This window comes from Pituophis catenifer, unplaced genomic scaffold, assembly GCF_029215685.1.
Source record: "Pituophis catenifer annectens isolate HBS135680 unplaced genomic scaffold, rPitCat1.0.hap2 SCAF_10, whole genome shotgun sequence".
Taxonomy (NCBI): Eukaryota; Metazoa; Chordata; class Lepidosauria; order Squamata; family Colubridae; genus Pituophis; species Pituophis catenifer.
Window position 1 is genome coordinate 2,296,199 of NW_027256890.1, and position 142,852 is coordinate 2,439,050.

Consider the following 142,852-nt stretch of genomic DNA (forward strand, 5'->3'; position numbering starts at 1 on the left):
CTTTCTTTGGATCCGTAGCTGGGGCAGAACAAAAGTGGTATATAAGTCTAAGGGCTAAGTGCTATATGGACTTCCCATTTTTGGTCTGGCTTCGCCAGTATTGTTCAATTTACTGAAACTTCACAGGGTTGCCTGAACTCGGCACAGATTCCTTTCCTTAAACAACAGGTGGAGGAGGAAGGTTCATCCAGCTGCACATTGGCCAGGGGCTGCAGTGCCCTTTGCCAGCTAGAAAACCAGGTACTGGAAGCCCAATAACAATTCCCATTAAGCACCAAGTGCGCTTCAATATAAAATGAATATTAAAATAAATTAAAATGAGTTGGTTCAAGAGCTCCAGCTCTTGTCAGCTACAAGTTCACTGGCTGCAGCAGTGAATATCTATAGTTCAATCAATCAATCAGAATAGAGCTGGAAGGGACTTTGGAGGTCTTACAGTCCAACCCTCTGCTCAGGCAGGAAACCCTATACCATTTCAGAGAAAGTGGTTGTCTTATCTGTTCTTAAAAACCTCCAGTGTTGGAGCACCCACAACTTCTGGGGGCAAGTTGTTCCACTGGTTAATTGTCCTCATTGTCAGGAAATTTCTCCCTAGTTCTAGGTTGCTTCTCTCCTTGATTAGTTTTCATCCATTATTTTTTGTCCTGCCCTCAGGTGCTTTGGAGAATAGCTTGACTCCCTCTTCTTTGGGGCAGCCCCTCAAACATTGGAATACTGCTATAATATCTTCCCTAGTCCTTATTTTCTCTAGACTGGCCATATCCAGTTCCTGCAACCGTTCTTCATGTTTTAGTCTCCAGGCCTTCAATCATCTTAGTTGCTCTTCTCTGCACTTTTTCCAGACTCTCAACATCTTTTTTCTAACTTGGTGACCAAAACTGGATGCAGGCTTCTAGGTGTGGCCTTACTAAGGCTTTATCCAAGCTGGAAACACTTTTGGGATGGGAAGAACCTTAGTGGCTCTTTGAAATTTCCCATAATCTCCTGGCACAATGTTTCTTTGGAGAATTACAGGAAATTAATGGGCCAGCAACCACCCTGCCCACAAGCCAGAGTCAGCTTTGCCCAGCGGGGCGTCTTCCAGATGTATTGTCCTGATAAGAATGTCTTTGGGATAGCAATTCTGGGGATGGTTCTGGAGGGCAGCAGAAACCTAGTGCTGACCCCAAGCCAGAAGGTTCTCCTAGAATGCCAAGTCCCCAAGCTACCTTGAGGGCTGGAGCAGGGTGGCCCCTAGTTAATCTTTGCATGGGAGACCCCCAGGAAACCCACCTGAGAAATCCAAGGAGATGAGACTGGCTTCCTTCTGGCCGGTCATCCTGAGCCCCTCTACCTTAAGGAGGGAAAGCTGGGCCTGGGGGAGGCAGGCAAACGGTTCACCAGGAACAGGAGTCCAAAGACCAGGACGAGGCAGAGCTAGAAATACCATCCCTTTATTTGAGGAAGCACCAGATGGAGCCATGCTGGCCTTCAAAGACCTCCTCGCTGCTGCCCCCACCCAGCTCCCAAGAGGAGGAGGAGGAGATATTCCAGGAGATGGATCAGAGGCAGCTCAAGTGCCTGTGGAACACAACCCACCGCCTGGCTGCTGGGAAGGGCCCAAACCAAGTCTGTTCTGATCGTAGCCCGCAGGTCAGCCGGCAGCAGCCCCTGCAACCCCCCCCCCCACTTCCTGCAGAGTCTGCCCTCGCTTCCCAGGGATTGTGGACCCCCAAAGTGAAGGCCGCCTCCCGTTTTAAGGGGCAAGAGGCTTTCCAGAGATGAATGCAGCCCCCCCTCCAAGAAAAGGCTCGTCTGCTGAGTCCTGGCTGCCTGTTGCTGACTCCCTCCCCCCAGCAGCGCAGTCTCAGCCCCCCCTCTGCCCCAAACCCACCCCAAGGCACCCTTCCCCAGGCCTGCGAGGGTCTCCCCTGAGTTCGAGGGAGAGAAGCAGGTCTATGCAGTTATAACAGAAAGCCCCCCACCCACCCCCTCCCTGCCAGAGCCCAGCGCCAGCGCCGGCTCCCCGAAAGCCCCTCGACCCATCCATCCACAGAGAGGCTGTGGCCCTCTTTGGGCCGGGCTCTCCGCTTCCCCCGCCCTGCCCTACTGGACAGTCTGCGGGGGGCTGGCGGCCCCCTCCCGGCCCTTCTTGCGCGGCGGCTTCTTGATGGGCGTCTTCTTGACGGCGGGCTCTCCGGGCGCCTCGGGGCCGCCGCCGCCGGTCTGCTTCTCCGCGCTCTTGGGCTCGGCGGGCCCCAGCAGTTTCTGCAGCGGGGCGGAGGTGGGCAGGAGCGGCTTGGCCTTCTGCGGGGGCGCCGGCTTCTCCCGCTGGGCCGGGAGGGGGCTCATGCCGTTGGGCCGCGCCGCCGCCTCGCCCCGCTGGAGGCTCTGCGTCTTTTCCTTCAGCTGCGCCGCCAGCAGCGTGGCGGCCTCGGAGGAGAAGCCGGGCGGCGCTTTGGGCTGCGCGGGGCTGCGGGGCGCGGCCGGGGGCGCCGGCCTCTTGAGCGGGGCGCCGTTGAGGTTCTCGGCGGGCTCCGGGCCGGTCCGGCTGCGCTGCCTGGGCTGGGCCTCGGGCTCCTGCGGGGGCTGGGGCGCCCTTTCCTTGGCCCGCGCGGCCTCGCCGGGGCTCCGCTTGCGCTTGGAGGGGCCGGGCCGGCGCTCGGCCGGCAGGGAGTTGCTCTGGGCCGCGTTGTACTTGTGGTGGATCCAGGAGACCTTGGGCTTGGTGGAGGGGTCCGGCGGGGGCGGCTTGGCCCGCTCCGGGGCCGCCTCCTCCTCCTCCCGGGACTGCTTGGAGAGGCGCGCGATGCGGGCGTAGAGCGCGCCGCTGACCGAGCCCGAGCCGCAGGAGGAGCGCTCGCTGTCCGAGGACTTGAGCAGGGGCGCCTCGCCGCCGTCCGCCGGGCCCGGCGGGCTCTCCTTCAGGACGGTGTACTCGCCCGCCTCCGCCGCCTCCTCCGCTGCCGCCGCCGGGCCCTTGCGCAGCGGCTGCGGCGCCTTCTCCAGGGTGCTGCTCGGGGCCGAGACGCGCTCCTTGTGGTCGCTCTCTGCGGAGGGAAGGGAGGGAGGGCGGTCAGGGGGGCTGCGATCACCTCAAGTGAGCCAAGCTGCAGGGAAGACCCCCCCCTTTCTCTCTCTCACCCACCCACCCACTCTTTGAGGGCAGGTAAGCCTTGATCCACCCAGCCCCAAAAATGACCCTCTCCAAGCCTATAAAAAAGCCCATCCATAAAAAAGATGCTGAGACTCTGGAAAGAGTGCAGAGAAGAGCAACCAGGATGATGAGGGGACCGGAGGCTAAAACATATGAAGAACGGTTGCAGGAACTGGGCCTGGCTAGTCTAGGGAAGAGAAGGACCAGGGGAGACATTTTATTTTATTTATTTATTTTATTGAATAAAATTTATATGCCGCCCTATCTCCGAGGACTCAGGGCAGCTCACAACAATAAAACAACCAGTTAAAAATATGAAATACATAATATGTAATTTATATTAAAAACCCCCAAATCTAAAAACCCTCTCAGTCCAGACATATTTGAGGGGTTGTCACAGAGAGGAGGGGGTCAACCCATTTTCAACCTAGATTCAATCTAGAAATGAGGAATTTTCTGTCAGAGCAACCAACCCATGGAACAGAAGTTGATTGTTTTAACTGTCAGGAAATTTCTCCTTAGTTCTAAGTTGCTTCTCTCCTTGATGTGTTTCCATCCGTTGCTTCTTGTCCTGCCTTCAGGTGCTTTGGAGAAAAGTTTGACTCCCTCTTCTTTGAGATATTGGAAGACTGCTATCATGTCTCCCCTGGTCCTTTTTTCAATTAAACTAGCCAGGCCCAGTTCCTGCAACCGTTCTTCATATGTTTTAGCCTCCAGTCCCCTAATGGTTTTTGTTTCTCTTCTCTGCACTCTTTCTAGAGTCTCCACATCTTTTCAGGATTCTTTTTTCTTTTTTTAAGAGGGAATTGGTATGCAAAATTTGAGATAAAATTAAACAGCCTGAACTGAGTTCATGATACTGAGCAGACTTCTAGTGTTTTGTTTTGTTTTTAAATCAAGATTAGCAAACATTTTTTCCCCCAATATTGAGTCTGAGATGGCTACGCATTTCCCTCAAGAGCCCTCCTGGCAACAGTTGAAGGAACAATTCTTCTCCCAACTCCGGTGCCAAATTGGAGACCGCTAGATTATGATGTTTTGGAAGGGATTTTTTTTTTTTTGTTGAGAAATATGTGTGGCTTTTGTACCAAAAGCATTTTGAGAGGTTTTGAAGTTTTTTCACCCACGGATATCGTTGCATATTTGCCCAACGTAGTTAACTCGCTTATTACATTAACTCGTTACTTGGAAAGACACAAATAGGTCTTTGTTTTTTAAAGCTAACCGGACATTCCAGTCACACAACACCCTAAGCCAGAAAACAAACAAGCCAACTACAAACTAACCAGGGTTAGCCTATTAAATGGTGCATCTGTGGGGACAGTCCATTTCAAGAGGCTGGAATCCAGCAGCCTCTGGAAGCTAAGGGGGTGGCTGGCTGTCACGCCAGGATCCAAAGTGAGTCTGAAGCGGTGTGTGCGTTTGTGTTTGTGTGTCTTTTGAAAGCTGGCTGGAAACCAGGGAAGGGAAGACATCCCTGAGACAAGGAATTGTGACAGCATATAGGGTCAACTAGAGCAGGGGTCTCCAAGCTTGGCAACTTTAAGACTTGTGGACTTCAGCTTTGCTGGCTGAGGAATTCTAGGAGTTGAAGTCCACAAGTCTTAAAAGTTGCCAAGCTTGGAGACCCCTGAACTAGAGAATGGGGAAAGCAGGGTTGGAGAGGGAAAGTTTGTTTCCACAGAGAGGGGACCCTTTTCCTGTTCATGCATGCCCCCCCCCCCCGACATGTGCCAAAGCAGCCACAGAATTTTCATCTTGTGCAAAACGAGCCTCCGTGACTTCAGGAGTTAATTTCCACTGGTGGGAACATCTCTGTCTGGTAATTATGGTGTAGCTTTTTTTCTTTCGAAGTCATGCCTGTGTGGCCCAAGAATTCTTTAGGCATTACAGGGTCCTTTTGTGAAGGGCTGTTATTTGCTACAAAAGGGCTGCGGTGGAGCTGGGATCGAGTCAAATTCCTCGGCTCCATAATGGTTGCCAAAATAACAGAGAGAGGAGAGGAGAAATTAGGAGCTCGGATCCTACGAGAAGCTCTGACCGCGGGCCTGCCATCCAAATGCAGAATGGAGACTTCCAGCCTGCTTTGCTATGACCACGGGTGCATCCCTCTAATTCCAGAGAACTCCAGCGGTCTTATCAGCATCCTAGTCCTCAGTTTTGCAAAGGAAAACATGAAGTGGGGCCAGTTTATCTTACAGGAAAAACCTTCTGGAGAGGTTTCGGCAGCCGAAGTGAGAGGCAACAAAGGTACCCGTAACTTCATCAGGGATACAAGAAAGTTTGTAGTACGGGTAGTCCTCGACTTACAACATTCGCTTAGTGACCGTTCAAAGTTACGACGGCACTGAAAAAAAGGGATTTTTGGCCATTTTTCACATTTATGGCTGTTGTAGAACCCCACGGTCATGTAATCAAAATTCAGGCTTATTTTTATGCCCTTTGCAGTGTCTTGGGATCATGTGATCCCTTTTTTACGACCTTCACTGACCAGCATAGTGCATGGGGAAGCCGGATTCACTTAAGAACCGTGCAACTCAGTTGACAATCACAGTGACTCGCTTAACAACAGTGGAAAGAAAAGTTGTAAAAGGAGGGCAAAACTAAATTAACAAAAGTCTCGCTTCGCAACAGAAACTTGGGGCTCCAATGTGGTCGTAAGTCGAGGACCACCTGTACAAAATAATGAGGCTGGTGCTTTGATGTTCCCTTTATCCCTGGTTTCTTAAGAGTCATATGTTAGTCAAGAAACGGGTTTGGGGGAACGTCTCAATCCAGCCCTTTGCAACGTGATGTTTGAGGGACACTTTGCCACATCAAAAGCTTTGCTGGCTGAGGAACTCTGGGAGTTGGAAGTCTTAAAGTAGCCAAGGTTGGAGACCCCTGCTCTAAAGCAGGAGTCACCAACCTTTCGGACCTCAGGGACCACTAAATTCATAATTTTAAATCCCCGTACCACTGATACAATCTGCCTAATGACCGGCTGGGTGGGTGTGGCTAGGTGGTCATGTGACTGGGTGGGCGTGGCCAACTCTTTGCCTCTCCACCCGGGCTCCTTAGGGCTCCAACAGGAAGCATTTGCTGGAACTAAGCAGCCACCACGAGAAAGAGTTGGCAAAAGAGCTGGCTCAGTTCAGATTGGATCTGGCCGAGAAGAGGCTCAGCAGAAGCAACTCACTGAGGACTAGGAGCATAGGCTTTCCAAACAGAGGGAAGACCTGAGGGAGTGCAAAGCCAGGTACCGGCACCTGGAGGCTCAGCGGGCTGAGATGGTCAGCCAGTTCCAGGCCATGATGCAGTCCCACTGGAACGAGGCCCTCCGGCTCTTCGCCACCAGCCTTCGGCCAAAGACCCACACCAGGAGGCCGAAGCAGATCCCAAGTTGGAATTTCTGCCCCCCTCCGACCCACACAAAAAGATCCCAAAGAGGGAGACTCTCTGCAGCAACAGAAATGTTCATTGCACGTGTCTATCCCAGGGGCCATAGTTTGAGGACCCCTGATTTAGTGCAAAATAAAAAATGCAAATAATTTTTCTGCGGACCACCAAAATTTTCTTGTGGACCACCAGTGGTCCACGGACCACCGGTTACTGAATGCTGCTCTAAAGGACTAATTCTGAAAGGGGAAGGGGCTCTGGTGAGCTGGGAATTTTAGCATCTTCAAACCACAACCACGATCTGATTGGCAGGACCCTTGCCAAAATTGACAGGGGTCGACTTTGATGTCCGATAGGTGAGACTAAAGGCCTTCAGGAGGAGCCAAGTTGTGGGAGTTGCTTTGCACCTGGGCCTTCCTTGTTTTTTCCCCCTTTGGGTTATTTGGACTTTGATTTTTTTTAAAGGCATTGAAAAATACGGCTTGAAGCTTAACACCTCAAAAACCAAGATCATGATTGTCAGCAAACGACCCATTTAATTTACCCACTGAAGTCAAAACAAGGATAGAGAAAGCTCAAACAGCATTCTTCAAAATGAAAAAAGTCTTCTGCAGTCACGACATAAGCCTAAGACTGAAAATGAGGCTTCTCAGATGCTACATCTTTTCTATCCTGCTCTACGGAGTGGAGAGTTGGTGTCTGACAGAAAGCCACTTGAAGAGACTAGAAGCATTTGAAATGTGGATTTACAGACGGCTGTTACGTATAAGTTGGGTTGACAAAATCAGAAATGAGGAGGTAGTCAGCCGCCTGGGAAAGCCAAGGGAAATCATCAAAACCATAAAAAAAGCAAAAATTAGAATATTTCGGACATGCGATGAGACACCCGGAAAAATTCAGCATCCTTTACAGGGGTGAAATCCAGCAGGTTCTGACAGGTTCTGGAGAACCGGTAGTGGAAATTTTGAGTAGTCCGGAAATACCACCTCTGACTGGCCCCAAAGTGGGATGGGAATGGAGATTTTGCAATATCCTTCCCCTGCCATGCTCACCAAGCCATGCCCACAGAACTGGTAGTAAAAAAAATTGGATTTCACCACTGATCCTTCACCTAATCCTCCAGGGAAAGATTGAAGGCAAATGAGGTCCAGGCAGAAGAAGAATATCATGGCTTCAAAATCTAAGGGACCGGTTTGGACAAAACTCAACAGCCCTTTTTCGTGCAGCTGTTGATAAAAATAGGATGGCCAACATGATTGCCAACGTCCGATGACGGATATGGCACAAGAAGAAAAAGAAAAGTATTTTGATTAAATTTGGGGCATTATTAAGACAGCAGTGGCCCAACTTTGGCAATGGGTCCCCAGCAACATGTGTGTGTTTGCGTGTGTGTATGTGTGTATGCACTCTTACAGGTTTTTTTGTTATCCCAACTTTTCCTAATAACCATTCAAGGAAATGATGCCCTTCTGGACTAATCTTTGCTCTTGGTGGCCACCAACTATCACATTCAGTGCCCAGATCTATCTCAAGGGACGCCTTGCGTGACCGGAGTCTGGCTTGTGCCAGGAGCTCCACTGACCTTCGTGGGGCACGCAGTAGACGGGTCCTTCGTCTGTGGTATCGAAGGAAGAGAAGGAGCCCCTGGACGACCAGGAGGGTGACGGCTGATCGACTACAGAAGGAGGTTCAATGAAGCTGCAGTTCAGGGTGTTCTCCAAGTCATGATGAGCCACTGCAAGATACAAAAAGGGTGGAGAAGGAAGGTCCAATCAATCAATCAATCAATCAATCAATCAATCAATCAATCAATCAGAATAGAGCTGGGGTGACATGATAGTTGTCTTATCCCAAAGGTACTTTTTCAAGAGGCAACTGGACTTTCTGGTTTTTCTTTGAAGATGTTGGACAGAGACGTTGGACAGAGAGGACTTCTGGTTTGAAAGAGGGGTCAAAGAGGCCATCTATGTCAAAGTTGAACAGCCTTCTCTTAACAGAGGGGGACGGATACGACATCGCCTATCTCCACTCTACAACACAATCCCTTCAGCAGTTCCAAGAAGGCCATTTGCACCACTCAGGTGACCCTGAGGACACAGATAAACCTCCAAGTGGCCACAACGACCCTCTTAAAAGGATGCAAATGACCAGCTGTCTGCAAGGAGTATAAACCCTCCCATTCCCCAGCATCCAGCCAGAGCTGAAGAAGCTTCTTGGATGAGAAGCAAAACGTCTTCAAAGAAAAACCAGAAAGTCCAGTTGCCTCTTGAAAAAAAAGCACCTTTGGGACAACCATGACCTGGAGGATGGAGAATCTCCATAGACAGGCAGTTGTCTTAGTTGGCAAGGAGAGATCCCACCTAGAACTGAGGAGAAATTTCCTGACGCTGAGAACAATTCACCAGTGGAACAGTTTACCTCCAGAAGTTGTGGGTACACAACTTCTGGAGACTTTAAAAACACTAGAGGTTTTTAAAGAAAAGACTGGACAAAAGACTACATTCCATATGCAACATTGTGCAAAGATCGGACTTTCAGGGGCAAAGTATCCTTTGCAAATGTCTTTGGGCATCTATGTAACTTCTGTTGGGAATATTGAAAGCGACCACAGAAGCCCGGGAAAAGATAACAGTAAAAGTAAAGGTTCCCTTTGCACATATGTGCTAGTTGTTCCTGACTCTAGGGGGTGCTGCTCATCTCCATTTCAAAGCCAAAAAGCCAGCGCTGTCCGAAGATGTCTCCGTGGTCATGTGGCCGACATGACTCAATGCCAAAGGCGCACGGAACGCTGTCACCTTCCCATCAAAGGTGGTCCCTATTTTTCTACTTGCATTTTTTACGTGCTTTCAAACTGCTAGATTGGCAGAAGCTGGGACAAGTCACGGGAGCTCACCCCATTACACGGCACTAGGGATTCGAACCGCTGAACTGCCGGCCTTTCTATCGACAAGCTCAGCGTCTTAGCCACGGAGCCACTGGGTCCCTTTTGACTGAGCCGCTCTGGCAGCGATGTGCCAGGCGAGCCCAACAGAAGGGCCTCTGTGCGCAGCAAAACCTCGGAGGGGAAGCAGCGTTTCCGATGCCTTCAGACCTCTGGTTCTGGGTGAGTCACCGCCAAATAAACCATGCCGAGAGAGGCTGAAGGTGCCTTTCCCGTGGGCCTCTCGCCTTCCCTGCCCCAGTGTTTATTCTGCTGCAATCCCTGGCCTCATGTGATTCTTAGAGGGGGCAGCCTCGGCAGGGGCTTTGCAGCTCTGAGCCCCCCCTCCCCCTGAGTGGGAAGGCAGGAGGAGGCAAAGGCTGCAGGAACTGGCATAATCACCTTCAGTGCTTCATCATAGCCGAAAGCTGGACAACCAGGAGCTGCAGCCCAGGGTTATCCCTGATTTCCTCTCCTGCTTATTGGTCATTAATCATCGTCAGGGAGGTGTCAACAGATGACATATGTGAATCCTGCGGCAGTCTACCAGGGGCCGGTTGGAAATCAGGTGTGTGTGGGGGGGGGGGGAGATATATAATTTAAAATAGTGAGCTGCCAAAACCAGCTTTACAACATCTCAGCAAATGTTCAGGAAGCTTGATAATTTAGATTAGGGGTCTCCAACCTTGGCAACTTTAAGGCTGGAGGACTTCAACTCCCAGAATTCCCCAAAGCAAAGCTGGCTGAGGAATTCTGGGAGTTGAAGTCCTCCAGGCTTAAAGTTGCTAAGGTTGGAGACTCCTGATTTAGATAGTCCTTGACTTATAACCACAATTGAGGCCACTGCTGGAGCTGGTCCAGAGGAAAAGCATTATTTGTGTCCTGCACTCTCGAACAAGACAGGAGAACTCTTGGAAAAGCCCCCAACTCTCGTCTTTGCCAGGCTGCCTCTTCCAGTTCCTCCAGGGAGGGAGAAGGGAGAGACGGAAGGAAGGAAGGGAGGAAAGGGGAGGGAGGGAGGAGGGAAGGAAGGAAAGGAGGGAGAAGGGAGGGACGGAAGCAGTGGTGGGATTCAAATAATTTAACAACCAGTTCTCTGCCCAAATGATTTCTTCCAACAACCAGTTCACCAAACTGCTCAGGAAGTTAACAACCGGTTCTCCCGAAGTGGTGCGAACTGGCTGAATCCCACCACTGGATGGAAGGAAGGAAGGAAGGGGGAGGGAGGGAGGAGGGAAGGAAGGAAGGAAAGGAGGGAGAAGGGAGGGACGGAAGGAAGGAAGTGAGAGGGAGGGAGGGAGAAGGGAGGGACGGAAGGGAGGAAGGGAGAGGGAGGAAGGAGGGAAGGAAGGAAGGAAAGGAGAGAGGGAAGGAGGGAGGACAGGAAGGAAAGAAGAAAGGTGGGAGAAGGAAGGAAGCAAGCAAGCCAAAGCAGGAGAAGAAGGGTGCCCTGCCCTGCCCTGCCTGCAGCTCTGTCTGGTGCCCCCACCCCCTCTGTGCTGCAGCCATGGGGGTCTTCCACAGCAAAACTGGGTAAGGAGAACATATGGCAGGGCCCGTGTGCCAAGCCAAACAAAGGAGCTTGGCACCAAAGCATTTCATTCTGGTGAAATAAGAGAACTCTGCCAATTGAGGGGCGCTCCGGGAGGGCCAGCCTCAGAGTTGGTGCAGGCAGAGGGAGAAATGCAGGAGGACGTGGGGCTGGCCAGGCCCCGAATGGCTCTGGAGGTGGCAACTGCACGCAGAGCGCTTTAGGGGAAGGGAGCCAAGAGGCAGGAGGGGGCAGCATCAGGGTCTGGGTCCAGGGAGCCCTGGAGCTGCTCGCTGGGGGCTTTCAGCCAAAGCACTGAGAATTATTTATTTATTTATTCATTCATTCATTCATTCATTCATTCATTCATTCATTCATTCATTCATTCAACTTGTATGCCGCCTTTCTCCAAAGACTCAAGGTGGCTTACAATGCATTTAAAAACCATATATAAAACATGAAAAGTTAAACCATTAAAAACAATTAAAACCCATTCACACCATTCATGGCTGGATCTCACAAGATCACAATAGCGAGATCAACGGCCCCAGGCCTGCCGTTGAAGAGCCAGGTCTTCACCGCTTTTCGGAAGGCCAATCGGGTGGGGGCGATCCGGACCTCAGGAGGTAACTGGTTCCAGAGAGCTGGGGCAGCCACAGAGAAGGCCCTCCCCCCGGGCCTGCCAGCCAGCATTGTTTAGCTGACGGGACCCAGAGGAGACGAACTCTGTGGGATCTTACCGGTCGCTGGGAGCTATGCGGCAGAAGATAACCTGGCCCTGAGCCATGTTAGCATCACACATAGCTGTGAAGCCCAGTTTACAAATCTGGGTGTCCAAGCCTGCATGGCACGTGAACCCAACCCAACCTGAAACAAGCAATCTATATTCGGGGGTTCTGCCATCCCAAAGGTCCTGTAGGAAAGAGGAAGCGAGGGGAAGAGGGAGCAAGTCAGTCTAGACCAGAGGTCCCCAAACTTGGCAGCTTTAAGACTTGTGGACTTCAACTCCCAGCTATGCTGGCTGGAGAATTCTGGGAGTTGAAGTCCACAAGTCTTAAAGCTGCCAAGTTTGAAGACCTCTGGTCTACATAAAACATAGAACATAGAATCATGGGGTTGGAGGGGACCTCAGAGGTCTTCTAGTCCAATCTCCTGCTCGAGGCAGAAGTCCTTATAACATCCCGGACAAAAGGCTGGTCCAATCTTTTCTTGAAAACCTCCACCACAACTCTGGGAGGCAAACTATTCCATTGGTAAGTTGTTCTGGGTGGCAGGAATTTTTCCTTCCTTCTTGGTGGCATCTCTCTATAACAAGCTTCCATCCATGACTTCTTGTCCTGCCCTAAATCAATCCCCTCTTCTTGGTGATAATTCCTCAAGTAGTTCCAAAGGTGCTTTTTTCAAGAGGCAACTAGACTTTCTGGTTTTTCTTTGAAGACGTTTTGCTTTTCATCCAAGAAGCTTCTTCAGCTCTGACAGGATAGTGAGGAATGGAAGGATTTATATTCCTTGCAGACAGCTGGTCCTTTGCATCCTTTTACAGGGTCGTTGAGGCCACTTGGAGGTTTGTATGGGTCCTCAAGGTCACCTGAGTGGTGCAAATGGTTCCTGTAGTCTGCAATCCCTCTGGAAATCCATTCAAACAGACAGCTGGACATGTAAGGAGTATAAATCCTTCCATTCCCCACCATCCAGTCAGAGCTGAAGAAGCTTTTTGGATGAGAAGCAAAATGTCTTCAAAGAAAAACCAGAAAGTCTAGTTGCCTCTTGAAAAAAGCACCTTTGGGACAACCGTGACCTGGAGGACGGAGAATCTCCATAGACCCGTGATGGCGAATCTATGGCATACGTGCCCAAAGTGGCAGGTGAAGCCATGTTGCCCAGCACGCGTGGCCTTGTTGTTTGTCTTCTGGGTTTCTGGCATGCATGTGTGTGCAATACTCAACTGTCCTTCATCTGCACGGCAGTGCTGAAAACTGGTGTGCGCATGCACGCCAGCCAGCTGATAGTTGGGTGTGCATGCGCGCCAGAACCTGGAAGTTCAGCTTTTCCGGAGCGCGATCCTTTTGTGTCCGTGGCAGTGCTGAAAACTGCCCTTTGCATGCGCAGTGGCCAGCTGATCGTCAGGTGCACATGCGTGCTAGAACCTGGAAGTTTGGCTTTTCCAGAGCGCAACCTCAACGAGCATGCGTGCGCACACACGACATTTCCACGCAACCTTTTCGGCACTCAGTACCTAAAAGGTTCACCATCACTGCCATAGACAATCCCTCAAGTACTCTACCGGAAGACAATTATCATGTCTTCTTTTCTGATCCTTCTCTTCTATCGGCTAAACATATCCGGAGGTGGTATTCAGCCGGTTCAGACCAGTTCAGGCGAACCGGTTGCGGAAATTGCAGGTGGGCCCACCCACCCACCCCACTTCTATGCTGTCCTATTAAGGCACATTTTTGAGGCCGGGCGCATGCACAGAAGGTGCACACGCGAGCAAAGCACAAGTGCGGAAGGCCGTGCATATGCACGCACATTCACATTTGGGAACCAGTCGGGAGAGTAAGTGAATACCACCTCTGGACATATCTATGTCCCCCTCAACCCTTTGTCATATGATTTAGCCCTCAGACCCTTTATTATCTTTCTGGCTTTTCCCTGTACACTTTCCAGGGTCTATGGCTCAGCAGGCCTTGGGAACACAGCTAGCAAGTCTCAACCGCTAGATCAGGGGTCTGTAACCTCAAACACTCAAAGAGCCATTTGGACCCGTTTCCCACAGAAAAGAAAACACCGGGAGCCACAAAACCTGGGTGGGCGTGGCCAACTCAACATCACTCACTTTCACCAGTCACATGACTCCCTAGCCACACCTACCCAGCCGGGCATTAGGGCAGAGAACTGGTTGTTAAAAAACACCGGGAATCACAAAACCCTTTTGACATCTCTCTCTCCCTCTCTCCTCACCTCTCCCTCTGTATCTCTCTATGTCTCTCTCTCTCTCCCCCCCTCTCTCTGTCTCTGCCCCGGCCACTTATCCATCACCCGCCGTCACCCTTACCTTCTCAGGCCAGGCGAGGAATGACTAGGAGGGGAGAGCAAGGGTGGGGGGCAGCCAGTGGTGGGACCACCTGACAGGGAGCCACAGCAGAGGGCCCAAAGAGCCACATGTGGCTCTGGAGCCGCAGGTTGATGACACCTGAGCTAGATGGTTCCAGTAAGGTTTGAGTGGCTTCAAATTACGGTTCAACCATGGTTTATTGGATCAGTCCCGACCAGCAGGCTTCCCACAATATTAAAACCCATCTCCCATGGTTTGCAGACTGCAAGAGGCAGGCCTCATTTCAGCTGAGCATGTTGTAGGAATCCAGCTGGCATTGTTTTAGTTGTTTTGCACAGCCTTGAGATGCAGCCACAAGGGAAGTTGATGGTGCTCCTGTCTCTTCATTTCCTGGATGGAGCATCTGGCTAGCAGCTGTCGGAAAGCAGGGTCTGAAACCGGCTTTGCTTGATCTGACCAGGTTCATCCAAAACCTGGGCTGAGGTTGGGCAGTGGGACTAGTAGCCGGGATGCTCCTCCATTTCTAAGCAATCTGCCTCGGATTGTGCGGCACAATCCGTCTCCTCCTCTGGAGCCCCAGCAAAGAGCACAACTGCACGACAGAGGCCAAGGGGAAAAGCTCTCGCTGCCATTGTTTATACAAAATCTCCAACCAGCAGTCAACGCCAGGAAATGCAGACACACAGACTCATTCAGTCCCAGTCTCTCCTTCGGAGAAAGGGCCTCTGTGCTAGCGAGGGGAGGGAAGCCCGGCCCCAGCGTGCTACTGTAAACACAGCTCTGAGGATCATTTCAGGAGGAAAACGTTCCAGGGGCTTTGACGCTGCAGCTTTCAGGACCTTTCCCAACTGTATTTCCCAGTGAGATTTGGAAAAAACAGAAGAGAATAACAGAGTTGGAAGGGACCTTGGAGGTCTTTTAGTCCAACCCTCTGCTTAGGCAGGAAACCCTACACCACATCAGACAAATGGTTACCCAATCACCTCTTAAAAACTTCCAGTGTTGGAGCATTTACAACCTCCGAAGGCAACTTCTGTTCCATAGGTTAATTATTCTTACTGTCAGAAAATTCCTCCTTATTTCCAGGTTGAATCTATCCTTGATCAGTTTCCATCCATTATTCCTTGTCTGGCCTTCAGGTGCTTTGGAAAATAAGTTGACCCCCACCTCCTCTCTGTGGCAGCCCCTCAACTATTGGAAGTCTGCTATCCTGCCTCCCCTGGTCCTTCTCTTCACTAGACTAGCCAGGCCCAGTTCCTGCAACCGTTCTTCATATGTTTTAGTCTCCAGACCTTTGATCATCTTAGATTCAGATTAACAGAGTTGGAAGGGACCTTGTAGGTCAACTAGTCCAACCCCCTGCCCAAGCAGGAGACCCTACACCCTTTCTGACAGAGGGCAGTCCAGTCTCTTCTTGAAAGCCTCCAGTGATGAAGCTCCCACAACTTCTGAAGGGAACTTCTGTTCCATGGGTTGATTGCTCTCACTGTCAGAAAATTCCTCCTTATTTCCAGGTTGAATCTCTCCTTGTTCAGTTTCCATCCATTATTCCTTGTCTGGCCTTCAGGTGCCTTGGAAAATAGATTGACCCCCTCCTCTCTGTGGCAGCCCCTCAGCTATTGGAAGACTGCTCTCATGTCTCCCCTGGTCCTTCTCATCTTCAAATAGTGGATCCTGAATTCACCGCCTGGATGCCTGGAGGAGGGGCTTTGGTTCCACACCCTGACACGACAAGGATTCCCCTGTGATAAAGGCTTCCCAAGGAACCCAATGCTGGGTCCCTTGGGAATGTTACCCCAATGTTACCCCTTTTGTCTGTTTCTTTGTGTGCTTTGGAAAATAGCTTGGCCCCTTCCTCTCTGTGGCAGCCCCTCCAATATTGGAAGACTGCTAGCCTGCCCCCCCTGGTCCTTCTCTTCACTAGACTAGCCAGGCCCAGTTCCTGCAGCCATTCATCGTGTGTTTTGGCCTTCAGTCCCCTAATCATCTTGCTTGTTCTTCTCTGCACTCTTTCTAGAGTCTTAACATATTTTTTACATCGTGGAGACTAAAACTGGATGCAGGATTCCAAGTGTGGCCTTACCTGCACTTGGTGAATGTAAAAATAATAATTACTCAGGTTGTTGAATGCCAAAGGTACAATGATCTGGAATCCATCCTCACTCACCTTGTCCTACTTTTTTTTTTTTTCAAAACCCAACTTTGGGTATTAAGATGCATAGGAAGTAGGGTACGCCCATAAGATGCTCCTGAACTTTGTGGGATATTTTTAATACCTTCTTTGCAGGTATTAGGCCTTTCATCTATTGTCCCTTAGATCTGCAGCGATGAAGGGACTTGCATATCCCAAGGATGAGGTGAGATCCCATCAGGAATGTTTTTCCTAGAGGATCACCCATGATAGGAGGCTATGGATGAGGGATAATCTATGATCCACTGGAGAAGGGAAGGTCAACAACTCCACTCTTCCAACCAAAAGAGGCCTTCACAACCAGGACTGGCCCTGCAGGCTGGAAGGTCCCCACTGAGCTTCTGGGGAACCACAGCTCTGAAGTCTATGATGCCACTGGATTAAGGTCCAGAAGATGATGTGTCCAGAGGCAAAAGGAGAGGCCATATGCATCACACAAGGACTATCAGAACGGTGAACCAAGGCACACCTGAGATTGTCCAAGCAGAAATTACAGGTTGAGATTCTAAAACTGGAATGGAACGGGTCACTTCACATCAAAAAGCTTTAGAAGAAGATAGAATGAATGAGCTGGAAGGGACCTTGGAGGTCTTCTAGTCCAGCCCCCTGCGCAAGCAGGAGAACCTCTACCATTTCAGATAAGTGATTGTCTACTCTAGACTCTTCTTAAAAACCTCCAGTGACTGAGCGCCCACGATTTCTGGAGGCAACTTCTGTTGCACTGGTTAATTGTCCTCACTGTTAGGAAGTTTCTCCTTAATTTCAGGTTGCTTCTCTCTTTGATTAGTTTCCATCCATTGTTTCTTCTCTTGCCTTCTGGTGCTTTGTAGAATAATTTGACCCCCATCTTTGTGGCAGCCCCTCAAATACTGGAATACTGCTATCACGTCACCCCTAATTCTTCTTTTCTTTAGATCTTCTATTGTGGACCAAGAAAAAATGATAGGAAAGAAAGAACAGCCATCTTTATAACCCAAAGGGTCGAGGTTGGTGTCAGCTGCAACTCAAAAACGATAGAAAGATCTCAATTCTGTTCCAAGGTAAGTCACCCAGAGCAGGTGTTCCAACTCGGTGCTCCAGCTGCAGGTGCAGGAATTGGGCGCTTCTAGGATGCTTTACAGCAACTTGTCAAGATAGCACCAAATAACAGTCCTATTGATGATGGACAAACACAGGTAGTCCTTAACTTACAACAGTTCATTTAGTGACCTTAAAAGTTACAACGGCGCTGAAAAATGTGACTTATGACCGTTTTTCACAGTTAGGACCTTTGCAGCCTCCCCAAGATCATGTGATCAAAATTCAGATGTTCGGAAACTGCTTCATACGTATGACCGTTGCAACGTGATAACCTGACAAGCAGGCAATAAGGAAACCAGATTCACTAGTAAACCACCAAGTTACTAAGTTCTCAACTGCAGTGAGTTAACATCCGTGGCAAGAAAAGTCGTAAAATGGGGCAACCTCACTTAGCAAATGTCTCACTTAACAACAGAAATGTTGGCCTCCATTGTGGTCTTAAATCGAGAACTTCCTGCAGAATGCTAAAAGTGGGAAGTAAAACAGCATCTGAAATGATAGGACTATTTGACGTGGTTCAGGGAATGAAGCAGAAGACTGATCAATCGTGTTCTGCTAAGAAAATCCAGTGTTTCATTGAGCAAACACTGCCAGCAACTTAAAAGAAACACAGACATCATTGGATGGAAAACAAAAACATCGAATTGACAATCTGCTTTGCGGGCGAAGATGGAAAAGCTCTGTTTAGTCAGCAAAAGAAAAAGAAAAATGATAAAACAAAAAGAACTGGCATTGACTATTGTTCAGAACCCAAGTTTCTTAAAACTAAAGAAACTTAAACTAAAGAAAACAAAATTATCAGGCCAATCTCTTAACAGTTATTCCATAGCAGTGAAAACAAAAACAAAAAAAACCCCCTAGATTTAATGGGTTGGATTCGATAAAGAGACTTCCTGGACAACTCAGACTGAAAGAGACGCTGCCCTTAAAGATGAAATAAATCAAAATAGCCAGGAAGCAAAAAGAGATAAAATGGTTATTTGCTCGATTTTGTGAAAATAAAAGTGAAAAATAAAATACAAGGAATCTGCTTCCCAACTAAATGCTAAATTCCAGGAGAATAAGAGGCAAGGAAATATAGACTTTGTACTGCAATGTATGTTATCATGATACATATGGACTAAAGTGATTAACTATATTAATCGTTAAAAGTATATTAATAATACATTAATTATATTAAGGGCTGCCATAAAGAGGAGGGTGTATGTGGGTCAATGGATGGAAACTATAATCACGGAGAGAAAAAACCTGGAATTAAGGAGAAACTTCCTGATGGATTCACCTGACAACTGTGTTACTAACTTAACTGCAGTGACTCCCTTAACAACTATGAAAGAAAGGTCATAAAATGGGGCAAAACTCACTTCGCAAACGTCTCACTTAGCAACAGAAATTTTGGTCTCAATTCTGGTCGTAAGTCGAGGACTACTCGTATAGGCTTCTCACTTGACACCAGGGTGTCTGCTGCATTTCCATTGATAAAGCTGTTATCTTCTTTCTAATAAATAGCTTTAGCTCTGGGGATTTTATCCCTTGGATTAGCTATTTCCAGATAGGGAGAAAAGGATAAGGAGAAATTTTCTGACCGTGAGAACAATCAACCGATGGAACAGAAGTTGCCTTCGGAAGTTGTGGGAGCTTCATCGCTGGAGGCTTTCAAGAAGAGACTGGATGGCCATCTGTCAGAAATGGTGGAAGGCCTCCTGCTTGGGTGGGAGTTGGACTAGAAGACCTACAAGGTCCCTTCCAACTCTGCTGTTCTGTTCTGTTCTGTTCTGTTCTGTTCTGTTCCGTTCATTCCGTTCCATTCCATTCCATTCACTCCATTTGATTTCTGATTCCTATTCTACTCTACTCTACTTTACTCTCATTCCCTATTCTATTCTATTCTGTTCTGTTCTGTTCTGTTCTGTTCTGTTCTGTTCTGTTCTATTCCATTCCATTCCATTCCATTCCATTCCATTCCATTCCATTCCATTCCATTCCATTCCTGATTCCTACTCTACTCTACTCTACTCCCATTCCCTATTCTGTTCTGTTCTATTCTATTCCATTCTACTCCAGTCCATTTCTTTCCTACTCTACTCTACTCTACTCTACTCTACTCTACTCTACTCTACTCCCATTCTCTATTCTATTCTATTCTATTCTATTCTATTCTATTCTATTCTATTCTATTCTATTCTATTCTATTCTATTCTATTCTATTCTCTATTTCCATTCCATTCCATTCCATTCCATTCCATTCCATTCTATTCTATTCCATTCCATTCCATTCCATTCCATTCATTCCATTTGATTTCTGATTCCTATTCTATTCTACTCTACTCTACTTTACTCTCATTCCCTATTCTATTCTATTCTATTTTTTCTATTCTATTCTATTCTATTCTATTCTATTCTATTCTATTCTATTCCATTCCATTCCATTCCATTCCATTCCATTCCATTCCATTCCATTCCATTCCTGATTCCTACTCTACTCTACTCTATTCCCATTCCCTATTCTGTTCTGTTCTATTCTATTCCATTCTACTCCAGTCCATTTCTTTCCTACTCCACTCTACTCTACTCTACTCTACTCTACTCTACTCTACTCCCATTCTCTATTCTATTCTATTCTATTCTATTCTATTCTATTCTATTCTATTCTATTCTATTCTATTCTATTCTATTCTATTCTATTCTATTCTATTCTATTCTATTCTATTCTCTATTTCTATTCCATTCCATTCCATTCCATTCCATTCCATTCCAGTCCAGTCCAGTCCAGTCCAGTCCAGTCCAGTCCAGTTCTAATTTCTATTCTATTCTATTTTCTATTTCTATTCCATTCTATTCTTCTAAAGATTCAAGGCCATGGTTCTCCCTGTTGCGACACACAAACTGTGAAAGTCTTTGTTCTATTACAGATACAGAGAAAGCCAAAGCCGAACAGTCCCACCGTTGCCTGCGAATGCGCTGGAAAAAAACCTTGAAGCCCAAGAATAACAAATATTTCAATAGCTGAAATAAAGCCAGGCTGTTCACTGGAAGCACCAGATAAACCTTAAATAGTTTGGAGGCACAATGTAAAGTCCAAAATCAGTCATTGGTGCTTGGCGGGGGGGGGGGGAATCAAAACTGAAAAAGGGGCCGCCAAAAATCAAGGAGGCAGTTTCAGACAGATGGACCTGATTAAAATTATGTCCCTTGATCATAAAGATTTTGACTGGCTGAATAACCTGCTGCTGCTTTGTTGATTTTCAAATGTTAGCTTAAAAGGAAGGTTTTTTTAAAGCCTTGTATCTTATGATTCTTGATGAATGTATTTTTTTAATGTAAACTGAGAGCATATGCACCAAAGACAAATTCCAGTTCTAATTTCTATTCTATTCTATTCTATTCTATTCTATTCTATTCTATTCTATTCTATTCTATTCTATTCTATTCTATTCTATTCTATTCCATTCCATTCCATTCCATTCCATTCCATCCTAATTTCTATTCTATTCTATTCTATTCTATTCTATTCTATTCTATTCTATTCTATTCTATTCTATTCTATTCCATTCCATTCCATTCCATTCCATCCTAATTTCTATTCTATTCTATTCTATTCTATTCTATTCTATTCTATTCTATTCTATTCTATTCTATTCTATTCTATTCTATTCTATTCTATTCTATTCCATTCCATTCCATTCCATTGCATTGCATTCCATTCTATTCTATTCTATTCCAGTTCTAATTTCTATTCCATTGCATTCCATTGCATTGCATTCCATTTCTGATTCCTACTCTACTCTACTCTACTCCATATTTCTATTCTATTCTACTCTACTCTACTCTACTCTACTCTACTCTACTCTACTCTACTCTACTCTACTCTACTCTACTCTACTCCATTCCATTCCATTCCATTCCATTCCGTATTTTCTATTCTATTCTATTCTATTCTATTCTATTCTATTCTATTCTATTCTATTCTATTCTATTCTATTCTATTCTATTCTATTCTATTCTATTCTATTCTATTCTATTCTATTCTTATTTCTAGAACCAGGGGTTCAGGGGCCACCTGTTAACTATGATGTTCTGTGGCCAAACAGATTTTTTTCCATGATCATCTGGATGCCAATAATTTTCTCCCTATTATCTTTCAGCTGAAAAGGAACACGAACCCAGGCAGGACAGGGCAACATTTCCTCCAACTCCTGCTAAGGAGAAATTTCCTGGCAGTAAGAACAATCCATCAGTGGCATGGTTCCCCTCCAGAAGTGGTGGGCTCTCCATCACTGGAGGAGCTGTGAAGAAGAGTTTCGACAGCCATTTCTCCAGAATGATGTATCTTGCTTGAGCCGGAAGCAAGAACATTAGAAGACCTCTGAGATCCTTTCTGACAGTGTTATCGACACAATTGGGCGGACTCAGGGAGACAGTGGAGCACAGAGGGGGCTGACATGCTGTTTCCATGGCTTCCTGGGAGCTGCGCACGACTTATCGACTGAACCCCAAAGTCCTTTCCAACCCTATTATTTTATGTTCTATGTATGATTTCTCCAGAATCTCCCAAAGGTGCTTTTTCAGGAGGCAACTGGACTTTCTGGTTTTTCTTTGAAGACATTTCGCTTCTCATCCAAGAAGTTTCTTCACCTCTGACTTGGATGGTAGGGAATGGAAGGATTTATATTCCTTGCAGACAGCTGGTCCTTTGCATCCTTTGAGAGGGTCGTTGAGGCCACTTGGAGGTTTGCCTGTGTCCTCAGGGTCACCTGAGTGGTGCAAATGGTTCATGTAGTCTGCAATTTTTCCTCTGGAAATCCATTCTTATTCCCACACCATTGAAAAGGTGTCCATCCCAAACTGCATAGCTAAAAGTCTGTAGAGATTCTCAGTCATCCAGGTCATGGTTGTCCCAAAGGTGCTTTTTCAGGAGGCAACTGGACTTTCTTATTTTTTTTTCTTTTGAAGATGTTTCGCTTCTCATCCAAGAAGCTTCTTCAGCTTCTCCAGAATTTGTCCACATAATTAATTAGAACTACTAATCAGTGGAACAACATGCCTCCAGAAGTTGTGAATGCTCCAACACTAGAGGTTTTTAAGAAGAGATTGGACAGCTATTTATTTGACATGGTATAGGGTTTCCTGCCTGAGCACGGGGTTGGACTAGAGGACCTCCAAAGGTCCCTTCCAACTCTGTTATTCTGTTATAAGTTCTAAAATTCTCCTCACAGCTGAGAGCGTCATCTCCTTTCCTCCTTGAGGACCATAAAAGCCAATAGTCTCCAGTAGCGCAAGAGGCTCCAGTCTCCCATGCAAGAGACTCTCGTCACCTGAGAATCTAGCCAGTTGACTGGGGTGCTTGGTGCCCGCGGCCTGTCCCTGCTCCTGTCAACTCGCAAAGCATCCCTGGCTTGCTCTCGAGTTGCCATAGGCAAGGGGGATGGGAAAACGGCGAAGCAGCATGGCAGCCAAAAACAAAAGCACATTCCAGACATATCTCTCTCAAGGCTGTCTCCCAGAGTTACCCACAGCGGTCGGAGGGGAGTGATCTCTACATCCTGCGAAATTGGTCTGTTGGCGAATGTGACTGATGACACACCCTGGGGGGGGGGAAGTCTGGGTTGTAAATTATGTGGGGTCAGAGTTGGCTTCACTTGGAACGTGCCGACATGAAGCTCCTAATCAATAACTGAATTTCTTTTGAAGCTTGGCTTGAGGCTCATGATTTAATTAGGGCATCCGTCAGAACCCTGACAGCCCCATTAAATGAGCAGCTCAGCTCCCCATCACTGAACAAATATTTCTTCATCCTGTATGTTGTGAAGATGAATGACAAAGGCTGCCGGACTGCTACGAGAAACTCCTATCAAAGCAAGTGACCAAAACAAGCTGGGATCTCACACTTCGGGGGGCAGAGTTTACCTCTCCACAAGGCAGTGATTCTCAACCTTGGCAACTTTAAGACAGGTGGACTTCAACTCCCAGAATTCCACTGCCGGCATTCCCCAGGGGAATTCTGGGAGTTGAAGTCCACCCGTCTTAAAAGTTGCCAAGGATGAGAGATGCTGCTGTAAGGGCATGCAATTGTTCAGTTTGGTGCTTTTCTCCCTGCCAGGGACATCCAGAGGGATGGGTCACAAACATCAGTCTGGCAGTGATGACTGTGTGGCCAAAGCCTTTCTCCTGGCATCAGCCCCCAACTCCCAGTTTCAGGTCCATTAGCCGGAGGGAGCCATGACCAAGACCGTGGAGGGGAGTGGATCCTTACCTACAACTTTTGGCAACTTCTGACGGCGAAGGGGGATCCGGGGCAGCTTCAAGCTGATTTGGCTGAACTGTCCGCAAAGGCGCCGTGAAGATTTTTTACGAGCCAAGTCCTGGCGTATGCTGTGAAGGAAGCCGGATAACCAGGTGAGACCACGGTCAAAAGTTGCCGCATGGATAGCAATAGCCCTTAGACTTATATGCCGCTTCACAGTGCTTTCCAGCCCTCTCTAAGCGGTTTTACAGAGTCAGCCACTTGCCCCCAACAATCTGGGTCCTCATTTTACCCACCTCGGGAGGATGGAAGGCTGAGTCAACCTTGAGCCAATCAGGATCAAACTGCTGGCAGTTGGCAGAATTAGCCTGCAATACTCATTCTCACCACTGCGCCACCACAACTCCCAATATGACAGTGGGGGTCATATTGCATTGCATCTTTATAATTTGCTCCTTCTGTCTTAGACTTCCCTGCATCTCACTTATCCTACCTGTGCAAGGTGATGGGGAAGGGGGAGGGCTGTAATCCAAATGCAGGGGAAAGTGGCATCTATGCTATGGATGGAATAAGGCAGGATTTTCCAACCTTGGCCACTTTAAGACGATTGGACTTCAATACCCAGAATTCCCCAGCCAGCAAGGGGATTTCTGGGTGTTGAAGTCCAAACCTTCTGGACAAATGGTGGCCATTCGAAGTTCGGATATCATTGAAAAAGTGAGTTATGACCATTTTTCACACTTATGACCATTGCTGCATCCCCAGGTTCATGTAATCGAAATTCAGGCACATGGCAACCGACTCACATTTATGACGGTTGCAGTGTTCCAGGATCCTGTGCTCCCCTTTTGCAACCTTCTCACAAGAAGGTCCATGCACTTTACAACGGTGTTACTAAGTTAACCACTGCAGTGATTCACTTAACAACCGTGGCAAGAAAGGTCGTAAAATGAGGCAAAACTCACTTGTCTCGCTTAGCAACATAAATTTTGGGCTCCATTGTGGTCAAAAATCAAGGATTACCAGTAATTGTCCTCAGGAAATTGGGCAGCTAAAAAGGAAGCTGGCCAGATGGAAGTGCCTCCCGGCCCGTCCTTCCTCTCCCGTCTTGGCATCCCTTTCAGCCAGGGCTCTTTTCTGGAAGACCGGTTCTCTGCAGCTTCCCTCCTCCCACTCACCCCCATGGCACCCACCCACCCCCGGTGGGTACTCACTCCCGGGCCTGATCCTTCTTGCGGCAAATGCAACAGCAGGACAACAGCGAGAGGAGAAGGCAGAGCAGGAAGATCAGGAGGACTCCGGCACCAATGACTCCCATCCGCTGATTGGCCTCTGGGAAAAAGAGGTTGGCCAGAGTCAGTGGGCCGAGGAAGCCACAAGCCTGACTGGGTGGCTCAGTGGCTAAGAAACTGAGCTTGTTGATCAGAAAGGTCGGCAGTTCGGCGGTTCAAATCCCTAGTACAGGTCTCCTGCTTGAGCAGGGGGTTGGACTAGATGACCTACAAGGTCCCTTCAACTCTGTTACTGTTAAACCAGCTGCCCTTGCAAGGTGGGACCCGGGAAAGGTTGTTGCAGAGTTTGTTGAAACAAGGCAAGTTGGCGGCTGCGACAATGTGAGGAGTGTCAGCACTTCAAGCTGCATTTACTCTAGTGCTGACATAAGAAGGAGAAGCGGAGGCGTCTGGAAAGGGACGTTTGACTTTTCACCTACTTATTTTTCCTGGAGATAATATCCCCTAGGAGATGGGATGGGAGGGGGGAAATTCCTTTGAGCTGGAGCGGTAGATTAGGGGTAGAATGACTTGGAAGTTGGCCGATGAGTGCAGGGGAGTGGGGAACGGAAAGGGAGGGTTTTGGGTCTGGAAGTCAGTGTTGGCTTCGATGGAGTCGGATTTTAGAATGTCGTGCTTAATAAATAGGAGTTTTCCTTCAAAGACTTTGTTTGAAATGCAATTTATTTGAGACGACCTCGAAACCTGACAAGGAGGCTGTTGTGGCTGCCTTGTGAACCTTGGGGGCCACACCTTGCACCTCCCCCACCCAACTGGGGCAAGAAGGTTTGGGGGAAGGTTGGCCAGGCACTCACTTACCCATGTGGCACATGCCGGTGAAGGGGTTGCAGGAGTCCTCGTGGCAGTTGCACAGCTCGGCACAGTTTGCCCCGTAATGGCCAGTTGGGCAGGTCAGGTTGCAGCTGGGGAAAGAAGAGTGGGCAAAAGAGGTTGAGTCCCTTCTTCCAAAAGCAGACCTGGAGCTCGCCACAATTTAAATCCCATTTAAATTACTCCGAGAAGCCCTCCTGGAAAGCGCAGTGGGATAAGGCCACATTTAATATTTGCGTGACCCATGGCAGGGACTCTAGCCTGGTGCCCAGGAGCTACAGCACAACTTGTAGGCATCTTGATGGATGCCTAAATAGAAATAGTTTCTCTGCTGCTTCAAAAGAATCATCTATGGAGATTCTCAGTCATCCAGGTCATGGTTGTCCCAAAGGTGCTTTTTCAAGAGACTTTCTTGGTTTTTCTTTAAAGACGTTTCGCTTCCCATCCGAGAGAATGAGGAGAAGAGCTGAAGAAGCTTCTTGGATGAGAAGCGAAACGTCTTCAAAGAAAAACCAAGGAAGTTCAGTTGCCTCTTGAAAAAAAAAAACCACCTTTGGGATTTCAAATGAAATTTTTCCCACAACTCCATGGGTTTCCATTACACACTGAATCAGTGGTGAAATCCAAATTTTTTTACTACTGGTTCGGTGGGCGTGGCAGGGGAAGGATACTGGAAAATCCCAATTCCCTCCCTGCTCCTGGGGGAAGGATATTGCAAAATCTCCATTCCCACTCTACTCTGGGGCCAGCCAGAGGTGGTATTTGCTGGTTCTCCAAACTACTCAAAATTTCCGCTACTGGTTCTCCAGAACCTGTCAGAACCTGCTGGATTTCACCCCTGCACTGAATCCTATACTACTCTGCCCCCTTTTCAATCTACCAGCCTTACAATTTGTGAAACCCAAAGTCCCAACACACCATTGACGGATCCTGTCCCTGAACCCCATGGGAGTCAGCTTGGAGGGCTGCTTCCTGCTACCCCAAAGTGACTAGGGACCTGGATCAGGAGATGGAGGCATGTCCTGGCCAGAAAGCTTGAATTCAGCTCCCTGCTTGACCTGCTCCTATGAAAGGTAACCACAGTCAGCGGGCAAAGGCAGGAGAAACTAAACTAAACTACAAATCAAATAAACTAAACTAAGAAAGCCCTCTCCATCCACCATCCACCTTCTGAAGGCAGTTGTGGGAGCTTCATCACTGGAAGCTTTCAAGAGGAGACTGGACTGTCCTCTGTCAAAAATGGTGTAGGGCCTGCTGGGTAGGGCGGGGTGGACTAGATGACCTACAAGGTCCCTTCCAACTCTGTTCATCTGTACCTAGCTTCGGCCCGAGTGTCGCACCCTCCTGAGCAAAGCTCCCTCTTGGGCACATGGCTTCATGGCCCGTACACCAGGCTCGGCCTCCTGTCACTGTGGCTATGCTCTAAGCAGGGAGGAGAAGAGAGGGGGATGCCGAAAGAGGGACTGAGTAGAGGCCAAAGGAGGAAAAAGAACATAGAATCCTAGGCTGGAAGAAACCATGGAGGTCTCTAGTCCAACCCACTGCTCACGCAGGTGTTGTGACCCAGCTCCCCAAACACAACCAACCCTCTGAAGTGAACTCAAAGATTCCTTTATTAGAAGCGCCAGCAGCCCTGACAAAAAGTTTCTCTCTCACCGCAGGCTGTCCGGCTGGGAGATGAATAGTTGTCTGCCCCATCTATTCATCTCCGTCCCCCGCCTTTTATCCCCACAGCTAGGGTGGGGCTTCGCTAGTTGCGGTGGCTTTTCCTTTCCAAGGACCGGCCCATAGATTTCCACTGCTCTCCTCTCCTCTGCCTTCTGCTCATCAGGCACTGGACCCAGCTCCTCCTCTTCCTCATCAGCCACCTCCAAACCTGGGGGCTGTTGACTCTCCATCTGAGGGCTGACAGACAGCCCAGGTGTCAGCCTCCGCTTTTGCTGCTTTGGCTGCCATAGGAACCGGGATGGGGGAGAGCTAGGGAGCTTGGGGGGGAAGCGTGCTGGAGGAGGGGCATGGCTTCGGAAGAAACGAAACTGAATCCTTGAAGGGGCTATCGGGTCAACCGTCGTGGCATTCCTGATTGATGACGCTGCCAGACGTGCTTCCACCTGACCCTGGGAGACCTTTGGATTGCATGATTTACGATGGACAGTGGGAGGGGATGCTTTCTATATGCACTTTTCGCGCCTATTGCTTTAATTTCAGCTTAGCTGTGGTTGCGTTCACTTCATTTCTAGTAAAAGTACCTTTCTCTATAAAACATGGAGTTTGGTCATTCTTTCCTGGACTTTGAAGGAAGCACACCTGACACCAGGCTCCGCCTCTGTCTCTCTCTCTCTCTCTCTCTCTGCCAGCTCCATTCCCTCTTCCCCCTCGGAGCTCTCAGGTTGCCTTGATGCTGGCCCTGACTCCCACGCCTCCTCCTCCTCCTCTGATTCAGCTGCTGGAGGGGCCGGTGGCCGACAGGCTACAACAGCATGAGACCCTCTACCATTCCGGATAAATGGCTCTCCAGCCTCTTCTTGAACACTTCCAGTGAAGGAGCACCCACAACTTCTAGGGCAGCGTTTCTCAACCTTGGAAGCTTGAAGATGGGTGGACTTCAACTCCCAGAATCCCCCAGCCAGCAGCGCTGGCTGGGGGATTCTGGGAGTTGAAGTCCACCCATCTTCAAGCTTCCAAGGTTGAGAAACACTGTAGATATATTCAGGTATTCCCAGCTGAATTACTTTTTAATTATGTAAACAATTAGGTTAGTTGTATAGTGTAATTGTATTTTTCATAGGAAAGAACATGTAACTTCTCATTCTCTTAGCTGCCCAGATTTACTCGACAGTGAGATTAAATCAATGTTGGCAGCTGTAAAGTGGATTATGTCCTCTTTATTGTGGCCAATCCAGCTGGTGCATACAAGGCACCCGTATCTTGCACATCTGTTTTGCCTTAGAGGGAATGTCAATCTCAGGATTTCTTTATCGTTATTGTTGTGGGTTTTTATACCATTGCTTTTATGCTGTTTTATGGGTCGCAAACCACCCAGAGTAGTTAGATACATTTTTTGAACAAATAAAGACTGCACTGCTAAAATTTGCTGGTACAAGTTTTCACAATTTATTTTAAATAAGCACCGGACTAGATGTGTGAGACCCCAAAAGGCTTATTGTACAGTACCTCCCCAAAAAACAAAGGAGAACCAACATTTGGGGCCTGCCCGTTCAGTGCCTTTGCTGTACCACCACGGCCTCCCCCTTGGGGTCCTCAGAGGTTGGAAAAAATGAGGCAGCCCCCAACCACAAAATTGGTTGGCTCCATGCCAAGCCCTGAGCAAGAGGCGTCCTTGGGATGTGACTGCCAAAAAAAAAAAATCCATCTGGCAGCTGCAACAGCACCATTTCTCATGTATGTTGAAAAGGGGAGGGGGCTTCAGTCATAGTCGGGGGCCTCCATCTTGATTTTTATGACCCTTTTCTCGGACATCCCTGGCCCTGAGCTCTTTTTAATGGCTATTTAAGTCTCCCTCCAAATTGTGTGTTGCACTTCCTCTGTGCAAACACTTCCTCTGTGGTTTGCCTTAAGTCCAGTGGGTCAACCAAATGCAGGATGCAGCCCAACCTCCCTGGAGTTATCTAACTTCCCCAGAGCCCACCCACCCCGGGGGGGGGGGAGAAACCTTTGGGCAACCCTGGAAGGTTTGGAGAAGCGGAAGGAGCCAAGTGAGTAGCCTGCAAAGCTAAAAATACCCCATTCAATTTTAAATGTCCTTTAAATCCTCTCCTATGGCCAAGCCCTGTGGCTTAGCTTAGCTTTCAAGAGCCCAAAATAAGTAATTCTCCGACTTCATAGCCATTCTTAAAAGTGCGATGATTTTCCCCATTTGGGTTCTTTAAAGTGAAGAATGGGAGTTCCTTAAAGATTTACAGCATACATTTTTCCTCCCAAATGGGCAGTTTTAAAAAAAAACCCAAAAAAACCCAAATGGCTTTTGAGCACAGGAAGATGGTGCTTCTCTGACCTAATAAGAGCTGCCCCTTGGACCAGCTTTGCTTACAGTTCCCTTCTCCACTAGGGCAGATGTGCCCAATTTATGAACTCTGCTAATGTCAGATCTGCCAGAGAGAGAGAGAGAGTGAGGGAGGGAGACAGAGGAAGAGGGAGAGAGATGGGGGAGAGAGAGAGGGAGGGGGAGGGAGGGAGGGAGAGGGAGAGAGAGAGGGGGAGAGAAAGAGGGAAGGAGGGAGAGAGAGGAAGAGAGAGGAAGAGGGGAAGAGGGGGGAGAGGGAGGGGGAGAGAGGGAGAGGGAGGGGGGAGAGGAGGGGAGAGGGAGGGAGAGAGAGGAATAGGGAGGGAGGGAGAGAGGGAGAGGGAGGGAGAGAGGGAGGGAAAGAGAGAGATTTGTTGGAAGCCAGAGATGTGACAATCAGCCCGTTACAGTCTTCAGGGTCGCAGAGCCCAGGAAAAGAATGCAAAAGTGGTAGCAAACATCCGAGATGTTCCCAAAATGCCTATGCGGTACGACTATTGGATGGAGACGGACTGGTCAAGGGGGGAAGGGCCAGGGAGAAGAGGAAAAAATTGTAATGCTTTGCGTGGGAACCTCAGATCTAACCTTTCTTTTTGCTGCAACCATCTATCCTTAGTAAAAGAACCTATTGCTTCAGCCCAATGGAGTCGAGGGTCTTTCTTTCCTAAGGAGAAGAGCTGGGGCAGGCCTAACAGCTAGCCACCTCTCACCAACTAGCAGTCCAAGTGTGGGCGCTCTTATGAGCGAGTTCTGTGGCTTAGCCTGGCTTCTGAACTGAGATACAGGTGGTCCTCGACTTACAACCATTCGTTTAACGATTGTTCGAAGTTACAGCAGCACTGAAAAAAAAATGGCTTATGACTAATCCTTCACACTTACGACCGTCACAGCATCTCCACAATCACACGATCCAAATGTGGGCCCCTGGCAACTGGCAAGTATTTAACACGGTCTCCATGTCCCATCATCATTTGCAACCTTCCCAGCCAGTTTCCAATGAGCAAAATCAAGGGTGGGGGAGGGCAAAGTTGGATTTGCTTAACAAATATGTGATTCGCTTAACAACAGTGGCAAAAAAGGTCATAAACCAGAGAGTGACTCACGGACAGCCCTCTTGCTTAGAAATGGAAATTGTGGTTGTAAGTACGAGGACGACCTGTTCCTGCCACTCACTAGCCCAGGGATGGGTTTAAGCAGCTTTATGCTTAGCAATCCATCATTAACTCTTGAGATTCTGACAGGATTTTCATCAGCCGTCCAAAAGATGCTTTTTCAGGAGGCAACTGGACTTTTCTTTTGAAGATGTTTCGCTTCTCATCCAAGAAGCTTCTTCAGCTCTGACTGGATGATGGGGAAAGGAAGGATTTATATTTATAAAGAATTTATATTCCTTGCAGACAGCTGGTCATTTGCATCCATCCATCCATCCATCCATCCATCCATCCATCCATCCATCCACCCACCCACCCACCCACCCACCCACCCACCCACCCATCCATCCATCCATCCATCCATCCATCCATCCATCCATCCATCCATCCATCCATCTATCTATCTATCTATCTATCTATCTATCTATCTATCTATCTATCTATCTATCTATCTATTTATAATTTATAAATAAATAAATAAAACTCTGTAGAGATTCTCAGTCATCCAGGTCATGGTTGTCCCAAAGGGGCTTTTTCAGGAGGCAACTGGACTTTCTTGTTTTTCTTTGAAGACGTTTCGCTTCTCATCCTAGAAGCTTCTTCCGCTCTGACTGGATGATGGGGAAAGGAAGGATTTATAGTCCTTGCAGACAGCTGGTCATTTGCATCCTTTTAGAGGGTCATTAGGGACGCGGTGGCTCAGTGGCTAAGGCCCTGAGCTTGTCGATTGAAAGGTCGGTAGTTCAGGGGTTCGAATCCCTGGTGCTGCATAACGGGGTGAGCTCCCGTTCCTTGTCCCAGCTTCTGCCAACCTAGAAGTTCGAAAGCACATAAAAAAATGCAAGTAGAAAAATCGGGACCACCTTTGGTGGGAAGGGAACAGCGTTCTGTGCGCCTTTGGCTTTGAGTCATGTCAGCCACATGACTACGGAGACGTCTTCGGACAGCGCTGGCTCTTCGGCTTTGAAACGGAGATGAGCATCGCCCCCTAGAGCCTGGAACGACTAGCACATATATGCGAGGGAAACCTTTACCTTTACCTTAGAGCAGTGGTTCTCAACCTTCCTAATGCTGCGACCCTTTAATATAGTTCCTCATGTTGTGGTGACCCCCAACCATAAAATTATTCCTAAGACCGTTGAAAATATGTGTTTTCCGATGGTCTTAGGCGACCCCTGTGAAAGGGTCGTTTGACCCCCAAAGGGGTCGCAACCCACAGGTTGAGAACCACTGCCTTAGAGGGTCATTGAAGCACTTGGAGGTTTATCTGTGTCCTCAGGGTCACCTGAGTGGTGCAAACGGTTCCTGTGGTCTGCAATCCTTCTGGAAACCCGTTCAGACTCCCACCAGCCGAGTGAGCTAACCCTGAAGAAAGGAGCCTGGCTGCAGGGGGCTCACCTTCACAGAGCAGCAACGGGAAGAGGCTTGGCCTGCAAAGGCCGCCCTTGGGCCATCCGATTCTCCCAGGAATGCTGATGCCTCTTGGACCTCCGGAGCTTTTTCCTTGGCTCGGGTCCTGCCCTCCTCAGGGCTATGTGCTGCTTTGGCCCAGAGGCTTCCTGGCTCTTCACAGCAGCTGCAAGCTGGCCGGCTCACAAAGGAACGCATTTCCTGCCTGCCCTGCTGTTTTCAATTTGAAGGCTCTTTTTGAGAGCTTGCAGTGCTGCAGAATTTTGCATTTCAATATTTTTGCAGGTTGATGGTTTCAGGCAAGAACAACGAGTTCTTAAAGGCTCAGCAATCTTGTGAGGTTTCAGCCACTTTGTGCTTTTTTTCTCAAAGAAAGTATTTGGATGCCGTGTCCTGCAGACCTGCTCACGGGGTGGTGTAGGCTCCCTGGCACCAAGCAGATTCACACTGCCAACCCGTGATGGGCTATATGCGAATCCCCTTGGGAGGGCTGAAGCACTCTTTACCCCCCCTCCCCTCAATGTTCATTGTGATGGATGATGGATAGCCTAGAATCCTACACCAGCATGTCTCAGCCTTGGCAACTTGAAGATCACTGGCTGGAGAATTCTGGGAGTTGAAATCCACCTACAGTATCTTAAAGTTGTCATGATTGAGACATGATAGCAGTGGTCCAATATTGAAGGGGCTGCCACAGAGAGGAGGAAGGGGGTCAGGCTATTCTCCAAAGCACCTGAAGGCCAGACAAGGAATAATGGATGGAAACCGATGGAACAGAAGTTGCCTTCAAAAGTTGTGGGAGCTTCATCACTGGAGGCTTCAAAGAAAAGACTGGACTGCCATCAGTTAGAACCGGTGCACGGTCTCCTGCTTGGGCAGTGGGTTGGACTAGATGACCTACAAGGTCCCTTCCAACTCTGTTAATCTAATCTAACTTAGAAATAAGGAGGAATTTTCTGACAGTGAGAACAATCAACCCATGGAACAGAAGTTGCCTTCAGAAATTGTGGGAGCTTCAGCACTGGAAACTTTCAAGGAGAGACTGGACTGCCATCTGTCAGAAATGGTGTAGGGCCGTGATGGCATACCTATGGCATGAGTGTCAGAGGTGGCATGCAGAGCCCTCTCTGTGGGCACACATGCCATTCATTGCCAGCTGCTCTTCCAGGTTCCATCTCGCGCATGTGCAAGAGAGCCAACTGCTCTCTTCTGGGTTGCAGTGCTCTGATGCACGTGCACTCCAGTTTTGGCACTTGGGTGCCGAAAAGATTAACCATCACTTGGTATAGGATCTCCTGCTTGTGCGGGGGGTTGGACTAGATGACCTACAAGGTCCCTTCCAACTCTGTTAATCTGATCGGATCGGATCTGAGACACCTAAGCCAACCTACAACTTTTCTGACGGCACAAACAAATCCAGGCAAACCCTCCCAACTGGGACGAGCACACTCGTCCACCAGAAGCCAAACGGAGAAATTCCCCACCAAACCTATTTTTAGCGTGTCCCAGGGCTTCCCTTCCATCTGCGTCAAAGTCCTTTCATCCTTTGACCGGAGCAATGTAGGGGGGACATGTGCCACAACACCTGAGTTCCCAAGGAAGAAAATCCAGATGTCTCTCTGGATGTGCCTGGAGCCCAGCAGAAGCTGTGCAAGAGGAAGGAAGGAGACCGAAAAAAAGGAAGAAGGGATGAAAGAAAAAGCAGGAAGGAAGGAGGGAGGGAGGGAGGGAGAAAGGACGAGACATATTTGGAAAATATTCCAGCTTTGGGGGGTTGATTACAGATGATTAATGATGTCCAAGGGCCAATGAAAGGATAACTTTCATATCCTCCAATCTGGCAACAATATCAAGGACTGTTTTGCTGTTAGTTTTATAGGGAGCAGAGATACCAATTCTATCATTCTTGCAACCACAGGAACCGACAATTTTCAGCTATTGTAGCCCACGATGGCTTCAACAACTATAAAGAGGTTTCGGGGATGCCGGGATCCGTCTCTGAACTAAATTCAGAAGCTGCTTCTGTCTTCTTCATAGATCCTGGGGCCCCTTACTAACAACCCTTGAGATTGTGATTTCATTGTGCAGATGTGGTTCTTCATACTTGCACAATGACTTTTCTTCAGAATTGTGTTTCTCAAACTTGGCAATTTAAGGTTGCAGGAACTGGGCCTGGTTAGTCTAGTGAAGAGAAGGACCAGGGGAGACATTAAAGCAGTGGTCCAGTATTTGAGGGGCTGCCACAGAGAGGAGGGGGGGTCAAGCTATTCTCTAAAGCACCTGAAGGTCAAGCAAGAAATAATGGATGGAAACTGATCCAGGAGAGATTCAACCTAGAAATAAGGAGAAATTTCCTGACAGTGAGAACAATCAACCGATGGAACAGAAGTTGCCTTCGGAAGTTGTGGGAGCTTCATCACTGGAAGCTTTCAAGAAGAGACTGGACTGCCATCTGTCAAAAATGGTGTAGGGTCTCCTGCTTGGGTGTGGGGGGTTTGGACTAGATGACCTCCAAGGTCCTTTTCAACTCTGTTAATCTGTTAAATCTGTTAAAGTTGGGTGGACTTCAACTCCCAGAATTGCCCAGCCAGCAATTCTGGCTGGGGAATTCTGGGAGTTGAAGCCCATCCAACTTAAAGTTGCCAAAGTTGAGAAACAAGGCTTTAGAGAAGGTTAGTACAAATTGGCTGGAGCCGATGAGCATCCTGCAGTCCATCTGGGAATGATGTGAATTTTAATCCCAACACATTGATGAGTGCCCCAGGTTGGGAAAGCAGATGTTGGGAAAAAACACAAAGAGAATCCTAAACTTGCAAGAATTCTGATTTACATATATAATAGAAAAGAAACGGTGGGTAGAAAGATTCTCCCCCCCTTCACTCGGAGGGAGAAGTCAGCTTTCTTTGCCGAAAACACAGCAAGAATTTGTTGGGGGGAAAAAACAGGACAATAAATACAAGCTTTGTCTTGAATAAGCATGCCATGACTAAACACAGCCAGGATGTCTTTTTTCTGCTAAAGCTAAAGAACTGTGGAAGGCAGGAAACGAAGATCTTGTGCTTCTTAGTTCAGCCATAGGGGCTACTCTTCTTTGAGAGTGGTGGTGTGATCTAGGCTTCCTGAGTCATTAAAACACACGAGTAGTCCCAAAAACCTCTTTTATTGCAACAGCTGTGAATTACGTTCATTCACAGCTGAGTCCCAATTAGTTGCAAAAAGTCCTTCGGGAGAATCACCAACCTTTATCTCCCTTGACACTTTGCCAAAGACCTATTTGGCAAAGCCATACGGAGTCCAGAATCAAACAGAGATGCCGACTGGGAACAGAATTAACAACGTTGCTTTCCTGCAAAGGGCCCATGTGCCTTTGCTCCTCTTTTAAGCCTTATGGGAGGGACCAATCATCTCCAGGCCTTACTCCCGAGTCGTCCCTTTTGTTTTAACTGTTCTTGCCTTCTGGCAGTTCTGCACATGGGCGCACTAGGAACAGGTTCCTTCTGTTCCTCTGCCTCTCTGATGTCCGACTCTGGAGGCATCGGAGTCCGCTCATAACTCCCAGATGGCCCTGGCCCCATCTCTGCCTCTGATTCAGAGGCCTTGTCTGAGCCTTTCCCAGACTCCAGGACTGGCCCATGTTCCTCCCCAGCCTCCTCACTGTCCGACTCCTCTGCCAGCTCTGCAGGCTGCTGGCGGACCACAACAAGTGGGTAGGAGGAAAAAGATCGATATTTCTTCCAACATTATCATATAGGAGTATTCATCTCAGACTTTTATAAAGTATGTAAAATGGTATCTTGGTGACCCTTTCCTGCTTTAAGTAAACTGGAGACCAGCTTATTTAACTGGTCTGGCTAATCTCTCAACCAGTGTTTCTCAACCTCCACGTCTTAAAAATGTGAGGACTTCAACTCCCAGAATCTCCCAGTCAGCCTGCTTCCACTGGTTCTATACAGGTAGTCCTCGACTTACAACAGTTCACTTAGCGACCATTCAAAGTTACAACGGAACTGAAAAAAAGTGACTTATGACCAGTTTTCACACTTATGACCATTGCAGCACCCCCCACGATCATGTGATCAAAATTCGGACGCTTGGCAACTGATTCATATTTATGACGGTTGCAGAGTCCCAGGATCACATGATCTCCTTTTGCGACCTTCGGACAAGCAAACTCCATGGGAAAGGCAGATTCGCTTAACAACCGTGTGACTAATTTCACAACTGCAGTGATTCACGTAACAAATGTGGCAAGAAAACTCATAAAATGGGATATATATATATATCTTACTTAGCAACATAAATTTTGGGCTCAATTCAGGGGTGAAATGCTCCCGGTTCGGACTGGATCACCCAATCCAGTAACGGTAGTGGGCGGTGGTTCGGAAAACCGGTAGCAAAAATCCCTGCCCAGCTGAGCCACACGATCATCAGAGCCTTTTTTTTGTTTTACTTTTAAAAGCATTTTTTTTGGCTGAAGAGATTGTAGAAAAAATGCTTTTAAAAGTAAAAAAAAAGCCTCTGATGATCGCGCGGCTCAGCTGGGATCGTCAGAGGCTTTTAAAAGTAAAAAAAAATAAAAGTTGGCCACGCCCACCCAGTCACATTACCCCCCACCACCACCACCACCAAGCCACGCCCACAGAACCGGTAGTAACAAATTTTACATTTCACCACTGGCTCAATTGTGGTTGTAAGTCACAGACTACCTGTATTAGATTTATTTCCCATCATGGCTGCCTGGGGAATTCTGGGAGTTGAAGCTTCAAGCCGAGGTTGAGAAATACTCAATCTGTAAACACAGATCTAAGTGTCCCATAAGCAAGGAGGACCAAACAGGAAACAGGGCACTCCAGTGCTTGTTGATTTGCTTAAAGAACACAAATCACCTTGTCGTAAATAGAAGAAGAGCCTTCTACAAGTCAGAAACATAAATTTTTCAGTTTTAGGAAAAGCGTACATTCCATTTTGCTTTGCTTCAGCAAGAAAGACCGCAGCTTCCTTAGCTAAGCCCAGACTTGCCCAGAGACATACGGGGGTGGGTGGGTGGGGTGGGGGGATTGAGTCTTCCCGTGTGCTGGTCACTTACAACGTCCCGTGGAACCCGGCCTGGCAGAGGCACCTCCCGGTCTCAAAGTGGCACTCCCCGTTAAAACAGCTGCTGCAGACGAAGGCGCAGTTCTCGCCGTACGTCCCGTTGCGGCATTTGGTCTCGCACCTGGAGAAAAGGACAGCAAAACAAACACAGGGTAGTGGAGACAGGGCTTCGTCTACCTGGAGGTTCGGTGGTTGACTTTGGGGTGCTGGCTGCAGGAGCACAGGGCATTGTAGATTTTAGAAAGAGACGGCATAGTCCTACTCAGTATCAAAGATGCAGCTTTGACAGTATTAAATATCTGGGAGTGAAGATAACTAACAATCTGAACTGGCCTCTCCGCACGTCATCCTTAGTGAAGCGTGCAAACTGGTGTCTGCATTTCCTATGTCAGATGCGGAGAGCATATCTTTCGCCTTCTATTCTGGCCACTTTTTACAGAGGCACGATTGAGAGCATTTTAACAAACTGCATCCCTGTTTGGTTTGGTGGCAGCAGTGCCTGAGATAGAAAGTCCCTTCAGAGAGTGGTGAAGGCAGCTGAGATCATCATAGGAAGCTCGCTTCTTGTCATTCATGCTTGAGCGAGGGGCTGGACTAGAAGACCTCCAAGGTCCCTTCCAGCTCAATTCTAATTCTAATTCTAATTCTAATTCTAATTCTAATTCTAATTCTAATTCTAATTCTAATTCTAATTAGACAGAGGCCCTTGAATAATGGATTTGGCAATTTGGCCTAAGAGTACAGGTTCTGAAGAAGTAGCAATGGATTAAATAAAGGCTGAGCGATCCCTTGAGATTGGTAATCTAGAACCCAAAACACACATATGTTGAGTGTGTTGCAATATTTTCAGGATCAGACTCAATAATGATAATAAGAGTTAGAGGTTTAAATATATTTCTCTTTAATTATAACAGGCATTCTATATTCACTAAATATTCACAGATAGAAGCAAGGAAAATGGTGAAGGTGGCTCCTTATATATACAAGGGGTGGAGCCAAGAATGGGAGTGGTGAATTATGAATACATTAGGAACCAAAGAATAAGTTAACCCCCGATGTCCCATATATACATTATTTACACATTAGAGAATAAGGCATTTACATCTCACAAATCCCCCTCTAAATGCCGGTTCGCTATACAACACCAATTACATTCAGATTCAGGACAATATAAGACATATAATTTTGATGTTAAATATTTGTGCTGTTTAGAAGGTAAAGGCTTCGTCAATATGTCAGCTAATTGTTCAGAGGTATCACAATGCACTGCTTTGATAAATCCATCTTGAGACAATTGTCTCACATGCTTAAATTTTATATCTATATGCCTGGACCTTTGTCCAATGGCATCGGATCTGGATATTTCAATGGCTGCTTTATTATCTTCATGCATAACAAAAGGCAAAGCAGGTTTTTTCCAAACATCTGAAATCAAATCATTAAACCATACAAGGTTATTTGCAGCTTTGGACAAACAAACATATTCCGCTTCTGTGGTCGAAGTGGCTACCAGTTCTTGTTTACCAGTGTACCAGTAAACTGGACAGTCATTTAATAGAAAAATATAACCAGAAGTGCTCTTTCTGCATGATATATCTCCAGCCCAATCCGCATCTGCGTAACATGTAAGTTTTGGTTCTTTACCATTACTAGGTTCTAATACTAAGCAAAAGTCTAATGTACTTTTCAGATATCTTAGAATTCTTTTGACTGCTTCCCAATGATACATTGTTGGTTTGCTAACATATCTTGACAATAAGTTGAGTGGTAATGCAATATCTGGCCTGGTCCAATTAGATATATAAAGAAGTGAACCTATGACTGATCTATAAAATGTATTATCCTTGAATTCAGGGGAAGATTCATCAGTGTTTCTAAGGAAATCAGTTTGCATAGGAGTGTCACAGGGTTTGGCATTGTTTAAATTGCATTTGTTCAGAAGTTCAATGATTTTATCTTTCTGAGTAAGTTTGAATCCCCTTCTAGTTTTGTTAATTTGTACACCAAGGTATTTGTTTACTTTACCTAGAGATTTCAACGAGAAATGTTCGTTTAGCTTATTTACAAAGGTTTCTCTTCTCTCCTTGTGTTTTCCTATATATAAAATATCATCTACATAAATTAATACAAATTCAATATGATCATCACTCTTTTTTACAAAGAAACAGTTATCAGCAGTGGTAGCGTTGAAATCCATGGTCTTAAGTACTTTTACCAAGCAATCGTACCATCTTTTGCCAGATTGCTTTAATCCGTATAGACTCTTGTTCAATAGCCAAATTTCATTCTTATTAGTGTATTGACTGTGTGGTGCTCTTACATATATTTCCTTATCTAGTTTTGCGTGTAAATACGCAGTCTGTATGTCATATTGAAATACATCAAGATTGAGTGCAGATGCCACTACTAGAGCTGTTTTAACACTCTCTGTTCTCACTGTGGGGGAGTATGTGTCAGTGTAGTCCTCCGGATATTTTTGTGCATAACCTTGTGCAACCAATCTAGCTTTGTATAGAGTATTGCCTCCTTCTAGATTCTTAATTTTATAAATCCACCTGGTACCTATAATCGTTTTATCTTTAGGTGCAATCGCAGGTGTAAACACATTTAATCCTTGCAAACTTTCCATCTCTTTTTTCATAGCTAGTTCCCATTTTTCCTTTTCTTCACGAGGGAGTTTTAATACTTCCTCATATGTATTAGGTGTCATTTGTTCACCATCCATATGCATTATGTAATCTCTGTATTTATTTGGTACTTGATTTCTATTGTTTCTAATAGCTCTTTCGGGTTTGCTATGGTTATCATGCAAATATCTTGCTTCCTTTTTTGTTAATGTGTCTGTCTTTATTTTGTGTTGACTATTTGTCCAAGTTTTGGTTTTGTTTTTATTTTTGTTGATATTTTGATTTTCTATTGTCCCTTCCTCACAAGGTTTTGTATCTTTGCATTTATTTGGAAATATTTCATTAAGATGTAATTTAGACCAATTGGCCTGTTCATGGAACACAGCTGTTCTGGAGACTATAAATTTGTTATTATTATCAATGAATCTGTACCCTTTGGTGCCAGTTTCATATCCCATAAATCTTAATCTTCTGGATACGTTTTCTCCCTTTCTTCTCAACTGCTTAGGTATGTGTACGTCTGCAGTGACTCCAAATATGTGCATGTGTGCTAATTTGGGTTTCCTATTATACATCACCTCATATGGTGTTTTATTCACAATACTGGACCAGGTTCTATTTTGAGTGTAATTTGAATAATGTAAGGCCTCTGACCAAAATTGTTTGCCTAAACCAGCATCCTCTAATGTGCACCTAATCATGGTTTGTAGTGTGGAATTCTTTCTCTCTGCAATCCCGTTTTGGAACGCAGAAAATGGACTAGACGTGAAATGTAGCATTCCTCTATCCTTTAACCATTGGGAGAATTCTTTAGACATGAATTCACATCCCCTATCTGTCATAATTTGTTTTATTCTGATATTATGTTGTGTTTCTATGCGTTTGTAGAATTCCTTAAATTTCTGAAAGGTTTCATCCTTGTGTTTTAATGTGTAAACAAAACCATAGCGACTGTAATCGTCTACTATTGTTAGGAAGTAACGTTTTCTATAAGTGATTGATGGAGTTAATGGACCAACTAGGTCCATATGTACTAAGTCAAAAATTTTGTTAGTTGATCTGTTGGATTTTTTTGGTCTGGGACTAGTTTTTAGTTTAGTGGATTTACATACTGAGCATTCCAAATAATTTTCACAATTTTTTATTTTGACACCTTCTGCGTGTTCAGTCATTTTTTGTACTACAGGAAAACTTGCATGTCCTAACTTCCTATGCAAGATGTGAGCACACTCATCATGAATTGGTTTACCTATTCTTGGTTTCTTCTCATTGTGTGTATTTGCGTGATCATGAGATATTTTACATTCATCATTGTCACTGTTACTAACATTTTCATCATCTGCCTCAATACAATCTTCCATATTTGAATCAATGTTATGTAACCATCTTTCTTTTGTTATTAGATAGGGTAGGCCTCCTTTAATCATCACAGTGCCTACATTTGTTTTGTCCTTCTCTAAAGTTGTTTTCCCCTTTGAGAAAACTATATTGATGTCAGAATCTCTGCTTAGTTTTATGGCACTTAGTATGTTATGAGGTATTTCTGGAATTAACAATACCCCCTCTATTTTTCCTAGGCCAGGCAAGGTCACATTTCCTCTGCCTAATACTTGAACCTTTTCTTGATTAGCTACCTTTATTACAAATTTATCTTCTGTAAATGAAGACAATATATTTTTGTTATTAGTGGTGTGGTTGGTTGCCCCAGAATCAATAAGCCAATTATTGTTCTCATTTTGTTGTGTTTTAGTGCTGTCTTGTTTATTTAGTCCATTCAGTGAACCAGATTTTCTCTCTTTTGAATTTTCTCTACCCCCTCTACTATCTCTGTAATTTGGTGGGCTTCTATATTTATGTCTATCTGTGGAAGACTGTCTATAATTGTATTTGCTCCTATACTCTGACCTATGTCTCTCCTTTGAGATTTTGGGACAGTCTCTTCTATTGTGTTCCCTGGACCCACAATTATGGCATTTAAAAGCTTCATTGTATTTTTCCTGGAAAGCTACCTTCCTAAAAGATTTGTGTTCTGTGTGATTGCTGTAACGATTTTTTCTTGAATTGTCTTCTGCTATCAATTTGTTAGATAGATTTTCTATGGATAAATATCCTAGATTGATGGTGTCTAAGTGTGACATAAAACTATCCCATGATGAATCAAGTGAATTGATAATAACACTTTTCATTGTTTGATCTGAAATTACTTCCCCCCTCAAATGCAGTTCAGCTCTTATTTTGTTTAGAGATATCAAATGCTCACTTATGGAAACCCCTGGTTTTACTCTGGAAGAAAAGAAATCCTTAGACATTCTTGTAGTGGTAGCTACACTATCGCTGTGAAACAGATTAAACATGCATTGAATTATTTCTGAAACAGTTAGGTTTGGTTTGATGCTATGATACATTGCAGGAGACACACTAGATATTGTTAGGTAAAATGCTCTATGGTGTAAACAATCTATTTTTAAAGTCCAAGGTCTTCTTGGGGGACTGGTGATAAAAAACAGCAGGTTTTCTTTCATAAAGGCAACCTGGAGTTGCTGATACCACTCTTGCAAATTAATGCCATCAATTCTAAGTTTTGGAAAATCGCTAGGTAAGTCCCCAGTATTATTATCCCCACTACTTACAACGGAGGGTAGTCCATGGTCTCGTAAGTGTTGAAAGTCACAGGATGGAGTGGGTATTCTGTGCATTAGTCTGAGTGGTTTTTCTTCATCATAATGTCTTCTGTAGTTCTCTGAATGCATCTGCGCATGTGCATAGTTTGTATTTCTGTTGAAGCCGCCATAGGGAGCCTCTGTCGCTGCAGTTTCTTCGTAAGGTTCCTCCTCCGACGATTCGGTCTCCATCTCTACCTTGATCTTCTTGCCGATGGCTGATGCTTGCCTCTTTTCGCCAAAGCCGCTCCGCTTGAAGCTCTCCACCTCTGGAACCGTCTGCGGTGTGGGAAAAAACCTGCAGGGTCCTCTGGGCTCGGGTGTCGTCATCCTTTCTGCACGAATTGAACTGGATATGTTCTGGTTTGTCCTTTTGCTTGCTTGTCTTTTTACTTTTAGGTCATTGACTTCCGTTGATTTTTTCGTCATTTTTAAATTTGGATCAGAAGTTTTAAATAGTTGTTTCTTGATCGCTTCTACTTTCAGTTTAATAGATGTTTCTTCTGTGTCCGTGTTTGATCTTTCTGAAGAATAAAGATTTTCTTTACTATTTTTTGTACTGTTTGATTCTTTTCGCGCCAGAGATTTTGAATGGTGTATCGTGATTGGCTCTGCTTTGCTTGTCTCAGTGGCCGGTTGAAGACAAGATGGCTGCCATTCGAAATTTTGAGCGGGATCTCTGTTCTTTCTTCTCGTTATTTTCTCTTTTATAGATGGGTTGCTCACCGTTTTTGTTTCTTTGAATTCGGCTGTCTCGATGCTATTTTCTCTCGCTGCTTCGTTTTCTTTCAAGAAGTTTTGAAGGTTCGCGATGAGATCGTAGTCATCCTTTTGTATTTTTATTATTCTCAGTATCTCTGATCTGAGATCGTTGCTTTCTATTTCTTTTTTATACATGTTTATTTTATTGAGTCAATTAACCATCCTCTGCTACCAGTTTGTTGAAATATTTTCAGGATCAGACTCAATAATGATAATAAGAGTTAGAGGTTTAAATATATTTCTCTTTAATTATAACAGGCATTCTATATTCACTAAATATTCACAGATAGAAGCAAGGAAAATGGTGAAGGTGGCTCCTTATATATACAAGGGGTGGAGCCAAGAATGGGAGTGGTGAATTATGAATACATTAGGAACCAAAGAATAAGTTAACCCCCGATGTCCCATATATACATTATTTACACATTAGAGAATAAGGCATTTACATCTCACAGAGTGTGTCACGTTTGTGCAACCCCAAGGGATCCAAAGGGAAGATGCACCAACAGACCAAAGACAGTATACTATCAAGGACACTTTTCGGTACTCAGAGGCCATCAGCTACTCACCTATCTCCGATCCAGCCTGGATTGCAGTGGGAACATTTCCCATTGATATGATTGCAGGTGTGGCCATCCTTACAGGGTGGGCAGATCTGCTCACAGCCCTCTCCGTAAAAGCCCGGGGAGCAGATCTGGTCACACTTGGTTCCATTCCAACCGGCTTCGCAGGCCAGGCAACGGCCATCCACAATTGTACACGGCTGCAGCTCCTTGCACTGACCGCACCTGCGGAGATGGAGCAGAGAGCGTGTGAAGGGCATGGGGCCAGGCAGCAACTTGTTGCGGCCTGTCGGCAGCCAGCCCCTCCAGCAGCCGAATCAGATGAGGTGGCGGTATGGGAGTCAGGGCCAGCATCGAGGCAGCCTGAGAGCTCCGAGGGAGAAGAGGGAAGGGAGCTGGCAGAGAGAGAGACAGAGGTGGAGCCCGGGCCATCTGTCAGCCCTCAGATGGAGAGTCAACAGACCCCAGGTCTGGAGGTGGTTGATGAGGAAGAGGAGGAACAGCTGGGTCCAGTGCCTGATGCAAATATGAACAGAAGCAGAGGAGAGGAGAGCAGTGGGAATCTATGGGCTGGTTCTTGGGACGGAAGAGCCACCGCTGCTAGCGAAGCCCCACTCTAGCTCTGGGGATAAAAGGCGGGGGGCAGAGATGAATAGATGTAGCAGACAATTATCCATCTCCCTGCCAGACAGACTTGCACCCACCAGAGGGTAGGCACTTGGCAGGGAGGCTTCTGGGTGCCTCTTCCCAATTTTTTTGAAGGAAGGGATTCTTCTCAATCCAAAGAGAACCTTTAGGCTAGTACAGATAGTTCTTGACTTGCAACCATTTATTTAGTGACTGTTCGAAGCTGCAATGGCATTGAAAATAGTGACTTACGAGCTGTCCTCACACTTATAACCACTGCAGCATCCCCATGATCAAAATTTGGGTGTTTGGCAACCAGTATGTGTGTATGACGGCTGGAGCATCCCTGGCTCATCTGGTCATCACTGGCGACTTTCGACAAGCAAAGTCAATGGAGGAAATTAGATTCACTTAAGAACCGCAACATTCTCTTCACTGCAGTGATTCGCTTAACAACCCCGGCAAAAAAAGGTTGCAAAACGGAATTCATCTCACTCAACAACTGCTTTGCTTAGCAGTTGGTGTTAAATTCTGGTGGCCATTGTGGTCATAAGACGAGGACAACCTCTACAGACCAAGTTTATTGGAAACTGGCTGGGTTGTGACGGAGGTGCATTCACCTAGGGTCGCTGGGCCATTTCTCCCTCTCTCAGTACCATGTTTTTCGGACTATAAGCACCTATTTGTCTCCCAAAAGGGGGTGAAAATGTCTGGGCGTCTTATAGACTGAATATTGCTGAAGCCCCACCCACCCGCGGGCCATATTTTGGCCTCCTCAAGCCCTGTTTTGGGCCTTTTTGTGGGCCTTTTCCAGGCCTTTTTTCAGCCCATTTTCGGGCTTTTTTTCAGCCCGTTTTTGAGGCTTTTTTGGGCCAATTTTCAAGGCTTTTTTCGACTTGTTTTTGAGGCTTTTTCCGGCCTGTTTTTGAGGCTTTTTTATGCTCTTTTCTCCCCCAAAAAAATGGGCTAAAAAAGTTTTGAAAATGGGCTGAAAAAAGTCCCAAAAGTGGGCTGACAAAAACCTCGAAAAAGGCTGGAAAAGACCCGAAAATGGGGCGCACGGAGCAGTGGTGGGTTTCAATTTTTTTTACTACCGGTTCTGTGGGTGTGGCTTGGTGGGTGTGGCATGACTTGATGGGTGTGGCTTGATGGGCGTGGCAGGGGAAGGATACTGTAAACCCTCCATTCCCACCCCACTCCAGGGGAAGGATACTGCAAAATCCCCATTTCCTCCCGATCAGCTGGGATTTAGGAGGCAGAGAATAGATGGGGGGCGGGGCCAGTCAGAATTTTTACTACCGCTTCTCCGAACTACTCAAAATTTCCGCTACCGTTTCTCCAGAACTGGTCAGAACCTGCTGAAACCCACCTCTGGCATGGAGGCAAAAAACTTTTTTTTTTTTCCTCTTCTAAATTTAGGTGCGTCTTATAATTTGAAAAATACGGTAATTTTGACCCTCAAAATCCTGAACCAATGTGGTTTGAGGACCTGGTAGCTGGGGATGATGGAGGCTGAAATCCCACTCATTGCAAATTGTCCATTTTGAAATACTTCATTTCTCCTGAATTTGGGGTGGGTGGGAGAGGTGGGCAGAGGGCAAACCTGTAGGTGGAGTTTCTGAATTATTCTGCACTCAAGTAAGATTGTGCCCGTAGCTCTTCCAGATAATTGGAGAAATCCCCCAATTCTGCTTTCTTTGAGCACTTTAACAATCCAATGTTCTTCCTTGATTAAAAAAAAAAAGTTATAAATGCTCTCAAAATGCCAAATCAGGGACTTATGGAGATTACATATTCTCTTTAGAAGTTATCACTTGCAAATGTCATTTAATATTTTTCTTGCAGTAGGGCTGATTTATGTGGCTTGATAGGTAGCTGTTACGTATAAGCTGGGTTGACAAAATCAGAAAGGAGGAGGTGATAAGCCGCTTAAGAAAGACAAGGGAAATCATCAAAACCATAAAAAAACAAAAGTTGGAATATTTTGGACGTGCCATCGATGTGACACCGGGAAAAATATGGCATCCTTCACTTAATCCTCCAGGGAAAGATTGAAGGCAAATGAGGTCCAGGCAGAAGAAGAACATCATGGCTTCAAAATCTAAGGAGCCGGTTTGGATAAAACTCAGCAGCACTTTTTCGTGCGGCTGTTGATAAAAATAGGATGGCCAACATGATCGCCAACGTCTGATGACGGATATGGCACAAGAAAAAGAAGAACTGGGCTGAACTTTGATAAAGAGACTGCTTCGTGCCCAAATGTTCTGGGAAGGTCATGTGAGGGTCTGCTGGTCGGTCCAGGATGCCGTTTCTCAACCTTGGCAAGTATGGATGACCGGACAATTCTGGGAGTTGAAGTCTGCCCCTCTTAAATGTGCCATGGCTGAGAAACGCTGCCCTGAGCTGTTTCGAGGAAAGGGACAATGGGGACGGGCACAGGCTGAGTGTTGCAGATCTGCCCTGCCTCTCCAAATCCCTGGGGGTGGGGGGAGTCCCCAAAGGCGGCCCTGCTTACCGTCGCCTGCAGCCTTGTCCGTAGAAGCCGGCCGGACAGGCCTCGCGGCAGAACTTCCCCCGGTAGCCTGGCTCGCAGGTGCAGGTCCCGTCCACCTGGTTGCACTTCCCCATGTGACACTGGCAGTAACGGTCGCAACGGGGACCAAAGGTGCGGCTGCGGCACTGGCAGCGTCCCGTGAACTGCTCGCAGGGTGAGGTGCTGCAGGCGCACTGGTTGTTGCAGGTGCGCCCCCACCAGCCTGGCTGGCAGAGGCAGATGCCCGTCTTCTGGTCGCACTGCGAGTTGAGGCTGCAGTAGCAGGCGTTGGCACACTGGGGCCCCCACCAGTTCGGCTCGCAGGAACACTTGCCCGTCTTCTGGTCACATTTGCCATGTTTGCACAGGCAGACGTTCTCGCACCGCTGGCCCCAGCGGTTGGCATTGCATGTGCACTGGCCCGTCACGTCCTCACACTGCCCGTTGGGGTAGCAGTTGCATAGCTCTTTGCAATCCGGGCCCCAAAAGAGGCGGGGACACTCTGCAGGGGATGACAGAAGCAGGTGAGCATCCTGGAGGGTCCCGCTTCCCATAATAGCAATAACCCTTAGACTTATATACCGCTTCACAGTCCTTCACAGCCCTCTCTAAGCGGTTTACAGAGTCAGCCTCTTGCCCCCAACAATCTGGGTCCTCACTTTACCGACCTCGGAAGGACAGAAGGCTGAGTCAACCTTGAGCCTGGTGAGAATTGAACTGCCAAATTTCAGGCAGCTGGCAGTCAGCAGAAGTAGCCTGCAGTACTGCACTCTAACCACTGCGCCACCGCGGCTCTTCCCGTAACTCTCCCACTGTTAAGTTTGAGTTACTCTAATCGGCTACCCTGCAATATCGCAGTGGCTGTGGATTGTTCGTGCTAGTAATTTTTTAAAAGGCCGGCAAACAGGAGGGTTTGCACCACTCTGCCACCACACCCATCCCATCATTGTTCTGCCCAGCCAGCAAGACAGGCAGGAGACACTCCTGCGAAGATGCCGCACTCAACCCTGGCAACTTTGAGATATGTGGATTTCCACTAAGATATGTGGAGTTGAAGTCTACCCATCTTAAAGTTGCCAAGGTTGAGAAACACTGCTCTAGCCAATTTTGGGAGGGCAATCTTTATTGTTTTGCTCCCCAGTCACAGAAGGACCTTTGCCCTCCTAATTGCCCACATTTTCATGCTTAATTAATTTCTCTACCGCAGGGTGTCAAACTCAAATCTGGACCAAATCTGGCCCACGGTGCCTCTGCCAACGAAAACGGAGCTTGGGAGGGCCGTGCGCAGCCCTGCCGCGGGCCTCGTTTTCGGTGGCAGAGGACTATCAAAACAAACTAAAAACAAAAGAAAAGGAGAAATGTTTCCCCTTTTGCATTTGAGCTTCCAAAAACAGACAGGAAAGGAGAAAGGGAAAGAAGAAAGACAAAGAAAAAGAAAGCAAGGAAAGAGGGGAAGGAAGAAGAAAGGAAAATGAAGAGGGAGGGAGGGAGGGAGGGAGGGAAGGAAGGAAGGAAGGAAGGAAGGAAGGAAGGAAGGAAGGAAGGAAGGAAGGAAGATTATAGTGAGAGGCAGGGAAGTCCTGCCTTAGCACTTGGCCACCACAGCAGTGGTGAAATCCAATTTTTTTTACTACCGGTTCTATGGACATGGCTTGGTGGGCATGGCTTGATGGGTGTGGCAGGGGAAGGATATTGCAAAATCCCCATTCCCACCCCACTTCTGGGGGAAGGATATTGCAAAATCCCCATTCCCACCCCACTCTGGGCCCAGCCAGAGGTGGCATTTGCCAGTTCTCCGAACTGCTCAAAATTTCCGCTACCGGTTCTCCAGAACCTGTCAGAAACTGCTGGATTACACCCCTGCACCACAGGTGTCCTCAACACGAGTGACATCGAGCTGGCCACACCCACCCAGGACCCCCAAGTCAAACACAGCCCTAACCTTCCTAGCCCCTGACCTGTGAGAAGCCCACAAGCAGCACCCAAAAGCAAGGTTAAGAAGATGAGATATTAAATTGAAATAATGATGATGATAATCATCCCCTCCCCCATTTATCTTCTCTGCCGGACAGGTGGGAATTCTCAAATCCTCAACTTTCTGGATGCTGAGGGGGTGGGAACTCTGGCCTGGATGGGACTGGTGGTTCTGGCCCCTGATGGCCCCCTTTCTCCCTCCCGTTCCCCCTCCCTGCCCTCCCCAGTCTGGAGTTTGCTTACTGGTTTCGCAGTTGGCCCCAAAATAGCCATGGCGACAGCGACATTCGTTGGGCCTCACACACACCTCGTTGTTGGTGCAGGTGAAGTTGCCCTCGCAGACGGCTGCAGGGGGAGAAAAGAGAAGGTGAGGGGGCTCCGTTGGCTTCTCCCCCATTCCCTCCCCTCCCCACACTTGGAGCTTTTGCTGTGGGCCTTTTGGCTTGGAGAGAAATCAACCAGGAGGACACCAAGGAATGTCCCCGTCAGTGGTGGGTTTCTACTGGTTCATCCTGGTTCGGGCGAATCGGTAGTGGAGGCGGTGGGAGGCTCCGCCCATCCACCTGGACGTCATCACCGATGCTCCCTGCGCACGCCCACAGTTCTGAACCGGTAGCGAAGGTAACTGGAAGCCACCACTGGTCCCCATCCTGGTTAGTTCACTGTGATTTATACCAGGAACTTGTTGCAGCTTTCACTGCCCACTTGATCCTTTCCGGGGACACTGTTCTGTGGTCCTTGATTTACGACCACAGCGGAGCCCGAAATTTTATGTTGCTAGGTGAGAAATTTGCTTAAGGGAGCTTTGCCCCATTTTTACGACCTCGTTTGCTGTTGTTGTTAAGCGAATGTTAAGCGCTTGTTAAGTTAGTAACACCGTTGTTAAGTGAATCTGATTTCCGCTTTGACTTTGCTGGTCAGAAGGTCGCTAAAGCGGGATCACATGACTGCCCAGCGAGGCTGCAATGGTCATAAATATGAGTCAGTTTGCCAAGCTCCCGAACAAAGAGAATCGGTTCGGTGACGTCATATCGTCACCGCTACCGGCTTGGCTGAACTGGACCGAACCGGGAGGAACCCACCACTGATTTGTTTTTGTTTTTTGTTTTTTATTGGATTTATATACCGCCCTACTCCTGAAAGACTCAGGGCAGTGAACAGCCACAGAATAAAACACATAAATACAAAAATTTAAAATAGAATAAAAAACGAATTAAATAATTTGGCTGGGACAAATTTAAAATACCCAATAATTTAAAAACAAATTAAAATTTAAAAATTACATTTAAATTTTAAATGTAAAATGTAAAATTTACATTTAAAAGGGGAAAAGATTTAGGCCACTGGCACCATTCAGACAAATTTGGACATTCAGCAATGTATTTCCGATGGTTGCAGGGTCCAGGGGTCAAGCAATTGTTGTCTGTGACTTTTCCAGCCCACTTAATTAACTTTAAATATTAATTTACCAGCTAAGTTTGTGTGGGAAACGGAATTTGTTTAACGACTGTGCGAGTCACTTAACAATGACCTTGGCTAAAAGGGGTTGCAAAAATCGGCTGCACGTCCCTTAACTTAAAGGCCTTGAAGTCCTTTCCAATTGTGGTCGTAAGTCAGTGGTGGGTTTCAAAATTTTTTACTACCGGTTCTGTGGGCGTGGCTTGGTGGGCGTGGCAGGGGAAGGATACTGTAAAATCTCCATTCCCACCCCACTCCAGGGAAAGGTTACTGCAAAATCCCCATTTCCTCCTGATCAGCTGGGACTCGGGAGGCAGAGAATAGATGGGGCCGGGGGGGGGGGGCAGTCAGAATTTTTACTACCGGTTCTCCGAACTATGCAAAATTTCCGCTACCGGTTCTCCAGAACTGGTCAGAATCTGCTGAAACCCACCTCTGTCGTAAGTCAAGGACTACCAGTGATGCTTTTCTCCTGGTAGAAAGCTGTCTAATTTACCACAAACGCCCCCAAATTCTCTGCAAAATGACCATAAAACCGTTTAGACCAGGGATCTCCAACCTTGGCAACCTTCCAACCTTGGCAACCTTAAGCCTGGTGGGCTTCAACTTTGCTGGCTGGGGAACTCTGGGAGTTGAAGTCCTCCAGGCTTAAAGTTGCCAAGGTTGGAGACCCCTGGTTTACACAGCTTCCATCATTGACTGCAAACTGAAGTTCTGCAGCAAAACATCAATCCCACTTCCCCAATTTTCCTGATTCTAGTGTAAAGCTTTTGCTTGCAGATTGCAAATGGCGGAGCAGGGAAGGTGATTATTTAATTTGATTTTATTCTATTTTTAAATTTTGTATTGTATGTGTTTTTATTGTTTGGCTGTGCACCGCCCTGAGTCCTTCGGGAGTAGGGCGGTATAGAAATCTAATAAAATGAAAATGAAAATGAAATGACCAACATCTCCCAGGAGCCTCCATAAACCTCACCTTTCCCCAGGTTGCCAATTCAACCCGTTGCCCCCAAGGGAGAAATGCCAGATGACAACCTGGGCTCCCCCAAACAGCTCCTCCTGCAAGGGGAGCAGCAAAGGGAAATTTGCCCAATGCCCCCCAAAGGGATGGGAACAAGGAATGGAGAGAGGCACTGAGGAAAGGATTATTAGACCCAGAGTTAGTTGGGGCAGAGAGAAACGGGGTGGGTGGGTGGGGAGGAGAGACAGAATGGCCGTCCCAGAGGGGAGGCAACCGAGCGGGGGTGGCACAATGCCTGCCAGAGGGAAGGCAGCATACTTACCCCGTTGATGAGTGGAGAGAGCAGCTCCCTGGCACATGGCGGGCAGCCTCTGTCAGTCCAGGGCATGAGGGCGCATGCAAAGGAGGAGTTAGGGAAGCGGTTAGTGCATCCGTGGAGGACTCTGGGGAAGATTAGTTGGTTATTATCCAGCTTTTCCAAAGACAGGCAATGGGGTGGGGGGATGGTATAGTCCCACCCGGAGGCTTCGGAGGGCATCTTAAAAGCACATACTGCATGCACTAACTCTGGAATCAACCAGGGCCACGTCTAGCCATGGAGTTTGCACAGTCCTGCCGGAACTCAGCACAGCCCTTGGACAAATGGACATTAGCCCCCCCCCAATGAGATCAACCAAACTGAATAGAGATGGAAGGGACCTTGAAGGTCTTCTAGTCCAGCCCCCTGCTTAAGTAGGAGACCCTATACCATTTCAGACAAGTGGCTGTCTAATCTTTTCTTTAAAAAAGCCTCCACTGATGAAGCATCCACAACTTCTGAAGGCAACTTCTGTTCCACTGGCTAATTGTCCTCCCTGTTAGGAAGTTTCTCCTTAATTCTAGGTTACTTCTCTCCTTGACTAGTTTCCATCCGTTATTTCTTGTCTTACCTTCGGGTGCTTTGGAAAATAAGATGACCCCCCCTTCTTCTGTGGGGCAGGCCCTCAAATACCGTGTTTCCCTGAAAATAAGACTCTGTCTTATATTTTTTTGAACCCTGAAATAAGCGCTTGGCCTTGTTGCCATGCGCTCAAAAGCCCGATTGGGCTTATTATCAGGGGATGCCTTATTTTGGGGGAAACGGGGTATTCGAAGACCGCCATCAGTCCTTCTTTTCTCTAAACTGGCCATACCCAATTCCTGCAACCATTCTTCATATGTTTTTGTCTCCAGGCCTTTCATCATTTTAGTTGCTCTTCTTTGCACTTTTTCCCAGAGTCTCAACATATTTTTTATAATGTGGTGACCAAAACTGGATGCAGCATTCCACGTGTGGTCTTACTAAGGTTTTATAAAGCAGCATTAATATTTCACGTCAGTGGTGGGATTCAAATTTTTTTACTACCGGTTCTGTGGGCGTGGCTTGGTGGGTGTGGCATGGCTCGGTGGGTGTGGCTTAGTAGGCATGGCAGGGGAAGGTTACTGCAAAATCCCCATTTCCTCCCGATCAGCTGGGACTCGGGAGGCAGAGAATAGATGGGGGCGGAGCCAGTCAGAAGTGGTATTTGCCGGTTCTCCGAACTACTCAAAATTTCCACCACCGGTTCTCCAGAACTGGTCAGAACCTGCTGAAACCCACCTCTGCTTCATGTGATTTTGATGCTTTGTCTCTGTTTATACAAGCAAGGATTGCATTAGCTTTTTTGGCTGCTGCTACACACGGCTGGCTCATATTTAAGTGATCTCCTTTGAAAGGCAAAGTGGATTATAAATATACAAATATGAAAATGGTGCCTCAATTTAAGACCTCAAGGTTTTTGCAGACACGCCACAGACAGCAGGAAAATGGTTTTGCTATTTCCTCTTTCCAATCCGGCGCTCATGCCAGACTCCGCTGGCTTCTTCCCAGCCAAGTCGCAGCCCAACCTGGCTTCCCACTCCTGATCAGTCACGCGGTCAGCCAGGGGCTGCCCTCTGCTGCCCTCAAAATGTAGTCACATTATCATGCCTGCTGGCCTTTGTCTCTCCAATGGCACCCCCAATTCTGTTGCTTCTCCAGCCCCGTTGGCCCCCAATGCTCTTCAGGACTGATTTTGGCTCTATGGGGACTGGCCAAGGCCTCCATCCAGCCCCTCAATGCTCGGCATGTCTCCCCTTCTGTGGCATGGGGCCCTGCCTGGTTTGCCAAATCCAGGGCCCCACAAGGAACCCCCCTGAAAATCCTCACGCAACCTGCTGTCTCCAGGGGGGCTGGGAGAATGTTCGTAGACACTCCACTTTAGCACATTTGCGGAGAGTCTGATTTGGGAGGGTTGACAAATTACAGCCTTCAACGCTTCTTCCTGTCTCTAAGGCCCCTGATGTCAAATTCAGTGAGGCTGGCAAGGTCTCATTGTGGACCAGACCCTCTGGGAAAAGGGTGGGGAATTCACAGCCTGGGGGAGAACTGCACCAGGGGTGAAATGCTACCGATTTGCACCGGTTCGGGCAAACTGGTAGCGGCGGTGGGTGGTTTGGCGAACTGGTAGCGGCGGCTCGGAGGGCGAGGCTCCATCCACCCACCCAGACGTCATTAATTCCAGGTTTTAACCAGGAAGTAAACTGTTTTTTACCCTCTACTCTCTGTGACAAGCATGCGCTTTTGAACCAGTAGGGAAGGTAAGTAGATTTCACCCCTGGACTGCACCTTCGTCCAAAGTGAGGAGGCGAGCTCTTCCATGTTAGATAGAAATGCAATGTCCTGCTCATCTTTTAAAAAATGGATTAGATCAGGGGTGTCAAACCAGTTCTTTGTTTTGAAGGCCGGATCAGCGGGGCCCTGTGGGCCCTGTTTTAGCCCAGCAAAGTGCTGCAGGAGGCCATCCAGGCTGAAAACGGGCCGTATGGGACCTGCGCAGGGCCCTCTACGTCCTGTTTTGGCTAGGGTTGCCAGGTGTCCACTATTTGAGCGGACTGTCCACTTTTTTCACATTATGTTCACTATTTTTTTTCACAAAATAGTGGACATTTTTTTTTATTCAAAAGCTTTATGATGAAATTAAAATGTAATTTAATATTTTACATATTATTATAATATATTTGATGTTTTGAATTTTAAATAAAGTTTTGAAGTGATTATTTTAATACGTGTTAAAATGTTTGTAAGAAAATATATAATTTAATTGTAAAATTTTTTTTCATTTTTTTACTACTTAACACCCCCCCCCGCCCCCGCTTGTCCGCTATTTTTTGGAAGCAGGCCTGGCAACCCTAGTTTTGGCTTCCAGAGGCACCGCGGGCTGGTCCTTTGCTATTTCCAGGCTGGCCCCGGGGGCCAAATTCATGCACCGTCGGCCTTGAGTTTGACACCCCCGGATTAGATGATTGAACTGGTGTAATTAAAAAAAAAGCTGGAAAATCCTGGAAGCGTGGCTTGGATCCTATGGAGAGAGGTGCACAAATGGCGCCACCTCCAGCCTCCCAATCATTCACCTCTTGGCTTGGCTTCCTAGAACAGAGGCAGGAACCTCCAGCTGCTTCCAAGCTGGATATTCTCCCTCCGCCGCGCACACACAATCCAGTGAATTTGCACACTGCGTTCTTCTGTAGCTTTGCTCTTGGCCATTTCCACCTCCCTCTCCCCCCAACCTCCCAAAGCTCTGGAGATCAAGCGCATTGCAAAATATCGCTGGGCAGGAAAGGAAGAGGCCTCCCTCCGCCAGCTGGAACAGCAGCGCATTGACCAGGCGTCTAAAAATAACTTCTCCAAGTTTTTCCCATCGGTGCCTTGGGACTCCAAGCCCCGAGAACGCCCAGCCTGCTTCGGCTTTCGGCCCCTCCTCTGCCTGCAAAACGACTGGAAGCGGAACTTCTGGAGGCCAAGTTCCAGCCGGGCTGGACGCAGACAATAGCGCACAGAAGAGAGGCAGCCGCGGGCTCCCTTCCTTGGCTCTCAACCTGGAGTTCTAGGATCAGGGAGCCTGGCTGGCAAGGAGGCCACAGCCAGGCTCTGGGGCTTAGCTGTCCGTCCAAATTCTGCAGCAAGAAAAGCCTGCAAAAATTAAGTTTTGTTTTTTTGGCAGGACTAATCTGATACCTATAAATCAGTCTTTTTCAAGCTTGGCCACTTTAAGAGGCGTGGACTGCAACTCCCAGAACTCCCCAGCCAGCTGGGGAATTCTGGGAATTGCAGTCCACGCCTCTTAAAGTGGCCAAGCTTGAAAAAGACTGCGGTAAGCAATGAGTAGCCTGATTAGGTGGCTCAGTGGCTAAGACACTGAGCTTGTCGATCAGAAAGATCAGCACTCGGCCTCCTGCACCCCCCTGGGAGCAGGGGGGGAACGTGCTGACGCCCCCCGCAGTCCATTGTGGGCCTAGGAAGTCTCCTTGAAGCCTCCTGCACCCTGTTTTGGGCAGAGGAGGCCTCCCTGCACTTACCTGGGAGCCAAAATGGGATGCATGGGGACTCCTGGAAGGGTTGGGCGGAAAGGGGCAGAAATTTAACTACCGATTCGCCCAAACCGGCTAAATCCCACCACTGGCTATGCACCCTCAGGATGCCCTCCGGGTTCTCACTGGCCCACAATGGTTAGGGATCCTCGCCTACTGGACCGAATTGAGTTACGACCACAGACGTGCATCTCATCTTATGCTCAGGACCAGGGTGCAATTCTGCAACCAGTCTGACCACAGTGAAAAACAGGAGAATGTTCAGAGGAGAGCAACCAAGGTGGGAAAGGGCCCGGAAGGAGAGCAGGAGGAATATCTGAAGCCCTTCTTCATTCTGCCCCACATACCATAAGGTTGCAGAGAGACGAGGGGCTCCTCTTCGGGTAGCAGAAGGATTGTTCAGACTCCTTCCAAGACAAGAAAAAAAGGGGGCCACCCTGAAATTTCAAGGAAGTGAATGTTTTGTTGGGCATCTGGAAGAATTTCCCAGCTTCAGGTTTTGTTCAACAGGGGAACGAACTACATTGTGAGGTGACTCCTGGAAGAGTTTAAACAGAAGCTGGACAATGAACTGTTGGGGATCAATTTACGTGCATTCTGCAGGATTCTCGACTAGATGACCTCTGAGGTTCCTTTCAACTTTTCCATACTATGGTTCTAACCCTAAAAATGGCCAGATGTGACAGTTCACTTAAGCAGCTCAGTTAAAGTATGAGCAGCTCTGTTTGCAATGCTTACTAGTCTTTCTTGGGATTAACCTTGGTGAGGTTACTCTAGTGACTTGGCCTATTATGTCTAGTCCTGAAGACCTTACTTCGCTGAATAAGAAAATGCCGGCCAGCAAACCAAGCTCAAAAGCACCAAGAAGGCCCCAATTTATGCAAAGCCAACCAATAAATTAAGTTTATGCTTCGATATACCACGGGAATCTGGAAACTAGTTTGTTTCAGTAACTAGTTAAAGCACACTGGACAAGCTGAACCAAAATCGTTAGCACGTAATTCAATATACTGGTATTTGACAATTTGTTGTATAAATTGGGCTAATTCAGTGCAATCAGATTAACTGTGCTGCGCCGTAAACCCACAGTGTGCTTCCTCTTTGAGACACAGACCTCAGCCCCAGGGGTCTATGGCAATTTGCCGTGGCCAACTTGCCACAGCCAACTCACGGCAGGACAACTCGCTGCGGAACGAGAGTTACGCAAACATCAAAGGAACGGTGGAATGGGAATCATTAGAGAAAGGATGCAAAAGGAGGAACAAACTGAAACGGAAATGACAAACATTAAAGTATTTTTTTTATTTATTTTAAATGTAAATTGAATTTTTGAGTTGGCCAGGGCAGGTTGGATGCAGCAAGTTGTCCCGTTACGCATTCTGGCCCAGGTTGATGAAGCAGTTAGTGAAGCAGAAATATTGGTGCCAGTTGCTGGGTGGGCGTGGCCATGGTGGGCGTGGCCTAGTCAGCTTCCTGCACCATGCCCAGGGGAGCGCGTTTTTGCCCTCCCCGTGCTCCAGAGGTTTTTCTCAAGTCTCCAGGAGGACGAAAATGGCCTACCCAGGCTCTGGAGGCCAGAAATGGGCCCGTTTCCCGAACTTCCGGTAGGCCCATTTTTTGCCCTCCCTGAGCCTCCATATGCACCCTGCACTTACCTGCAACCAAAACAGGCCACATGGGGACTCCTGGGAGGAGCAAGGTGGGCGGGGCCAGCCAGGAGTGGGATTTGGGGGTTCTCCAAACTGCACAGAATTTTAGCTAGAGGTTCTCCCGAACCCTTGCGAACCTCCAGCAGCCCACCTCTGGTGCTCCTGCAGCAGAGACCCTCAGGGTCTCTTCTTCACAGTCAAACCACCCCCCAGCTCCGACCTTTGCCCATCAGCCCCCTATATGCCCCCAAGGGCCACTGGGGAGCTAGAAGAGGAAGGGCTGCTTTCTCTTCCCCCAAACTCCATGGAGGCTCATGCAGAGCTTCTGACCGGCCTTGAAAAGGAGAACAGGTGAGATCTTACCTATCGGGCATTCCTCCTCTTGCTGTCTCCATCCTGGGCAGCAAACGAATCCAGAGGACCTGCAAAGGAGACAGAACTCAGTTAGGAAAATTGCGAAGGACCTTCGCATCTCAGGCCAAGCAAAAGGACACCCGCAAAGCCTCCTGAGCACTTGGAGAGGCCACGAGCCTTTTCCTCGCCTCCTTCAAGGCCTCCTCCTCTGCACCCATTTCCCATAGCACCAGCCTGCCTGGCCAGTCCAGCCCTTTCCTTGCTGACACTTCCCCCTCCCCAGGAATGGCAACATATCTATGAATAATGTAGGGATTATTTTTTTCATCTTAGATACAGATACAGATTAACAGAGTTGGAAGGGACCTTGTAGGTCATCTAGTCCAACCCCTTGCCAAGCAGGAGACCCTACACTATTTATGACAGATGGCATTCAGGTCTCTTCTTGAAAGCCTCCAGTGATGAAGCTCCCACAACCTCCGAAGGCAACTTCTGTTCCATCGGTTGATTGTTCTCACTGTCAGGAAATTCCTCCTTATTTCTAGATTGAATCAATCAATCAACCAACCAACCAACCAACCAACAAATCAATCAGAATAGAGCTGGAAGAGACCTTGTCGGTCATCTGGTCCAGGGGCCAGATGGCGAGAAAATTTTGGTGGTCTGCAGAAAAATTATTTGCATCTTTTATATTGCACTAAATCAGGGGTTCTCAAACTACGGCCCTTGGGACGGATACGTGCAATGAACGCTTGTGTCGCTGCAGAGAGTCTCCCCCTTCAGGGTCTTTTTGTGTGGGTCAGAGGTGGACAGAAATTCCGACTTGCGGTCTGCTTCGGCCTCCTGGTGCGGGGCTTTGGGCGAAGGCTGGAGAGAAGTGCCGCTGGTGGCAAGGAGACGGAGAGCCTTGTTGCAGTGGGATTGCATCATGGCCTGGAACTAGCTGACCATTTTAGCCTGATGAGCCTCCAGGTGCCGGTACCTGGCTTTGCACTCCCGCAGGTCTTCCCTCTGCTTGGAAAGCCTATGCTCTTAGTCCTCAGTGAGGTGCTTCTACTAAGTCCCCTTCTCGATCAGATCCAATATGAATTGAGCTGTTTTGCCCACTCTGTCTCATGGTGGCTGCTTGGCTCCAACAACTACTTCCTGTTGGGGCTCTAAGGAGCCTGGGTGGGGAGGCAAGGAGTGGCAGGTAGGGGAGGGGTGAGTAGAGGCCAACGAGGCACCCCTCGATGTGAGTGACATCGAGTTGGCCACACCCACCTACGTCATATGACCACCTAGCCATGCCCACCCAGCCTGTCATTAGGCAGATCATATTAGTGGTCCGCAGGATTTAAAATTATGAATTTAGGTCCAAAAGGTTTGTGACTCCGATCTACTCCACCCCCCTCCATCCAAGCAGGAGACCCTATACCATTTCTGACAGATGACAGTCCAGTCTCTTCTTGAAAGCCTCCAGGGATGAAGCTCCCACAATTTCTGAAGGCAACTTCTGTTCCACTGGTTGATTGTTCTCACTGTCAGAAAATTCCTCCTTATTTCCAGGTTGAATCTCTCCTTGATCAGTTTCCATCCATTATTCCATCCATTAGTTGCAAAAGTCACCAAATAGTAGATTTACACCCTAAAGAAGATTTGGAGCAATAGGATGCTGGGAATATTGAACTTTCTCACTGACATGTTCAGATCACGGGTGAGCAGACAATTGCTACAAAGCCACACACAGATCCCACAACCTTGTGTTGCGATCTACCTAGCAACCCCAAGAGCAACTTCATCTCTTCTTTAGGTCTCAGCCCTCTGAAGATGACAAACATACGAAAACGACGGCTTGTACCAAAGTAAGCAAAGTGGAGTTGTGAAAACAAAAACAAAACCAACAGCAACATGACCAAAACAAGGGGAAAACATCCAACCACAAATCCTTTCCATCATCGGTCCCCTGATGGCTGCATCCAAATTGTACAAAGTTAGCACCCACCCCTCTCCTAGAAGAATGAAATATTTTGAGAAATATTTAAAAAGGCAGAATATTATATTTCCCTGGATGAGAAATGGAGATGTCAGCACTTAAGAGATAAAGAGATAGCTAGCTCTATTCATAAGCAAATTCCCTGCAGCAAGGTCTGAACAAAGGTAGGGTTAGCCCTCAGCCACAATAGGAATTGCCCAAGAAGCCCCTTCATTGTATCAGCCAAACTTCAACCAAGCTTAGACAAACTCCTAAAATATGTACATGGCCCCATGGGAGTCTGACAACAGCCAATAGAATACATGTTCTTGCACAGGAACAGGAAGCTCAAGTTCAAAGCCAAAAGAGAAGGTATAAATACCCCCTATTCTCAACTCCATGTGGGCAGCTGCCCAGGACCCATGTGGTTTGCTTCATCATTAAACCATCTTTTCAATCAGCCTCCATGTTTTGGAAGAAATATTCATCTCAATGATGAATGATCAGCTGCAGCCATCAAAGGCTGCCAATCCCTAATTTGATAATACACATTTTAAACCACAGAATTCTAGGGCTGGAAGTGACCTTGGAGGTCTTCTAAGGCAAGAGTTCTTTTTTTAAAAAAAAATTATTGATTTTCTATTAAATACATTTCTTAGTGCTTAATGAACATCATATTGTCTGGGTAATTATTACTTAATCTTTTTAAATTTACATTCTTAATCTCCACCTCTTTTTTCCAGCCACTGGTAAAATAGATTCCATGTTTGATAATAATCTGCATCTTCTTTGTTTAATTTTCAATGTCAATCTGTCCATTTCTGCACAATCTAATATCTTCTTGACCATCTCTTCATCTCGCGGTGTATCTTCATTTTTCCCAGTACTGTGGGAATATAATCCTCATTGTTGTTGAAACATGTAATATTAAATACATCCTTTTCTTATCAATTTTCTTACCAAGGCAAGGTTGTCCAATCTTTCCTTGAGAACCTCCAGCAATGAGCAATTCAGCCGTTTCGTGTGTGAACCGATTTGTGTGAACCGGATGCTAATTTTACATCTGGTTCACTGAAACGGTAGTTGCAAGGACTGGCTGGCCCCGCCACCCTGCCCCTCCCCTCCCAGGAGTCTCCACACGGCCCGTTTTGGATGCCAGGTAAGTGCAGGGCCCGCGCAGAGGCTCTGGGAGGGTGAAAAACAGGCCTCCTGAAAGTTCCGGAAGTCTGGAAACGGGCCTGTTTCCGGCCTCTGGAGGGCGTCTGGAGCCCAGGGGAGGCTGTTTTCACCCTCCCAGAGGCTCAAGGAAAGCCTCCAGAGCCTGGGGAGGGCGAAAATGCTCCCCCGCCACCGTGGTGCAGGAAGCCGAGTAGGCCACACCCACCATGGCCACGCCCTACCCAGCAACCAGGCAGAGAACCGGTTGCTAAAATTTTTCAATCCCAAGCTAATGCGTATCATCTTCATCTTACAGCCATTCAATGAGCAATTGCTTGAAGTTACAACAGCACTGAAAAAAGTGACTTATGATTGGTCTTATGACTGCTGTAGCATCCCCACAATCATGTGATCAGAGTTCGGGCGCTTGGCAACTGGCATATTATTTATGATGGTTGAGGCATCCCCACATGACCAGCATCCGTGACCTTCCCAGCCGACTTCTGACGCACAAATTCAATGAAGGAAGCCAGGTTTGCTCAATGACTCGGTGACTCACTTAACTGCAGTGATTCATGTAACAACAAATGTTGAGACTTTGGAGGGAAAAAGTTCAGAGAAGAGCAACTAAGACGATCAAAGGCCTGGAGACTAAAACATACGAAGAACGGCTGCAGGATTTGGGGCTTGGCTAGAAGAATTAGGGGCGACATGATAGCAGTCTTCCAGTATTTAAGGGGCTGCCACAAAGAAGACAGGGTCAAATTATTCTCCAAAGCACCTGAGGGCAGGACAAGAAACAACGGATGGAACCTAATCAAGGAGAGAAGCAACCTGGAATTAAGGAGAAACTTCTTAACAGTGAGGACAATTAACCAGGGGAACAGCTGGCCTCCAGAAGTTGTGGGTGCTCCATCACTGAAGGTTTTTAAGAAAAGACCAGACAGTCACTTATCTGAAATGGTATAGGTTCTCCTGACTGAGCAGGGGGCTGGACTAGAAGACCTCCAAGGTCCCTTTCATCTTATTATATTCTATCAACACAAAACAGAGCATGACTCACCGACCACTTTCCTTAGCAGTGGAAATTCTGGCCCCAGTTGTGGTCATGCGTTGCTTATCAACGTAGACAGAGAAAGCAAAGTCCTATCTTCATAATCTCCAAAACACTGGAAATGATATTTGGGGTCTCCTGGTTGTAAAGCAATTGACTCCTATTGGAACAGAAGAGCACTGGGAAACGCAGGTATATAGACGTACAATCGTTTTATTCCCAGGTTGCTGGAAATTTCTAAATTCACTCAGAGACATTTCCGAGCTTACTTTGCCAATGGAGGGGGCAGAGGAAGGGCTTCTGGGGGCAACTTAATTGCCGCAGCAGCCAAAAACGTTAATGCAATCCTTGGTTGCATAACAGAGACATAGAATCAAACTCATGTGAAGAATTAGTATCACTTATAAAGCCTTAGTAAGGCTGCACCTTGAACACTGCATCCAGTTTTAGTCACCAACCTACAAAAAATGTTGAGACTTTGGAAAAAGTGCAGAGAAGAGCAACTAGGATAATTAAAAGGCTGGAGACTAAAACACATGAAAAACAGCTGCAGGATTTGGGTTTGGCTAATCTAGAGAAAAGAAGGACTAGGGGGGACATGATAGCAGTATTCCAGTATTTGAGGGGCTGCCACAAAGAAGAGGGGCTCAAATTATTCTCCAAAGCACCGGAGGGCAGGACAAGAAACAATGGATGGAAACTGATCAGAGAGAGAAGCAACCTGGAATTAAGGAGAAACTTCCTAACAGTGAGGACAATCGATCAGTGGAACAGAAGTCCTGGGTGCTCCATCACTGGAGGTTTTTAAGAAGAGACCGGACAGTCACTTGTTTGAAATGGTCTACGGCAGTGATGGCTAACCTTTTCCGGACCGAGTGGCCAAAGGCGCCCAAACCCCCAAAATGCAATGCGCACGTGGCCCCGTGCATGTGTCCCTCTGCATGCCCATGCCCCCATGTGTATGCGCATGTTCCCCAGCACCCGCCCCTCCCCCCACGCATGCACGCGTGGTCCCCTTGCGCATGACCCGCATCTCGTGCATGCGCAGCAGAGACCTGAAGACCAGCTGGCCAGCGGGAGGCATGCACACATGCCCAGCAGTGCTGAACTGGGGTGAAGGCTCACGTGTCCACAGAGAGGGCGCTGTGTGCCACCTCTGGCATGCGTGCCATAGGTTCGCCATCCCAGGTATAGGTCTCTTGCTTGAGCAGAGGGCTGGACTAGAAGACCTCCAAGGTCCCTTCCAGCTCTATTCTATTCTATTCTATTCTATTCTATTCTATTCTATTCTATTCTATTCTATTCTATTCTATTCTATTCTATTCTATTCTATTCTATTCTATTCTTCTTCCATTCCATTCCATACCACTCTACTCTATACACTCTACTCTATACTCTACTCTACTCTCTACTCTACTCTACTCTACTCTACTCTACTCTACTCTACTCTACTCTACTCTACTCTACTCTACTCTACTCTACTCTACTCTATTCTCTGTTCCCCTAATCTTGCAGCTTCCTGGCTGTCCAGCACTTCTCTCTCTGAATAAGGCATTCCAATGGATTTCTGTTCTTCTGGGATGAATGGGAACGTGAGAGACCAGGGAGGCTGCAGAGCACAGAGAGACGATGCAGGAGGGAAAAAAAGAGACTCACACCGTCTTTTGCCACTTAAGTGGATGCAGGAAAACCACATTCTGCCCAAACAAATTTCCCTTGGAAGGAGATTCTAAAAGTAAATTGTCTTTGCTATCAGACTAAATAGTAAAAAATTGATAGGGGAAAAATGCAGGCGGATTCTTTTTGCAGGGTCTTGCAAATAAATGTCAAACGTTGACTTGCGAAAGCAGTTGCTTCTAAAAACAGCTGACAGCCCAAAACTCTTCTCCCTCACTTGGCTTTGCACAGACAGGAGGACAGGCAGAGATTATTAATAATGCTGCAGTATTGACAGTTTCCCAACAGCAAGCGGAGAAATCCATCTGTCCGGAGTTTCAGGATGCAACTGAAAGAATGAACTTAATCTGCAGCTGTTGGGGCTGATTTTGGAGCTTCTATTTATCTACGGAATTCATACAAAAAAACCCCCCTTTCTTTGAAGTCATCTCTTGCTGAACTCAGGGACTCAGCCATGGAGGATCTTATACCACTCTATAAAGCCTCAGTAAGACCACACCTAGAGTACTGCATCCAGTTTTGGTCACCACATTATAAAAAAGATGTTGAGACTCTAGAAATGAGGGGCCTGGAGGCTAAAACATACGATGAACGGTTGCAGGAACCGGGCATGGCTAGTCTAGTGAAGAGAAGGACCAGGGGAGGCAGGATAGCAGTGGTCCAATATTTGAGGGGCTGCCACAAAGAAGAGGGGGTCAAATTATCCTCCACCTGAAGGAAACAATGGATGGAAACTAATCAAAGAGAGAAGCAACCTGGAATTAAGGAGAAACTTCCTAATAGTGAGGACAATTAACCAGTGGAACAGCTGGCCACGAGAAGTTGTGGATGCTCCATCACTGGAGGTTTTTAAGAAGAGACTGGACAGCAACCTGTCTGAGATTGTATGGGTCTCCTGCTTGAGCAGGGGGCTGGACTAGAAGACCTCCAAGGTCCCTTCCTATACTCTACCCTACCCTACCCTACTCTACTAGCCAATGTCATGTGATTAACATTTAGGTGCTTGGCAACCAGCACGTATTTTCCATGGTTGCAGCATCCCAGGTCATGTGATTGCCATCTGCAACCATCCCAGCCGGCTTCTGAGAAGCAAACTCAATGGTGGGGAAGCTGGATTCCGTGAATGACCAAAATTAACAACGGCAGTGATCTGCTTAACAACAGTGACAAAAAAAAAAAGATTGTAAAATTGGGTATGACTTGCACAACAACTGCCTTGCTTAGCAATCAAAATTCAGATTGCAAGGGAGGTCGTAAATTGAGGACTGTATCTGTATCTGGATTTGGAATAACTGCAGGCCAATCCACCATTTAGGAGGCTGCTTCCTTCTGTCGGAATCCAGACTGGTTTAAAGGATGATCTGCAAATCTAGTGATATCCTGGTGTCAGATTAGAATAGAATAGAATAACAGAGTTGGAAGGGACCTTGGAGATCTTCTAATCCAGCCACCTGCCCAGGCAGGAAACCCTACACCACTTCAGACAAATGGTTGTCCAATCTCTTCTTAAAAACTTCCAGTATTGGAGCATTCACAACTTCTGGTGGCAAGTTGTTCCGCTGATTAATTGTTCTCACTGTCAGGAAATTTCTCCTTAGTTCTAAGTTGCTTCCCTCCTAGATGAGTTTCCACCCGTTGCTTCTTGTTTTGCCCTCAGGTGCTTTGGAGAATAGCTTGACTCCTTCTTCTTTGGGGCAGCCCCTGAGATATTGAAACACTGCTATCATGTCTCCCCTAGTCCTTCTTTTCACCAGACTATACCAGGGGTCGGCAACCTTAAACACTCAAAGGGCCACAAAGGCCTTAACCGGAAGCCCCCCGTATCAATTCTGGAGCCAACCGGAAGTCTGGTTCCCCCATCATAGAGTCTCCTCCTAGTGCAGCATCCTTTTTCCTCTACTTGTCCTAATCGAAAGCTCTATCAATTGTGGAGCCGACCAGCAACAGGGAGCCGCAGCAGAGGGATGAAAGAGCCACATGCGGCTCCAGAGCCACAGGTTGCTGACCCAGTTCCTGCAACTGTTCTTCATATGTTTTAGCCTCCAGTCCCCTCATCATCTTTGTTGCTCTTCTCTGCACTCTTTCCAGAGTCTCCACATCTTTTTTATATTGTGGTGACCAAAACCGGATGCCCAGTATTCCAAGTGTGGCCTTACCAAGGCATTATAAAGAGGTATTATTAACACTTCACGTGATCTTGATTCTATATCCCTCTGTTTATGCAGTCAATGAGTTTGGAGAGGTGATTCTTTTCAGCCTCCCTCACATCTGGAGATCTGGCTTCCACCTACCTGCTACTTTGACTGCCTTGAGATAAAAAGAAATATGTACCCATAACAATATATGCCCCATTGCGAGACATGGAATTTCATCCATGGGACTTGGTTTCAGATGAGCAATAAAAACGTTTTATTCCATGTAGTTTTTTTAATTTAAAAAATGCAGGCTGGAGGTTTGGATCTTGTTTTTTTTTTTTTTTTCTGAATAGCTCTGTTCTTAATCTAGTTTCACCATTCTGCTTCTGCGCTTCCCCAGGAAAGGTTCTTGAAAGGATGCCTGTTAAATATTCAGACTGATAAAAGAAACGGTAAAAATAGAACCGGCCCGTCAGGGGCCATTCAAAGACTCTCCTCCAATCTGGGAGCCAGAACACAGTTTCCACCCCCCCTTCAGCAGGGGCAGACCACACTGGCTGGGGATGATAGGAGCTGCAATCCCCCATCGCCAGAGGGAATCCCGTTGGGGAAGGCTGACCTACTGCAATGAACAAGGAGGGGACCTACTGCAGGAGGTGAATGAAACCGTCTTTGAACCATCTTGGTTGTCCCAAAGCAGGTGTCAGCAACCTGCGGCTCCGGAGCTGCAGCCCTCTTCTGTGGCTCCCTGTCGGGTGATCCCGCTACTGGCTGGCCCCGCCCCTCACCCTCCCCTCCCAGTCACTCCTCGCCTGGCCTGAGAAGGTAAGGGTGATGGCAGGTGATGGAGAAGTGCCGGGGCAGAGACAGAGAGAGGGGGAGAGAGAGAGACATCGAGGGATACAGAGAGAGAGGTGGGGAGAGAGGGAGAGAGAGAGATTTCAAAAGAGTTTTGTGGTTCCCAGTGTTTTTTAACAACCAGTTCTCTGCCCTAATGACCGGCTGGGTAAGCGTGGCTAGGGGTGTGTGTCATGTGACTGGTGAAAGTGAGTGATGTCGAGTTGGCCACGTCCACCCAGGTTTTGTGGCTCCCGGTGTTTTCTTTTCTGTGGGAAACGGGTCCAAAATGGCTCTTTGAGGGTTTAAGGTTGCAGACCCCTGTCCCAAAGTCTATGGATTGATTTCTTTGCACAGCTGAGCCTGACCTTTGGATTGCCAGGGGTGCCCGGGTGGGAGCAGAGCCTGGCTTGATCTCTGGACAGCGGGGGAGGGAGGGGCAGGTGTCCCTCCTATCTTGGCTTAGCATGCCATTCTTCATGGACACTTCATGGGGGACCCAAGGAGCTTGAGAACAATCCTGGGGGAATCCTCCTGGATAGCTTCAAGCAGAACGGGACAACTTCCTGCGGCCAACCTGCCATGGCCAACTCGCCACATCCAACTCGCTGCAGGACAATTTAACAATTCAATTTAATTATTTGAAATAAATTAAAAATTATTTTAATTTTTGCCATTCGCATTTCATTTTGTCCCTCCTTTTGAATCTCCTTTCTTTAGTGATAGCAATAGCACTTGAGACTTATATACCACTTTACGGTGCTTTACAGCCCTCTCTAAGCAATTTACAGAGTCAGCAAATTGCCCCCCCCCAACAATTGTTTGGTCTTTGTTTTACCAACCTCGGAAGGATGGAAGGCTGAGTCAACCTTGAGCCTGTCAGGATCAAACTGCTGGCAATTGGCAGAATTAACCTGCAATACTGGATTCTAACAGGAAGGAAAGAAGGAAGGAAGGGAGGGAGGGAGGGAGGAACGTAGGAACGAAGGAACAGTCTTGGTCCTCATTTTACCCACCTCGGAAAGATGGAAGGCTGAGTCAGCCTTGAGCCTGGTGAGATTTGAACTGCCAAATTGCAGTTAGCCGGCAGTCAGCAGAAGTAGCCTGCAATACTGCACTCTAACCACTGCGCCACCACGCCTCTTTAATGATTCAGTCCACCATTTGTTTGATATTAGCATAAATCTTGTCCCGTGACGAATTGTCCTGTTTGCTGTGGGGAGTTGGCTGTGGGAAGATGGCTGCGGAGAATTGGCATAGACCCAGCTTCAAGAGATGATCTTCTCATACTCTTTTCATTTAACTGGGTTTTCACTTAGCAATTTCATTCATTTCGTTTACTATTTGCAACAAACAGCAACAAGGAGCAATGAAAACCAAAATAAACTAAAAAAACACAACAACTTTGGAAAGAAGTTCAATGGAGGGAAGTTAAGTAAAACGCAGTGATCAGTGGATACAATCTGCTGCCTGCCCAATGGCGTTTTCTCTTAATGGGGCAAATCTGGAATGTGAAAAGGAAGCCAAGGGAGGGGTGGGTCTCACCCCTTCACAAACGCCTCTATGCTGGCACAGCCAGGAACAACACAAAATCAGAGGGACCCTGGGAATCATCCATCACACTGATGCCCCCAGAGCCACAGTGGAGATACTCGCAATGATGCTTATGGTGCTGGGTACCATGTCACAAATTTCTCCAGGAACTGTTCCAGGCAGGCCTGCTCGTCATCCAAAGTCAGGTGAGCAAATGGCCTCTTCGCAAATAAGACCCCCCCCCCTCGAGGTTCTCCATTCCAACCAATCAATTCTGCTGTCCCGTTGTGCTTCTCCATTGTCTATGGGAAACCCATCGTCTCCACCAGAAGGTGAGTAGGAAACTGGGCCAGATGCAGGGTTTCTTCTGAATCAGAATAGAGCTGGAAGGGACCTTGGAGGTCTTCTAGTCCAGCCCCTTGCTCAAGCAGGAGACCTTATAACTTTTCAGAGAAGTGGCTGTCCAGTCTTTTCTTAAAAACCTCCATTGATGAAGCACCCACAACTCCTGAAGGCAACTTCTGTTCCACTGGTTAATTGTCCTCACTGTTAGGAAGTTTCTCCTTAATTCCAGGTTGCTTCTCTCCTTGACTAGTTTCCATCCGTTGTTTCTTGTCTTGGATTCTAATGCTTTGGAAAATAAGTTGACCTCCTCCTCTTTGTGGCAGCCTGTCAAATACTGGAAGACTGCTATCATGCTCCCCTTAGTCCTTCTTTTCTCTAGACTAGCCAAACCCAAATCCTGCAACCATTTTTCATGTTTTAGTCTCCAGGCCTTTAATCATCCTAGTTCCTCTTCTCTGCATTCTTTTTAAAGTCTCAACATCTTTTTTGTAATGTGGTGACCAAAACTGGATGCTTCTGGACAAGATCCCTATGGACAAAATTCAAACATGTGCTGTCTTTGATTTCCTGAGTTGGCCTGTCTCTGGCCTCTCCATCCCCTGCCTGCCTGCCTGCCTGCAGGTGAGCTGCCAGCAAAGGTGCGTCTCATTATGCCTCTCTCACTCCACCTTCTGTTCCCTTTCTGACATTCTGCCACCCCCACTGGCCTGACTGAAACCCATGGTGGTTTTCCTGAGAGAGAGAAAGGGGAAGGTGGCACTTCCCCTCCTATGCAGGAGAAAACCGAAATATTATGCCAGTCTCTGCACTATTTGCCTCTGTGGGGGAGCAGGGATTTTTTAAGATTCTTAAAGATGATCATTACTGCTAAGTAATTTCTTTGTTGATGTAAAATCAGCGGCCTGGAAAACAGCAGCATGTTAAGCAGCCCTCCCAAACACTGCTGCCTTGAATGAAAAGAATTGTCTTCTTTAAGGGCTTTCAAGATGGGATCACACTTTGCCGATATCCTGCTAAAGTTAGTTTGACTGAAACTTGGTGAGACTTCCCATAGTTGGGGGCTCTCTGGGCAAACTCACACAGAGCCCACTTTTATTCAAACATATACCCTGTTTCCCCATAAATAAGACATCCCCTGATAATAAGCCCAATCAGGCTTTTGAACGCATGCCCTAAAATAAGCCTCCCCCAAAAATAAGCCCTCCCCGAAAATATTTAAATGCAGAGCTGGAAATCAGGTAAGACAGCAAAAGGAGCCTCATCTTGCTCCACACGCTCCAAAATAATAAGACTCCCTGAAAATAAGGCCAAGCACTTATTTCGGGGTTCAAAAAATATAAGACAGGGTCTTATTTTCGGGGAAACACGGTACTAATCAGCATGGTGGCTTCCCCTGCCAAAAGGCCTCTGTTTACTTTAGTAAACCTTACTTTCAGATGTCCGAAAATTTCTTTTGCATTTCTCTGAGAGAGGCTCTCCTTTGACAGAGATTGAAATCATAATGGCAAAGTTGTTGTGCCTTTTTTTCCACAGAGAGTTACCCGGACTCAGATCAAAAAACTACATACAGCAGGTCCCATTATACCTTTACAAGTCAAACAAACAAACAAACAAATAAATTGAAAGAACTTGTGTTGATTAGTGATCTAACTTATTGTATGTTGTATAGTAGAAATCTATGTTGTTGCTAAGAATCAACCCCAACTTGATGGCCGCATAATCAATAATCAATCAATCAACCAATCAACCAACCAACCAATCACTCTCTGTCCAACAGTTCAAATTCTCATGTGCAGATCACTCCATTTTCATTCTTTTCAGAAGCTAAGGATGATAATAACAACAACATTTGGCTCACTGTACAATGAACAGTAGTAGTAATCATCATCATCTTGTGGGACTTTCTAACACAGACAGATTGTCATTTAGAACACAACACACCAGATATCACAGTCATCGAAATCTGAATCGTACAATTTATTGATAACTCTGTATCAGGAGATGCCAGAGTTGAAGAAAAAGAAGTAGAAAAAAAATCATGAAATATTGCAACCTGGCCATTGAAACTACGCGATTATGGATGAAACATGTAACACTGATGCTACCCATTGTCATCAGGGCACTTGGTACTATGTCCAAGAATTTTATAAAATACATCAAGAAATTGCAGCTTCCTGCAATAACACCAGCGGAACTGCAAAAAAGTGCGCTACTCAGAACATCATATATTTTAAGAAGGTCGATTTGGTCGATACCTAGGATGCTGGCAGCAACCCGTATCAACCATTAGCACCAGCCAATGGTATTTGTGACACATTTTTAAATGTTCAGTTGACTGAGTTTCATGTTTAATGAATAAAATAGATAATAATAATAATTAAAAGTTTATAATAATAATAATTGAAAATGAACAGGTCAAGATCTTGTGGGACTTTAAAAACCAGACAGACAGACATCTGGCCCACAATATCACCAGGCTCAAGGTTGACTCAGCCTTCCATCCTTTTGAGGTAGGTAAAATGAGGACCCGGATTGTGGGGGCAATAAACTGACTGTATAAAAAAAAAAAGAACACCGCTTAGGAGGGGTCGAAAGCCCTACTAAGCAGATATATACAAAAGTATGAAAGCTATTGCTTAACGCATTGTAAGCTGCCCTGAATCTCCGGAGAAGGGCAGCATATAAATCGAACCAATAAATAAATAAATAAACATGCCTGACATCACTATTGTGGAAAAATCTGGTTCATTGATATTGCAATAGCAATGGGATATTGTTACATTGGGAAATAAAATAGCATCCAGTGTTAATGTTTGCAAACAACGCTTGCTGTTTTTTTTTTCCAGAAACTAAATGATATGTTTGTTTTTCAAATATTGCTATAATTATTTACCTTCATAGTCAAATAGCTAAGAAAGATATTTAGTTTCACCAGAGATATTGGTATAATTGTATGAATCTATTATATCTATGGAAAGGAAATAATGTGCTTTCAGTGCTGTTTATTTATATATGTATAGATCTTTAAAACTGTGATTTTCTAAAGCATGTTGTCTTAAATTGAAAGAATTCTACTAGAAAAATATAGATGTTGGATTTTGTTTCTCTAAAGAGAAGAATCAAATTGGATTAATCATTGCAATAACTGGGATGAATTCAGCAAAACAGGGAAAACAACAGAAAAAGATATTTTCCACACAACATGCAGTTAACTTGCAGGAAGGACTCACTGCCACAGGAATGGGTGATGGCCATTAGCTTAACTTAGTAGCCACACAGAGGGAAATGTGTGAAATTCATGGAAGACACAATGTAGTGGCATGAGAGTTTCACACTCTAGCAACAAGGTTCTTGTCACACCTTAAAGATTAAAGTCCACACACATCTGAAAGTTGCCAAAGTTGGAAAACACTATATCTAAAAGTTTGAAAATCTGCCTTACTGCACAAAAGGCTCAAATTATTCAGCTCCATTTCCTTCTGCTGTAGCATCTGCTTTTCAAGTGTCTGAATACACATTACAGAATACCAGAATTGGAAGGGGCCTTGAAGGACTTCTAGTCCAACCCCTTTGGATTGCTCTGCTTGGCTTGGAGAATGGGACTTGCTTTTGTGGCTGATCCTGCAATTGCTTTCTTCTCATCTTTGTAAAACATCATTTTTTCCCCTTCATCCTCGAGAAATAAAGACTTCAAAGTGGGTTATTGCTGGCCTTTTAGGGCATCAAACAAGACACCTGTCCTTCAACTCATAGGCAGAACTGACTCCATCTGCTACCACCTCAAAGTTAGCATGCTAGGAAGCTGATAGAAGATGACCGGGAATGACATTATCCGATAGAAGCTTTTAAAAGGAAGGAAATCACCAGCTGTCTGCAAGGAGCATAAATCCTTCCATTCCCCACCATCCAATCAGAGCTAAAGAAGCTTCTTGGATGAGAAGCAAAATGCCTTCAAAAGAAAAGTCCAGTTGCCTCCTGAAAAAGCACTTTTTGGGACACCCATGACCTGGAGGACTGAGAATCTCTGCAGACTTTTAGCTATGCAATTTGGAATGGACACCTTTGGAATGGTGTGGGAGTAGGAATGGATTTCCAGAGGAAAAAATTGCAGGCTACAGGAACCATTTGCACCACTCAGGTGACCCTGAGGACACGGATGAACCTCCAAGTGGCCTCAAGGACCCTCTAAAAGGATGCAAATGACCAGCTATCTGCAAGGAGTATAAATCCTTCCCTTCCCCACCATCCAGTCAGAGCTGAAGAAGCTTCTTGGATGAGAAGCAAAATGCCTTCAAAAGAAAAGTCCAGTTGCCTCCTGAAAAAGCACCTTTAGGACAGCTGCATGGAAGTTCAATTCAATCAGAATAGAGCTGGAAGGGACCTTGGAGGTCTTCTAGTCCAGCCCCCTGCTCAAGGAGGAGACTTTATACCATTTCAGACAAGTGGCTGTCCAGTCTCTTCTTGAAAACCTCCAGTGATGGAGCACCCACAACATTTGAAAGAAAGCTGTTCCACTGATTGATTCTTTTCACCCCCAGGAAATTTCTCTTTAGTTCTAGGTTAGATCTCTCCTGGATGGAAACTTATCAAGGATGCTGGCTGGGGAATTCTGGGAACCGACTATCTGAAAGCTGTCAAGATTGAAAAACACAGTGAATCTGATGACTCTTCTCTCTTTGAAAGGGTGGGAGGAAAAAAAAGGCAAGAAAAGGAACCAACACAGCCCCACCCTTGGGGATATGAGGAAGCATCACCCTGGCAGTGAGTTTGACTCTCCACGAAATGTTACTTGCTTCCTTATTTTCTGTCCCCAGAACAGCTGAAGTTTGCAAAGTGCCTAAAAGGTGGTATGTTGGAGAATGTTTGAAAAACGAACTTGGAGGTGCTGACAAAAAACCCCAGCAGCCTCCCCTTTCCTCTGCACCCAAACAAATATCTATCTATCTATATCTATATCTATTTGTTTTCGTAGATTTTCACGGGTACAGGTATGCAAGTCTTGGCGTATTTGACTAATCTGCAAACATCAACTCCATCAACTAATCAAGATGTAACAACACAGCCAACCAACCCGCCTACAGCAACAGAGCCAGCACTTCACACCTCCCCATCATTATTTATAGAGAGACGGCATCTCCGATCATGCTTTGCTCGCACAGGCATGAAGCCAAAGATACCAGCCTGAAGATGACGAGTGGGACCTCGTCGAAATGTCGCCAAGATACTCTCAATCTTATACGGGAAAAGACCTGAATACGCCAAGACTTGCATCTATATATATCTCTATATCTCTATATCTCTATCTCTATCTCTATCTATCTTTAGGACATCAGAATTGGAAAGCCACAAGCAGTTGCTTAGCATAGAGTCCTGGACTCTGCTTGTCTGAATTCAAATTGTATCCTACAAGAGTTAACCACCTCTCTACTTTGAGCCCTGAGGGCTAGAAACTTGCTTAGTTTCTTTAAATAATGTCCAGCTCCACTAGGAGCTGAGTTCCACAAAGAGATCTCAGTGTTTGCAAATCTGATGTGCATCTACTATGACAGCTTTACCTCTTTCATGTATTGAATAACAAAAACGCAAAAACTGTTATCTAACAGAAAACAAGATAAAGCAGTACAGTTCTTAATACAAATCAATCATCAACCAGCTCACGGCTACAATCATAGCAAGCATCCACATTAACAAACAGGCTTTTGGGGCATCCTAGCATCTTCAGGCAGAGGGTGGGAAAGTCCTGATGGCACAGTGGTTAGAATGCAGAATTGCGGGCAAACTCTGCCCACTGCCAGGAGTTCGATCCTGACAGGGCTGGAGGTTGACAGACTCAGCCTTCCATCCTTCCGAGGTAGGTAAAATGAGGACCCAGATTGTTGGGGGCAAGAGGCTGTCTCAGGTAAAGGTAAAGGTTCCCCTCGCATATATGTGCTAGTCATTCCTGACTCTAGGGGGCGGTGCTGATCTCTGTTTCAAAGCCGAAGAGCCAGCGCTGTCCGAAGATGTCTCCGTGGTCATGTGGCCGACACGACTCAAGGTAACGCTGTTACCTTCCCACCAAAGTTGGTCCCTATTTTTCTACTTGCATTTTTTACCTGCTTTCGAACTGCTAGGTAGGCAGAAGCTGGGACAAGTCATGGGAGCTCACCCCGTTACGTGGCACTAGGGATTCGAACCGCTGAACTGCCGACCTTTCGATTGACAAGCTCAGAGCCACTGAGCCACAGCGTCCCCATAGGTTGTCTCAGAGAATGCTCTAAAGCCCCATGGAGCGGTTCATAAGTCTAAATGCTGGTGCTAGTTCTCTTGTTCTCTCAGGAGCAGCCCCAGAGAAGGCTCGGATCTAGGTTGTGGTGGGTGGGGAAGAGCTGGGAGTGCAGTATAAGCAGCCCCTAAAAGAGTGGAGGCAGGTTTGGCCACCAAATAGAAGATCTGAGATGCTGGAGGGGACAGTGGTTCATGAGCCTGACATTTTGCACATCCAAACAAAGTCTTTCAAACTGCACTTCAATGTTGTGAACTCAGAGCCAGCTCAGCTGCTGCAAGACTCGGTCCCAAAGCTTTGATTCTGGAACGCCTCTTCTTGGCCCTTTGCACATTTCACTGCCTGGATGGAGGCCGTTGCAGGCTGGGGAGATCTTCAGAGCTCCCTACCCAGGAAGCCAAATGCAAAGGCACCCAATCGTGGCTTATACAAGGCACAACTGATGCAGTATGCAAAGTCCAAACACCTAAGCACACGTATAGTATCAAGCAGGGGTGCCTGGCTGGGTAAAAAAGGAGCCTGGATAGCTCTGCAGACAAGGCACTGTAATTTAACACCAGCTGCCTGCAATTACTGTAAGTTCGAATCTCACCAGGCTCAAGGTTGACTCAGCCTTCCATCCTTTCTAAGGTAGGTAAATTGAGGACCCAGTTTGTGGGGGCAATAAGCTGACTTTGTATAAAAAATATACAAAAGTATGAAGGCTATTGCTTAACGCACTGTAAGCCGCCCTGAGTCTCCGGAGAAGGGCAGCATATAAATCAAATTAAAAATAAAATAAAAAAATAAAATAAAGGCAATATGACTATCTGGGACTGCATACCTGATGCCCCAATTAGAATAGAGTTGGAAGGGACCTTGGAGGTCTTCTAGTCCAGCCCCCTGCTCAAGCAGGATATCCTATATCATTTCAGACAAGTGACTGTCTGGTCTCTTCTTAAAAACCTCCAGAGATGGAGCCCATGATTTCTGGTGGCAAGCTGTTCCACTGGTTAATTGTCCTCACTGTTAGGAAGTTTCTCCTTAATTCCAGGTTGTTTCTCTCCTGGATTAGTTTCCATCTGTTGTTTCTTGTCCTGCCCTCTGGTGCCTTGGAAAATAAGTTGTCTCCCTCCTCTTCGTAGCAGCCTCCCAAATATACTAGAATACTGCTATCATGTCCCCCCACCTCTTTCTTTTCTCTAGACTAGCCAAGCCCAAATCTTGCAGCCGTTCTTAGTACGTTTTAGTCTCCAGGCCTTTAATCGTCTTAGTTGCTCTTCTCTGAACCTTTTTCCCAAAGGCTCAACATCTTTTTTGTAATGTGGTGACCAAACCTGGATGCATTATTCCAGCTGTGGTCTTACTAAGGCTTTATAAAGTGGCTTTGTGATACTTCATGTATTAATACTGCTTTATAAATTTAGTACGCCACAACTTTTTCATGTGTGGAGATGCCCTCTAGACTCTTCAACCCTCACCCACAAGGATTTGTGTGGCTCATGAAAGGCTCAGAATAGAATAGAATAGAATAGAATAGAATAGAATAGAATAGAATAGAATAGAATAGAATAGAATAGAATAGAATTCTTTATTGGCCAAGTGTGATTGGACACACAAGGAATTTGTCTTTGGTGCATACGTTCTCAGTGTACATAAAAGAAAATATACATTTGTCAAGAATCATAAGGTACAACACTTAATGATAGTCATAGGATAGGATAGGATAGGATAGGATAGGATAGGATAGGATAGGATAGGATAGAATAGAATTAGAATTAGAATTAATAGAATAGAATAGAATAGAATAGAATAGAATAGAATAGAATAGAATAGAATAGAATAGAATAGAATAGAATAGAATATTTTATTGGCCAAGTGTGATTGGACACACAAGGAATTTGTCTTGGTGCATACACTCTCAGTGTACAGAAAATAAAATAAAATTACATGCTTATAAGCATGGATTCTGACAACAGGCTGACCTGTGAATTCTCCAGTTAGTCTAATGTGCAAACCCAGCCCGCAAACACACCCCCAGGTAGCATCGAAGCCAGGACAGACACACAGGCGTTTTGTATTTTTACTTTGTCAATGCTAGTTGACACATCAATGGAAAAGCGGACAGGAACTGCATCCCAAAAGCCTTGGAGACTGCCAGCTCTCTTCCTATGGAGGTTTTTTGAAATAGAACTGAATGTGCTCATCTGGAGAAGCTGGTTTGCTAATATTTAAGAAATTAAAAAAAAAAACTGCCATTAGTTTAGAAATGGGGTCCAAGCTATCAAGGGCCCAGCTGCAAACGCTTCCAGCCTCTTTTGCTGTTGCAAGCAAGCAAACTTCTCATCCCCCCCCATTTGTGTGAACCCCTATTTCTCTTAAGTCTGCAGCCCAAAAAAAAGAAAAAAAACGCTTTCTGGCGATTTGATAGCAGCAAGAGCCCACAGTCTGCAGGGCAAGGACATTCTCTCACGCCCGCAAAAAGCTAAATTGCACCCTCTCCCTTTCCACGAAGTTTTCTTCCGTTGCAAAACAGACATTGTCTCGGTAAGGAAAATGTGGGCCAGAGAACTGGGGGTGGGGGGTGAGGGGAACGACGAGGCTCAGCCAGAAATTCCACCGCAGACTCTGCAAAGGCCTCCGCCGAAGAGAGAGCTTGTTTGCAAGACTTTTAAATCAAAAACAGATGTAGCCTCTCTTTTCCACGGGGTTTTAGGTTACACTTGGAAGGGGATGGGGTGTTTTTGGGGGAGGGGGCGCCGCGCCGCGTTAGTTGTTGTTCTTTGAACCTCATGGGAAAAAAATGGGGGGGACTTATTGGGTCTCCCAAAACCTCGGCGCCTGCCTTTTTATCTGTGGATTTTTATTTATTTTCTCTTCATTTTGGAAATCTTGCACTCCCGGCCCAACATGGCTGTCAGCGAACAATGGGGGCGGGGGGGACAGTTTTTTTTTTTTTTTTGGCAAAGAGGAGGAAAGGACCGAAATCCGCTTTCTGAGCCGGGATGCGGCGATGGGTTAGCGCGGCAGAAAGCGGTTTTTGCTGGGGAGAGCGAGAGCGAGAGACGGGGAAGGGGAGGCTGGGCTGCTGCCGGCCCCCTTCCCTCGGAATTTAAACCCGGGCTTCCAAGCGAGGCGGCAATTAGGGTCCCTCCAAGAGGCGCCCCCCAGCCCTGCTCCACCGGCTCTCTAACTCAGCGGAGCCCCTCCGCCCCCGGAGGACAAATGGGCTCCCTCCGGCAAGAAGAGGCGCCTGGAGCAAAACTTGCGGCGTGGCAAAAGGCGCCCGGTCCACGGGGGGAAGGGTTAGAGAGTGGGGGGGGGGGGCACCGGAGCTGTCAACGGCGGGGGAGGGATGAGCCTTGAGTGTGGGGACCCTCCGCCGGCTCCTCCTCGCCTTTTTTGGGGGGGGGGCGTCCTCTCTGGACCCCGTCGGGTGGCTGGACATCCCCCACCGACGAGCCCGGTTCCGCAGACCCGGACAGAGAAGGAAGGTTGGGCGGGGAATGCCGCCTTCCTGCCTCCTTTCCTCCCTCCGCTGGGGAAGCCGGAGCCCCTTCTCGGCCTCGGAGGGGAAGGGGCGTCGGCGTTCCCGGGACTCCGGTTGGAGGACCAACTCTGCCCGGGGTGAAGCGCATCTCCTTCAGCCCCCCAAGCCCGGGAGCGAGAGGACGAGCCAGCGCAGCCCCGCCACCCACCTACCCCCTCCCCTGCCTCTTACCCCGCCGCCGGACAGACGTTCCTCCCGCGGGGACTCAGCTCCTGCGCAGCCCCGCCGGCCCAGAAGAAGAGCAGCGGCAGGACCAGCGGCAGCCCGAGGGGCAGGAGGGGCGCCCGGCCGGCCCCCGCAGCCGCTCCCCCGCCGGCGAGCCGGGCCCTCGGCGGCCTCTCCATGCGTGAGGAGCTGCGCTCTCCTCCGGCCCGCGCGGGGCAGCTGGGCTCCCCGACGGCGCCGACTCCTCCTCCTGGCTGCTCCAGCATCCCGGCCGGAAACGGCAGAGCGAGAGAAGCAGCCGCCGCCGCCCCCTCCTCTACCCCGGCGACGGCAGGAGCGGCCAGCCAGCAAACGCTGCCCGGCTGCCCGCTGCCCCGTGCGCCACAGCCTGCCAGGCGCTCCGGACCGCGGGCTGGAGAGCTGGGGCCGCGCAAGAAGAGGGGAAGGAGGGAGGGGAGGGAGGGAAGCCCCGGCCCTCCCCGTCCTGGCCGCCCCTGCGTAGCCAGCCGCCGGGATGTCCCCCCCTCCGCCGCTTGGTGCGCTGCAAATTGGCCTGCCGAGGGAGCAGGAGTTGCGCGGGGTTCGTGTGAACGGGGACAGCCTTGCGCTTGCAGGGACTTTTTGCGGGCGTGGCTGGGACTTGGATGCCCGGGACTGGCCGGTGCAGATGGTGGGATTTTCCCCACCCCACCCCCGAACGGTCCCGCGTCCACAGTCCCACGGATTTCGGGGGGGGGGAATGACCTCCGGGAGTTTGAAAGGCTTTAAACAAAAAACCCGGGTTAGGAAGAGGGGAAGTTCACGGAAAGGGAAGCCCCAAGAATTCAAGGGAACTCGAGCAGAATCCGAGCATCCTTTAAACCAGGGATCTCGAACCTTGGCAATTTTAAGCCTGGAGGACTTCAACTCCCAGAATTCCCCAGCCAGCTTTCTGGGAGTTGAAGTCCTCCAGGCTTGAAGTTGTCAAGGTTGGAGATCCCTGGTTTAAACCGTTTGGCCTCTGGAAGCCCAGCTTTTGCCCCCAAAGCTTGCCCTGTGGTAGCCCTCAGCTGGTCTGTCCGGGGAGCTAAGCAGGGCTGGGCCTCTCTAACCCTTCCTGGAAATTCCAAGGCTTTGGACTAACTGGGAAATCAAGCCATGTTGCTTTTTGTCACACGAGATGACAGTGGATCCTCTGAGGAGCTTCTCGGATGAAAGGCCAAACAGGATCCTACAACAGTCAAACACTTCCGTCCTTACTTTGTTGGTTTGAGCTTCGAGCTTGGCGATTGAGTTGCAAATGTTTTCGTCCCCATTTTTTTTTTTTTTTAATTTGATTTATATGCCGCCCTTCTCCGAAGACTCAGGGCGGCTTACAATGTGCTCAGCAATTTGAGGAGACGTCTTCAGTGGATCGATCCAAAGCACACGGACGACGTCTCCTCGAATGGGGATGAAACGTGTTTGCAACCCAATCGCTAGGCTCGAAGCTCAAACCAGCAAGACAGCTACCGACTCGAGCTACTAATATTCAAAGACATTTTAACTTCTGTTCTTGCCAAGAAAGCTTCAGCTTCAGGGACCTTCCATGATGTCCACAGCTTGATGTAAAGGACACTGAAGTTTTTGACCTGCTGTGGTGAGAAGCCCCTTCTGTGAAATATCACAGCCCTGTGTGGTATTTCTCTGGTGTAAGCGCAGGAGAGGCTGCAGTCCAAAACCCATTCTCTCCCCAATCCTTTCTTGGGCTCTTCTCAGGGGTGAAATTCAAAAATTTTCCCTACCGGTTCTGTGGGCGTGGCTTGGTGGGCGTGGCAGGGAAGGATACTGCAAAATCCCCATTCCCACCCCACTTTGGGGCCAGCCAGAGGTGATATTTGCCGGTTCTCCAACTACTCAAAATTTCCGTTTACCGGTTCTCTAGAACCTGTCAGAACCTGCTGGATTTCACTCCTGGCTCTTCTGCATCAGTGCAGTCCCAGAAGGACCCCCTCCCTCCCTCTGAGAATCAACAGACCACCTTCCCCTCCGACCGACCGACCGACCGACTTATGGCTTGTGCCCATTTATGACTCCCTAGAACGGTGCCTGGAGCCAGAGGGAGATCGTGAGTGATGGTCAGTTTTCCAGCCCCTCCGGACAGATGGATTGCCATGTGTGAAGCTGCTGCGTGGTTTGTGGGGTGATGCAGGGTGGAGCTGGCAACTGTGGCTTGAACAAATGGTGGTCTCAGAAAAGGGGATCTTAGCATAATACATAAATCCAGCCGAGGAATGCCAATTGTTTATCTCTCTCTCTTTGATCCCAGGCTGCCTGTCAGAAGAAAATGCACCCCTCAAAAGACCCTCTTTCCCCATGCAGTCTAGTATAGCCTCTTGGACTGTTACTCTCACATTTGTTCTAAGCTGTCCTTTGAATTGGGGGCAGGCAGGCAGGCAGTAGAAGGAAGGAAGGGAGGGAGGGAGGGAGGGAGGGAGGAAAGAAAAAGAAAGAAAGAAAGAGAAAGAAGGAAGGAAAGGAAGGAAGAAGAGGAAGGGAGGGGGAGGGAAGGGAGGAAGGAAAGGAGGAAAGAAGAAAGGAAAGAAAGAGAAGGAAGGAAAGAAGGAAGGAGAGGGAGGGAGGAAAGAAGGAAGGGAGGAAGGAAAGGGAGGGAGGGAGGGAGGGAGGAAAGAAAGGGAAGGAAGGAAGGAAAGAAAGGAAGGAAGCAAGAAAGGAAAGGAAGGGGAGGAAGGGGAGGAATGGAGGAAGGGAAAGGAAAGGGAAGGGAGGGAGGGAGGGAGGGAGGAAGGAGGGAAGGAAGGAAGGAAGGAAGGAAGGAAGGAAGGAAAGAAGGAAGGAAAGAAGGAAGGAGAGGGAGGGAGGGAGGAAAGGAAGGAAGGAAGGAAGGAAGGAAGGAAGGAAAGGAAGGAAAGGAAGGGGAGGAAGGGAAAGGAAAGGGAAGGGAGGGAGGAAGGAAGGAAGGAAGGAAGGAAGGAAGGAAGGAGAAAAGCCAGAAAAAGCCAGTCCTTGCTGCTTCAACAGAGGGATAGCATCAAGATCATGAGAAGTGATAATAGAACATACAACACAGGATAATAGAATTGGAAGGGACCACGGAGGTCTTCTAATCCAACCCACTGCTTGAGCAGGAGGCTCTATACCATTTCAGATAAATGGTTGTCCAGGCTCTTTTTGAAAACCTCCATGATGGAGCACTCAGAACTTCTGAAGCTAAGCTCTTCCGTTGGTTGTTTGCTCTCACTGTTAGGAAATTTCTCCTTAGTTCTAAGTTGCTTTCTCTCCTTGGTTAGTTTCCATCCATTGCTTCTTGTCCTGCCTTCTGGAGCTTTGGAAAATAGTTTGACCCCCTCAAATATTGGAAGACTGCTATCATGTCCTTCTTTTCTCCCGACTAGACATACCCAATTCCTTTAACTGTTCTTCATAAATTTTAGTTCTGTACTGCACTAGGGAGGACACACTTGGAATTCTGTCTCCAGTTTTGTATCACCAGGATACAAAAGATGTTGAGACCCTAGAAAGAGTGCAGAGAAGAGCAACCAAGATGATGAGGGGACTGAGAGGGCTCAACTACATGATGAATGGCTAAGGGAACTAAATATGTCCAGCCTAAGAAAGAGAAGGATTAGGGGTGACATGATAGCTTGTACTTGAGGAGCAATCACAGAGATGGGGAAAGCACCTGAGGGCAGGACAAGAAGTAACAGGTGGAAGATCATTAAAGAGAGATCCAACCGGGATCTAAGGAGGAATTTCCTGATACTGAGAACAATTAATCAGTGGAACAGTTTGTCCCCTAGAGCTGTGGGTGTCCCATTGTTGGAAGTCTTCAATGAAAGATTGGACAGCTATCTGCCTGGGGTGGCATAGGTCCCTTTCAGCCTGTTCTGTTCTGTTCTGTTCCGTTCCGTTCCATTCCATTCCATTCCAAGGTCCCTTCCGTCCTGTCCTGTCCTGTCCTGTCCTGTCCTGTCCTGTCCCATCCCATCCCATCCCATCCCATCCCATCCCATCCCATCCCATCCCATCCCATTCCATTCCATTCCAGCCCTATGATTCTATGGGTTTTGTTTTTTTTTGTTTTGCTTTGCACAATATAATTCTCTCCCTGGTCTTCAGCATCTCTGGCTTCCTGCTGTTTCTTTAATAAACCAGTTCTACTTGCAGTTTTTATTTTCAGATCTTTTCATATTTCCCTATTTTTAATTTTCAGGTGTTCACGACTTTTAAAATGTAGCTGAAATTCTGCCCTCCCTATTGCAGCATGCACACCTGATGGATTGATAGACAGAGTTCGTTTTCTGATTTGCCGAGAGAGAAAGTTTTATGATCTGCTGGCCTTTTCATTGCAACAAAGATGTCTTCTGCACTTTCAGGTTCTTAGCTTTTTAAAATTCTGTCGTGCAGATAAATGCTGGTTTCTCCTGTAGCTGGGCTGTCCCGAATGGAATGGTGCATTGCCATCTAGTGGACACCTTTTGGATCGCAGGCTGAAGCAGTAGCAATCGCAATTAGACTTACCATATATACAGATTGACAGAGTTGGAAGGGTCCTTGTAGGTCATCTAGTCCACCCCCCCTCTGCCCAAGCAGACCCTACACCAATCTCCTCTTGAAAGCTCCCAGTGATGAAGCTCCCACAACTTCTGTTCCATCGGTTGATTGTTCTCACTGTCTCCTTATTTCTCCTTATTTCTAGGTTGAATCTCTCCTTGATCAGTTTCCATCCATTATTCCTTGTCTGGCCTTCTAGTAATACTGCCTAGGATTGTGTTGCCTTTTTTGGGCAGCTGCAGCTCACTGCTGGCTCATATTTAAGTGATTGACCACCAGGACTCCAAGATCCCTCTTGCAGTTTTGGGCCAGGCACCACCTATTCTATACCTGTGCATTTGGGTTTTCTTGCCCAAATGTAAAATCTTATTTTTTTTCATCATTGAGAATCATGTCCAGCTTTTTACTGGACAACCCGACTTAACTCCAATGACATTTCCTGCCCTGCAACCCCTCCCCAGCCAACTGCACTAGAATGCTGGGGCTGGTAGAGGTCTTCTAGTCCATCCTTCTGCCCAGGGCAGGAATCCTCAGAGTATCCCAGACAAATGGCTGTCTAACCTTTTCTTGGAGCCTCCATGGATGAAGCCTCCATGAGTCCAGGAGGAAGACTGTTCACTGCTGAAGAACTTCCATGGTCAGGAGATTTATTTATTTATTTATTTTATTTATTTCTATACCACCCTACTCCCGAAGGACTCAGGGCGGTGCACAGCCAAACAATAAAATACATACATACAAAATTTAAAAGTGGAATTAAAATCAAATTAAATAGTTTTGGCCCAGACAAATTAAAACCCCAATCAATTTAAAACCAATTTTAAAATTTGAATATATAAAATACTAAAAAATATTAAAAAATTAAAAATCTTTTATAAAAAAGGGAGAAAATTAGGCCAGGCCCACCTGGTGAAATAAAAAGGTCTTTAAGGCACGGCGGAAGGTGCGCAGATCCGGGATCCTCCGTATCTCTGGGGGGAGCTCGTTCCAGATAGTAGGTGCCCCCACAGAGAAGGCTCTCCCCCTGGGGCCGCCAGTCGGCATTGTTTGGCCAACAGCACCCCTCTGTACCGGCCGGTGGGAGGCTGGTAGTAGGCGGTCCCGCAAGTACCCAGGTCTTGAGCCATGGAGCGCTCTAAAGGTGGTAACCAAAACCTTGAAGCGCACCCGGAAAACCACCGGGAGCCAGTGCAGCTCGCGCAGGAGGGGTGTTACATGGGAACGCCATGTCGCTCCTATTACCACCCGTGCGGCTGCACTCTGCGCCAGTTGGAGCCTCCGGGTGCTCCTCAAGGGGAGCCCCATGTAGAGAGCGTTACAATAGTCCAGACGGGAGGTGACAAGGGCATGAGTGACTGTGCGTAACGAGTCCTGATCCAGAAAGGGATGCAACTGGTGGATCAGGCTGGGACTCGGGAGGCAGAGAATAGATGGGGGCGGGGCCAGCCAGAGGTGGTATTTACCGGTTCTCCGAACTACTCAAAATTTCCGCTACCGGTTCTCCAGAACTGGTGAGAACCTGTTGAAACCCACCTCTGGTTGGGAGGGACCTGGGAGGCCTTCTAACCCAACATGGAGTGGGACTCCTCCAAATAGCCCAGACAAATGGGCTTTCTTTGAACACCTCCAGAGATGGAGCCCTCAGGACTCTTCCTCTGCTTAGTAATTCCCAACAGCCAGGAAATTCCAACCTGAGCTTGGATAATTCTCTGAAAAGCTTCCATTACTTGCTTCTTGTCCCACCTTTGAGCACCACAGAGCATAAATTCACACACACCCCTTCAAAACTGAAAAACTAACATGTCCTCCCGGCCACCTCTTTTTTAGGCTAAACAATACTCAGTTCCTTTAACCCATTTTTCATAAGACTTAGCCTTCAAGCTTCTTCGTTGCTCTTCTCTGCTCACTTTTCCAAATCCCCTGCCTCCTTTTTGCATTGTGGTGACCGGAACTGGAGAAGATATTGTGTGAGTGTCATTCAATGAGTGTGGCATGGAGTGGTGCTCTCACTTCCTGTGATCCCATCTCTACCTGTATTTGCACTGGCTCCGTTAGCACCTGTGGCACGCTTCTGGGTCACGCAAAAATCTGTGGTCTACGAGGACACCAGATCCTTCTTGCAAAACACTACTATGGCTAAACCAGGGAGCACACCTATTTTGTACCTGGTGCATTTGGTTTTTCTTGCCAAAATGGAGAACCTTACATGTTATTAGATAGGACCCGGAGTTCATGTGTATCTAGACCTTTTGAATCTTGAGCCTGTATTCTGGTGTGGTAACAACCCTTCTTCCAGTGGTGAAATCCAAATTTTCGTACTACCAGTTCTGTGGGCTTGGTGGGCATGGCAGGGGAAGAATACTGCAAAATCTCCATTCCCACCCCACTCCAAGGGAAGGATATTCCAAAATCTCCATTCCCACCCCACTCCTGGGGGAAGGATACTGCAAAATCGCCATTCCCACCCCACTCCTGGGGGAAGGATACTGCAAAATCCCCATTCCCACCCCACTCTGGGACCAGCCAGAGGTGGTATTTGCCGGTTCTCCAAACTGCTCAAAATTTCTGCTACTGGTTCTCCAGAACCTGCTGGATTTCACCCCTGCCCTCTTCCCAAGATTTGCATCATCTACAAAGATAAGGACCCCTCTATTCCTCATCTTGGGACATTTATGGAGATGTTGAAGAGTCCTTGGCCCAAGCTGGAACCCCGGGTACCCCCTGCATCTCTCCCTCCTTTTGGACATGGTCCCCTTAAGGACCATGGGATGGCTGTAGTAGCTCAGCCCACTGCCAATCCCTCAATCGTACATTCTTCCAGTTATTCCAGGAGGCTGGGTCCACTTTTCCCCCAATTCCTTATTAAAGTCTGGGTACGCTGCATCCACAGAATTCTCTTCCTCCAGTAATCTAGCCCAGGTTCTCAAAGCAAACTACGATTTGTCTGGTGCAACTTGTTTTTAAAGAAATCCATGCTGGCTAATCCGATAATTACCTTACTTCTTTTCTAAGCCCTTGCAAACCTGCTCGATTCACTAACGAACTCTGGCTAAATAGATCACGGTTTTGCAAGAGCTGCAAACCCCCAAGAGAAGGTGTGTGTGTGAGGGGTGATCTCACCCAGAGACCAACCAGAGAGGTTCAAAGGCTGTCCTGGGAAAAGGCTCTTCTGCAACCCGGCTGTCACTCAAGCAGTTTCTGAAAAGAATTTTATTGGTACAGCCACCTTCATCCCAGAGGAGGACAAGCGGAAGAGCAAACAGGTGACAAAGGGCATCCAGAGAAGGCGATTCTGAACCTCCATCACTTGGTAGCCCAGAGTACCCAGACATGTCAAATCTGGGAGATGGCAATGGGCAGGTGCCACAAAGGTGCATGATGCTAGAGTAGCTGCTACACTCGGGGCTTCTGTTACCAGGTCCCGAGAAGCTGTGCTACCCTGGCACCGGGCAAGAGAGAACCTGGTCAGCCAGCAAGGTAGCATCCACGACTTGGTCCAACTGGGGTCTCTGTCCAAGCTGTCCCAGTGTCGAGGCAGCTGGGGAGAAATACTTAAGGGGGGCTCGGTGCGTTAAAGAGGGCCCCTGCAAACAGACGCCTCTTCAGCTCCGTCCAGAGCAGCTGCTGCTCCTCCCCTGCTCGTGCTAGAAGGCCTCGGTTCTCCTGGGCTCTCCTGGACAGGTAAGGCAGGACCTCCTTCACGGGGCCGTAGGGAACGTATTTATACACGGGGAACCCGGCTTGACCTGTAGGGAGGAGGGAACCCAGAAGTCAGTCGGTTGCACCTTCTCAACTCAGCCTCCCCCCACTCCAAATCGAAGTAACAAGCCAACTTGGTTTGGTGGTTGAAGCATCAGGCCAGAGGTTGGGAGACAGTGAGTTCTAGCCCCACGGTGGGACTCCGATGAGCCACGGTGGCGCAGTGGTTAGAGTGCAGTACTGCAGGCTACTTCTGCTGACTGCCTGCAATTTGGCAGTTCAAATCTCACCAGGCTCAAGATTGACTCAGCCTTCCATTCATCCTTCCGAGTTGGGTAAAATGAGGACCCAGATTGTTGGGGGGCAATAGGCTGACTCTGTAAAGTCATAAGTCTTTATAATTTATAAGTCTAAATGCTATTGCTATTTTCCTTCCTTCCTTCCTTCCTTCCTTCCTTCCTTCCTTCCTTCCTTCCTTCCTTCCTTCCTTCCTTCCATCCATGGTGCGCAGTGGTTAGAATGCAGTATTGCAGGCAAACTCTGCCCACTGCCAGGAGTTCAATCCTGACCAGGTCAAGGTAGACTCAGCCTTCCATCCTTCCGAGGTGGCTCAAATGAGGACCCAGATTGTTGGGGGGCAAGAAGCTGACTCTGTAAAGCACTTAGAGAGGGCTGCAAAGCCCTGTGAAGTGGTATATAAGTTTAAGTGCTAGTGCTAAGTGGGAAGGAATAAAGGAGGGAGGGAGGGAGGGAGGGAGGGAGGGAGGGAGGGAGGGAGGAAGGAAGGAAGGAAGGAAGGAAGGAAGGAAGGAAGGAAGGAAGGAAGGAAGGAAGGAAGGGCTGTAGTGGCGCAGTGGTGAGACTGTAGTATTTCAGGCTAATTCTGCCAACTGCCAGGAGTTCAATCCTGATGGGCTCAAGGTTGACTCCCTTCTTCTGAGGAGCCTTCCCTCCTTCTGGTCCTAAAAGGAGGACCCAGATTGGGGGCAATAGGCTGACTCTGTAAAGCACATAGAGAGGTCTGTAAAAGCATTGTAAAGTGGCATGTGCTACTGCTAGTCCCACCTGAGCCATGAAAGCCAACCGGCTGACCATGGGCCAGTCCCCCTCTCAGTCCAACTCGCTTCACAGGGCTCTTGTGGTGGGGGAAACAGCTCTTCACATGGCCTTCAGGATTAAAACCGGAGCCTGGCAGCATCTTTTCTGATGAATCCATCTTAGCAAAAGGAGCCAAAGAAGCTTATGCGCCTTTTAATAAAATATATCTGTCAGAATTAGGAGGCCACCAGAGGCCTCCTAATTCTTGGCTACTGTTGACGGAATTCTGCGCCTACGTGTTAAGGATTAACTCTAAAAGGGAAGATAATTGGGCCTGTTTTGCAACATAGAGTGTTTTTGAGAGGTGAAAAAGGTGTTTCTTTTGGCTCTGCAAAACTGAACACTTCTCTTTGCCCTTTTACATGAAACATCATGTGAAATCCATAGCTTTGCCTCCCCCTATTCGCATTCTGGGAAGACACACAAAGGAATTGTGTGTGTGTGTGTGGGGGGGGATGGTGGCAGCCCCTGGACCACAGTTTCCTCTGTCCCTATTCTGAAATACAGGGAGTCCTCAATTTACAACAGTTCACTTAAGTGACCAAAGTTACAATGGCACTGAAAAAAGTGACTTATGACCATTTTTCACACTTATGACCGTTGCAGCATCCCCATGGCCAGGTGATCAAAATCCGCTTGGCAACTGGCATGTACTTATGATGGCTGCAGTGTCCCGGGGGTCACATTTCTGCGACCTTCTGACAAGCAAAGTCAATGGGGAAGCCAGATTCGCTTAACAACCGTGTTGCTAACTGAACAGCTGCAGTGATTCGCTTAACAAATGCAACAAGAAAAGTAAAATGGGACAAAACTCACTTAACAAATTTCTCACTTAGCAAACAAATTCTGGGCTCAATTATGGTCATAAGTTGAGGACTACCTGTATAGGGGAGGGTTTAGTGTAGAGTCATCCTGTTTGCAACCCCTATCTAATTTTTGCAGTTCTCCAAGATCAGACACGTGCAACTTGGAGGTGGAACGAAGGAAGGTTGGAAGGAAGGGTCTTGATGAGAAGGGAAGGAAGGAAGGTGGGAGGGTCTTGATGGGAAGGAAGGAGGGAGGGAGGAAGGGATGAGAAGGGAAGGGAAGGAAGGAAGGAAGGGTCTTGATGGGAAGGAAGGAGGGAGGGAGGAAGGGAATGAAGGGATGAGAAGGGAAGGGAAGGGAAGGAAGGAAGGGTCTTGATGAGAAGGGAAGGAAGGAAGGAGGGAGGGTCTTGATGGGAAGGAAGGAGGGAGGGAGGAAGGGAAGGAAGGGATGGGAAGGGAAGGAAGGAAGGGTCTTGATGAGAAGGGAAGTAAGTAAGTAAGTGTCTTGATGAGAAGGGATGGAAGGAAGGAAGGAGTGAGGGAAGGAAGTGGGGAGGGAGGAAGGATTTTGATGAGGAAGAAAGGACAGAAGGAAGAAAGGAAAGGAAGAACAGTGGGTGAGAAGGGAAGGGAGGGAGGAAGGGAGGGTTTTGATGAGAAAAGAAAGAAGGGGAGGGAGGGAGGAAGGAGGGAAGGAAGGAAGGGTCTTGGTGAGAAGGGAAGGAAGGGTTAACAAAGAAAGGAAAAGTCCACCCTGGTTCAATGCCTGAGCTTCTTGGAATCTGAAGAATGTGGCGTTCCGATGTTCCGATCAAAAGCGCAGCCAGTGGTGCCAATGAACCCCTCTACCCACTGACCAAGAGTCACATCACGCTTCTTGAACATCTGCCTTACCAAGAGGGAAGGTGATTTGGTCACACATGCCCAGGAGCTGCCCAAAATAGATCTTGTTCTCCGAGGGGTGGATGCCAAGATCTGCCATCCTGAAGAAGAAGAAGAAGAAGAAACGATTTCAGAAGAGAACCCAACGGGCTCCAGATGTGCTCTTCCACCTGGTTCTAGAATAGCCTTCCCCAACTCCCCCTCCCCTCTTCCAGGTGTGCAGACACCATCTCGCAGAGTGTCCAGAGTCAGATGGCCATTGCTTGAGAATTCTAGGAAGGGAATTCAGGCTTCCTCAGATGGGAGAACTGCGGACGGGGGCTCTAGAGCAGGGGTCTCCAAAGTTGGCAATTTTAAGTCTGGAGGACTTCAACTCCCAGAATTCCCCAGTCAGGGTCTCCAACAGGGAATTCTGGGAGTTGAAGTCCTCCAGGCTTAAAGTTGCCAAGGTTGGAGACCCCTGCTCAAGAGATCCAACAGCAAGAGACAGATGCTGTGGCAGAAGAAATATTTAGATTAAATAAACACGATAAAAGGAGTTGCAAGATACCAGAGGGGACACGGGAAAGATTCATCCAAAAAGTTTTTGGCCTCCGTTTTTTGGGGCCGTTTTTGGGGCTTTTTTCGGCCTGTTTTTTCAGAAAAAGGCAGAAAAAAGGCCCGAAAATGGGCCACGCAGAGGCCAATAAACGGCTGGCGGGTGGGTGGGGCTTCGGCAAATATTCTGTCTATAAGACACACAGACATTTTCATCCCCTTTGGGGAGACAAAAAAGTGTGTCTTATGGTCCGAAAAATACGGTAATAAGTGTTGAAACTCTAAAAAGGGCAAGAGACGATGGATAGATATAGAATATTTTTTTTTAACATGGTGGTTATTTTAATAAGTGTTGGAAAAAAGAAGTAGAAATTGGGACAATAATATTATGTATACTGAAATATAATAGAAGATATCATAATTGCTACTACGTACACAAATGTTAGAAGTTGAAAAATTACGATTATGCATATACTTAAATGGTAATATTATTATCAGAACTGTATGCAAAGTATATCGACCCAGATAATACGCTGTTCACCAAGCACTTATGGATGTTAAAGAAAAAAACATAAATAAAATTATATATATAAAAAGATGGGTTGGTGGGCCTCACGCTGACCAGTACCTGCCAAGGGTGAACTTGACTGTGTCTTTATTGTGAGAAGCGACCATCACATTGGCCTTCCGGCTGTGTCGGACCTCCTCCAGGATGTAGTCCAGGCACCTGCAGGAAAGGTGGATGAAGGTGTCAGATGACCTCCCAGGTGTCCCTTCCCCTCTTAGAGCCTGGGGGCCCAGGACCACCTTCTCCCCACCTGTGGTACATCTCGCTTGTCTTTTCATAGGTTGGGTTGATGGGGTCCTCGTAGCCCACTTCGGCTGCCCGACTTCGTTCCTGGTCCATGTAGGCGCCTCTCACTAGCTTGGCTCCAAAATGCCACCCTTCGCGGCGCGAGAGCTCCACATCGATGGTCACGTTATCGTAGGCCTCCTGTTTGGAGGGAGAGAAGAGGAGGAAGAGGAAGAAGAGAGGAAGAGGAAGAAGAGGAGGAGGAAAAAGGAGGAGGAGGAGGAAGTAAAAGAGGAAGAGGAGGAAGAAGAGGAGGAGGAAGAGGAGAAGTGCAAGTGGAAGAAGGAGGAGGAAGAAGTAGAAGAGGAGGAGGAAGAGGAGGAGGAAGAAGTAGAAGAGGAGGAGGAAGAGGAGGAGGAAAAAGTGGAGGAGGAGGAGGAGGAGGAAGAAGTGCAAGTGGAAGAAGGAGGAGGAAGAAGTAGAAGAGGAGAAGGAGGAGGAAGAGGAGGAGGAAGAAGTGGAAGAGGAGGAGGAAGAGGAGGAGGAAAAAGTGGAAGAGGAAGAGGAAGAAGTAAAAGAGGAAGAGGAGGAAGAAGAGGAGGAAGAGGAGAAGTGCAAGTGGAAGAAGGAGGAGGAAGAAGTAGAAGAGGAGGAGGAGGAGGAAGAGGAGGAGGAAGAAGTGGAAGAGGAGGAGGAAGAGGAGGAGGAAAAAGTGGAGGAGGAGGAAGAGGAGGAGGAGGAGGAAGAAGTGGAAGAGGAGGAGGAGGAAGAAGAGGAGGAAGGAGGAGGAAGAGGAGGATGCAGTGGCTGAGAATCTGCTGGGCCAGGAAAGTGCCTTCAAATGTACTTTGAAGGTTTCCAAGGCCAAACAGGATTCTCCTGGCAGTTATAATCCAAAGTCCTTGAGATCCTTTGTAAAAATTAACTAAATTTTATATTAGTGGATGAAGGTCCTCTCCACGCTGCTCTATTCCAGCATCATCTACTTAGCCCAATATTTGGTGGTGAGGGGTAACCAGGAAAGGCCTTTTAACAGATCATAAAGGATGAGTGATCTTTATATTCTGCAGATCCCAATGAACATTTCAATATGTTCAGTATTGATGTGTTCATTCAACACTTCAAGGAGAGAAGCAACTGAGGACTAAGGAGGAATTTCCTGACAGTGAGGACAATTAATCGGTGGAACAACTTGCCTGCAGAAGTTGTGAATGCTCCAACACTGGAAGTTTTAAAGAAAATGTTGGACAACCATTTGTCTGAAGTGGTGTAGGGTTTCCTGCCTAAGCAGGGGGTTGGACTAGAAGACCTCCAAGGTCCCTTCCAACTCTAGTTATTCTGTATTCTAAATATGATCTGATTTAGGATTGTTTAGTAAAAAAAAAACCCCCAGAATTCCTTATAAATAAATTCAATCTTCAATATATCTCGAATCTTTTTTCCTCCAGTATTCCTGTCATCCATTAGTGCCACCTGTCTGCTTCAGCTGTTTTGGCCAGTGTGTGTGTGTGTGTGGGCAGGTTGGCGACTGTTTTGGGCTCGTAAGTAAGTCAGGTCGGACCTGATCAAAACTTGGGTAGGAGACCACCAGGAAATCTCACCTTCAGGTAGCACTGGTACGTGTTGAAGATGGCCGGCCTCTCCTGGTTGAATCGGCGTTGCATCTCCAGGGTGAGGCGGCTGATGGCTGGCTGGAAGTAGGTCTGTTCTGCGTCCACCATCAACCTCACACCCACCCCGACAGCTTTCTTAAAAGGAAGAGTAAAAAAGGACGACGAACACTTAAATCACCTGAATAGGAGCCAGCCGTGTGCAACTGCAGCCAAAAAACGCAAATACAATCCTTGGTTGTATAAACAGAGACAAAGAATCAAAATGACTTGGAGTATTAGTACCGCTTTATAAATCTTTAGTAAGGCTCCACCTGGAATACGGCATCCAGTTTTGGTCACCACATTACAAAAAACGATGTTGAGACTTTGGAAAAAGTGCAGAGAAGAGCAACTGAGATGATTAAAGGCCTGGAGGCTAAAAACATACGAAGCAGGATTTGGGTCTGGCTAACCCAGAGGAGAGAAGGACTTGAGGAGGATGGGACATGACAGCAGTATTCCAGTATTTGAGTATCTGCCCCAAAGAAGAGGGGGGTCAACCTATTTCCCAAAGTACCAGAAGGCAAGAGAAGAATCAATCAATGGAAACTAACCAAGCAACCTAGAACTAAGGAGAAGCTTCCTAACAGTGAGGACAATTAACCAGTGGAACAGAAGTTGCCTTGAGAAGTTGTGGGAGCTTCATCACTGGAGGTTTTTAAGAAAATACTGGATGGCCACATGTCTGAAATGCTATAGGGCAGGGGTGTCAAACTCTATTTCATTGAGGGGTGCATCACGGTTGTGTTTGACCTCGGGGGGGGGTGCAGGGTGAGTATGGCCAGGGTGGGCGTGGCCAGCATGACATCACTCATGTCAGTGGGCGCCTGTGGTGGCCCGTTTTCGGCTGGGACGGCCTCCTGCAACCCTCTGCCAGCGAAAAAGTAGCGCAGGAGGGCTGCGTGTGGCCCTCACAAGCTCTGTTTTTGCTGGCAGAGGCACTGCAGGCCGGTCCTTCACTATTTCCAGGGCGGCCCTGCGGGCCAGAACTAAGCACCCCGCAGGCCAGATCCAGACCCCGGGCCTTGAGTTTGACACCCCTAGTATAGAGTCTCCTGCTTGAGGAGGGGGCTGGACTAGAAGACCTCCAAGGTCCCGTCCTTCCAACTGTAGCCTGATTAACAAGTGTGCCCACTGAATGCGCTACCTAAAAACCAATACTTTGACAAAGCACTTAATACCAATCAAGATTGGCCCATACTTTGAATGCTCTTGGGAACTCTTGGGAAACAGGGGATTTCTTTTCCTCGTTTTGCTCTGGGGTTTCTCCCCCCGTTTGCTCCATGAGCCACCCTCCAAGTGGCTTGCAGCCTTTGCTGCTGGCTTCTGTGGGACCGAAGCAAAACCACTGGGCCGCTTGCATTGAAGGCAAAAGCAGCAATCAACCTGATCCAGCAGGGACAAGAGGGAGGAGGGGGAGGGGAGGGGGAGCTGCAAAAGCAGAGGAAGGCCCCCCATTCCCCTCCAGGTTGCTCCCAGAAGTTGCTCCGGGGAGAACCACAACCTTGGTTCCAAGCCGGGGATTTGCCTCCCCTCTGCGACCCCGTAAGACAGGGGTGTCATTGATTTCATTGAGGACCACATTAGGGTTGTGTTTGACCTTGGGGGGGCTGGGGTGGGTGTGGCCAGCTCGATGTCACTTGTGTCGGGGGCACCTGTGGCCCGGGCGGGAGTGGGGGGTTCCTTCCATCCGTCCTCCTGAGCTCGGTAAAATTAGGACCCAGATTGTTGGGGCCAAGAGGTTGATTCTGGAAATCGCTTAGAAAGGACTTTCAAGCACCATGAAGCAGTATATAAGTCTAAGGGCCTTTTCTTTCTTTTTCTTTCTTTCTTTCTTTCTTTCTTTCTTTCTTTCTTTCTTTCTTTCTTTCTTTCTTTCTTTCTTTCTCTCCTTCCTTCCTTCCTTCCTTCCTTTTCTCTCTCTCTCTCTCTCTCCCTTCCTTCCTCCCTCCCTTCCTTCCTTCCTTCCTTCCTTTCCTTCCTTCCTCCCCCCTCCCTCCCTCTTCTTTTTCCTTCCCTCTTCATTCTCCTTTCTTCTTCCTTCTCCTCTTTCCTTCTTTTTCCTTTCTTGCTCTCTTCCCATCTTCCCATCTTTTTCTTTTTCTTTGTCTTTCCCTTTCTCCTTTCCTGTCCCCCTGGACCCTGTTTTCACTGGCAGAGGGCTGCAGGAGGCCGTCACAGCTGAAAACAGAGCCCGGGAGGGCCGTTTTCACGGGTAGAGGCACTGTGGGCCGGTCCTTCACCGTTTTCAGGGCGGCCCTCGTGGGCCAGATCTAAGCACCCCATGGCCGGATTCGGCCCATGGGCCTTGAGTTTGACACCCTTGCTGTAGGAGATGCTTTGAACAGCTTGTCTGCTGTTGCTCCATTGATCCCCAAAGCAGAAATGGGGGTGGGGGTCTCACCTTGGCCAGGACGTCCATGCGCTGCAACATGCGCTTCATCTGCCTCTCCTCTTCCTGGGTGAAGCGAGAGAGGAGCGGCTCAAGCTGGCCTGTCTGAGAGGGTTGAGAGATGAGATTAGAAAGTATTTCTAGACATAAAAATGGAGCTTGAGGACATTCTTCATTGGAATAGTTCTGGGTTTTTGGTGAAGGGAATTGCTGGGGAATATTAATAAACCCACTAGCCCATGTGCATGTGAGCAAGTGGGACAGCACACGCTCTGCATGCAAACATCCGAACTGCTTTGATGGGTCCACCTGATTTGCTCAAATCTAGTCTCCAGGTCTAATTTTTGCACAGCTATAACGAAAACCACGCTCGGCCTTAAAGAGCCTGCCGTGACCTTGAAGCCCAGAGATCAGGGGTGGGATTGAGCCAGTTCCGACCGGTTCAGGCGAACTGGATATTAATTTTAATCTGGTTCGGCGAACCGGTTGTTCCAAGGACTGGCTGACCACGCCCACCCCACCACGTCCCTCCCAGGAGTCTCCACGTGGCCTGTTTTGGATGCCAGGTAAGTGCAGGGCACACGCAGAGGCTTTGGGAGGGCGAAAAACGGGCCTACTGGAAGTCTGGAAATGAGCCCATTTCCGGCCTCTGGAGGGCCTCCGATGCCCAGGGAGGCCGTTTTTGCCCTCCTGTAGGCTACAGGAAAGCCTCTGGAGCCTGGGGAGGGCGAAAACCGGGCCTACGGGAAGTCTGGAAACAGGACCATTTCCAGCCTCCGGAGGGCCTCCGGTGCCCCGGGGAGGCCCTTTTTGCCCTCCTGGAGGCTCCAGGAAAGCCTCTGGAGCCTGGGGAGGGCGAAAACCGGGCCTACTGGAAATACTGGATGTGGGCCCATTTCTGGACTCCAGAGGGCACACGAAGCGAACTGGTTGTTACAACCGGTGAATCCCACCACTGCCAGAGATGGATGGTGGGCTGGCTCCCCAGGAGACCCTGTTCTCCCTGCCCTACCCCAATGGCCAACACACGTTGCATCTGTCCAAGCCACTGAGAGATCAGCAAATGTGGCTCGTCTCCCAATAAAATAGGCTTGTCGTTGTAACAGTGGCTCTGAATGGGGGTGGTGGTAGTGGGTGGTGGTGGGGAGGAGGAGGGCGAAGGGAGGAAGGAGCCACAGATGCTCCCAACTGCCAGTCAAAGACCTTCCTGGTCCTTTATCTTTTCTGTCCATTATTTTCTTCCAGCAGAAGTTGAAGCAGCCATTCCTGACATATTTAAAAGCTGGCCCAGGGATGGCTTTTCTGCAGCCGGTTCAGAACACAGGAAGTGAAGGCTCCACCCTGCTCCTTGCTCAGCTGCAGAGGGGAGATTACAAGCGTGCCACGAGTGGCTTGATACGAGATGGGCAGCGTTATCAATTTAGTGAATAAAATTTAAAAATAAACAAATCACCACTCCTACTGCATGCTGCGAACGTGCCTCACAGATCTTGTGAAGTGAATGGACGTTCCTATGCAGATGTTTGCAGCCCTGACATTTACTGGGGGCAGTGGGGGGGGGGGAGGGGCAACAACTCACTGAGGACTAGCAACTTTAGACAAACAACACATCATTCTCTGACTGAATCCTTGAACTGAAGGCAGGGGAAAAAAAAAAACGTGCAGCCTTTCTATATTTGGGGGGGAGGGGGGATTTTAAAACTGCAGCTCCCTAAAGCCAGCGTTTCTCAACCGTGGCAACTTCAAAAGGCTATGCTGGCTGAAGAATTCTGGGAATTGAAGTCCAGACACCTTAAAGTTGCCACTGTCCTAAACCAAGAAATGCGTGGTCCAAATGTCGATCCAGAAGTCTCCTAAAAGTGCTACATTCCCCCACCTCTCCATCACAGCCCAGAACTTCCTCGCTGTTGTGGCCCACCAGCGGCCTGTGCAGCTGGTAGCTGATTCCGACAGCGAGGAGGCTGGTGTGGTGATGCACTAGCAGCCTGTGCAGCTGGTACCCGAGTCAGACATTGAGGAGGCTGGAGAAGATGTGGTGCCAGAGGCGGGGATTCAGCCAGGGCCTTCAGAACCTCCAGAAGCTCCTTTAAGTGAAGAGGATGAAGAGGAGGAGCCTCTTCTCGATGCACAGGCGTGCAGAGCTGCCAAAAGGCAGGAGTGGCTCCTCAGGAGGAGGTCTCCTTGAGAGTAAGGCTTGGGGCTAATTGGCCACTCCCTTAGCCTATTTAAGGAATGATGACGACTGAGGCAATTTGCAGAAAACAACTTCGTTCATATTCTTTCACGTATTGACTCCAGCAATGTCTGATCGGCTCTTGCTTCTCTCTTATCATTTTTCCTGCAAATTGCTTCTGGGCATTCTGCCAACCACAGTAAGCTTACGGTTATCTGAAAGACTGTACCTCAGAATTGAGTTATTATTTCTTGGACTCTTGTCGGCTGTTAATGAAGTTAAATTAACAGCCCTTGTTCAGAAAAGACTGATTTAAACTGTACTTGTGTTTGAACAACTACTAAGAAAGCTCATTAGTAGTCCTTAATTAGTAAACGAAGGTTTGTACGGACTTTGTGTGTGCTGCGTTCTTTGCGGTCTGTAGCTGGGGCAGAACACTCGCAGGTCTGGTGTGTTTACCTTCAGGTTTGGAACAAGCAGGAGTTTGGAAATCTCCATCCGGCCATCGATCAAACTATTCCAGTCCAGCAAGTCCACCGTTCTGAGAAAAGATATTGATGACAAGCTCTGTTGAGTGGAGGGGGTGGAGAACAGCAGCCCACCCATCCCAATTTTTATCTGGAGGAACTGGGGCTGGCTAGATGTGTCAGAGATTTTAGGAACCGATGCTGATTTTTGCAGCTCCCATAATCTCTCCTGCCTCCCATCTCTGCTTCCTGCAACACCACCCAGCATCCTTTCATAAAAACGCTCAGCTTCACATGTTAATTGCCCAGACGTCCATTTCTACAGGAAAAGGAAAGTATCTAAAGAGTATTTGTCTCATGGAATAAGAAGAGAAAGTAAGAACATCCTGGGAACTGCATTAACCAGCAACAGAATCATAGAATAACAGGGCTGGATGGGACTTTGGAGGTCTTCTACTTCACCGTCATGCCCAGGTAGGAGACCTTATTCCATCTAGGACAAATGGTTATCCTGAGCTGCACTTACCCCGTCAGGCCCAATTTCTCGCCCGTGAACCACTGGTGGCTCTCGGCTTTGGTGGCAATCCCCAGGTTGGCCAAGGCCTCCTGCCAGAACCAAAAACAGCCCCTTCAGTCCTACAGGTCCCGGTCTTATTCTGTTTTTTGTTTGTTTGTTTGTTTCAAGTTTTTTTTATTTTGTTTTATATATATGTAACAATGCGTGAACAGTGTGGCACCTGGATGTCATACCTTCTAATACAAATAAAACTAGTAGAATTAATCATAGTTATTACTTTCCACCAACTTATATATTTCTAATAATAACACACATTTATACCGTGTTTCCCTGAAAATAAGACTGGGTCTTATATTAATTTTTGCTCCAAAAGAAGCATTAGGGCTTATTTTCTGCTTAGGTCTTATTTTTGGGGAAAATACAGTACTAAATGCATCCATCTGGCTGGCTGACAATCTTAACTAGGGCTTATTTTGGGGGGTAGGGCTTGTAATTACGAGCATCCTGAAAAATCATTTTCCAGTTGGGTTCTTATTTTTTGGGAAACAGGGTATTAAGTTGTAGTCTGTCATTATTCAATTATTCCATGTTTTCTCTTGTTATTGCTCAGGTCTTATTCTTGAAGTGGGTCTCGTGCCAAGCACGAATCAGGTTAGGGATGGAAACAGGCCAGCATTTTGAGATCAAGGTTTCCCAATACCGACATGCCTTGTTCAGATCTCATCAACGGAAACATCTGAATGCTGGAATGAACCATTCTGACTTCATCAGAATTGGTTCCATTGTTTTAGTGGACAGTTCAGACTGTTTTTTTGGCCTGGGAATGGAGCTTTCTGACCACCAGTGAACCCTGTAAAGCAAGGGTGTCAAACTCAATTTCATTGAAGGTTACATCAGGGTTGTGTTTGACCTCGGAGGGCCAGGGTGGGTGTGGCCAGCTCGATGTCACTCGTGTTGGGGGCTCCTATGGTGACCAAGTGCTAAGGCAGGACTTCCCTCAGACCCTTCCTCACATTATAATCCCCTTCCTTCCTTCCTTCCCTTCTTTCCTTATTTTTCCTTCCTTGTCCTTTTCCCATCTTCCCATCTTTTTCTTTTTCTTTTTCTTTTTCTCTCTTTCTCCTTTCTTGTCCCTTCTTGGATGCTCAAATGCAAAAGGGGAAACATTTCTCCTCTTCTTTTGTATTTAGTTTGTTTTGATAGCCCTCTGCCAGTGAAGATGGAGCTCGTGGGGAGCCACACACGGCCCCTCTGGGCCCCGTTTTCAGCCACGATGGCCTCTTGCAGCCCTCTGCCAGCAAAAATGGAGCTCGGGGGCAACACGCGCCCCCCCGGGCCCTGTTTTTGGCCACGACGGCCTCCTGAAGCCCTCTGACAGTGAAAATGGAGCTTGGGGGGCTGCGTGTGGCTCCCTGGGCCTCGTTTTCCCTGGCAGAGGCACCTCAGGCCAGTCCTTTGCTGTTTCCAGAGCAGCTCCACGGGCCAGATCTAGGCACTCCGTGTGTGCCAAATGTCACGCAGGCCTTGAGTTTGACACCCCTGCTGTAAGAGCCACATCAAGGTCAGAAATTCGGACCTTGGTGTATTTTGTACCATCTCCATTTACGGACATGGGCATCTACCCAGCTCTCACCCGCCAGCCAACAGAGTCCAAGCTAGGAGCTGTGGGAAATAAAGCTCAAAAAAAAGGAGCATCAGATAGTGAGTGAAAAGAAGGGGGGGTGAATGGAGCAGCCTGGGGCCTTAGAGCCACAGGCAGCCTTTGCAAAATCTTCCCCTCCTGGCAGCCCAGCAGAAGAAAAGAGACAAAACGGGGTGAGACAAAATAGGAGAGGAAAAGGGGACGGAAAATGTTTGCAGGTTAACAATCTCTATGTTTCAAGACTTCAGTTTCCGGGGAAGAGCTTAGGGCAGTGGTCCTCAATCTTTGTGGCTTGCTGGCCTGGCTGGGGGCGGGGAACTGGGCTGCACAAGCGGCAGGCTGACGCATACACGCATGTGCAAGCAGCAACTTGTGCAAGTTGAGCTGTGTGCAGGTCTTCAGGCCTGACACTTGTGCAAGTCGAACTGCGTGCGCACTGGCCTGCCACTCACATGGCCTGGTTCTGAATAGGCCATGCTGCAGTTGTGGTCTGTGGGTTGTGGACCCTTAGCTTAAGGCAGGAAAAGCCCCTCTACAGCCAAGTCAAAAGGAGACAACTCCAGTTTTGCTTCCAGCGTCTGTTTCCCAACAGGTGTTTCCTTTCAATGCAGAAATTGGGACTCCTTTAGCCAACTCCGTTTTGCTAACCCCGCCCATCAGAAACTCACCTGCAGCTTCTCTACCTCCAGCTTGGTTTCCAGAGCTGCCAAGCCCACCTTGCCCTGTTCGGCAGCCAGTTGGTGGAAGAAGCTTCTCCATTTCACCAGAACCTCCGAGAACTGCAGCTGGAGGCAAGCAGAGATCGAGTGAGCAGCCCTGTCTTGAGTTCAAACTCTTGCACCACATCCCTGAGAGGCCTGGTCAGTCCAGGGAGCGTCCCCTGCATTAATCAGGAACCTCGGAGGGGCCTTGGTGGGTCAGGCTTCTTGGATAAGTGTTTAGCTGTCAATGAGGAAAGGCAAACTATTGCCCTGGAGTAGCAAAGAAATTTTTAAAAAATCATCCTCATTTAACGACCCTATAATCCCTTGCGGGGTGGAATCAGGGCGACCAAATGGAGCTGAGCGTTTACTGGTCGGATGCCCTTCCTGACACCTACACCGTGTTCACAGCAGACAATTTTTACTCATGGTGCCCAGAGAGAGAGAAATATCTGCCGTTACCGAGGACCAAACTTACAACCTCCTGATTGTGAGGCGAGAGCTCCACCTCTAGGTCACCACGCTGCTCACATTAAGGATTAAACGGTGATGGGGCAGCAAGGAGCCCCATAGGGAGCCTGGATAGCTCTGCAGACTAAAAGCTGTAATTTAACACCAGCTGTCTGCAATTAAAGTAAGTTCGAATCTCACCAGGCTCAAGGTTGACTCAGCCTTCCATCCTTTCTAAGGTAGGTAAATTGAGGACCCAGTTTGTGGGGGCAATAAGCTGACTTTGTATAAAATATACAAAAGTATGAAGGCTATTGCTTAACACACTGTAAGCCGCCCTGAGTCTCTGGAGAAGGGTGGCATATAAAAAAAAAAAAAAAAAAAAAAAAAAAGGAGCCAAGAAACCAAACAATACCTATCCAGACCAGGTGGTCACATACCAAGAACTGCGGCCTCCCCAGCGCTGTGAGTTTGATGGCAGAGAAACCGTCTTCTGAACTTCCTCCTAAAAAAACGACAAGAGTTAGTTCTTGGGGCCTTTCGGGTTCAGAAAAATCATCAGCCAAAGGGGACCTCTGAGTATCTCCTTCCCCCAGGAGCACTTTAGCTGTCCTGTCCTGAGGACCAGGTGGGTCAGGAGCCACCCTGGCTCTCCAGAAGCCTTGAGACAGGTGACTCCAGAATAATGCCAAGTGGGATCTCTTGAACTCCATCAATCTAGATCAGGGGTCTCCAACCTTGGCAACTTGAAGACTTGTGGACTTCAACTCCCAGAGTTCCTCAGCCAGCTCTGCTCTGGGAGTTGAAGTCCACAAGTCTTCAAGTTGCCAAAGTTGGCAGATCTAGAAGGAGATCTAGATCTCCTCTGAGCACATCAGCTTCCACTAGTGGAACTGAACAGCAGCAGGGAAGTTGACAAGAAAACCGGCAAGATGTTTGAGGGCAGCCAAAGTGGAGGAGACAGCGCCAGCTCTGCTTGGACTCCAACTCCCCTCATCTCTCCCCCTCCCGATTGGCCTGATCCTAGGTCAGAGGGCTTCAACCTTTTCTATACCCTGCACCCCTAGAATGCTTCTGATATGTTCTTACAAAAATAATGATATGAATATAATTATGCATATACACCAGGGGTGGGATTCAAAAAGTTTAGCAAGGGGTTCTCTGCCCGGTTGCTGGGTGGGCGTGGCCATGGTGGGTGTGGCCTATTGGCCTCCTGCACCATGGCGGTGCGGGGGGCGTTTTTGCCCTCCGTGGACTCCGGAGGCTTTCCTTGAGCCTCTGGGGAGGGTGAAAACAGCCTCCCCAGGCTCCGGACTTCCCTAACTTCCGGTAGGCCTGTTTTTTGCCCTCCCTGAGCCTCCACGCCCGCCCTGCAGTTATCTGCATCCAAAATGGGCCGCATGGGGACTCCTGGGAGGGGAGGGGAGGCAGGGCCAGCCAGGAGTGGGATTTGGGGATTCTCCGAACTGCACAGAATCTTGGCTAGAGGTTCTCCTGAACCCCTGCGAACACCCAGCGGCCCACCCCTGATATACACTATAATTATGAAACTTCTAAACTCAAACTTTTGAAACTTTCACACACCCCTGGAATATCATCTCGCACCCCGTTGGCAACCCCTGTCCTTGGACATCATCTAGGGCAGTGATGGCTAACCTTTTTGGCATCGCGTGCCAAAAGCAGGGGGAGTGCGGGGGGGTCGCGTACACACATGCCCACACCCATAATTCAATGCGCCCCCCCGCGCGACACCCCCCCCCGCGCAACCCCGCTTTTGGAACACAATGTCACGGTGGGCCCAGTAGACCTGTTTTTTTTGCCCTCCCCAGGCTCCAGATGCTTTCTTGGAGCCTGGAGAGGGCGGAAACGGCCTTCCCCAGCCCCCCGGAGGCCCTCCAGAGGCTGTAAACGGCCCATTTCCTGACTTCCGGTGGGCCTGGAAGGCCAGAAAATTCGCTGGCTGGCACACACATGTGCGCTGGAGCTGAGCTAGGGCAATGCTCGCGTGTCCACAGATATGGCTCTGCGTGCCACCTGTGGCACGCGTGCCATAGGTTCACCATCATGGATCTAGGGCCACACGTTTGCTCATCCCAGCTTGGAAGGCAGGTTCTATAGGGGAGCTCCTGCATCCTTTTGCTCTTCCCATGGGAGGAAGCACCTTTGATTTGGGGGAGGCTGACCTGCCTCTCCCCCCCCCAAAGGCTGCTCAGCTGCTCACCTGAGGCCTCGATGCATTTCAGGAACGTCTCCATGTGCCGGTCGCATTTGGCTTCATCGGCATAGAAGTAGGTTCGGGCGCCAGTGACGCCATCCCGCCGGTCCCCAAACTTGTGATGGGCGCTGTAGCGCTTCTCTCTTTGCTCTGGAAAGAACAGCCAGCAGGGAGGGAGACCCCTTAGAAGTCCCCCAGAAGCTCCAGCCACTTTGGACCCCCAAGCCACGCCAAGCCCTCCTCCCCCGCCTCAAAGCAATTTTATGAAATGCTCAGCTGAGAAACCTGGGTGACAATCCTTGTTAGTTACAATAGTTTAACTTGGTTGCCTTTGTGTGTGTGTGTGGGTCTCCCTGGGCTAAATCTGCTTACACTCCTGATGTGGAGCAAAATCAGCCAGGCGTCAGACCTGGAAGCCATCTTTTACAGTTGGGCCTTCAGGCCTGCCACATTTTTCTACTGTGGGAAAATGGGAGAGGGGATTGTATAGAGCATGTCAAAATAACATTCTTTTCTCAGAGAGTTAAGGCCAGGGTGCCCTGCAGCTGTCATGAGGGGACTGGGAGGTATCTCCAGTTTTGGATGGTGCCTGATTGGACCATGTGACGGACATGTGGGTGCTGGGCAGGGACTTGGACTTTCCTTTGGACGGGGAAAACCTGGAAGCTTTCAGATTCGGGTTTTCCCAGATGTGCCAATATAACATCTCTAATAAAATGGAACTTTGAGGAAATTAAAACCTCGAAGTCTTCTTTTGTTGATGGTGTTTCTTGGAACCCTGACACCAGGCCAAAAGGTGACCAAGCTTGGATGAGAGGCATCCATTTTGGGGCCCCCAGAGCCCCTTGCAAAGAACCAGGGCCAGGAACCTCTTAGCCCTTCGGGCCAGTTTTTCCTCCGAGCACATTTGGGGAGCTAAGGAACAAATAGGGCAGCTATTTACTGGTTCAGAATTCCTAGCTCTTCACACCCCCACTGGAAAAGAGCTGGGGCCCCACCACTTTGGGTGTGCACGCCCCTTGACGTGCCATGAAAAGACCCCAAAGGGCCTCTAGCTCTACAGCTTCTTCTGGAGCTCCCTGGGGGCTCTCCAGTCAGCAGCCCTTGGTCAAAATGTCTATGGAGATTCTCAGTTATCCAGTCATGGTTGTCCCAAAGAGGCTTTGTTTTTCAAGAGGCAACTGGATTTTCTGGTTTTTTTCTCTGAAGACTTCTTCTCATCCAAGAAGCTTCTTCAGCTCTGACTGGATGGCAGGGAATGGAAGGATTTATACTCCTTGCAGACAGCTGGCTATTTGCATCTGTTGTGACCCCGACTCCCGAGCCTGTCCTAACAGAGGAAGAGGACTCAGAAGGTGATGGGGAGGAACTGCCAAGGCCTCCCTCTCCAGGACCCTCCTCTCTGGCAATGCCTCAGGTTCCATCCGAAGGCCAGGAGGAACAGCCTGGTATATGCCAGGAGGAAAGCATATCGGAACAACAGATAGGGAGTGAGGATGATGAATCCTGGCTTGATCTCAGGCAGCATCGGAGGGAGAAGCGTGCGCAGCAATGAAAGAGGCGTGGGAGGGCGAGAGATTGAGCTGAGTCACTGAGCCACACCCCACAAGGAATAAAAGTGGGTGTGATTGCTCTTCAGGCTTTGTGACGGTCAAAGTTAAAAACCTGAGAGTCACATCGCGTTACCTGAAATCTGGCTTGTGCATATTTGGATTGGACCTTGGCTAACTCTTGCTTCGTGGATTACTTTTTTGCTACTGAACCGGACTGAGAATAAACTCTCTCTTGCGAACTGTGAGTGGAAACTGACTTGGCAGGCATTTTGCAGTTTACTGCCAAAACTCTTATCTGCAAGAGTTTCTAGTCTGATTGCTTAATAAAATCTTGGCAGGCGTGCCTGGCTGTGTGTTTGCCTGTGTGGGGAAGGGGGACAGAACAGCATCCTTTGAGTCATTGAGGCCACTTGGAGTTCGTCTGTGTCCTCAGGGTCACCAGAGTGGTGCAAATGGGCGTGGAGGCTTCTTGGAACAGCTGAAAGGACTGTGTTGTAGACTGGAGATAGATGATGTCATATCCCTTCCCCTCTGTTGAGAGAGGGCTGCTCAGGTGACTCTGACTATACAGTCTGCAAGGAGTATAAATCCTTCCATTCCCCCAGTCGGAGCTGAAGAAGCTTCTTGGATGTGAAGCGAAATGTCTTCAAAAAAAAAAAAAAAAAAAAAAAAAACCAAAAAACCAAGGAAGTCCAGTTGCCTCTTGAAGAAAAAAACACCTTTGGGACTTTTGGGTCAAAAGCAACTAGAGAGAAAACGTTGCGCTTCTTAGCTGCAGGGGCAAAAAAGCAACAAGGCCAAAATCTTCCTAGCCCCCCACCCCCACCCCCAAAGGGCAGGCTGGAGACCCCAAACAAGCGGTGGGACGTTTAAAGAGGCCAGAGCATTCCTCAGCAACTTTACTTACTGCCTGTCTCCTTCTCAAATGCAGAGACGCAGGAGCTGGGAAGGAAGGAAGGAAGGAAGAAAAACTTTATGACTCTCCAGGCTACGCATTCCCAAGTCACTCACTCTGCAAGCACTCAACGCAGCCCAGACGAGGGGACCACAGCTGGCTACAGGCCGACAGCTGGTCAGAGACCACCGGAATTATTAGGATGGGGGTCTGCCAGCCTACGTTACAATGTAAATTCGGCAAAAGCAGAATATGTGGGCTTTGCAGTCAGAGGGCTTATAACAAGGAAAGAGTTAGGGCAGAGGTCTTCAAACTTGGCAGCTTTAAGACTTGTGGATTTCAACTCCCAGAATTCTCCAGCCAGCTAAGGTTGCAGACCCCTGCCCTAAGTAGAGGGTTGGCTTCGTGGACCTCTAAGGCCCCTTCGGTCTTCTGAGTTTAATCCAGGAATCTGGGATTTAACCGGGACTGCAGTCTTCACATTGGAAAGCGGAAAACAGAGAGGAATGCACGAAAAGGGGGAGGGGGAATGGGGAGCGGGGGAGGGCAGCTGCCGATGCCGCAACAACAGACGGAGACCCTCCCCAAGTGAAAGCCTATTAGGCCAAAGCAGAAGCTCCAGGGAGCTTTTGGGGAATTTTGCAACCTGAGGAGTTGCAAGAAACCTGGGCGGTTCATTCCCTGCCTAACCAGAAATCGTGTGACTCAGAGGAGCTGCTGGAATTCGCAATGCTTTGTCTAAACAGATTAAGGAAAAGGGGAGGGGGTAAGCGAGGGAGTTGGCTATCCCTCCTCCAGATCCACTTCCAAGGGTAGCTGCATGACGGGAGAGTCTGTATTGCAATCCCCCCCTGCCCCCTCCCCCAAGTCTACTCCACTATGTTTTCTTTTTTAAAAAAAAAAAAATTAAATTTTTTTTAATAAACATACATATACAGACGTACACATTTAAACAAACTATACATAAACTAACTAAACAGTAAAATCAAGTCATACAGCTTGAGCTTTGAAAGTAGCTCTACTTCGGTAATTCATATATCTATGTATCTATGTATATATATCCTTCATCATATAACGATGTTTATACAACAATATTTCATTTTATTTCCTTATTTTTGTATCCTTGGGTGGTATTCCCTTATTTCGTGTTCTTTTTCTCTAACCAATTGTACCATTTTTGCCAAATTAGATAGTAATCTGAGTCTTCTTTTCCCTGTATTTCTTTGGTAAGTTTATCCATTTCCGCGCATTCCATTGTTTTTTGTATTATTTTTTCTTCTGATGGTGTATCATCCAATTTCCACATTTGTGCGAAAGTAATTCTAGCTGCAGTCAGAATGTGTATTATCAAATATTGTATCTCTTTTTTGTAGTCCTTTGTCAGTATTCCTAATAAATATGTTTCCGGTCGAAGGGGCACTTTCTGAGTGGTAATTTCTTCCAGATGCTTTTGAATCATTTTCCAAAATTTTTTGACCCTTGGGCATGACCACCATATGTGGTAATAGGTCCCCTTATGTATTCTACACTTCCAACAGTTCTGATTAGTATTGGGGAACATCTTTGCCAGACGTGCGGGGGGGGGGGGGAGATGCCAGCTGTAGAACATCTTGTATGTATTTTCTACTCCACTATGTTTTCAGTGAGGTCCAAGAAAGGATCCTGGCTGGCTGGGTAGTTTTGTAATAAAGGCCTTACCAGATCTTGATTAAATAGCAGCATTCCAATATCTAAAGCAGGGGTCTCCAACCTTGGCAACTTTAAGGCTGGAGGACTTCAACTCCCAGAATTCCCCAAAGCAAAGCTGGCTGGGGAATTCTGGGAGTTGAAGTCCGCCAGGCTTAAAGTTGCCAAGGTTGGAGACCCCTGATCTAAAGGGGCTGCCACAAAGAAGAGTGGGGGGGGTGTCAATTTATTTTCCAAAGCACCAGAAGGCAAGAGAAGAAACAATGGATGGAAACTAATCAAGGAGAGAGAAGCAACCTGGTATTAAGGAGAAACTTCTTAACGGCGAAGACAATTAACTAAGTGGAACAGCTGGCCTTCAGAGGTTATAGGTCAGGGGTGTCAAACTCAAGGCCAGTGGCCGGATCTGGCCTGCAGGGACACCCTGGAAACGGCAAGGGACCGGCCTGCAGTGCCTCTGCCATTGAAAACAGAGCTCGGGAGGGCTGCACGTGGCCTTCCCGAGCTCCGTTTTCGCCGGCAGAGGGTGGCAGGAGGCCGTCGCAGCTGGAAACGGGAGCTCAGGACTCCCTTTTTGCTTCCCGCCACAGGTGCCCCCGACACGAGTGATGTTGAGCTTCCCTCCTCCCCCAGGTCAAACACAACCCTGATGCGACCCCTCAATCAAATCGAGTTTGACACCCCTGTTGTAGGTGCTTCGTCACTGGAAGTTTTTAAGAAGAGACTGGACAGCTGCTTGTCTGAAATGGTATAGGGCAGTGATGGCTATCCTTTTTGCCATCATGTGCCAAAAGTGGAGAGAGCGCGGGGGGGTCACACACGCACGTGCCCACACCCATAATTCTATGCACCCCACCCCTGTGCTCATGCTCGTGCGCCCCCCTGCGCTCCCCCCACTTTGGCCCGGTGGGCCCAGTAGGTCCATTTTTTGCCCTCCCCAGGCTCCAGAAGCTTTCTAGGAGCCTGGGGAGGGCAAAAACAGCCTCCCCCCACCCCGAGGCTCTCCAGAGGCCAGAAATGGCCCATTTGCCGACTTCCTGTGGGACCAAAAGGCTTGTTTTTTCGCCCTCCCCAGGCTACAAACCCTTTCTAGGAAGTCTGGGGAGGGCAAAAACAGCCTTACCCCCCCCTGGAGGCCTCCGGAGTCCCGAAACAGCCTGTTCCCCGACTTCCGGTGGGCCCAGAAGACCTGAAAATCAGTTGGCCGGTGCACGCATGCACGCCGGAGCTGAGCTCGTGTGCCCACCGATATGCTTCCGTGTGCCACCTGTGGCACGCGTGCCATAGGTTCGCCATCATGGGTATAGGGTCTCCTGCTTGAGCAGGGGGTTGGACTAGAAGACCTCCAGGGTCCCCTTCAGCCCTGTCCTGATTGATTCCCGAGCTGTGGAGGCAACTGTTCCTGCGCTCCTGAAGGTTGGGCCAGGTCAGGACAATTCAGCACTGGACTGGCCCCACATCTGGTGTGTCACCCTAACAGGGAAGAAGTACAGGCTCCATGGTTTAAATAGCTATTTTGAGCATGAACTTCTCTTCTTCCCAATGTCCTGTATTTTTTTTTTAAATGACACCTTGTTGAATGAATTCCAAGAATCCCAAAGTGTGCCTGCCATTTTCGGTTGTAATAAAAACGCCATATAGCTGCGCTTGGCACATTTTTCCCACAGTCCAATCCAGCTGTGCCTACTTTTCAAGGTAACTAAAGGTTGTGTCCGTGTATTTCCCAGCAACCTGGCAGCGAATGCTGGCTGAAGTTCCAGCCAAGAAGTGATTAAGCCCTTCATGGCCTTTGACAGGAGCTGTCAGTGCCAGGGCGTGCCTGTATTTCCTCTGGGGCAGGAAAAAACTGCCTGGAAAAGTGACAGAGAAAGCTGATCCAGTTAACCAAGAACTTAAGACCTAAAATGCAAAGTTCCCAGGAGGTTTAGTGAGCTAAACAAACAACAAAGAAGAACGGATGGCTTTAGACAAGCTCATTCCAAAGACAAAACTCCACCAAAGTTGGCAGAGACAGTTTTTGTAAAGCACCCATTTGTAGCCCACTGGGGGGGTGGTGGTGGTGGTGGGAGACTTCCTGTTCCAGAAAGTCCCCTTAATTCAGGCCATCTCCAGCTCAGACAAGGTTGAGGGGTCTCCTTGATGCTCTCTGAGCTCCGTTGTTTCTTTGCAGATGTTTGATTAATCAATCAGAGCAGGAAGGGACCTTGGAGGTCTTCTAGTCCAACCCCGCCTCAAGCAGGACACCTTATACCACTGCACTGTATATATAGCACCGACTCTGGAATTGAGCGGGGCCACACCAAGCCATAGTCCTGCCGGAGCTCAGCACAGCCCTTGGACAAATGGACATTACCCCACCCGGCACCCCAGTGAGATCAATCAATAATAGAACTGGAAGGGACCTTGGAGGTCTTCTAGTCCAGCCCCCTGCTCAAGGAGGAGACTTTATACCATTTCAGACAAGTGGCTGTCCAGTCTCTTCTTGAAAACCTCCAGTGATGAAGCGCCCACAACTTCTGGTGGCAAGCTGTTCCCCTGGTTGATGGTCCTCACTGTTAGGAAGTTTCTCCTTAATTCCAGGTTGTTTCTGTCCTGGATTAGTTTCCATCCATTATTTCTTGTCTTGTCTTTGACCCCTCCGTCTTTATAGCAGCCCCTCAAATACTAGAACATTGCTATCACATTACCCCTAGTTCTTCTTTTCTCTAGACTAGACGTACCACTATCCAAACTAGGTAACATCATCTGTGCATTGAGCCTGGTGGTGCAGTGGACTAAACTACGGTTAAAGTAGTATTTAGCTGCCAGCTGCCTGCAATTACTGTGAGTTCAATTCTCACCAGGCTCAAGGTTGACTCAGCCTTCCATCCTTTCAGGGTAGGTAAAATGAGGACCCGGATTGTGGAGGGGGCAATAAGCTGACTTTGTATAAAATCAGGGTGGATTTGATTTAAATCGAGTTGATTTAAATCACAATTTAAATCATGATTTAAATCACTAGTAAAAAGGCTTGATTTAAATCAACTCGATTTAAATCATAATTTTGAAAGAGCAACTGTCATTTCTGCTACTCCTTTGACCCACTGTTGACTCACCGATAGTCCCAGTGTTGCAGAATATACAGCCTCCTCATGCTACATAACTAAGCTCCATTTCATGCTGAATAAACTAAATTATTTATGTATCTTAAATAGAAAACTATCTTACGACAGATTTTTACCCCAAAAGTTTTTTATTAAACTAAATTCGATAAAAATAAAAAAAAATCCGATTTAAATCAAAAAAATCCAATTTAAATCAAAAAAATCCGATTTAAATTTTAAAAAAATCTGATTTTTTTGATTTTTTTTAAAAAAAATCATTGATTTTTATCCACCCTGTATAAAATAGAACACCGCTAAAGTATGAAGGCTATTGCTTAAAAGCATTGTAAGCCTCCCTGAGTCTCCGGAGAAGGGCGGCATATAAATCAAACTAATAAATAAATAAATAAATAAATGTCTGCAAGGAAACATCCAAGCTCAGAGACCCCTCATTTCAACCCTGAGCTACAAATATTCTCCTTTATTGGTGGGGGTGGGGGTGGGGAGGAAAATCACCAGATTGTGACCCTCAGACCAAGGACAATTCCCTGGCACATCCCCAACGCTGAAATGAATGGAAGCTTGCAAAACAAAATGCAAAATTTTGCCTCCCTGGAGATCAGATGGCATATAGTGCCAGCCTTGCCAAGAGACGGATTAACTGATCTCGCCAGGCCAAGGCAGAAAGAGGAGAAAGAGGCGGATGAAGAAGGATCTCAGCTCTGCCTCGCTTGCGTAAGGGATCTGCCTCCCCCGCAGCCAATCCGGGCGAGGGGGCATGCCGCCCCTTGGCCAATTGCAAAGCGGAAGGCTGTTTCTTTGGCAAGTCATGAGGAACACACCGTGTCCCAAAAAGAAACAACATTCATCTTGTGACGCAAAGGCGGCGAGGACTATCTCGGATTTCCTCCTGGGCAGGGCGCAAGCAAATTCTCAAGAGGGGCCCCTCCCTCCCTAATCAGTTCCTGCTTCCAGATTCCGATGCAAACCAGTCCGTCTGCAGGGGAGAATGCAAATAGGAAATGAAAGTGCAAGCAGAACAAGTTGTGCCCAGAGGGACAGCTGACGGCACCGATAAAAATCCACAGGTTACCTCAAGCGAGCTCCTTGGAGAAGCCAAGTTTCTCAACCCAGACTGCTTTTTAAGATCATGTGTAATATTAAACTTTTCACCTATTACGTGAAGTATTAGTATCGCTTTATAAACCCTTAATAAGGCCACACGTGGAAAGCTGCACATTTGATCACCACATTACAAAAAAGATGTGGAGACTTTGGAAAAATGTGCGGAGAGTGCAACTAAGATGATTAAAGGCCTGGAGACTAAAACTGGTTGCAGAGACTGGGTCTGGCTAGTCTAGAGAAAAGAAGGACTAAGGGGGACATGATGTGTTCCAGTATTTGAAGGGCTGCCATGAAGAAGAGGGGGTTAGGTTATTCTCCAAAGCACCAGAAGGCAGGACAAGAAACAATGGATGGAAACTAATCAAGGAAAGAAGCTACCTGGAATTAAGGAGAAACTTCCTAAAGAGAGGACAATTAACCAGTGGAACAGCTTGCCACCAGAAGTTGTGGGTGCTTCATCACTGGAGGTTTTCAAGAAGAGACTGGACAGCCACTTGTCTGAAATGGTATAAAGGCCCCCTCTTGAGCAGGGGGCTGGACTAGAAGACCTCCAAAGTCCCTTCCAGCTCTAGTCTGAGATGTGTGGATATCAGCAGGACTGCCTAGGAAATTCGGGGATTTGGTCCAGACATCTTAAAATGGCCAGGGTTGAGGACTCTGCCTTAGAGACTTGAAGGGAACCTACCCAGTACCCTGACAAACACCCACCAGCTTTATTTGGGCAAAGTGGACAACAGATTCCTCCCACAATGCTGAGGGTCACAGGATGGTGATTGAGGATTCAATCAGGGTTCTGGAAGATGAAAATGGGAAAAAGGCAGCTCCTGGGAGAAAGAAAACCACCCTCCCTTTTCCACTCCGCAAAGGATGAGCACTGGGCTACCAAATACGATAGCTTGGCTTTGGATTACTCGGGCATTGATTGGGTGAGCGTTTGCCTCTTGTGCCCATTTTTTTCTGGAGATGGGGGCAGGGATGAATCACATCCTCCAAAATGGCGTGTTGGTGGCTTTCAGCGTATAGCAATATCCCTTAGACTTATATACCGCTTCACAGTGCTTTTACAGCCCCCTCTAAGCAGTTTACAGAGTCAGCATATTGTCCCCAGCAATTTGGGTCCTCATTTTACCCACCTTGGATGGATGGAAGGATGGAAGGCTGAGTCAACCTTGAGCCAGTCAGGATTAAACTGCTGGCAGTGGGCAGAGGGAGGGAGGGAGGAAGGAGAAAAGGAAGAGAAATAGCACCTATACTTATATACCTCTTCATGGTGATTTACAGCCCCCTCTAAGCGGTTTACAGAGTCAGCCTCTTGCCCCCAACAATCTGGGTCCTCATTTTACCCACCTCGGAAGGATGGAAGGCTGAGTCAACCTTGAGCCTGGTGAGATTCGAACTGCCAAATTTTGCAGGCAACTGGCAGTCAGCAGAAGTAGCCTGCAGTACTGCACTCTAACCACTGCGCCATATGACTTTGACCGTGCACTTTTCATTTCCTTCTGGATCTCAGCATGGCAGAATCCCTTGGTGGGATGGGCGGTCATACAAATGGAATATGCATCTGCTCTCTCTACTCCACTATCCTGCATTTGCTCACAACCGTCCTGTAAGGTAGCAGAGTGTGTAAGGAAGACGATCTTGACCGAGACCTGTAGGGACTGTTTCCTAGGCAAAAGGGGCCGAAGCATTTTTTAAAAATCCAGAATATTTGGAGGTGGCTCAGTTAGACACTAATTCACTGGTGTACGAGTGAGGAGACCCAGCAGGATCAGACTGGCAAGATTCCATCATTACAGCCCCTCTCCAGCCAAGTCATCTTCCCTAACCCTTCCTGTTGGGTGGATTTCCTGGTCTGACCCACCTGAGAGTCTGAGAGGTAGCATGGACTGGGAGGGGGGAGTGAGTTCCATGGATGAGGAAGAACCAGGATCCAAATGTCCCTCTACCCAAATCAGCTCTTGGGCCGAGAGGTAGGAGGTGACCCCGAGTCCCCCAAGGACCTTCTGTGACCAGGGAAGAGGTGTTTTCTCTCACCTTGCCAATTGGCAGCATTCCTGGAGAACTGCCACATGTTACTGGAAAAGATGAAACCCTGATCCCTTTATGTAACCTCTTCGCAATGTGAGGCTGGGTGGGGAAGGAGGCAAGTTACGGGAAGCCACGCAGCTCAGAACAACTTAACAACATAGTTGGAAGGTCTAACTCCCTGCTCAAGCGCCAGAGAAATGGCTGCCCCACTCTTCTTAAAAACCTCCAGTGATGGAGCACTAAGGTTGGACCTCTCCTTGATAAGTTTTCATCCGTTACCTCTTGTCCTGCCCTCAGGTGTTTTGGAGAACAGGTTGACCCCCTCTTTATCCGAGACAGAAGCTATCTCTTCTGACTCAGCTCCTCAAACACGACAAACCCTCTGGAGTTAAATCAATGATTCCTTTATGAGGAGAGCCAGCGGCCCCGGCAAAAAGTTTCTCTCTCATCACAGGCTAACAAGTCTGTCCGGCAGGGAGATGAATAGTTGTCTACCACACCTATTCATCTCCGCCCTCTTCCTTTTATCCCCAGAGCTAGAGTGGGGCTTCACTAGCAACAGTGGCTCTTCCGTCCCAAGGACCGGCCCATAGATTTCCAGTGCTCTCCTCTCCTCTGCCTTCTGTGCATCCACGTGTCAGGCACTGGACTCAGCTGTTTCTCTGCTTCTGTCAACTTGCAAAGCTTTCAAGTTGCCATGAGCAGGAGGGAGGGAGAACTGATAGAGCTGATTGATTTCCCTAACTGAAGCTACATTCCATACATTCTTCCTGACCGCAATCAGAAGGAGGGTGTTGGATTTCACAGCCAGCCAAAGTGGTTAATTGGAGAATGTGATTTATGACATGGCCAGAGAGGAGGGGAGAGACAGGGTCATAGGGGAACGTAAATCTACATGGGATTAGTTCTAATTGCATCCGAATATTGCCGAAATGGTGCTCCTAATAAATGACTGTATTTCTTTTGAAGTTTGGCTCATGGCTCATGAATTAATTAGGGCATCTTTCGGAAACTTCACAGCTTCCTCATCAGCCACCTCCAGACCTGGGGACTGTTGACTCTCCATCTGAGGCCTGACGGACAGCCACCTCTCTCTCTCTGACAGCTCCATTCCCTCTTCCCCCTTAGAGCTCTCAGATTGCCTTAATGCTGACCCTGACTCCCACACCTCCTCCTCCTCCTCCTCATTTGGTTGCTGGAGGGGACAGCGGCCAACAGGCCACAACACTATGTCACCCAGCGCTTCTCCTCATTAGCTCAGTTTCTGCTGCTGCCCAACTGTCCCTCCCTATCACAGGAATGTCCCCGGGGGGTGGGGGGGGGGAGGACATCCTGGTGTTTTTCTCTCTGCTGTAACTTGACCTGTTTTCGAACTCAATCTTTCTACTACTCAATCTCTCCTGTTCCTTTCAATTTTGGAGAATTATCCTGAAGTCAAACTTTACCAAGCTCCCCTCAACATAACTTCATTTTAAGAATCTGTTGGGCAGGAAAACATCAAACCCCACCCCCAATCGCATTTAGGGTGATGCAATATCTCAGTTATTAAGACGCCTGGCTTGTCCGATGGAAAGCTGACAGTCCAGGTTCGAGACCAAGCGTCATGCAACGGGGGCGAGTTCCTGTCTTTGCGCAGCTGTTGCTCACCTAGCAATTCGAAAGCACGCAAATGTGAGTAGATAAATAGATACCACTTGGGCGGGAAGGTAACAGCCCTCTGACATCATGCTGGCTACATGACCACAGGAATGTCTGAGTGCTGGCTCATAGCCTCAAAATGGAGAGGAATGCCGTCCCCTACAGTTGGAATCAGCTAGTGCAGGAGTCAGCAACCTGCAGCTCTGGAGCCGCATGTGGCTCTTTCATCCCTCTGCTGCAGCTCCCTGTCATCAGTTGGCTCCACAATTGATAGGGCTTTCATTTAGGATAGGTAGAGGAAAAAGGATGCCGCACTAGGAGGAGACTCTATGGTGGGGGAACTGGACTTCCAGTTGGCTCCAGAATTGATACGGGGGGCTTCCGGTTAGGGCCTTTGTGGCTCTTTGAGTGCTTAAGGTTGCCGACCCCTGAGCTAACGGAATAAAACCCGCAGGGACTGCTTTCCTTCCGCATCGCATTTGGGACCACCTGCCTTGCTTTCCTCATACTTGCAATGCTACAGACTTGCATGTGCTCCCGTTTTAAACATCACAAGCATTGCTCTGGGCAAGTTAGCGCATGCTGCCGATACTTTATTTTTTAAGCCATCATTTGTAGAACAGCCTGTGACTGGTTTGCAAATGATGCAGAAGAATCTTGGAGATTCTTGGGAAGAAAAGGCGGAGAGGAAACCGGGCAACAAGACTCTTCCTCCAAGTTAGTTGTGAAGGAGGCTCTGATGCAGATCCAATCTTGTAGACACATTGGTCTAAAACAGAGGTCTTCAAACTTGGCAGCTTTAAGACTTGTGGACTTCAACTCCCAGAATTCTCCAGCCAGCATAGCTGGCTGGAGAATTCTGGGAGTTGAAGTCCACAAGTCTTAAAGCTGCCAAGTTTGAAGACCTCTGGTCTAACTGGTTCCACTCATATAACAGACATCCTCCCCCAACTGCAGGGTTGGCCTTCACCTCCTCCCTTCATCCCCCCAACCCCCTTGTGGGAAGAAGGAAAAGATCCCGGAGGAATGTCTCAAGGCCCCAGCAGCTCATGGTCCCCTCTGACTCATGGCTGAAACCCGAAGCTCTCTTTGCAGAAGAGATAAGGCTACAGCAAACTTGACTGTCACACATGATTTGAATAGTTCCTGTAGACTAATTGCCGGAGCAGTCCTTACATCATCCCTATTTTCCAATCCTTCCCAAAATCAGCCTTTCTCCCTAAGCCAACGCCTCCCCTCCGCCCCTGCCATACCCCTCTCTTATGTAATGGGCCATGACCTCAACTTCTCCAAATGATTGCTGCAGAGGGGATGGGCACCACTTGGCCACACAGAGCAGCCCTCCCCCCCTGCTGTCTGTTGCCACACCGAGAAAGAGTTTCTTACTCTAGTTCCTTCTTCTTGGCCTCCTCGCTGGTCAGGTCTTCCTCCACACTGTAGTCCAGCACGGAGCCCACGCCGTAGGCACGGTTGCGCCGGATGAGAGGCTTGATGGCTTCCTGGTCCTCTCCAGCCACAAACTGTCCGTAGAAGGTCAGTTTCATCAGCTTCTCAAAGAGCTGCTGGCCCAGCAGCTTCTGGCTGAGGTGCATCAACTGTGGAAAGAGGGGGCAGCGGTCACTTAGAGAGGGGCTTTCTCACTTAAAACTCCCCAGAGGCAGCCTCAAAAGGCAACCTCAAGTACACTCTGATCCGATTATTAACGTTAATTCTTTTGCAAAACACTCCCTCTCTCTTCTTTAAGAAGAATAATTTCCAGAGCCGTCACTGTTCATGCTAATAAAGGTAGATTCAAGCTTTGCTTTTTGAAAACTCCATCCTAAAGTTGCTTCTGCCAAACTTCTCACGCTCCTTTGAGCAGCTGCCTGCAAAGTGCATGGTTCGGGGACTGCTGAAGATCTGGGGACTTTCAACCAGGGAGAAACCTTGGTGGCCAACCCTGGTTTGACAGCCCAACCTCTCCCCAACACCCCTGCGGATGTCCCAGGGATCCAGTCAGCGATAGAAGAAAAAGGGCAACCCTTGCACCCATTCTTAGAAACATCAGGGACAACCACCGGCTGCGTTCCCACGTTAAGCTCCTCTGTTACACGAATACGGGGCAGGGGTTAAGTACTTAACAGCCCTAGGGTACAGATTGACAGATGCGTTGAAGGGACCCTGTAGGTCATCTAGTCCAGCCCCCTCTCCCAAGTACACTATTTCTGACAAATGGCAGTCCGATCTCTTCCATATCAACCATTTCTTTTTTCAACCTTTGGGAAATTCCCGTCTCAAACACCACCAGGAAAATTTTTTAAGCCAAAGACAAAAGCCGCGCTTCCGTTACGCTGAGATAGACTGCCTCTGAAGATGAAGGCTCTACTACCGTTCCCCCCGCGGCCGTTTCAGCTCTTCCGGGAAAGGAGGAAGAAGAAGCGGCCGGATCTCGGCTCACCTGCTCGGCGCGCTGCACCAGCGGTTCCAGGGCGCAGAGGCGGAGCACGAGCAGCCCGCGCAAGAGCTCGCCGCTGGTCTTGCTCCGGAAAGCCTCCCGGGCATCGGAGAAGTTCACCGCCCGCGGTTGGGGCGGCGGCGCCGGGCGCTGGCGGAGGTGCGTCCCGTGCGCGGGGACCGCATCCGCGGGGACGGCATCCTGGTCCGGGAGCGCTGCAGCCGGAGCCGGAGCCGGGGCTGGAGCCGGGGCAGAGCGCGAACGGCTCGGGGCGACGAAGGACTGAGCAGCGCGCAGCGAAGCCCGAGAGAAGCAGCCGCGCCCGGCCATGCCCGCGAAATGTGGAAGGGCGAGCCGGCGGTCGGGCGCGCTTATATAGGAGCCGCGTCCCCCCTTAGCCGCGCCCACTAGCCGGTTGGGAGCGTTTGATTGGTGGCTCCGCCGGCCCGGGCCACGCCCACTGCGGAGCTTGGCTATTGTTCTCCGCTTCTTCGAGGCACACCCACGTCAAGCCCCGCCCCTCTCCTGCCCCGCCCCCGCCCCGGGCAATCAGGAGATGCGCGAAGGTTGCGCCGTCCCGTCTGGAGCTGCGACGCCTCCGCAGGGCAGCTTTGCCCAACTTGGTGCCCTCCGGCCCGGATGGGTTGGCCAAGAAGAACCGTGGCCGCTTGGCGCGGGAAATACACCTTTCCCCACCAATGGGGGAAGCTCCCTACAGGCAGCCCCAGTGGGCAAGTTGAAGTTTCGGGAGGGGGAATTGCTGCGTCCACCCCCTCCCCTCTGGGCTTTGGGAAAGAGCTGCCCTGGTGGTGCAGGGGTTGGAATGCAGGATTGCAGGCTTGATTGCACTCGCTGCCCGCAGTTCGAGTCTCACCGGCTGAAGGTTGACTCAGCCTTCCATCCTTCCTTCCTTCCTTCCTTCCTTCCTTCCGAGGTGGTTAAAATGAGGACCAGATTATTGGGGGCAATAGGCTGACTCTGCAAACTGCTGCAAAGCACTGTATATAAGGGTTAGTGCTAGTGGTCTATTATTATTATTATTATTATTATTATTATTATTATTATTATTATTTAATCTTTAGTGAGATTCACAGCCTTTGAGGCTGGTTAATAGCTCAGCAGCTCGAGTCCTAACCAAGGACCGAGAAACTGTTAAGGTATCGTCGGAGGATGTAAGCTGTTCCGAGTAAGGTGGTTTTTTGTAGAGTCAAAATGTTCAAGTCCGGCAAATTTAGAATTTCTAAATAGCGGGGTAGCCCTTTGGGTATTGCTCCGAGGGCTCCAATTACAATCGGGACAACACACGATTTCTTTTTCCACAGTCACTCAACTTCAATTTGTAAGTCCCGGTACTTTGTGATTTTTTCTTGCTGCTTATCTTCAATCCATGCATCACCAGGTATTGCAATGTCAATGAACCATACTTTTTTCTTTTCAACTATTGTTATGTCAGGTGTGTTGTGGACCAAGTGCTTGTCAGTCTGAATCCTAAAGTCCCACAAGATCTTGAGTTTCTCTGCAATGAGAAAGATGAGACAGTCGACCACCTGATTAGTGGGTGCAGCAAAATTTCACAAACTGACTACCTACAATGCCATGACCATGTTGCTAAAATCATTCACTGGAAATTGTGCCAGAAGTTTGGATTTGAGTACAGCAAAAACCACTGGGAACATCAGGTTGAGAAAGTTTTAGAGAATGAGATAATCCTGACTGGCTCAAGGTTGACTCAGCTGCCATCCTTCCGAAGTGGATAATATGAGGACCCTGATAGTTGGGGGCAAGAGGCTGATTCTGCAAACCGCTTAGAGAGGGCTGTGAAAGCACTGTGAAGCAGTATATAAGTCTAAGAGCTAATGCTAGTGCTCTACCTTCCCTCCTTCCCTCCCTTCCTAGTGGTTGGGTGTGATATATGCAGCAAACCATGGTTAAAATATCCTTTGTTTAGTGCAACGGGGGGGGGGATCTAAGCTTTAGAGGGTATTCAAGAGAAATAAAAAATAGCTAATGAAAATAAAATATAAAATATATTGTGTAAAGTAATAAAAACAATTACAAACTATTGTTGCATGTTGTGCCTTCTCTGTTTCAACCATGTTTCCCCCTGATTTTAATAACTTTTAGTCCCACTTTGGGTCAGATAATAAGCAATTTTATGACAGGAAGGACATAATCCAGATAGGATAGGATAGAACAGAGAATAGAATAGAATAGAATAGAATAGAATAGAATAGAATAGAATATGGAATGGGAATAGAATAGAATAGAACAGAACAGAATTTTACTGTCACTTTGAATGTACATTAATTGGCATACATTAAACTGAAATTTTGTTGCATACAGCTGTCAAAGGGTCACCACCTCCAATATACATTACATAACAGAATAAATAAATACAAATAAATACAGAATTATGCATATATTTATTTTATTTATTGGTTCGATTTATATGCCGCCCTTATCCGGAGACTCAGGGCGGCTTACAATGCGTTAAGCAATATATATATACCCACCTATGTTATATGTAAACGTATTACGTTTTCTTCAGCTGGCGGTTGGATTCATCGTCAACACCTGTAAGCAAGTGTGAGTTTCAATATAGAGATAAGTAAGGTTTTAACACTTAGGCAAGGTAAACCAAAGTAGGCCTACTGTACATGAGCTGATGGGGCAGCTGGAGGAGATGGGGCGGGTGGAAGCCTGGAATCCAGCCATGCTCCCAGTAGATCTGCTGGCCCCAGGTTTGGCTCTCTTTGGAGCTACGGCAAATAATGTCTCCCTCTGCCCCTCCCCTCCCCCACCCTCGCTCACCTACCGGAGTGGAAAAAGAAAGGGAAAAAAAACCTGGTTATCTCTTCTCCAAGTGGGACTGCGATGCCCTTGGCAGGCTTGCGAGCAGATAAGGCAAATGCTGGCTGAAAAGTGAAGGTCAGCTTGTGAGGAAACGCTGTTAGTCACACCACTTGAGAATCAATTGAGATTATCTGGAATTTCACGCTACCCAATCACAAAGCGATTTCTGGATTGTTTGGGTCCTGGCAGAGCTTCCCTCCATCCCTTGGAGAGGAAACAGAAGCCAGTCCCATCCTCACTGCAACACACACTAAAACAGGTAGAGGTTGCATCATTGTGGCTGCCCTCTTGACTTTTCCGAGCATAATTTGCAGACTGCCCTGAAGGGCTGCATCCTTCTATGTACTCAAAGATTTGGGGAAGAGATGGCTATGGGCCTCTTCTGGCCTCCAGGTAAGTTGCATTAACAGAGGGATACAATCATGATCAAGGGAAGTACTAACACCACTCTATAAAGCCTTAGTAAGGCCACACCTAGAGTACTGCATCCAGTTTTGGTCACCACACTATAAAAAAGATGTTGAGACTCTAAAAAAAATGCAGAGAAGAGCAACCAGGATGATGAGGGGCCTGGAGGCTAAAACATACAATGAACAGTTGCAGGAACTGGGTCTGGCTGGTCTAGTGAAGAGAAGGACCAGGGGAGGCATGAGAGCATCTTCCAATATTTGAGGGGCTGCCACAGAAAGGAGGGGGTCGAACTATTTTCCAAGGCACCCGAAGGCCAGACAAGAAATAATGGATGGAAACTGATCAAAGACAGATTCAATCTGGAAATAAGGAGAAATTTTCTGACAGTGAGAACAATCAACCAGTGGAACAGAAGTTGCCTTAAGAAGTTGTGGATGGAAACTGAGCAAGGAGAGAGTCAACCTGGAATTATTTATTTATTTATTTATTTATTTATTTATTTATTTATTTATTTATTTATTTAATTTAATTTATTTATTTGTTCGATTTATATGCCGCCCTTCTCCGGAGACTCAGGGCGGCTTACAATGCGATAAGCAATAGCCTTCATACTTTTGTATATACCTGCTTAGTAGGGCTTTCGCCCCCCCCCCAGCAGTGTTCTTTTTTATACAAAGTCAGCTTATTGCCCCCACAATCCGGGTCCTCATTTTACCACCTCGGAAGGTTGGAAGGCTGAGTCAACCTTGAGCCTGGTGAGATTTGAACTCGCAGTAATTGCAGGTAATTGCAGAAATAAGGAGAAATTTTCTGACAGAACAATCAACCAGTGGAACAGAAATTGCCTTTGGAAGTTGTGGGAGCTTCAGCCATGGAAGCTTTCAAGAAGAGACTGGACCACCCTTTGTCACAAATGGGGCAGGGTCTTCTACTTGGGTGGGGGGGTTGGACTAGATGACCTCCAAGGTCCCTTCCAACTCTGGTATTCTAAATTCAATGGAACAGAAGTTGCCTTCAGAAGTTGTGGGAGCTTCATCCCTGGAGGCTTTCAAGAAGAGACTGGACTGCCATCGGTCAGAAATGGTGTAGGATCTCCTGCTTGGGTGGGTGGGGGTTGGACTGGATAACCTACAAGATCCCTTCCAACTCTGCTGATCTGTTAAATCTCAGGATGGTAGGCATTCTCAACAGGAAGACCCACAGAAGTAAGAACTGGGATTGTGGGACACTTGATGATGTCCTTGAAGGAGAAGGAATGCCAAGTGCCCCTTTAGGCCAGCCTGGGGAAGTAGATCTGTCCCTCTGGCAGAAACAGAGAGGGCAGCCTGAACAGAGAAGAGATGCCAACCCCACCATGCCCTCGATGGGCGACCACTGCCACCTTCCAGCTGCTTTCCTGCCACGTCTCCTTTTAAGGAGTTCTCTACTGGGACTGTTTTTTTGCACCGGGAAAGAGAGAGGAATGATGTCATGGCCTTTAATTGATTCTTGGAGGCAAAAGGATTTTATCAAACGGACCCTTTCCTAAACCCATAGAAATCCCACCGACTTCTGAAGGACAGACCAAAGCCATGACTGACAAATCTGCTTAATGTGTGTGTGTCTGGGGGCCAGGCTGGAGGCAGGTCTGAACCGGTAAAGGACCGAGAGGCTGGAATCTTGAAAAGCCACGTTCCAGCTGGAAACTCTTTGCAACGTTCACCCAGCAGTAACTTAGGACCGCCTCGGTCCTCCTCCTCCTCCTCCTGAGCCTGGGATGTAAGCAGCCACCACGTCACCTGGAATACTGGGAGTCGTTGAGTTACGACCACAATTAAGCCCGAAATTTATGCCCCGTTTTACGACTTTTCTTTTCTTTGCAGCTGTTAAGTAAATGACTGCAGTTGTTCAGTTAGCAATATGTTTGTTAGGTTGAATCTGGCTTCCCCGTGGCTTGTCAGAAGGTTGCAAAAGGGGATTGCGCGCTAAGTTTCCACCCTTGTTTCTTCGCAATTATATCAAAGTGCTTCACCCTCATCTGTGATGCTTTTATCACTTCCTGGTTTAGTCTGTTTAGAGCAGAGGTCTTCAAACTTGGCAGCTTTAAGACTTGTGGACTTCAACTCCCAGAATTCTCCAGCCAGCTATGAATTCTGGGAGTGGAAGTCCACAAGTTTTAAAGCTGCCAAGTTTGGGAACTCCTGGTTTAGAGCCTGAGTTTCCTGGTGGTCTCCCATCCAAGTAATAAGCAGACCTTACTTGGCTTTGCTTTGCTTTCAAATTACCCAAAGCGAATTGTGAGTTGCTACCTAACAAGCACCATGCTGGAGAAAACAGACTATATAGCAAGGGTCCCCAAACTTGGCAGCTTAAGACTTGTGGACTTCAACTCCCATATCTGGCTGGAGAATTCTGGGAGTTGAAGTCCACACAAGTCTTAAAGCTGCCAAGTTTGGGGACCCTGGTCTATTGGCTGGAAGGTCACCAGACCATTTCTTGCGATAATTTAAATGCTGTTTTCACGTGATTCTGGGAAAGTGATGCTTCAGAGAGAAATGTAAGACTGTTTCTTTACCATGTTTTCATTAAGAAGACTAGTCTTGTTACTGTCTACTTACAGTAATAGCTGGAGGCAGCACTCAAATCAACACAACATAACACAGCTCAACTCAACTTCAGAAATCGTGGGCGCTCCATCATTAGAGCTTTTTAAGAAGAGGCTAGACAGTCACTTATCTGAAATAGTATAGGTTCTCGTGATTGAGCAGGGGGCTGGACTAGAAGACCTCCAAGGTCCCTTCCAACCCTATAATTCTACAATTCTACAACTCAATTCAATTCAATTCAGAATAGAGTGGGGATCTTGTAGTCCATCCCTTTGCTCAAGGAGAACTTATACCATTTCAGACATTTCAGCTGTCCAGTCTCTTCTTAGAAACCTTCAGTGATGAAATGCCCACATCTGGTGGCAAGCTGTTCCACTGATTAATTGTCCTCAACTGTTAGAAAGTTTCTCCTTAATTCCAGGTTGCTTCTCTCTTTGATTAGTTTCCATCCATTGTTTCTTCTCCTGCTTTCTGGTGCTTTGGAAAATAAGTTGATCCCTCTTCTTTCTGGCAGCCCCTCAAATACTGGAAGACTGCTATCATGTCACTCAGTGGTGGGTTTTAAAATTTTTTATTACCGGTTCTGTGGGTGAGGCTTTGTGGGCGTGGCATGACCTGGTGGCCATGGCTTTGTGGGCATGGCAGGGGAAGGATACTGTAAAATTTCCATTCCCACATCACTCCAGAGGAAGGATTCTGCAAAATCCCCATTTCCTCCCAATCAGCTGGGACTTGGGATGCAGAGAATAGATGGGGGCGGGGCCAGTCAGAATTTTTACTACCGGTTCTCCGAATTATTCAAAATTTCCTCTACTGGTTCTCCAGAACTGGTCAGAACCTGCTGCAACCCACCTCTGATGTCACTCCTAGTCCTTCTTTTCTCTAGACTGGCCAAACCCAAATCCTGCAGCCATTGGTGTCTAACTTTTGTTCTCTTAAATTAGTTTGGGATTGTATTATCACTTTCATATTTTAAAATCAAAGGGCAGAAAATGTGATTTGATTAGAGAGGCATTCAAAACAGCAAACGCTATTCAGAAAGGGAACTCTTTAAAAATATTCAGTTGTTTCTGAAAATAGAAAGCAATCAGGAAGCAGCTCAGCACAGAAACTGCAGAAATAATGAATTTGGTTCGCAAACTTCAAGAGGTTGTTTCTGTTCAGATCAGATAATTAGCTTCTAGGAGCATACATTACCTAAACTTCAATGAATCCACTGACTACATTAGTGGTAAAATAGGGCAGGTGAGCCCTTTCCCATGTTTCAAGATGCCTTCACTCTCTCACAGATATGTATGGTATGTGTGCATAAAAATATACTGTGAAAATTGATCCCAAGCAAGACAGAGGAATCCCGTGTTAGGCAAAATGAGCATAACTTAAACTTCAGGATTAGAAAAAAAAGATTTTCTAGATTTGAGCTGCAAGAAGTCACTAGAATGCCCTGGAGATAATGCAACTATAAAAGTACCTTTAATTCTTTGCCCTCCTCATCCGAATCCCTGCAATTTGGAATGCTGCATACAGAACCACATCAAGCTAATACAGTCCTGGGTTGTGTAAACAGAAGCATAGAATCAAGATCACATGAAGTATTAATGCTGCTTTATAAAACCCTAGTAAAATCACACACCTGGAATAATGCAACCAATTTTGGTCCCCATACTACCAAAAAAAGATGTTGAGACTTTGGAAAAATGTTCAGAGAAGAGCAACTAAGATGACCAAAGGCCTGGAGACTAAAATATACAAAGAAAGACTGCAGGATTTGGGTCTGGGTAGTCTAGAGAAAAGAAGAATTGGGGTGACATGATAGCAGTTTTTGAGGGGCTGCCACAAAGAAGAGGGGGTCAAATTATACTCCAAAGCACCAGAGAAGCAGGAACAGAAACAATGGATGGAAACTAATTGAGGAGAGAAGCAACCTGGAATTAAGGAGAAACTTCCTAACAGTGAGGACAATTAACCAGTGGAACAGCTTGCCACCAGAAATCATGGGCGCTCCATCACTGGAGGTTTTTAAGAAGAGACTGGACAGTCACTTGCCTGAAATGGTATAGGGTCTCCTGCTTGAGCAGGGAGCTGGACTAGAAGACCTCTAAGATCCCTTCCTGCTCATTCATTCTATTTTCCTATCTGGTAGTAGGACCATGATGATCATCAGGTGTGAACTACCAGAAGGTAGAAGCAGTTCTCAGGCCTTTGTGAGATGTGAGCTACAACTACTTCCTAGGATACTCAAGGAAGTTGCTGACAGTCTGACCAAATTTATGTACTCTATTTACATCCTGGAAAGCTGGTGGAGGAACAGATGACCTGCCAGAGGAAGTCGTATATTGTTTTCAGTTTCAAAAAGGATAAGAAAGAATTTTTCTTTATTAAATTCATTGGCTATCCATCTCATATTGAGATGAAGGCTCCAGTAAATTACTGACCAGGCGATTTGATGTTAAGCCTAGTGTGCATCCGAAAGAGAATGACGCGTCAGCATCTTGAGAACTAGGTCAGCATGGATGTTAAACCAGCACTTCTGAGCTAGAAACTGGATGCAGCTGAGAAGAAGAAGAGTTTTAAGCTCCATGAGCCATGGTGGCGCAGTGGTTAGAGTGCAGTACTGCAGGCTACATCTGTTGACTGCCGGCTGCCTGCAATTTGGCAGTTCAAATTGTTCAGTTCAGCAGGCTCAAGGTTGACTCGGCCTTCCATCCTCTTGAGGTTGGTAAATGGGAACCCAGATTGTTGGGGGCAAGAGGCTGACTCTGTAAACTGCTTAGAGAGGGCTGTAAAAACACTGTGAAGCGATATATAAGTCTATTGCTATTGACTCAGCCTTCCTTCCTTCCTTCCTTCCTTCCACCCTCCCTCCCTCCCTCCCTCCCAATGGTTAAAAGGAAGCATTGCAGGCTAATTCTGCCTACTGCCAGCAGTTCGATTCTCCCCAACTCAAGGTTGACTCAGCCTTCCGAGGTGGGTAAAATGGGGACCCAGATTGTTGGGGGCAAGAGGCTGACTCTGTAAACCACTTAGAGAGGGCTGTGAAGTACTGTGAAGCGGCATCTAAGTGCTATTACTACTAAGAAAGAATGACTTCCAAGTCATCCTTCCCTTGATTCTGATTGGTCGAATGCTATGTCTGGACACCACATTATAAGAAAAAAAAATGGAAATATAAGGACAGGTTAAGAGAGAGAGGAACCAAAATGATCAGAGGATTAGAAACTAAGATTTTGAGTCTTGCAAGGGATCTGTTAGCCTTAAGGAAAGACAAGTGGGGGAGGAGACAAGAGCACCTTCCAATGCCAGGGAACTAGAGATGCAAGGAACAGATACCTGCTTCTACAGGTAGGTCATCCGTACCATTGTCTGGTGCTGCTGACTCAAGTCTTCTTAATGTCCTTTTCTCACCCAGCCAAGGGAACCCAGCAAAGGAAGAGGCAACATTCAATGAAAACTAGAACAACTTATTTTCACATGGGTGGGGGGTTGGACTAGATCAGGGGTCACCAACCTTTCGGACCTCAGGGACCACTCATAATTTTAAATCCTGCGGACCACTAATATGATCTGCCTAATGACCAGCTGGGTGGGCGTGGGTAGGTAGACAGGTGACTGGTGGGCGTGGCCAACTCCTTGCCTCCCCACCCGGGCTCCTTAAGGCCCCAACAGGAAGCAGTTGTTGGAGCTAAGCAGCCACCATGAGAAAGAGTTGGCAAAACAGTTCAGTTCAGATTGGATCTGACTGAGAAGGAGCACCTCACTGAGGACTAGGAGCATAGGCTTTCCAAGCAGAGGGAAGACCTGCAGGAGTGCAAGGCCAGGTACTGGCACCTGGAGGCTCAGCGGACTGAGATTATTATTATTATTATTATTATTATTATTATTATTATTGTTGTTGTTGTTGTTGTTGTTGTTGTTATTATTATTATTATTATTATTATTATTATTATTATTATTATTAGTTAATCTTTAGTGAGATTCACAGCCTTTGAGGCTGGTTAATAGCTCAGCAGCTCGAGTCCTAACCAAGGACCTAGGAACTGTTAAGGTATCGTTGGAGGATGTAAGCTGTTCCGAGTAAGGTGGTTTTTTGTAGAGTCAAAATGTTCAAGTCCGGCAAATTTAGAATTTCTAAATAGCGGGGTAGTCCTTTGGGTATTGCTCTGAGGGCTCCAATTACAATCGGGACAACACACGATTTCTTTTTCCACAGTCGCTCAACTTCAATTTGTAAGTCCCGGTACTTTGTGATTTTTTCTTCCTGCTTATCTTCAATCTGTGCATCACCAGGTATTGCAATGTCAATGAACCATACTTTTTTCTTTTCAACTACTGTTATGTCAGGTGTGTTATGGGCCAAGTGTCAGTCTGAATCCTGACGTCCCACAAGATCTTGAGTTTCTCATTCTCTTAAAACTTTCTCAACCTGATGTTCCCAGTGGTTTTTGCTGTATTCAAATCCAAACTTCTGGCACAATTTCCAGTGAATGATCTTAGCAACACGGTCATGGCGTTGTAGGTAGTCAGTTTGTGAAATTTTGCTGCACCCACTGATCAGATGGTCAACTGTCTCATCTTTCTCATTGCAGAGGCGTTTTTTAAATTAAGCCAAATTTATTTAATACTTTTAAATTATTTTAAATTGATGTTTATTCTGTTTTTAAATAGGCTGTACACCGCCCTGAGTCCTTCGGGAGAAGGGCGGTATAGAAATAAAATTATTATTATTATTATTATTATTATTATTATTATTATTATTATTATTATTATTATTATTATTATTATTTGCTGTTGGTGGTAACATGTTGAATTTTTGCCTTCATGCAGTTTGTGGCTAGGGCTTGTTCTTGAGCTGCCAAAATAAAGCTTTCTGTTTCTTTTTTCAGTACTCCTGATCTTAACCAGTTCCAAGTTAGTTTCTGGTCAGCTTTGCCTTCAATACTTTTCAAGTATTGGCCATGCACAATTGTGTGTCACAATTTTTGTGTGTGTTCAATATTATTATTATTATTATTATTATTATTATTATTATTATTATTATTATTATTATTTGAATTTCTATACCGCCCTTCTCCGGAGGGCTGTTCAGGGCGGTGAACAGAATAAGATTTTATATACATATAATATTTTTTTTTTTATAAACAGTAAATAATAAATTGAGTCAACTTAGTGTATCTGCTAAGACCTTGGCATAGAATTTAGATGTTTATGCTAGCCCTGCTTGTTGGAAGAGAAAGGTCTTCAGGGCACGTTGGAAAGTGCGAAGATCTGGGATTATTCGTATTCCAGGGGGTATTTTGTTCCAAAGAGTAGGTGCCCCCACAGAGAAGGCTCTCTCCCTTGGAACTACTAGACAACATTGTGTTAATGATGGTACTATGAGTAGGCCTACTCTGTGAGAGCGTATTGGTTGGTGGGAGGTTATCGGTTGCAGCAGGTGGTCTCGTAAGTACTCAGGTCCTAAGCCATGGAGCACTTTAAAGGTAAGAACCAACACCTTGAAGCGCACTCAGAAGGCCACCGGAAGCCAGTGCAGCTCGTGTAGAAGAGGTGTTACATGTGAGCGCCATGTTGCTCCCATAATTACTCGCACGGCCGCATTCTGGACCAGTTGGAGCTTCCGGGTGCACTTCAAGGGGAGCCCCATGTAGAGAGCATTGCAGTAGTCAAGTCGGGAAATGACGAGGGCTTGAGTGACTGTGCGTAATGAGTCCCGGTCTAGAAAGGGACGCAATTGGTGAATCAGGCGATCCTGATAAAAAGCTCCTCTGGCCACGGCTGTTATATGATCTTCTAAAGACAGTCGTGCATCCAGGAGGATGCCTAAATTGTGAGCTTTCTCTGCGGGGGTCAATGACTTGTCCCCAATAGTTAGTGATGGGACTAACTGGCTATACCGGGATGCTGGCATCCACAGCCACTCAGTCTTGGAAGGGTTGAGTCGAAGCCTGTTTCTCCCCATCCAGACCCGTATGGCCTCAAGGCACCGGGACATCACTTCAAGGGCATCATTGGGGTGGTTTGTGGTGGAGATGTACAGCTGAGTGTCATCAGCATACAGATGACATCGCACCCCAAAACCACAGATGATCTCCCCCAACGGCTTCACATAAATGTTGAACAGGAGAGGCGAGAGGACCAACCCCTGTGGCACCCTGCAAGTAAGGGGCCTCGAGGTCGATCTCTGTCCACCTGTCAACACTGAATATATCCTTCTATTTATTTTATTATTATTTTATTAGCCCAATTTATATGCCGCCTTCTCTGTAGACTCAGGGCGGCTTACAATGCAATAGCCTGCATACTTTTATGTATATACCTGCTTATTAGGGCTTTCGGTCCCACCTAAGCGGTGTTGTTCTATACAAAGCTGGCTTATTGCCCCCACAATCCGGGTCCTCAATTTACCTACCTCGAAAGGATGGAAGGCTGAGTCAACCTTGAGTCAATCTGAGTCAACCTCTATATGTCACCTATGGAATAAAATGGATATAATTTACTTCAAATAAAATATAGTCATGTTATTTCTATTCATAAATTAGATCATCATCATATCTTCCACTGTAGATAGATTCAGCTGTAATCTTTTTTCACATTCAAAAGTGCAATGTTGGGAAAAGAAGACCCAGGTTTTCAGGTTTGGAACAAAAAAGGGTTTTCCCAAAAGTGAAGAGTTGGGATGGAATAGTTCCCACTCTACTCGTGACTCTTTGGCGTTTCACCATTAAGAAAGGTCAAGAGTCAGCAAATAAATATTTGCACGACTAGAAGGAGCCCCCGGACTTAAAGCAGGATCGAAGCAGTCTCACCCGGACTTTAATTCCTTCCCCAGAGCGGATAAAGTGTTTTCCTCATTCTCCCTTCTTGCACAAAACTTTCAAAAAACCCTCTCCCCTGCGGTGGATTGTAGCCTCTTGGCTCAAGCAGTGATCGCCCCTGGCTGTGCCTGATTCCTCACAACTGGACTTCACAATTGAAAGCCCCTGGAGGCTTTCACAAAGTGATTGGCCTGCCATTTGTCAGAAATGATGTAGGGTCTCCTGCTTGGGTGGGGGGTTGGACTAGATGACCTACAAGGTCCCTTCCAACTCCTATTCTGTTCTGTTCTGCTTGAGATGTCTGCCTAGAAGAAAGGACAGCTATGCTAGAAAGAGTGCAGAAAAGAGCAACCAGGATGATGAGGGGACTGGAGGCTAAAACATACGATGAACGGTTGCAAGAACTGGGCCTGGCTAGTCTAGTGAAGAGAAGAACCAAGGGAGACACAATAGCAGTCTCCCAATATTTGAGGGGCTGCCTCAGAGAGGAGGGGATCCAGCTATTTTCCAAGGCTGCCTGCAATTACTGTGAGTTCAAATCTCACCAGGCTCAAGGTTGACTCAGCCTTCCATCCTTCCGAGGTAGGTAAAATGAGGACCCGGCAATAAGCTGACTTTGTATAAAAAAGAACACCGCTGGGGGAGGGGTCTGAAAGCCCTACTAAACAGGTATATACAAAAGTATGAAGGCTATTGCTGAATGCATTGTAAGCCGCCCTGAATCTCCGGAAAAGGGCGGCATATAAATCGAACCAATAAATAAAGGCACCTGAAGGCCAGACAAGGAATAATGGATGGAAACTGATGTAGGAGAGATTCAACCTAGAAATAAGGAGAAATTTCCTGACAGTGAGAACAATCAACCCATGGAACAGAAGTTGCCTTCAGAAGTTGTGGGAGCTTCATCCATTTCTTCCTTCGGGAAATATTGTAATCTGCCTTTTTAAATATTCCTCAAAATATTTCATTCTTCTAGGAGGGGGTGGTGGTTTCCCACAGAGGTACGAAAAAGCCCCCTTTGGGGCTGTAGGTGCAAATGGCCTGAAAGGAGCCCCCTCCGTTGGCAACCCACACGACTTCTTAGCACAAAAATCCTGCAAAAGAGGTGTAAATACGAACGCTTTTTGAAAAGGTCAAAAAGATGTGGAAAAACAGGTTTGTGTCAAGGAACAGAGCCAAAAGCAAAAGGCCACCTCAGCCTTCACAAGCCGGGCAGGAGAAGGATACAGATTTAGATTAACAGAGTTGGAAGGGATCTTGGAGGTCATCTAGTCAAACCCTCACCCAGCAGATGGCATTTTTGACAGATGGCAGTCCAGTCTCTTCTTGAAAGCCTCCAGGGATGAAGCTCCCACAACTTCCAAAGGCAGCTTCTGTTCCATCGGTCGATTGTTCTCATTGTCAGGAAATTTCCCCTTATTTCTAGGTTGAATCTCTCCTTGGTCAGTTTCCATCCGTTATTCCTTGTCTGGCCTTCAGGTGCCTTGGAGAATAGCCTGACCCCCTCCTCTCTGTGGCAGCCCGTCAAATACTGGAAGATGCTATCCTGTCTCCCCTGGTCCTTCTCTTCACTAGACTAGCCTTGTCAATTAACATAGTTTGGAAGGGACCTTGTAGGTCATCTAGTCCAGTGGTCACCAACTGGTGGTCCGTGAGAAAATTTTGGTGGTCGCCAGAAAAATTATTTGCATTTTTAATATTGCACTAAATCAGGGATCCTCAAACTATGGCCCCTGGGCATGCCTTCATACATGCAATGAACACTTGTGTTGCTGCACAGAATCTCCCCTTTCGGGGTCTTTTTGTGTGGGTCGGAGGGGGGCAGAAATTCCAACTTGAGGTCTGCTTCAGCCTCCTGTTGCTGGGGCTTTGCTGTGAAGGCTGCGGGGGGAAGTGCCACTAGTGGCGAAGAGCCGGAGGGCCTCGTTCCAGTGGGACTGCATCATGGATGGAACTGGCTGACTATCTCAGCCCGCTGAGCCTCCAGGTGCCGGTACCTGGCCTTGCACTCTTGCAGGTCTTCCCTCTGCTTGGAAAACCTATGCTCCTAGTCCTCAGTGAAGTGCTTCTGCTGAGCCTCCTTCTTGGTCAGATCCAATTTGAACTGAGCCAGCTGTTTTGCCAACTCTTTCTCGTGGTGGTTGCTTAGCTCCAACAACTGCTTTCTGTTGGGGCCCTAAGGAGCCCGGCCGGGGAGGCGAGGAGTTGGCCACGCCCACCCAGTCACATGACCACCTAGCCACGCCCACCCAGCCAGTCATTAGGCAGATCATATTAGTGGTCCGCAGGATTTAAAATTATGAATTTAGTGGTCCCTGAGGTCCGAAAGGTTGGTGACCCCTGATCTAATCCACCCCCCTCCGTCCAAGCAGGAGACCCTACACCATTTCTGACCGATGGCAGTCCAGTCTCTTCTTGAAAGCTTCCAGTGACGAAGCTCCCACAACCGGTTTACTCTCTGCTGCACGACAAGCACCGAGGGCTAATAGCGTACACTTTCCCCCTAGGTAGGTGTGTGTGTTGATTTGTGTAACAGACAATTCACAGTCGGCTTTTGTTCTGTGACACTGGGCTTCGCTGATCTACTTTAGATGCACCCAGTGAGCGTGCAGGCTCATGCTCCCTTAGTTGACGGGTGGGGAGGCCATTAGGAAAGACATGGAAAATAAAACTGACAGCGATGTAATAACTTTATACGACTCGGTGAGGCGTCCGCTGTTCCAAATGGGATATGTAGCTCCGGGCATCGTTCTGGAATGTTAATACGGCAGCCCAGTTCAGAATTTCACCAGCAGGGGGCAATATCGGGTCTCTTAAAAGAGAGCAAGTGGCAGCCAAGGGATTTAATTTTGAGTTTCTGGTAAATAAAACGCTTATTTGAAAGGTTGTGTTTTAAACAGGCGAGTGAACCGTAGGCGTCCCCCGCTCCAGCTTGTGGGAAAATCACTTGGCCTGGCTTTGACTCAGAAGCTAAGAACAACTGCGTAAAAGGGGAACACGGGAGATTTCAGGCTGGAAAGAAAAATGGTCCTGAAAAGGCAATGCCAGGTGCAGGAGGCAGGGCATATGGGGTGGGGTGGTGATTGGGGCATGTCAACATGTTCTATAGGTGGCATCTTCCCCTGGCAAGGTTGGCTAAAATGTTTAGCAATAAACATTTGCTAAACTAAATAAATAAACTAAATAAACATAAATAAATAATTTCCAACCAAACTGTTGGAAATGTAAACAAATACCTGGCACATATTAATACATCAGAGGTGCTATTCAGCAGGTTCTGACCAGTTCTGGAGAACCGGTAGCGGAAATTTTGAGTAGTTTGGAGAACCAGTAAATACCACCTCTGAGTGGCCTCGCCCCACCATCTATTCTCTGCCTCCTGAGTCCCAACTGATCGGGAGGAAATGGGGATTTTGCAGTTTCCTTCCCCTGGATTGGGGACGGAATGGAGATTTTACAGTATCCTTCCCCTGCCATGCCCACCAAGCCATGCCATGCCATGCCACGCCCACCAAGCCACGCCCACAGAACCGGTAGTAAAATAATTTGAAATCCACCACTGCCTGGAATGGGGTGGGAATGGAGATTTTATTAATTTATTAATTTATTGGTTCGATTTATATGCCGCCCTTCTCCGGAGACTCAGGGCGGCTTACAATGCATTAAGCAATAGCCTTCATATTTTTGTATATACCTGCTTAGTAGGGCTTTTAGCCTCCCCTAAGCGGTGTTCTTTTTTATACAAAGTCAGCTTATTGCCCCCACAAACTGGGTCCTCATTTTACCTACCTCGAAAGGATGGAAGGCTGAGTCAACCTTTTACAGTATCCTTCCCCTGTAATGCCCACCAAGCCACACCCACAGAACCAGTAGTAAAATTTTTTTGAAACCCATCACTTTACCACATGTGGTAGACTTGCATAAAGGCAAGGAAATTTTGGACACAAATTCATACGCGGTTAGAAAAAATGATCAGACAACATAAAGATTTTAAGCTAGCATTGTTTTTATTAGGCATTATATCAGATGACTATGACAAAGGGACATTATATCTAATGTTACATATCTTGACCGCAGCAAGAATTGTAAACGTGAAGCAGTGGAAGAGCGAAAACACCCCTTCAGAGGAGGAGACGATAAGGAAGATATTAGATGGAAGATGGAACAGAAGTTGCCTTCAGAAGTTGTGGGAGCTTCATTACTGGAGGTGTTTAAGAAGAGACTGGACAGCCATCTGTTAGAAATGGTGCAGTGTCTCCTGCTTGGGAGGGGGGTTGGACTAGATGACCTCCAAGGTCCCTCCTAACTCGGTTAATCTTTTAATGTTAAATAACAACAGAATTTGGAAGGGACCTTGGAGGTCTTCTAGTCCAACCCCCTGCTCAGACAGGCTGTCCAATTCCTTCTTAAGGAAAACCTCCAGTGATGGAGCATCCTTCCTTAACAACTAGGTGATTCGTATAACAACTGTAGTGGTTCTCTTAATATCTGTGGCCAAAATGGTCCTAAAATTAGCTGTGACTCACTTAACAACTGTCTTGTTCAGCAAAATCCAATCCCAGTTATCATTGTTAGTCAAGGACTACCTGTACTCTTTTTTGTTTCCAATATCTCTGCTCATTAAGCAAATTAACAGTATCGCCAAAAAGGCATTAAGAGTTGTTAACCTAATTTTGTGAAGCTTCTTCTCTGGTAACATTGCATTGGTAACTAGGGCATACAAAACCTTTGCTAGACCAATTCTTGAATACAGCTCATCTGCCTGGAATTCACACTGTATATCGAACATTAATACGATTGAGCGGGTCCAGAGGTATTTCACGAGAAGAATCGTCCACTCCTCTACTGCCACCAGGCTTGAAATTTTGGGTTTGGACAACTTAGAACTATGCTGCCTTTGGTCTGTCCTAAGCGTACTACACAAAATTGTCGGCTACAACCTCCTACCTGTCAACGACTTCTTCAGCTTCAACCTCAATAATACACAGGCAAACAATCAATACAAACTCAAGGTAAACCTCTCCAAACTTGATTGCAGAAAACATGACTTCAGCAACAGAGTGTCAACGCCTGAAATACTCTACTCGACTCCATTGTTACAGCCTCAAACCCTCACAGCTTCAACCTTCAACTGTCTACCGTGGACTTCACCCCATTCCTAAGAGGTCCGTAAAGGGGGCGTGCATAAGCACACCAGAGGGCCTACCGTCCCTGTCCTACTGTCCCCATTTATCTGACTTACTTCAGTGGTGGGATTCAAATTTTTTTACTACCGGTTCTGTGGGCATGGCTTGGTGGGCGTGGCTTGTTAGGCGTGGCAGGGGAAGGATACTGCAAAATCCTCATTTCCTCCCGATCAGCTGGGACTCAGTAGGCAGAGAATAGATGGGGACGGGGCCAGTCAGAGGTGTATTTTATTTACCGGTTCTCCAAACTACTCAAAATTTCCGCTACCGGTTCTCCAGAACTGGTCAGAACCTGCTGAAACCCACCTCTGATTTACTTCCTTTGTTTATGTTTATGTTTATACCTATACCTGATATCTTGTACATCAAACTAACTAACTAACTAAATAAATAAGAAATTACGGTAGATTTTGAGATATTTTATTAATGCCTGCTTGAAGGCAAGGCCCTTTTCTGCGAGGTCCCCTGGTTTCTTGGCATATCAGGGTTGCTGGCCCTTAGCCCCATTTCAAGAATTCATCCCTGTTTAATTCCTATCATTAAAATGCTGCTGTGGTTCACACATCCTGTAAATGAGAATCTCATCTCACCTCATCTCTGGCTTAGTGCAATCTTGCAAACACAGCCATCGACATTTGGTAGGAAGCTGCAATTTTATCGGAACATGCCCTTTTAATCAATCCTGGCTTAATACGTGTGAACTGGACCATTTCAGGGCATTTCCCAACCAGCTGCTCATAACTAGCAGCCAACCTGGGTCAAGAGAAGCCGGAGATGTGAGAATTGGAGCCAAACTCTTCGAGAACCACGGAGAAGGAGAGAATTTTTGGGCAGCACGAAGCAGCCATGTTTTTAGTGGGAGCCAAACCTGTGTCCTTTTTTTTGGGTAAGCAGGTCCTTCTGTTGCCACGGAACCTCACTTGATGTTAAGCTGAGTTAGGGTCATTTGGAGGAAAACACGTTTTATGCTTTCTGGGCAGAAGACCTTAGAATCTGGGTATCCTCCAGGAGTCAAAACTGTTGCTAGAAAAACAGATGGCAGCTCTGGATGAGGGCCTTGGTGCACCCCCCCTCCCCATCTTGGCAATGGGGAGACTGCTCACCATCCCTCATCCCCGTCACATCTCATATGGACTACTGCAAAGTGCTGTCCATAGGACCACTCTTGAAAACCCTCAGCATCTTCAGCCGGTTCAGAATGCAAGTCCCTGGTTGCATCTGCATTGCATTGGCACAGCCCCAGAGATTGCTGGGAGGAGAAACTCACAGTGAGTTGAAGAAAACTGAGAGTTTGTCCAGTGGGACAAGGAAAGCATTGGGTGACTAGGTCCTTGGTTGCATTTGCCATTGAATTTTCGTAGCCCCAGATGTAGTTCCCGTCTTCAAAAAAAGGGGAAAAAATGTCGCAGGAATTGGGTATGTCTGCTTTCATGAAAAGAAGGAGTAGGGGTGACATGATAGCAGTGTTCCAGTATCTCAGGGGCTGCCCCAAAGAAGAGGGAGTCAAGCTATTCCCCAAAGGCAGGACAAGAAGCAACGGATGGAAACTTACAGAACATAAAAACCACATTTATAAACAATAAAACTAGTTTTAAAAAATCAAATAAATTAGTAATAAAATCATAATAAAATCACTCCCTACCCCCCACCCCCGTCCCAGCAACAGCAGATCACACGAGCCATTGAATGGGTTCCCTCCCACTCTGAGTTCCCCAGGCTCACTGGCAGAATCAGTTCTTCAGCATCTTCTGGAAGAGTGTCAGAGTGGGGGCCATTCTAATCTCTGGGAGGATGATGTTCCAGAGAGAGGGAGCCACCACGAAGAAGGCTCTTCTTCTGGGTCCTCAGGGATGGGACCGCAGCATTCCCTGCCTCCCTGCTCTGGTGGGTCAGGTAGACGTGACCGCCAAGAGACGGTCCCTCAGATCACCTGGTCCCAAGCCATGGAGGGCTTTAAAGGTGACAACCAATACCTTGAATTGCACCCGGAAGCAAATCGGCAGCCAATGCAGCTCCCGCAGGAGAGGTGATACATGGACACACCGGGATCTGCAGAAAACCATGCAGGCTGCTGCATTTTGCACCAACTGTAGCTTCCAGATGCTCTTCAAGGGCAGCCCCATGTAGAGCACGTTGCAGCCCCAAGGCAGCCCCATGTCGAGCACTTTTGATGCCTCTTTCAGAGAAAGAGCAGTATGGGGTTTTAATTCTTAGCTACATTGTGGTCAATCTGACCTTGCTTGCGTATGTGCCATGCTCACAGTTGGCCAGGATCAGAATCCCAAAGGTGCTTTTTTTTTCAAAAGACAACAGAACTTTCCTTGTTTGGTCCTTCTTCAGAACTGAAGAAGCTTCTCGGATGAGAAGCGAAACCTCTTCAAGGAAAAAAACCCAAAGGAAGTCCAGTTGCCTTTTGAAAAAGCGCCTTTGGGACAACCAGGATCTAGATGACTGAGAAACTCCATAGGCATCTAGGATGAGAGGATATTAAGGGCCAGTGGTGGGTTCCTCCCGGTTTGGCCTGGTTCTTCTGAGCCTGTAGCAGTAATGATATGATGTCACTGAACCAGTTCTGACCCCCCCCATGCCTCCCCGCATTATTCTTACCTTTTATTTGGCCCCACCCCCAATCTATTGCTGCCCTCCTGAGTCCCAGCTGATGGCTAGAGGGAAAAAAACTGTTTAAACTCTTGCCAAGGGGCTTCAAAGGGCCGCCCTACAGCTGATCAGTGTTAAAAGAAAACAAATGAGTAGACCAGTGCCTGCAAAAATACATGAGTAGATCAGTGCCTGCAAAAATACATGAGTAGATCAGTGCCTTCAAAAAATAAATGGGTATATCGGTACAGCACTGCAAGCAGTTAAAAGCCTGGTAGACCAGTACCTCTGCTAAATCCTAAATAATTGTCACATGACCATCAACCCATGCCTACAAAATAAGCCATGCCCACAGAACTGGTAGTAAAAAATTTTAGAACCCATCCCTGTTAAGGGCCTCTGGGGGCAGGAGAGAGTGAAAAAGTCACAATGGGGGTCCGTATCATTTGGCCCCAGCTTTGGCCCCAGAATGCGGCTGTGCGGGTGGTTATGGGCGCAACTTGTTGTGCCCGCGTGACATCCCTCCTGCGCGAGCTGCACTGGCTCCCAGGGGTCTTCCGGGTGCGATTCAAGGTGTTGGTTACCACCTTTAAAGTGCTCCATGGCCTTCTCTGTGGGAGCCCCAGCCCTGTGGAATGAACTGCCCCCGGAAATACGTAAGATCTCCGACCTCCGGGTGTTTCTCTGCGCACTGAAGACCCTGTTGTTCCGCCAGGCCGGGCTATCAACATAATAATTTTAAATTGGGGTATTTTAAATTTTTGGGGTTTTAAATCGGCCAAATCTATTTAATTATTTTAATTTTTAATCATTGTTGTGTCTTGTGTTTTTAAATTGGCTGTACACCGCCCTGAGTCCTTCGGGAGAAGGGCGGTATAGAAATAAAATAATAATAATAATAATAATAATAATAATAATAATAATAATAATAATAATTATTATTATTATTATTATTATTATTATTATTATTATTATTATTATTATTAGACTCCCCCCTGCCCCCTTGTGGACGTGTGTGTGAGCTGAGACCATGACAGGAAAGAAAACCCACCAAGCACCAAGGCGTCGACCTGGGGCCCTGCTCTGGAGGGCCCCACTTCAGTTAAATGTCCAGTTCAGTTCCAGGAGGAATGAGAAATTCCCCTGCCCCCCAACCCCCTCCCCAAAATCCCCACGGCCCCTTTGCTTCCTGAGAAGTGAGAGGCTGCAATGTGGCTGCCTGGCCAGCTTCAGAGGTGGCACTGTAGGACAGCAGAAAGAAGGAACCGCGCCTTGTACATACTACATATGCAGGCTTCTCTTTTAGCCTGGATGGACACATGCACACACTTTTTAAGCTGTTGATGCTTTCTTGGTTTCCACCCCCCCCGACTTTCCATCTAGCCCTGGGATCTCCTGGTGGTACCTCATCCATGCACTAATCAGGGCTGATCCAAGTTGGCATCCATGTCCCGGCAGATTTTGCCAAATCCTTCTAGCAAAGAGTTACTGCCCCTCTATGCGATGTGGGCTGCGAAAGTCTGCACGGCTGCTATAAGACTTCCTTGCAGCTCCTTGCTCGCCATCCAGTAGCCATTCAGATCGTTGAAGTCCAGATCCTGTGCGCCTAAGAAGGAAGAAAGTTCTACTCCACTGCAGTTGAGAATATCGCATCCAGTTTTGGTCACCACAATGTAAAAAGATGTTGAGACTCTGAAAAGAGTGCAGAGAAGAAAGGAAGGAAGGAAGGAGGGAGGGAGGTGAGGAAGAAAGATTAGGGGAAGGAAGGAAGGAAGGAAGGAAGGAAGGAAGGAAGGAAGGAAGAAAAGAAGGAAGGGGAAAGGAAGAAAGAAGAAAGGAATGAAGGAAGGAGGGATGTGAGGAAGAAAGATTAGGGGAAGGAAGGAAAGGAGGAAGGAAGGAAGAAAAGAAAGAAGGGGGAAAGAGAGAAAGAAGGAAGGAGAAAGGGAGAAAGGGAGAAAGCAAAGAAAGGAAGGAAGGAAGGAGGGAGGTGAGGACCACAATATTTGCTTTAGGACCGCAGCATTTGCTTAATGACTGCAGTGGTCATTTCACAACTATGGCAGTTGCTTAACCAGCACTGCAAAATGCTGGTAAAAAATGGGCCCAGTCACATGGTGAGCCACTTTACGATGATCATCGTCATTATTATTAAATTTATTTTCTGCCAAACTTGTGGTTTGAGGCGATTTGTAGCAGACTTAGGGCCGTAATTAACAGGCTCGTAAGTGGATGGATTCCTAAAAAAGTCTTTTTTTATTTTGCTTTCATGCAAATCTCTGATTTGTCCCAAAGGTGTTTTTTTCAGGAGGCAACTGGACTTTCTGGTTTTTCTTGGAAGATGTTTCGCTTCTCATCCAAGAAGCTTCTTTAGCTCTGACTGGATGGTGGGGAATAAATAAATCTTTCTATAAATCCTTCCATTCCCCACCATCCAGTCCAGTGATGGGATTCAATTTTTTTTTACTACCGATTGCATGGGCGTGGCTCATGGGCGTGGCAGGGGAAGGATACTGTAAAATTCCTACCCCACCCCACTAACCCACCTTCCAGCTCCATTCTCCTGTGCAAGGCAACAAAAGCCAATCAGCTGGGACTCGATCCAGAGGTGGAATTTGCCAGTTCTCTGAACTACTCAAAATTTCCGCTACCAGTTCGCCAGAACCTGTCAGAACCAGCTGAATACCATCTCTGATCCAGTCAGAGATGAAGAAGCTTCTTGAAGAAGTGAAATGCCTGCAAAGAAAAACCAGAAAGTCCAGTTGCCTCTTGAAAAAAGCACCTTTGGGACAACCATGACCTGGAGAACTGAGAATCTCCATATAGACTAATCTCTGAATTGTTTTCTAATTGTTTTGAAGCCTCTCCTCTATTCATTCTATTGTGGATTTCTCTTTCTCTCTCTCTCAGCTTGCCAACAAGCCCTACACCCATAATTTACCCTCTGGGTGTTTACAGCTCTGCTTTCTCCATCGCTGGAGGAATTCTGTCCATGCTCCATTAAAAGCAATTGCTTTCCCCTCGCTCCTTTGAACTTGCTCTCTGTTTATCCCGGACTAAATTGAATCTGCGGAGGTCGCCTTCAGCATCGCTTCTCCTGCCAATCCGCCTTCCCCCGCTCCGCTCTCGGCTTGGCTCTGCGCCAGTGGTGAAATCCAATTTTTTTTACTACTGGTTCTGTGGGCGTGGCTTGGTGGGTGTGGCTTGGAGGGCATGGCAGGGGAAGGATACTACATAATCCCCATTTCCTCCCCACTCCTGGGATACTGCAAAATCTCTATTTGAGTTTGAGTTTGAGTTTATTTAGATTTATGTACCGCCCTACTCCCGAAGGACTCAGGTCGGTGAACAGCCAAAGATAAAACAGATACAATATAAAATTTAAAAAACAATTTAAAAACATATTAAATAAATTTGGCCCATACTAATTAAAACACCCCTATTTTTAAAAACAAATTAAAATTAAACAATTAAAAAGAGTTAGGCCAGGATACTGCATAATCCCCATTCCCACCCCACTCCTGGGGGAAGGATACTGCAAAATCCCCATTCCCTCCCCACTCCTGGGGGAAGGATACTGCAAAATCTCCATTCCCATCCCATTCCTGGGGGAAGGATACTGCAAAATCCCCATTCCCTCCCCACCCCTGGGGGAAGGATACTGCAAAATCCCCATTCCTTCCCCACTCCTGGGGGAAGGATATTGCAAAATCTCCATTCCCACCCCACTCTGGGGCCAGCCAGAGGTGGCATTTTCTGGTTCTCCGAACTGCTCAAAATTTCCACTACTGGTTCTCCAGAACCTGTCAGAACCTGCTGGATTTCACCCCTGCTCTGTGCTCCCCACTGTTTGTCCGAGGCCTTTGGCCATGGGATTCTCTTGCCAGCCCAGTTCTAGATTTGGGCTGCAAGAAGTCACTAGAATGCACTGGAGCTCTGCCATTCTTTGCGTCCTCACCTGAATCCCTGCAACTTGCAGTGCTGCATAACCATATCAAGCTAATAGAATCCTGGGTTGTATTAACAGAGGCATAGGATCAAGATCACATGAAGTATTAGTACCGTTTTAGAAAACCCTAGTAAAACCACACACCTGGAATAATGCAACCAATGTTGGTCACCCACCATACTACAAAACCAATGTTGAGACTTTGGAAAAAGTGCAAAGAAGAGCAACTAAGATGATGAAAGGCCTGGAGACTAAAACATACGAAGAACGGCTGAAGGATTTGGGTTTGGCGAGTCTAGAGAAAAGAAGAATTAGGGGTGACATGATAGCAGTCTTCCAGTATTTGAGGGGCTGCCACAAAGAAGACAGGGTCAAATTATTCTCCAAAGCACCTGAAGGCAGGACAAGAAACAACGGATGGAAACTAGTCAAGGAGAGAAGCAACCTGGAATTAAGGAGAAACTTCCTAACAGTGAAGACAATTAACCAGTGGAACAGCTTGCCACCAGAAATCGTGGGCGCTCCATCACTGGAGGTTTTTAAGAAGAGGCTGAACAGTCACTTATCTGATATGGTATAGGTTCTCCTGCTTGAGCAGAGGGCTGGACTAGAAGACCTCCAAAGTCTCTTCCAGCTCATTCATTCTATTCTATTTTTCATTGCAATGTTCAATTCAAATCAGATCATTATTGTCACAGGCCAAGATGAAGTGCAATGTTTATGAATCTCCCTCAGCACCTCAGGAAGTCAGCCAATGGGAGGTGCGGGAGGGTCTCCTGCAGGGGGTTCTGCCTTTCCAGAGGGTGCCTGAAAACACATGATGGGGACTGTCTCTCCCCCCTCCTTTTACCTGCATCTGTGAACAAGTGAGCCGAAGGGGAGCTTCGCTCTTGGGGTTCCACCTACACCT

At 47.4% G+C, this 142,852-nt stretch overlaps 2 protein-coding genes across 2 annotated transcripts; both read right to left on the bottom strand.

The window, feature by feature from the left end:
- Positions 1-1,990: 1,990 nt before the first annotated feature.
- On the bottom strand, positions 1,991-78,809 carry SCARF2 (scavenger receptor class F member 2). Its single transcript, XM_070950782.1, has 11 exons — positions 78,550-78,809; positions 57,901-57,959; positions 49,306-49,407; positions 47,071-47,590; positions 43,935-44,153; positions 37,309-37,437; positions 25,626-25,729; positions 24,750-24,867; positions 23,545-23,663; positions 8,097-8,249; positions 1,991-3,029 (listed from the first exon to the last, which is right to left on the bottom strand). Exons 1-11 carry the CDS (start codon positions 78,807-78,809, stop codon positions 2,086-2,088), a joined length of 2,727 nt encoding a protein of 908 aa, XP_070806883.1. The 3' UTR covers positions 1,991-2,085.
- Positions 78,810-86,271: 7,462 nt separating this feature from the next.
- PRODH (proline dehydrogenase 1) lies at positions 86,272-117,879 on the bottom strand. The gene is made up of 14 exons (XM_070951294.1): positions 117,549-117,879; positions 116,498-116,706; positions 105,564-105,598; positions 103,110-103,253; positions 101,329-101,393; positions 100,406-100,522; positions 98,105-98,184; positions 97,571-97,652; positions 94,951-95,043; positions 92,496-92,642; positions 90,920-91,095; positions 90,730-90,828; positions 89,577-89,665; positions 86,272-86,822 (listed from the first exon to the last, which is right to left on the bottom strand). The coding sequence occupies exons 1-14, from the start codon at positions 117,873-117,875 to the stop codon at positions 86,629-86,631; spliced, it is 1,857 nt and encodes a 618-aa protein (XP_070807395.1). The 5' UTR covers positions 117,876-117,879; the 3' UTR covers positions 86,272-86,628.
- Between the last annotated feature and the right edge of the window lie 24,973 nt (positions 117,880-142,852).

Bases quoted from the DNA above. Each gene is read 5' to 3' on its own strand.
- PRODH (XM_070951294.1), bottom strand. From the start codon at position 117,875: ATGGCCGGGCGCGGCTGCTTCTCTCGGGCTTCGCTGCGCGCTGCTCAG. The intron at 101,394-103,109 runs GTGAGCAGCTGA...TCGTTTTTTTAG, and splicing joins GAAATGCATCGAGGCCTCAG to GAGGAAGTTCAGAAGACGGT. The intron at 92,643-94,950 runs GTGAGACCCCCA...CTTCCTTTTAAG, and splicing joins GCATGGACGTCCTGGCCAAG to AAAGCTGTCGGGGTGGGTGT.
- SCARF2 (XM_070950782.1), bottom strand. From the start codon at position 78,809: ATGCTGGAGCAGCCAGGAGGAGGAGTCGGCGCCGTCGGGGAGCCCAGC. The intron at 47,591-49,305 runs GTAAGCAAACTC...CATCCCCTGCAG, and splicing joins TGGGGCCAACTGCGAAACCA to AGTGTCCCCGCCTCTTTTGG. The intron at 24,868-25,625 runs GTAAGTGAGTGC...TCTTTTTCCCAG, and splicing joins CACCGGCATGTGCCACATGG to AGGCCAATCAGCGGATGGGA.